The sequence below is a fragment of the Dendronephthya gigantea genome, unplaced genomic scaffold, assembly GCF_004324835.1.
Source record: "Dendronephthya gigantea isolate DGI-Jeju-01 unplaced genomic scaffold, DenGig_1.0 000103F, whole genome shotgun sequence".
Taxonomy (NCBI): Eukaryota; Metazoa; Cnidaria; class Anthozoa; order Malacalcyonacea; family Nephtheidae; genus Dendronephthya; species Dendronephthya gigantea.
The window spans coordinates 605743-748489 of record NW_021163113.1 but is presented as its reverse complement, the minus strand read 5'-3'; the positions used below and the strand labels follow the sequence as shown (position 1 = coordinate 748489).

General features: G+C 37.2%; 19 protein-coding genes and 2 non-coding genes across 25 annotated transcripts; 6 read left to right on the top strand and 15 right to left on the bottom strand.

Moving 5' to 3' along the window:
* Positions 1–6817: 6817 nt before the first annotated feature.
* LOC114534620 lies at positions 6818–9763 on the bottom strand. Its single transcript, XM_028556086.1, has 2 exons — positions 9621–9763; positions 6818–8752 (listed from the first exon to the last, which is right to left on the bottom strand). The coding sequence occupies exon 2, from the start codon at positions 8737–8739 to the stop codon at positions 7084–7086; it is 1656 nt and encodes a 551-aa protein (XP_028411887.1). The 5' UTR covers positions 8740–8752; positions 9621–9763; the 3' UTR covers positions 6818–7083.
* Positions 9764–10425: 662 nt separating this feature from the next.
* On the bottom strand, positions 10426–17614 carry LOC114534623. The gene is made up of 2 exons (XM_028556091.1): positions 17606–17614; positions 10426–12564 (listed from the first exon to the last, which is right to left on the bottom strand). The coding sequence occupies exon 2, from the start codon at positions 12549–12551 to the stop codon at positions 10896–10898; it is 1656 nt and encodes a 551-aa protein (XP_028411892.1). The 5' UTR covers positions 12552–12564; positions 17606–17614; the 3' UTR covers positions 10426–10895.
* On the bottom strand, positions 15193–20412 carry LOC114534624 (kelch-like ECH-associated protein 1). Its single transcript, XM_028556092.1, has 2 exons — positions 19509–20412; positions 15193–16285 (listed from the first exon to the last, which is right to left on the bottom strand). The coding sequence occupies exons 1-2, from the start codon at positions 19767–19769 to the stop codon at positions 15575–15577; spliced, it is 972 nt and encodes a 323-aa protein (XP_028411893.1). The 5' UTR covers positions 19770–20412; the 3' UTR covers positions 15193–15574.
* Positions 20413–26935: 6523 nt separating this feature from the next.
* Positions 26936–30229, bottom strand: LOC114534609 (kelch-like ECH-associated protein 1). Its single transcript, XM_028556071.1, has 2 exons — positions 30165–30229; positions 26936–29166 (listed from the first exon to the last, which is right to left on the bottom strand). Exon 2 carries the CDS (start codon positions 29151–29153, stop codon positions 27507–27509), a length of 1647 nt encoding a protein of 548 aa, XP_028411872.1. The 5' UTR covers positions 29154–29166; positions 30165–30229; the 3' UTR covers positions 26936–27506.
* Positions 30230–30851: 622 nt separating this feature from the next.
* LOC114534629 (kelch domain-containing protein 8B-like) lies at positions 30852–39837 on the bottom strand. Of its 2 annotated transcripts, none has more exons than XM_028556100.1 (2): positions 39579–39837; positions 30852–32523 (listed from the first exon to the last, which is right to left on the bottom strand). In XM_028556100.1, the coding sequence occupies exon 2, from the start codon at positions 32508–32510 to the stop codon at positions 30861–30863; it is 1650 nt and encodes a 549-aa protein (XP_028411901.1). In that variant the 5' UTR covers positions 32511–32523; positions 39579–39837; the 3' UTR covers positions 30852–30860. The 2 variants fall into 2 exon arrangements, with proteins under 2 accessions (XP_028411901.1, XP_028411900.1); XM_028556099.1 differs by lacking the exon at positions 39579–39837 and adding an exon at positions 33973–34142.
* Positions 37733–57559, top strand: LOC114534628 (dual specificity tyrosine-phosphorylation-regulated kinase 4-like). Of its 4 annotated transcripts, XM_028556094.1 has the most exons (23): positions 37733–37997; positions 38131–38248; positions 39067–39131; positions 40510–40552; positions 40886–40963; positions 41607–41642; positions 42118–42201; positions 51162–51217; positions 51625–51695; positions 51801–51932; positions 52009–52177; positions 52613–52667; positions 52806–52858; positions 53015–53047; positions 53170–53235; positions 53594–53666; positions 53760–53841; positions 53923–53973; positions 54334–54455; positions 54570–54630; positions 54727–54856; positions 55043–55103; positions 56003–57559. In XM_028556094.1, exons 1-23 carry the CDS (start codon positions 37972–37974, stop codon positions 56363–56365), a joined length of 2028 nt encoding a protein of 675 aa, XP_028411895.1. In that variant the 5' UTR covers positions 37733–37971; the 3' UTR covers positions 56366–57559. The 4 variants fall into 4 exon arrangements, with proteins under 4 accessions (XP_028411895.1, XP_028411899.1, XP_028411896.1 ...); XM_028556098.1 differs by lacking the exons at positions 55043–55103; positions 56003–57559 and having other exon boundaries at positions 54727–54860; XM_028556095.1 differs by lacking the exons at positions 37733–37997; positions 38131–38248; positions 39067–39131; ... (2 more) ...; positions 41607–41642; positions 42118–42201 and adding an exon at positions 44346–46615.
* LOC114534631 lies at positions 57531–59162 on the bottom strand. Its single transcript, XM_028556102.1, has 2 exons — positions 58639–59162; positions 57531–58040 (listed from the first exon to the last, which is right to left on the bottom strand). Exons 1-2 carry the CDS (start codon positions 59151–59153, stop codon positions 57827–57829), a joined length of 729 nt encoding a protein of 242 aa, XP_028411903.1. The 5' UTR covers positions 59154–59162; the 3' UTR covers positions 57531–57826.
* A 369-nt stretch (positions 59163–59531) lies between these two features.
* Positions 59532–62696, bottom strand: LOC114534630 (dnaJ homolog subfamily C member 27-like). Its single transcript, XM_028556101.1, has 7 exons — positions 62471–62696; positions 62294–62376; positions 62015–62084; positions 61469–61633; positions 61162–61278; positions 59798–59958; positions 59532–59667 (listed from the first exon to the last, which is right to left on the bottom strand). Exons 1-7 carry the CDS (start codon positions 62543–62545, stop codon positions 59544–59546), a joined length of 795 nt encoding a protein of 264 aa, XP_028411902.1. The 5' UTR covers positions 62546–62696; the 3' UTR covers positions 59532–59543.
* LOC114534639 lies at positions 60186–60304 on the bottom strand. The gene has a single exon (XR_003688149.1). It is a non-coding gene; the product is annotated as a 5S ribosomal RNA (ribosomal RNA).
* On the bottom strand, positions 60654–60772 carry LOC114534638. Its single transcript, XR_003688148.1, has one exon. It is a non-coding gene; the product is annotated as a 5S ribosomal RNA (ribosomal RNA).
* A 2809-nt stretch (positions 62697–65505) lies between the features above and the next one.
* LOC114534626 lies at positions 65506–68078 on the bottom strand. The gene has a single exon (XM_028556093.1). It carries the CDS (start codon positions 67759–67761, stop codon positions 66799–66801), a length of 963 nt encoding a protein of 320 aa, XP_028411894.1. The 5' UTR covers positions 67762–68078; the 3' UTR covers positions 65506–66798.
* A 9906-nt stretch (positions 68079–77984) lies between these two features.
* Positions 77985–78990, top strand: LOC114534601 (zinc finger protein 239-like). Its single transcript, XM_028556063.1, has one exon. The coding sequence runs from the start codon at positions 77985–77987 to the stop codon at positions 78864–78866; it is 882 nt and encodes a 293-aa protein (XP_028411864.1). The 3' UTR covers positions 78867–78990.
* Positions 78991–84861: 5871 nt separating this feature from the next.
* On the top strand, positions 84862–86659 carry LOC114534575. Its single transcript, XM_028556038.1, has one exon. It carries the CDS (start codon positions 84901–84903, stop codon positions 86536–86538), a length of 1638 nt encoding a protein of 545 aa, XP_028411839.1. The 5' UTR covers positions 84862–84900; the 3' UTR covers positions 86539–86659.
* A 266-nt stretch (positions 86660–86925) lies between these two features.
* On the bottom strand, positions 86926–105760 carry LOC114534574 (WD repeat-containing protein 35-like). The gene is made up of 41 exons (XM_028556037.1): positions 105628–105760; positions 105436–105553; positions 104876–104950; positions 104577–104669; positions 104303–104404; positions 104083–104159; positions 103843–103923; positions 102526–102590; positions 101997–102097; positions 101538–101638; positions 101314–101358; positions 100859–100984; positions 100566–100658; positions 100062–100154; positions 99924–99984; positions 99173–99320; positions 98986–99055; positions 98700–98753; positions 98507–98616; positions 98197–98245; positions 97809–97901; positions 97479–97547; positions 94364–94444; positions 94183–94230; positions 93221–93309; positions 92955–93072; positions 92617–92702; positions 92466–92545; positions 91805–92004; positions 91612–91674; positions 91073–91236; positions 90899–90947; positions 90602–90676; positions 90380–90442; positions 89598–89687; positions 89255–89323; positions 88624–88728; positions 88409–88494; positions 88252–88320; positions 87858–88027; positions 86926–87013 (listed from the first exon to the last, which is right to left on the bottom strand). Exons 1-40 carry the CDS (start codon positions 105649–105651, stop codon positions 87862–87864), a joined length of 3549 nt encoding a protein of 1182 aa, XP_028411838.1. The 5' UTR covers positions 105652–105760; the 3' UTR covers positions 86926–87013; positions 87858–87861.
* A 651-nt stretch (positions 105761–106411) lies between these two features.
* LOC114534608 (mitochondrial folate transporter/carrier-like) lies at positions 106412–110780 on the top strand. Its single transcript, XM_028556070.1, has 11 exons — positions 106412–106664; positions 107253–107353; positions 107430–107485; positions 107763–107848; positions 107933–108046; positions 108602–108651; positions 108842–108955; positions 109131–109223; positions 109399–109457; positions 109726–109776; positions 110364–110780. The coding sequence occupies exons 1-11, from the start codon at positions 106508–106510 to the stop codon at positions 110443–110445; spliced, it is 963 nt and encodes a 320-aa protein (XP_028411871.1). The 5' UTR covers positions 106412–106507; the 3' UTR covers positions 110446–110780.
* Positions 110781–111373: 593 nt separating this feature from the next.
* On the top strand, positions 111374–112764 carry LOC114534622. Its single transcript, XM_028556090.1, has one exon. It carries the CDS (start codon positions 111431–111433, stop codon positions 112586–112588), a length of 1158 nt encoding a protein of 385 aa, XP_028411891.1. The 5' UTR covers positions 111374–111430; the 3' UTR covers positions 112589–112764.
* A 227-nt stretch (positions 112765–112991) lies between these two features.
* Positions 112992–116398, bottom strand: LOC114534610 (solute carrier family 2, facilitated glucose transporter member 8-like). Its single transcript, XM_028556072.1, has 4 exons — positions 116031–116398; positions 115164–115370; positions 114666–114972; positions 112992–114146 (listed from the first exon to the last, which is right to left on the bottom strand). Exons 1-4 carry the CDS (start codon positions 116256–116258, stop codon positions 113446–113448), a joined length of 1443 nt encoding a protein of 480 aa, XP_028411873.1. The 5' UTR covers positions 116259–116398; the 3' UTR covers positions 112992–113445.
* Positions 116399–116524: 126 nt separating this feature from the next.
* LOC114534611 (solute carrier family 2, facilitated glucose transporter member 8-like) lies at positions 116525–120350 on the bottom strand. Its single transcript, XM_028556073.1, has 4 exons — positions 120116–120350; positions 119009–119215; positions 117623–117929; positions 116525–117296 (listed from the first exon to the last, which is right to left on the bottom strand). The coding sequence occupies exons 1-4, from the start codon at positions 120335–120337 to the stop codon at positions 116596–116598; spliced, it is 1437 nt and encodes a 478-aa protein (XP_028411874.1). The 5' UTR covers positions 120338–120350; the 3' UTR covers positions 116525–116595.
* A 5867-nt stretch (positions 120351–126217) lies between these two features.
* LOC114534600 (E3 ubiquitin-protein ligase TRIM56-like) lies at positions 126218–127099 on the top strand. The gene is made up of 2 exons (XM_028556062.1): positions 126218–126930; positions 127064–127099. Exons 1-2 carry the CDS (start codon positions 126304–126306, stop codon positions 127097–127099), a joined length of 663 nt encoding a protein of 220 aa, XP_028411863.1. The 5' UTR covers positions 126218–126303.
* A 2774-nt stretch (positions 127100–129873) lies between these two features.
* On the bottom strand, positions 129874–131177 carry LOC114534618 (kinetochore protein spc24-like). Its single transcript, XM_028556083.1, has one exon. It carries the CDS (start codon positions 131113–131115, stop codon positions 130513–130515), a length of 603 nt encoding a protein of 200 aa, XP_028411884.1. The 5' UTR covers positions 131116–131177; the 3' UTR covers positions 129874–130512.
* Positions 131178–132853: 1676 nt separating this feature from the next.
* On the bottom strand, positions 132854–137310 carry LOC114534606 (elongation factor 1-alpha). Its single transcript, XM_028556067.1, has 6 exons — positions 137269–137310; positions 135843–136026; positions 135346–135525; positions 134558–135005; positions 133672–133928; positions 132854–133361 (listed from the first exon to the last, which is right to left on the bottom strand). The coding sequence occupies exons 2-6, from the start codon at positions 135984–135986 to the stop codon at positions 132999–133001; spliced, it is 1392 nt and encodes a 463-aa protein (XP_028411868.1). The 5' UTR covers positions 135987–136026; positions 137269–137310; the 3' UTR covers positions 132854–132998.
* Between the last annotated feature and the right edge of the window lie 5437 nt (positions 137311–142747).

Below are 142747 nucleotides of genomic sequence, written 5' to 3'. Positions count from 1 at the left end.
CATTAGCTTCACTTGGGCCGCATATAACTAACTTATGGAAAGATAGTGCTTTAAGGAACTGCGTGTGATATTTTAGCGACAACACAAGTGGCTAATATTAGGTTAAAACTTACAAGCTACGAATAAGATACAATTGTGTGCGTTTTAGACGAGAAAATATCATTAACATTAAAGGAAACTCATTTAAATTGTTAGTTTCATTTACGATCCTACCCAAAAGGTATTCAGTAAAATAAAAAGTGTAGTATTTCACCGCAAGTTCGTGCGGTCTACTGGTGAAGGCAGTGCTCTACGTGTTCAAAGGCTGAAGTTTGAGTCCCAAATGGGAATTTTTTTTCTTCTATTTCATTAAAGGTCCTTCCAAAAAAGGATTAAGTAAAATAAAAATCTAGGCTTTCACCACAAGAACTGGTGGTGTAATGGTGAAGACGATGATCTGCCAAGTATACAGTCGATGGTTCAAGCCCTGGATAAACCGAAAAAGAACAAGGTAATAAAGTGAGAATTTGTGAGTGTGAGAGGAGTAGAGTGAGAGGGCGAATATGCCCTCGCCTTGGGCGAGGAGTAGACTGAGGGGGGTTCTCTTTCCCCCGGCTTTCCTGACTTTCAAAGCAAGCTTTCTTCAAATATTTAATTGTGTTAGGGGATAGTTGGGGGTATGTGAGGATAGGAAAAAGTAGGGATAGATAGGAGTAAATAGGAGGATAAATAGGGATAAAGAGGTTTAAATGAGTACAAAAAGACTTAAACATTTTATATGGTGTTTCCTCACCTATACCCTTTTCCTTGCCCCGGGAGCCGAGGCCGCCCAACTACTTTTTTTTTATTACTAAGTCTTTTTGTACTCATATACCCCTCATTCACCCTACCTATCCCCTGATTTCCCTAAAGATTAACTTTGTTTGGCAAAGATTAACCGAGTACAAACCTCCTTCGAGCAGCATACCCACCATTTTTTTTTTTCTTTGCATTCCACCGCCATGAGAAACGTCCCATGCTGTTCTTGATACCACGATCTTGTACTTGATAGTCCACCACTTTACCACAAGGCTAACTGGTGATTGTTGGAAGCCTACACCAACTTATTCACCATAACCTTACCATATTTGATTAATAACGAAAATTTTTATCTAAAACGAGATTCGAACCCTTGACTGTCTACATATGAGACTAACGTCTTGACCACAACACTACAAGATCTTGTGCTCGACGGTTCTTGTTATTTAATTTACTTGATCCTTTTCACGAAGTTCATAATGAAAAACGGTTATGTAGGATTCGAACCATCGATTTACTACTTGTGAGACCATTTTCGTCTCCACTAGACCACTAGATTTTGTGTTCAACGGCCATGGTTATTTAATTACTTTATCCTTTTCGCCAAGGACATAATGAAAAACAGCGATAATTGGATTCAAACCATCGACTTACCACTTCGGAATCCAATGCCTTTGCCTCTAGACCACTGGATTTTGTGCTGAACGGTTACTATTATTTAATTTACTTTATCCTTTCTTCGAAGGATATAATGAAAAGCAGGTACACTCGGATTCGAACCACTGACTTACCACTTGGGAGTCAATTGTCTTCACCACTAGACTGGGAGATCGTGTGCTGAACGGCTATGGTTATTTAATATACTTTATCAATCCTTTTCACGAAAGTCACAATGAAAAACGGTTATGGTAATTGGTTATGGTAGGATTCGAACCATCGATTTACCACTTGGAAAACCACAGTCTTCGCCACTAGACTACAAGATTTTGTGCGGAACGGCAATGATTATTTAATTTAATTTAATAAAATATATTAATGATTTCAATGGGTTTATCAGTTCTTTTTGATGATGATTTATTTTCGTGTCTAAAACGCACATAACTGTACATACCTTATTCGTATCTTTAACCTAATATCAACCATTTGTGCATTGACGCTAAAATATCATGCAAAGGTATGGAACTCTTAAGCAAAAATTAACGTGCATATTATCTCAGCATTAATTAGCTAGTTATATGATGCCCAGGTGAAGCTAATGGTTACGGTGCGATTGTTTTTGTATATTCAATGAGGTCAAGTCTGCATGATTTCACAGGTCACAGATTTCGTAGTTTCATTAAAATGTTTCAACATTCGGAACTAATTTCGAAAAACTGCAGAAATTACACTTCAACGTTTCTCGAAGGTCACAGTGAAAACAGTTTGGCGTGAATTCGAACCATCGCTTGCCTCATTTGAGGTCATCCATTGTCCTTTCCACTAGATCTCGTGCTTAACGACGACACTTATTTTACTTTATTATTTTCTTAAAAGTTAACGTTAAAAATATCCTTACCTTGTTTCGAACCATCATCAACCTCAACCACTTGTGAATTTATTGTCTTTTCCAATACACCAAAGGACCATTTTTTGAACGACCTTTGTTATTTATTTTCCTAATCTTTTTCCTTAAGGTTATTTAAATTTTTTTATACGGGATTCGAACCGTCAGCCTGACACACGGCAGGAGCTGTTTTTACCAATACACCACAAGAACGTGTGCTGCACGTTAGCGGTCATTCATTTTATTATCATTTTCTTTAAGGCTATAGTGAAAAAGATTTCTTACAGGATTTGAACCGTTTAGGAGACAATACCACAAAAACGCATGCGGCGCGGCCATATTCGAAACCGTACAGTCATGCAGTCGCATCGTTGATGGTCAGTTGCATCATTCAACTCAATACCTGGTTGCTAGAACACTGCCGACTTAATTGACCGACATATATAATGTTAAACTACGGGCTTTTCATTCATGCATTGCAGTCCAGTGGTCAAGGGTTTGGTTCTTGTGCTTGATACCTGTGTTCGAATACTGCCTGTAACCACATTGTTTTTTTTTCGTATTTGCAAAGTCCCGAATTGAACCAGTGAAAATACCTTTTGGTTAATTATTTGGGTAATTTGAGGGTTTGGTTTATTTTCTTTGTATATTTGTCGTTAATAACAAAAAATGAAAAGCCCGCTAGTTTAACATTATATATGCATGTCGGTCAATTAAATCGGCAGTGTTCTAGCAACCTGGTCAGGGGCGTAACTAGAACGATAATTGGGGGGGGGGGGAATATCCATATATTCAGTTCTGCCCGACGAATTTCTATTGTAAGCTATTGCACTTACAAAAGAAATCCGTAGGGCAGAACTGGATATATAAATATTCACGCCCCAATTATCGTTCTAGTTACGCCACTGAACCTGGTATCGATTAAATTATGCGACTGACCATCAACGATGCGACTGACTGTCTACGGTTTCGAACAGGGGTGGATCCAGCCCTAGTGTACTAATTTGCATGACACAAGAAAACTGCTAAAAATAACCATTTTGTTTTGTGATACAAATTAGTGCACTAGTGCTGGATCCACACCCGTGGTTTGGAAATTAGCTGCGGCGCAACCATGGTTATTTATTTTACCTAAACATTTTCTTAATTATCATAATGAAAACAATCTTCACAGGATCCGAACCATCATCTTGCGTCCACAACTTGGGAGACCATTGTCTTCACCAACGCATCAAAACAACAAATCTGATCGGTGACGACGGCGATTTATTTTATTATTTAATCCTATTTTTTGAGGTCGTAGTGAAAAAGTATTACGGGATTCGAACCACGGACTTGCATGCCACTTAGGAGAGGATTGTTTTCTTTATAAGACACGCAGAGATATGAACGAAGTTATTTATCTGACCTAGTAGTCGAAGGTCGAATATACGGAATTATACATTGAAATGATTTAGAATGTTACTATATAGTACAAGATATTATCCAATATAACCAGGGAGCAGCGTGGCAGCGTCTTCAAACAACTTAGCATCAATTGTGGTATAACAACTGCCTAAATAGACAAAACACTTCTCGACTTTTTGACTTGAGGGCCTTCGTCAGGAGAGTTAGGATGGGGCGAAGGCCAAACTCTCCTGACGAAGGCCCTCAGGTCGAAACGCCTCTTGGAGTGCAGTGTCTCTTACTGTAAAAAGCGATGGGGATGTTTACAAAAACATGGTAGTTTCTCTCGTTTTTAATTACTTCCAAGTGACGAGTTAGTATTCAGCGACCGCGGAGCAGGGTGGCTCGCTAGTCTTTAATTTTGAATATTTTTTAGTTAGCTCAAATTTACAAGCTAAAATTTACAAGCAATACAAGCGCTAAACATGTTGGAAACCGGCTTTACATTGGACAAGCATTTGACCATTAAAACAGCGTGGTTATCCATGTCAAAATATTTGACATCATATAATCATAACCAAAGCATGGTTATATTGTTTAATGTTTGTATATGAGCGCCAAACATGCTGGAAATTTTACATAGGACAAGCATTTGACCATCAAAACAGCGTGGTTATCCATTTCAAAATATTTGACATCATAACCAAAGCATAGTTACATTGTTTAATATTTGTATATGAGCACCAAACATGCTGGAAACTTTACATAGGACAAGCATTTGACCGTTAAAACAGCGTGGTTATTCATGTCAAAATATTTGACATCATAACCAAAGCATGGTTATATTGTTTAATGTTTGTATATGAGCACCAAACATGCTGGAAATTTTACATAGGACAAGCATTTGACCATTAAAACAGCGTGGTTATCCATTTCAAAATATTTGACATCATAACCAAAGCATGGTTATATTGTTCAATGTTTGTATATGAGCACCAAACATGCTGGAAACTTTACATAGGACAAGCATTTGACCAATAAAACAGCGTGGTTATCCATTTCAAAATATTTGACATCATAACCAAAGCATGGTTACATTGTTTAATATTTGTATATGAGCACCAAACATGCTGGAAACTTTACATAGGACAAGCATTTGACCGTTAAAACAGCGTGGTTATCCATGTCAAAATATTTGACATCATAACCAAAGCATAGTTATATTGTTTAATGTTTGTATATGAGCGCCAAACATGCTGGAAACTCTACATAGGACAAGCATTTGACCATTAAAACAGAGTGGTTATCCATTTCAAAATATTTGACATTATAACCAAAGCATGGTTATATTGTTCAATGTTTGTATATGAGCACCAAACATGCTGGAAACTTTACATAGGACAAGCATTTGACCAATAAAACAGCATGGTTATCCATTTCAAAATATTTGACATCATAACCAAAGCATGGTTACATTGTTTATTATTTGTATATGAGCACCAAACATGCTGGAAACTTTACATAGGACAAGCATTTGACCGTTAAAACAGCGTGGTTATCCATGTCAAAATATTTGACATCATAACCAAAGCATAGTTATATTGTTTAATGTTTGTATATGAGCGCCAAACATGCTGGAAACTTTACATAGGACAAGCATTTGACCATCAAAACAGCGTGGTTATCCATGTCAAAATATTTGACATCATAACCAAAGCATGGTTATATTGTTTAATGTTTGTATATGTGCGCCAAACATGATGGAAACTTTACATAGGACAAGCATTTGACCATCAAAACAGCGTGGTTATCCATGTCAAAATATTTGACATCATAACCAAAGCATGGTTATATTGTTTAATGTTTGTATATGAGCGCCAAACATGCTGGAAACTTTACATAGGACAAGCATTAGACCAATAAAATAGCGTGGTTATCCATTTCAAAACATTTGATATCATAATTAAAGCATGGTTACATTGTTTAATGTTTGTATATGAGCGCCAAACATGCTGGAAACTTTACATCGGACAAGCATTTGACCATTAAAACAGCGTGGTTATCCATGTCAAAATATTTGACATCATAACCAAAGCATGGTTATATTGTTTAATGTTTGTATATGAGCGCCAAACATGCTGGAAATTTTACATAGGACAAGCATTAGACCAATAAAACAGCGTGGTTATCCATTTCAAAATATTTGATATCATAATTAAAGCATGGTTACATTGTTTAATGTTTGTATATGAGCGCCAAACATGCTGGAAACTTTACATAGGACAAGCATTTGACCATTAAAACAGCGTGGTTATCCATGTCAAAATATTTGACATCATAACCAAAGCATATGGTTATATTGTTTAATGTTTGTATATGAGCGCCAAACATGCTGGAAACTCTACATAGGACAAGCATTTGACCATTAAAACAGCGTGGTTATATCCATGTCAAAATATTTGACATCATAACCAAAGCATGGTTATATCGTTTTATGAGCGCCAAACATGCTGCAAACTTTACATAGGACAAGCATTTGACCATTAAAACAGCGTGGTTATCCATGTCAAAATATTTGACATCATAACTAAAGCATGATTATATCGTTTAATGTTTGTATATTAATGCCAAACATGCTGGAAACTTTACATAGGACAAGCATTTGACCATTAAAACAGCGTGGTTATCCATATCAAAATATTTGACATCATAACCAAAGCATGGTTATATTGTTTAATATTTGCATATGAGTTTCAAACATGCTGGAAACTTTACTTTACATAGGACAAGCATTTGACCATTAAAACAGCGTGGTTATCCACGTCAAAATATTTGACATCATAAAGGCAAAGCAAGGTTATATTGTTTGTAATGAACGGCAAACATGTTGGAAACTTTACATAGTATGTATTATTTTCCAATAATCCTTTGAGAGGCATTTGCGGCGATTTCAGAGGCCTATGTATAGCCCCGTTTACACTACACTCGATTTATTGGCACTGCACGGCTAAGATGGGTACCCGTGCCCATTTCATCCGTGCTCGGCCTTTGTTTTGGTAGCCTGAACACTAATAAAACTGGGCACGGGTACCAATTTTAGCCGTGCCGTGCCATAAAATTGAGTGTAGTGTAAAGGGGGCTTATATTTCAAAATTTTCCCGGACTCTCCTAGCAGGTGTGCGGTGCCGAGCCCCAGCAATACGAAAAACGCTCCGGGTTCCCTGGTATTATAACTGGTCGAGTGTTCCCCTGGACAGTTCAAAGAACGCTGGTCTTTAATTCCCCCAAACCTTAGTTTGGTGTAAGCAAAATAAAGTGCATTAAATTGAGGCTCTGTGGAAAAATGTTAATAAAATGGTAATATACACAACACATAGTTAACACACAACTGTTGTGGCTCCGCATCTTGCTTCTTGCATTTCCGGAAGTTCTTCCCAGGCGAAAGAGTCAAATCTGAAACTCTCCACGGACTTTAAAGAGTTTCCACCTTCACCTTGTCCCCCCATGACAATCACTGTGTCACTAACAACTGCGGCCGCACATCTCTGCCTTTTATACTTCATGCCTGGTAACATGTGGCTCTTCTGAGTTTTCACATTGTATATTAATACTTTGTCCAACGGTTTACCGTCACTGTCACTGCCTCCGATTATAATCACATTGTCGCTACCCCACTTCACTGTGGCCATGTTGTCCACGGCATAAGGTAATGGTGCTAAATTATGGCATTCATTGTTGACAATATCATACGACAAAACACTTTTCATATTCGACCACTGCCGCATGTCTTTCCTTCCTCCAAGAATTACGATCGTGTTACCAAACAAGACAGCACCATGTAACCATCTACTTTCTGGCATAGTAGCCAAAACTTTACCGGTATTAGGAGAAACAAGAGAAACCTCAGTAATATTATCAATAAAAGCAGTGTGATTGTAACCGCCAATGACTATTAACCGTCCATCGAAAATGACACTACAATGTCCAAACAATGGCTTGGGTAACTCTACAGGATCATATTTCCAAAATATGAAGGAGTCAGCATAGACTGCTTTCAGCGATAATTTTTCCAATGACTTGTTGGCTTGATCGGAGAAACCTCCACTGACGATGGTTTCATTGTTGTGAGAGACCGAAGATGCTAGATAACGGCGTTGTTTCATTGGTTGTAGTGGTAACCATTCTGCATTTGAGAGACTGAACATTTCTACAGAGTTCAAACTTTTATCATTCCATCCCCCAGCAATGACAATCCTCGGCTCTTCGTCTGGTTGAACAGCTCTTGCAAAGGCTTCCCTAATATCTTCCTGCTCCCCAGTTAACCTTTCCAACTGTTCGGCCACTTCCTTTAAACCTTTCTTCATTTCTTTATTGCCCGCTTCAAAGCGACGATTGCTTTTTTTCTGCTCGTTGACTTGCTTTTGAGTCATTTCAATGTTCGCGGCAACATTTTCTTCTAGCGCTTTGAAGTTCTCAATGCTTCGTTGCTCATTTTGTTTTATGGTCTCACTAACTTTATCCAATTTCAGGCATATCGTGGCCACATTCTCGTTAATACTGTCTATCTTTCGGCTAAGTTCATTGCAGCTATGACATTTCACACGGCGAAATTCACACACGGCCGTTTCATGATGCAATAAATCTTGCTTATCGACTTCCTGACCACAGCCTTCATTCGAGCAGACTGCTGGGGCAAAACCACACTCCGCAACATGCCTTTGAAGCTCTCCTAACTGGACAAACCTTTCACAACCATAATTAAAGAATTCACATCGAATCTTTAATTCCGACAGCAAATTGGTTACGGTACGCGATGCTCGAGTCAAGGTGTCAACAGTGAGTGGCTCAATACATGTGGGACATGTCTGAGAGTTCATGAGATGTCTGGTGATGCAACCTCTACAGAACATGTGCTCATTATGTCGACACATGACTGGATCTTTGATGACATTGTAACAAATACCACAGTGAAAGCTCTGACCAACTGGATGTTGGAATCGCTCATCATCATATCCAGTTTCGTACGAAGCCATTTTCTGTTTACATCTGGAAGAATTCACAAAGATTTGAATAACCTAACCTTATTTTTATATTCTTCTTCATAAGACGACAAATTTTTAGGTAAGTAAATTCTTCATCTTTATGGTTATCTACAATCTGGGGCCGTGGGAGATCGTTAATTGGGAGAGGGAGGTATTAATAAATTCAACAGGCCGAAAAACAATCAATTTTAAAAGAAACAAATAATGCTGAACGTCAATAAATTATATGAGTACATGCTCTCTTCTCCACTTCACAATCATCCGCGGCCCCTGCTCCCACGATATATGTTGTTGAGAGTTCTTTTTTCGCTTCCACGAGAAAGCGCCATACGAAATCATGATCGAGGCGAAAACACACGATATTTTAAGAGAAAAGACATTGATGCCAAAACAGCTGCTCTACGTCAACCGTGTCAACAACAATGTTTAGTTTGCTTGTGGCGGACAGCGCTGCTTTTAGTGCAAACACTCACGTTAAATGGCATTGTTTGAAAACATCGCGGTGTTTGTTTAGGACCTCAGAAGATGGGATATTTGATGCTTATTATAACTGACTTGTGTATATGAAAACAAAAACATAGTTTAGCACTTGATTTGATTTAGCACTTGGTAATGCATGGGTAGACTCTGCAGTCGTATGATTATTGTTGCAGAACCTATAATGAATCATAGGCGACTTTTTTAGAATACAAATAAATTAGAGCGCTCAGGTTTAACACTCTTTCTCTTTCTCTTACGCTATTCTTTCATTACAACCAACTGAACCAAGCATTTAAGTGAATATTACTGTACACACAACATTATGAAAGGACTTCATAGCAATACTTGTACTTCCTGAGATATACAATATGAAATCAAACTTGATTCTTTACCTTGGTTTTAATTCTTTCAGATAGATCCAGAGTAAACCGAATGTGCAAGTCGCTGTAATTTGAAATATTAATGTGACCAGAAGCCGCAAAATTCAATTTCCGTGCAGTTCGAAAATAGGGACGAGAGTCTAGAATATCTCAATGACTTATCGTTTGTGTTTAGTTTCGCTTTGAGTTGCATAAACTAAGCTGGCCCACCTGGTGTTTCTATTGATGAATATTTAATCAAGTATTGCAAAAATTATATGCGAAGAACTATAATGCGGTTACTATCCGTATCAGATTTGAAAATATAAGGTTGGATTTCATAATTCTGTTTAAAACATCCTGTTGTCAGCTGTTAAAACTGTAAACTACATTTTGGGCAGTTAATCGTAGTTAACTCCAAAATTCACAATTCAGTTGCCCAAGCAAGCCAAAAGTAACGTGATACCGTGGAACAAAACAAACAGTCGATTTTTTGCTCAAATAAACCTTTTTAAAAAGTCAATCGATCAAAGTAAGCCTCACAAATTCAGAGGTGGAATATGTGATTGAAATTCAAAAAAATGTTTCTCGACTCAATTTTGGTTTAAACCGTTCGTCCGCTCCTCCACAGAATTTTTATGTCGGCTGTACGTCAATGAAATTACGTAGCCACTTCACCGTAAGCCTTCTTCTATCAACGTTCACCGTACAAAAAAGTATTTTAAAACCAGGAACATGTTATAGGTTTAAAGTGGTTTTACTGCATCAATCACAGTATCAATACATTACCGTGCAGGTTTAAATATCTTGTCAGAACGTCAAAAGTTCTTTAAATCGATCTGTACTATATTATAGGTCTGAAAACAAAAATGGCCATGCCTGCGACATTACATGCTCTTTCTCAAGAAATAGCCGTGCATGTCTCTCTATAGCAATTACAAGATGACGATTTGAAATGCTTTTCAATTTCCTAAATTTAACATCTAATTTTACAAATGTATTCATTAAATCATTCGTTACACTCAACGCTACTCAAAATATACGATTTTCATAGTTTGCACATTAAAATGGCGCGACTACAAGTACAAATACTAGTCATTCCCGTAATGGTGAAATCGTTCATATATACTATATTGCTAAGAAATATAATTTAGCGAGTTTTATAAGTGACTATGTGGTTAAGATATCAAAACAAAGAAACAACCCAAAAGTCAGAAGAAGTAGTATGGTCCGGGAGAAGGCTTCGGTGTTTTGAAGAAGCTGCGAATTAAACTGCTCCCTGAATATTTTGGGACGCATAACATATAGTCAACATACAACTGCTGTTGCCTGGTATCTTGCTTCTTGCATTTCTGGAAGTTCTTCCCAGGCGAAGGAGTCAAACCTGAAACTTTCAACAGACTTGAGGGTTTCTCCTGTTTCACATTGGCCCCCCATGACTATCACAGTGTCTCTGACAACTGTGGCCATACATCCTTGTCGCTTGTACTTCATGTCTGGTAACATGTGAATCTTTTGGGTTTTAACATTGTACATTAATACTTTGTCCAAAGATTTACCATCGTTGTCAATTCCCCCGATTACAATCACATTATCTTGACCCCACTTGACTGTGGCCATGTCACTCACAGGATAAGGTAATGGTGCTAATTCCTGACATTCATTCTTGACAAAATCATACAGCAAAACGCTTTTCAGATTCGACCAATGTTTCCAACCATTTCTTCCACCGAGGATCACAATTTTGCTGCCGAACAAGACAACACTGTGTAACCATATTCCCTCTGACATTGTTGCCAAAACTTTACTCCTGTGCTGTGGCACAAGAGAAATATCAGAAATATTACTGGAAAATGAGGTGTAATAGCCACAAATTACTATGAATCGCCCATCAAAAATGATACTGCTGTGTCCGCACAATGGCCCAGGTAACTCTACAGCATGATTTTCCCAAACTATGGACTGGTCTATGCGGACAGCTTTCATCGATAACTTTTTAATCGATTTGATGAAATCAAGTTGGGTATAACCTCCACTGACAATGATTTGATTGTTGTAAACGACTGACGAGGCTAATTGAAGCGGTTCCTCGAGTGGTTGTAGTCGTGTCCACAACGCATTCGAGAGACTGAACATTTCCACAGAATTTAGACATCCACCATTCCATCCTCGAGCAACAACAATAATTGGATCTCTGTCTACCTCATCAACTTCAGCAATTGCAACGCTTTTCTTCATATCTTCCTGTTGCTGTGTCAATCTTTTCAATTCTTCCGTCACTTTATTTAAGCCATCCTTTATTTTCAAATTGTCGACTTCGAACTGACGATTGGTTTCTCTCTGACTTGTAAGTTGATCTTGAACCATCATCTCAACATTTGTGAGCACACTTTTCTCGTTTCTCGCCAACTTTCTCTCATTTCGTTTAACGGTTTCATCAACATCAATCAACTTCACGTTCATTGCGGCCAAATTCAGCTTAACTATCTCCATCTCTTGGCTGATTTTATTACAGTTGTGACATTTCTCACGGTGTACTTCTTTACACTCGGCTGTTTCATGATGCAGTAAATCTTGTTTATTCATTTCCAGACCACAGCCTTCATTCGAGCAGACTGCTGGGGCAAAACCACACTCCGCAACATGCCATTCAAGATCTCCTAACTCGACAAATCCTTCACATCCACGATTAAAGAATTCACATCGAATTTTTAACTCTGAAAGTAAGTTCGTTACGGTACGCGATGCTCGAGTCAAGGTGTCAACAGTAAGTGGCTCAATACATGTGGGACATGTCTGAGAGTTCATGAGATGTCTGGTGATGCAACTTCTACAGAACAAGTGTTCATTATGTCGACACATGACCGGGTCTTTGATGACATTGTAGCAAATACCACAGTGAAAGCTCTGACCAACTGGATGTTGGAATCGCTCATCGTCATATCCACTTTCGTATGAAGCCATTTTCTGTTTACATCTGAAAGAATTCATAAAAGTGGCAATGATTTCTCTATCCACCTTTACAAAGAAAGTCGCAAAAGAATATAAACCGTGTGTGAACAGCTTTGTTTTCGTCTAATGGCAAAAAGACCTGGCGCATGTTTTGCGGTTTATTTGCATTTCGATGTTCCACTAGTTTTTTTTTATATCATCCTGGTGGTAGTATATCATTTACCAGATTATCTCGCGCTCATATTTTAGCCAATTAGCGCCCAAAAGGGTCAAAATTGAAACCATTTTGCAGTACTCAATCGATCTTATCTTTTGATTTTCTTTATAAAACTAGTCAAAATTTTGTGATTACGTTTAGTTAAAACACAGATAACTGTGGTTAAAAGTACTGTAAGTTTGACGTAAATTTAAACCGAAATAAAGTGTTTTTTTACCAATCAGCAGCGGGCGGAATCCTAGCCTTTCCTGCAATCTGATTAGCTGCAGCAGCGAGCGGAATTTTACGATATCTGACTACGGTCTGGTCTATATTTTATGCACGATAAATCGAAGTGAATTTTAGTAAATTAAACCAAAGAGGTTTTATGTTTTTGTCGCCACTGCTGAATCTGACTACACAATTATAATACGACCGAACGCCGCTTCTTGTAAAAACAAATACGTTATTTACCGTCTTGTTACCTCGAGAAAATATTTTTCTATCCGGACCTCGCAGCCGGTAAATAACATATATACATTTCAAAGAATATCAAGTTGTTTCAACTAAGAAATGCATTTTTATTTGACAACTAGTCCCAGTCCTTTCCCGCTAGCCACGGGATATCATGGTATATGATATGTAACGAGGTCGAAGCACGCGTCCCGCTGGGTCTATATATCTGAGGTAATTGATGTCGAAAATTTAGTATCTCTGAAACAATAACCCCATTTTACATCGGAACGCAACATTCATGACAATTATATATTTGAATGCCTAGTTGTTATGATTGTATTTCATATTCTATACAAGAAGAGATGATAGATGTAATTTGAAAAACAAATTTACGTGCTAATTGATTCCTACACGAGCAATGTTTTTCAATAGAGACCTTTAGCTTGACGTTTACGGCAAACGCCAAGCCAGTATATATGCCAAACCACATATACTGCATACACCCTGAGCCGTTCACGTATAAAATTTTATACGGCGAACGTGAAACATATACGGCAAAGCTGAATTTGCTGCTTTTCTAAATACATCAGAAATAGCCTATTGCTTTCTTGCAATAGTGCTGAACATCACAAGTTTTACGTAGAACGTTTGTAATTTAGCTAAATTGCCGCAACTAAAAAATAGTGGAGTTAAAACAGAACCTTTGTTAGCGGTTTGGTCAAGCTAAAAGGTCTCTAATATATCGGTTTTGCATCAATAAACATGACTTTAAAATATATAAACCATACCATTATAAAACTTGAAGGAATCAGGCCCTAAAATTTCGCATTGCGTTCTCAGACAAATTCAGCTTTTATAAATTTGAGTATCCCTTTCACAGAATATATATACGGCAAAAGAGCCGATAAAATAGTTGTGGTCCAGTATGGATTGAAGGTCTCACGGCGTTTGTTTCAACATCAACAATGTTAGTCATTTGAATTTAGGCGCATATAGCTAATCTTGCCCCATTTTGTTATTAAGAAGTCCACATTTAGCGCTCAAAACAAGGCTCAATCATAAAGAATGAAATGTTGTCTGCCGCTGTAAAGTTGTACATTCCATACAGTGTTGTGGTCGACGGGGAGCATACGTTTGAGATTTGAAAAATATTACTTTAAATTCGGTTCATTTCATTACCTTGTTTTCAACTTCCTCGTCTGAATCTACACTTTGTTTCGTATTCACATATCGCTTCAGTTTGTGATTTACCCAGTAGAAGCTGCAGAATTTGACCGTCCGAAATTGTAGACGAAATATTACATGCTTTGTGTGTTTAGTCTCAGTTTGAGTTGCATACACCCCAATCGAGGATATCTTATTACACGGAAATTACGACATGGTGCAAACTAAGACTTCCTTTGTATGTCTATATTGGCTGATTTCAAATTCAGGCGTCTGATAAGATTTCAGTAAATATTACATGACTTTCGAGCAGAAATTTTTCGACACTACTTGGCATTCCTGCAGCCTCCAGGCCCGGTCGGTATTAGGCACCATGAAAAGAATGTGGTATTATACTTCGTTTCTGCAGCCAATCCATCAGAGAAATGAATCGGATGATCCCTGTTGTCTAAAAAAACGGGTATGAATATTGGAGCGATTAAAATAACCACTGTCGCTTTCGTACAACGCCAGTAAAAATATAGAAACAAACTAACGGTGCAGGCAGGATTGCGGGAAACTTTTTGTGAATGGTAATAAATTTGAACCAACGCAAAACAACCGTACTTTTGTTTATTATGTATGTATGGACTAGATTAACCCTTGCGACCGATAATCCATCTGTATAAACAGGCCCAAGTGCAAAGAGCACATAGCACATCAGGGGCCGTTGTACGAAGACCTACGAAAGCTGTTTAGCACCGGATAGTATTTTTTTTATCATTATAAAAAAGGTGTCTGAAAAAGAACTGTAGATATTGACCCAATAATGAATAGAGAGACACAATTACTTCAAGAGTAGGAAGGTTTAATTCAAATTTTAGCAAAACAGGAGCAATTTTAGAGCGATAGTAAAAAAACACTGTTTGGTGGATATTACTATCCGACCTTCGTAAAAGCGGCTCCATGCAGAATATCAAATCTTGATAACCTGAACGCTCATGCCTTTCGTTCTATCCTTTACATACATGTAACGAAAATGCGCTAGTTTTAATCAATTACAAACACCACTAGTATACTTTGTCTGTAAATTATTAATCGATCCATTTACTTCACCAGCATGCAGGAGTATAAACTGGATCAATGTTATAAACTGTTTCATTGTTCTTGGAAATCAAATGTCAATATACGGTACTATACATTTAAATGATATAAAATGTTAAATTTATACAGGACATGATTAACACACAACTGTTGTAGCTCCGTATCTTGCTTCTTGCATTTCCGGAAGTTCTTCCCAGGTGCATGAATCGAACCTGAAACTTTCGACAGACTTTAAAGAGTTTCCTCTTTCATCTTGTCCCCCCATGACAACCACAGTGTCACCAACGACTGCGGCAGCACATCCTCTCCTCTTATACTTCATGTCTGGTAACATATGGCTCTTCTCAGTCTTCATGTTATATATTAGTACTTTGTTCAATAACTTACCGCTATAGTCGCTGCCTCCGATTAAAATCACTTCGTCATCACCCCACTTGACAGTGGCCATTCCATGCATAGGATAAGGCAATGGTGCTAAATGACGACATTCATTCTTGACAATATCATAAGACAAAACGCTTTCTAGATTCGACGAACCTTCCCAAACTTTTCTTCCGCCAAGAATTGCGATTGTGTTACCAAACAAGATAGCCCCATGTTGCCATCTACTCTCTGGCAGGGTAGCCAACACTTTACTGGTGTAAGGAGGAACAAGAGTTATCTCAGTAATGTTAGCAGGTGTAAATGCAGTTCCATCATAACCTCCAATGACTATCAACCGCCCATTATACATAACACTGGAGTGTCCATACAAGGGCCTGTGTAACTCTGCAGGATCATCTTCCCAAAATATGGACTCGTTTACATGGACATATTTCAACGATAATTTTTCCATCGACTTTACTGCCTTACGATTCCTAAAACCTCCACTGACAAGCATTGTTGCACCGTAGTAATGTCTTCTGTGCATATATATTTTGCATCCTTCGTATTGTTTGTAAAATGTGGTTTGTATTGTCGGATAATTATATCTCGTAATATACATCGCGCACCGCAGTAATGTCTTCTGTGCAATATATTTTGCCGTATTGTTTGTAAAAGTGGCTTGTATTGTCGAATAATTACATTTCGTCATACATTATTGGGTCAAGTGCGCAATGCATTCTGGGTCATCGAGGTCCAAAACGCGACCGACACACGACGAAACCTAGACTCGTGCCCTCCTAGAGCACGAGTAACGAGGTCGAAGCACGCGTCTCGCTGGGTCTATACATCGCAGGTCTTTGAAGTCAAAAATTTAGTATCTCCGAAACAATAACCCCATTTTACATCGGAACGCAGCATGCATGACAATTATATATTTGAATGCCCAGTTGTTATGATTGTATTTCATATTCTACACAAGAAGAGATGATAGATATAATTTGAAGAACAAATTTACGTTCTAATATTGATTCCTACACGAGCAATGTTTTTCAATAGAGACCTTTAGCTTGACGTTTATGGCAAACCATTATATGCCAAACCACATACTGCATACACCCTCAGCCGTTCACGTATTAAATTTTTTACGGCGAACGTGAAACATATACGGCAAAGCTGAATTTGCTGCTTTTCTAAATACATCAGAAATAGCCTATTGCTTTTTTACATTAGTGCTGACCATCACAAGTTTTATGTAAAACGTTTGTAATTTAGCGAAATTGCCGCACACTTAAAGATAGTGGAGTTAAAACAGAAACTTTGTTAGCGGCTTGGCGTTTGGTCAAGCTAAAGGTCTCTAATATATCGGTTTTGCATCAATAAACATGACTTTAAAATATATAAGCCATACCATTATAAAACTCCAAGAAATTAAGCCCTAAAATCTCGCATTGCGTTCTCAGACAAATTCAGCCTTTACAAATTTTGAGTGTCCCTTTAACAGAATATACATACGGCAAAAGAGCCGATAAAATAGTTGTGGTCCAGTATGGATTGAAGGTCTCACGGCGTTTGTTTCAACATCAACAATGTTAGTCATTTGAATTTAGGCGCATATAAGCTAATCTTTCCCCATTTTGTTATTAAAAAGTCCACATTTGGCGCTGAAAACAAGGCTCAATTATAAAGAATGAAATGTTGTCTGCCGCTGTAAAGTTGTACATTCCATACAGCGTTGTGGTCGACGGGGAGCAGACGTTAGAGAGGTGAAAAATATTACTTTAAATTCGGTTCATTTCATTACCTTGTTTTCAACTTCCTCGCCTGAATCTACACTTTGTTTCGTATTCACATATCGCTTCAATTTGTGATTTACCCAGTCCCAGTAGAAGCTGCAGAATTTGACCGTCCGAAATTGTAGACGAAATATTACAACTTGTTGTTTTGTGTGTTTTGTCTCAGTTTGAGTTGCATACACCCCAATCGAGGATATCTTATTACACGGAAATTACGACATTGTGCAAACTAAGACTTCCTTTGTATGTCTATATTGGCTCATTTCAAATTCAGGCGTTCGGGTCTGATAAGATTTCAGTAAATATTACACGACTTTCGAGCAGAAATTTTTCGACACTACTTGGCATTCCTGCAGCCTCCAGGCCCGGTCGGTATTAGGCACCATGAAAAGAATGTGGTATTAGACTTCGTTTCTGCAGCCAATCCATCAGAGAAATGAATCTGATGATCCCTGTTGTCTAAAAAATGGGTATGAATATTGGAGCGATTAAAATAACCACTATCGCTTTCGTACAATCACAGTAAAGATATAGAAACAAATTATCGGTGCGGGCCTGATGGCGGTAAACTTTATGTGAATGGTAATAAATTTGAACCGACGCAAAACAACCGTACTTTTGTTTACCCTTGCGACAGATCATCCATCTGTATAAACAGGTCCAAGTGCAAAGAGCACATAGCACATCAGGGGCCGTTGTACGAAGACCTACGAAAGCTGTTTAGCACCGGATAGTATTTTTTTTATCATTGTAAAAAAGGTGTCTGAAAAAAAAATGTAGATATTGACCCAATAATGAATAGAGAGACACAATTACTTCAAGAGTAGGAAGGTTTAATTCAAATTTTAGCAAAACACGAGCAATTTTAGAGCGATAGTAAAAAAACACTGTTTGGTGGATAGTGCTATCCGACCTTCGTAAAACCGGCTCCATGCAGAACATCAAATCTTGATAACCTGAACGCTCATGCCTTTCGTTCTATCTTTTACATACATGTAACGAAAATGCGGTAGTTTTAATCAATTACAAACACCACTAGTGTACTTTGTCTGTGAAATTATTAATCGATCCATTTACTTCACCAGCAGGAGTATAAACTGGATCAATGTTATAAACTGTTTCATTGTTCTTGGAAATCAAATGTCAATATACGGTACTATACATTTAAATGATATAAAATGTTAAATATATACAGGACATGATTAACATACAACTGTTGTAGCTCCGTATCTTGCTTCTTGCATTTCCGGAAGTTCTTCCCAGGTGCGAAAGTCGAACCTGAAACTTTCGACAGACTTTAAAGAGTTTCCTTTTCATCTTGTCCCCCATGACAACCACAGTGTCACCAACGACTGCTGCAGCGCATCCTCTCCTCTTATACTTCATGTCTGGTAACATATGGCTCTTCTGAGTCTTTGATGTTATATATTAGTACTTTGCTCAATAACGTACCGCCATTGTCACTGCCTCCGATTAAAATCACTTTGTCATCACCCCACTTGACAGTGGCCATTTGATTCACAGGATAAGGCAATGGCGCTAAATGACGACATTCATTCTTGACAATATCATACGACAAAACGCTTTTCAGATTCGACGAACCTTCCCAAACTTTTCTTCCCCAAGAATTGCCGATTGTGTTACCAAACAAGATAGCCCCATGTTGCCATCTACTCTTGGCAGGGTAGCCAACACTTTACTGGTGTAAGGAGGAACAAGAGTTATCTCAGTAATGTTAGCAGGTGTAAATGCAGTTCCATCATAACCTCCAATGACTATCAACCGCCCATTATACATAACACTGGAGTGTCCATACAAGGGCCTGTGTAACTCTGCAGGATCATCTTCCCAAAATATGGACTCGTTTACATGGACATATTTCAACGATAATTTTTCCATCGACTTTACTGCCTTACGATTGCTAAAACCTCCACTGACAAGCATTTGATTGTTGTAAACGACAGACGGTGCCAAACGACGGGGCTGTTTCATTGGTTGTAGTGGTAACCACTTTCCATTTGAGTAGCTGAACATTTCCACAGAATTTAAACTCCCACCGTTATATCCCCCGGCAACGATAATCCTCGGCTTTCTGTCCGGTTCAACAGCTTCTGCGGAACTTTTCTTTAGATCTTCTCGCTGCTGGGTCAATCTTTCCAATTGTTGTGCCATTTTCTCTTTTTCTTCATTTCTACATTGTCCGCTTCTAACCGACGATTGTTTTCCTCCTGCTTGTTGAGTTGTTTTTGAAGCATCTCAACGTTTCTATTCAATTTCATCTCATTTTTTTCCAGGACTTTGCCAAAGTGATTCAACATGAGCTTCATAAAAGCCAAATTGCCCTTAATCACATCCATCTCTTGGCTGATTTCATTGCAGCTTGGACATTTCACACGGCGAAATTTACACACGGCTGTCTCGTGATGCAATAAACCTTGCTTATTCACCTTCTGACCACAGCCTTCATTCGAGCAGACTACTGGGGCGAACCCACAGTCCCCAAGATGCCTTTGAAGATCTCCTAACTCCACAAATGTTTCACAACCACGATTGAAGAATTCACATCGAATCTTTAATTCCGACAGTAAATTGGTTACGGTACGCGATGCTCGAGTCAAGGTGTCAACAGTAAGTGGCTCAATGCATGTTGGACATGTCTGAGAGTTCATGAGATGTCTGGTGATGCAACTTCTACAGAACAAGTGTTCATTATGTCGACACATGACTGGATCTTTGATGACATTGTAGCAAATACCACAGTGAAAGCTCTGACCAACTGGATGTTGGAATCGCTCATCGTCATACCCACTTTCGTATGAAGCCATTTTTATCACATCTGAAAGAATTCATAAAAGTTGCAATGATTTCTCTACCCGCGTTAACAAAGAAAGTCGCAAAAGAATATATACCGTGTGTGAACAGCTTTGTTTTCGTCTAATGGCAAAAAGATCTGGCGCATGTTTTGCGGTTTATTTGTATATTTCGATGTTTCACCATTTTTTTTTTATTTCTGTTACATCATCATGGTTGTAGTATATCATTTACCAGATTATCTCGCGCTCATATTTTAGCCAATCAGCGCCCAAAAGGGTCAAAATTGAAACCATTTTGCAGTACTCAGTCGATTATATCTTTTGATTTTCTTTATAAAACTAGGCAAAATTTTGTGATTACGTTTAGTTAAAACACAGATAACTGTGGTTAAAAGTACTATAACTTTGACGTAAATTTGAACCGAAATAAAGTGTTTTTTTACCAATCAGCAGCGGGCGGAATCCCAGCCTTTCCTGCAATCTGACTGGCTGCAGCAGCGGGCGGAATTTTACGATATCTGACCACGGTCTGGTCTATATCTTATGCACGATAAATTGAAGTGAATTTTAGTAAATTAAAGCAAAGAGGTTTTATGTTTTTGTCGCCACTGCTGAGTCTGACTACACAATTATAATACGACCGAACGCCGCTTCTTGTAAAAAAATGAATACGTTATTTACCGTCTTGTTACCTCGAGAAAAGATTTTTCTATCCGAACCTCGCAGCCGGTAAATAACATATATAAATTTCAAAGAATATCAAGTTGTTTTAACTAAGAAATGGATTTTTATTCGACAACTAGTCCCAGTCCTTTCCCGCTTGCCACGGGATATCATGGTATATGATATGTAACGAGGTCGAAGCACGCGTCTCGCAGGGTTTATATATCCGAGGTAATTGATGTCGAAAATTTAGTATCTCTGAAACAATAACCCCATTTTACATCAGAACGCAACATTCATGACAATTATATATTTGAATGCCTAGTTGTTATGATTGTATTTCATATTCTATACAAGAAGAGATGATAGATGTAATTTGAAAAACAAATTTACGTTCTAATTGATTCCTACACGAGCAATGTTTTTCATTAAAGACCTTTAGCTTGACGTTTACGGCTAACGCGAAACCGCTATATGCCAAACAGCCAAACCACATACTGCATACACCCTGAGCCGTTCACGTATAAAATTTATACGGCGAATGTGAAACATATACGGCAAAGCTGAATTTGCTGCTTTTCTAAATACATCAGAAATAAATTTATTTTATTTTAAACGGTTCAATGTTCAAAAATCAAAAAGAAAAATGTTTATCTTGTACCAGTTCAATTTTATACGTATCAAAATTACTCGCCAGTGCAAGACCTCTGTATGATGGAAACGTGCAAAGAAAAACCGTTAGTCATAAACCGTTAGAAACCTCGATGTACTTTCTTCTTGGATCAAGATTGTTTATAAACACTTCTATTGCTATCATTCTGCTATGTTTATCTGGTGATATTGAAAGCAATCCTGGTCCTGCGTTTGAAATCGCTGGCTGTTTAAGACGGGGATTCAAAGTAAGTCATCTTAATGTGCGAAGTTTACTACCAAAGATTGACTCAATACGCCTGTTTATCAGCAAAAATCCATTTGACGTTTTTACTTTATCTGAAACTTGGCTTAAACCTACATGTACCGATGCAGAAATTAGCATACCAAACTATCTAATCACTCGTCAAGACCGTAAAGATAAAGCCGGTGGCGGAACAGCCATTTATATTAAGGAGAGTTTACCATATCGAACACGCGATGATTTATGTAGTAAAACAATCGAAACTTGTTGGATTGAGATTATACGACCTCATACGAAATCAATGTTAGTTTGCTCGGTTTATCGACCACCAGATTTCCCAATAAATCATTTTATAGAAGAACTAAACAAAGATCTCGCTAAAATCCCAGAAAATGCAGAAATTATTTTAATGGGTGATTTCAATGTCGACTACAAACAACGCTCAACGGACAAATCGCGCATACAAACCTTTGCGCGCGCTCACTCAATCGAACAAATCATCACGTCACCAACAAGAATCACGGAAAAAACGCAATCAATGATTGATTTGATTTTCGTGAACAATAATCCACGTGTTGTTTCTAGCGGAGTTTTTCCTTTGTCAATCAGCGATCATTCCCTGATATATTGCACAGTTAAAGCTGGTCTTTCTAAATCTGGCGGATGTTACAGAGACATTAACTATCGTTGCTATAAGAATTACAATGAAAACGAATTTAAAGATGATCTAGGAAAATCAGATTGGACATTCGTTAACTCGTCGAACCATATTGATGAAATTACCAATAAATTCTGTAAAACATTTTCTGAATCAGCCGATAAACATGCCCCTATGAAAAGCAAGAGAGTAAAATCTACCATACGAGGACCATGGTTGACCTCTGAACTACATAACCTAATGCGAGAACGCGACTTCCATCTAAAACATGCCCAAAAGTACAGTTCAGAATACCACTGGAGTACCTACCGCGATCTCAAAAATTACATAAACCAGCAAGTCAAGATATGTAAATCCAACTACTATCAAAATTTGATCAATGTCAATAGAGATAAACCGGACGAGCTTTGGAAAACAATTAATGAAGTCACCTCTCGTAATCCATCCAAAAGCACTCCCTCCTGTATTATCAGTGATAACGTCGCAGTAATCGACCCAAGTTGCATCGCAACAATCATGAACGACTACTTTTCATCTATAGGATCCACGCTTGCAAACAAGATCAAAGATTTGCTTAAACCCAAGTCAACTGAAACTCACGCTACACCATCGCATTCATTTAATTTCAAAAAAATTGAGGAAATATGTGTACTGCAGGAACTAAACAAATTAAGAACTAACAAAGCCACTGGTCTGGACGGAATTAGTGCCAAACTACTTAAAGATTCTGCCTATGTAATAGCACCATATTTGACCAAAATATTCAACCTTTCCCTACGCTGTGGCTCATTTCCCGAAATCTGGAAAAAGGGTAGAGTTACTCCAATTTTCAAATCTGGAGATCCAACTTCATCTAACAACTACCGACCAATAACTATCCTACCAACCTTGAGTAAGTTATTAGAACGTATCGTCCACCGTCAAGTTTACAATTACCTGCAGGAACATAAGTTAATTACTCCCCAACAATTCGGTTTTCGCCCTAAACTGTCAACAACTATTGCATTGGCACATTTTGCTGAGCAGATACTGGATAATCTCGATCACAAAAAGTTTACTGGTGCCGTCTCTATCGACCTAAAAAAAGCTTTTGATACCGTCGACCATACAATCTTATTGGAGAAATTGAAATCATTTGGCTTTTCTTCGACTGCTCTCGACTGGTTCTTCTCTTATCTATCAAACCGTACCCAAGTAACTATGATCAATAATTCAATATCCCACCCCAAGCTAGTTACTGTTGGAGTTCCTCAGGGAAGTATTCTTGGACCACTTCTCTTCCTGATTTATATCAATGATCTACCTGAATGCCTGACGCACTGCAAGTCGATACTTTATGCTGATGACACTCTCCTGTATTACTCTGCAGAGAGTATTTCAGAACTTCAGTCAAAACTCAACTCCGACCTGCAATCCCTTTCCTGTTATCTTAACAACAACCTCCTTACACTCAATTATGAAAAGACAAAGTTCATCATTTTTGCTGGTACTCGACGCCTACGATCCATATCTGAAATAAACATCTCTATTGGCAATCGTACTATAAAACAAGATGAATCGTTGAAATACCTGGGAATCACGATCACCGAAAACCTTACCTGGCATAAACATATTGAGAACCTAATGGGGAAAATTAACCAAAGATTGGGATTGCTGCGCCGTGTGAAATATTTCTTACCGCTGGATGCAAGACAAATTTTCTATACCTCGGCAATTTTACCACTATTCGACTATGCTGATATAATATGGGGCGATAAAAACAATTCTGAGCTTATGAATTCCCTACAAACCCTGGAAAATAAAGCAGCTAAATTGATTCTAGACCTCCCTCCTCTTTCGTCAGCAACAGAAGCACTCGCTACATTACACTGGTCAACACTCTCTTCTCGCAGATATAAACATCGATGTATCTTCATATACAAATGCACCAATGGACTGATCGATTTCGGCTTCAACCTAAGAACCAACAGAAGCGTCCATTCCCACAACACAAGGTCGTGTAACAACCTTCATCTTCCGAAAGTCAACACTAACTGGGGTAAACATAAACCTACATACCAAGCTTCTAAAGAATTCAACAACTTGAACGATTCCATCAGAAACTCTATCTCTCTGAGTCATTTTAAGTCGTCCCTGAAGTGACATTGACTGACACACTATATATAAATATTGTTAATTGCATGTCTCAATATGTTTTTTGTTTGTCTATGTCCATGTCCACGTCGTTGTCCTTGTCCTTTTTAATGTATGTGTATGTCTATGTCTATGATTATTAGAAAACGTAGAACATTTATTCATATGTTGTTATGTGGTATTTTAAAATTGTATATATGATAGAAGTTACGTTTAAATTATTATATTAGTAATATGATTGTATCATGCAGGACCCCACTGAAAAACACTATAAGGTGATGTGGGTATCCTGGTTAAATATAATAATAATAATAATAATAAATAGCCTATTGCTTCCTTACATTAGTGATAAACATCACAAATTTTTTGTAGAACGTTTGTAATTTAGCGAAATTGCCGCACACTCAAATATAGTGGAGTTAAAACGGAAACTTTGTTAGCGGCTTGGCGTTTGGTCAAGCTAAAGGCCTCTAATATATCGGTTTTGCATCAATAAACATGATTTTAAAATATATAAGCCATACCATTATAAAACGTCAAGGAATTAAGCCCTAAAATTTCGCATTTCGTTCTCAGACAAATTCAGCCTTTATAAATTTGAGTATCGCTTTCACAGAATATATATACGGCAAAAGAGCTGATAAAATAGTTGTGGTCCAGTATGGAATGAAGGTCTCACGGCGTTTGTTTCAACATCAACAATGTTAGTCATTTGAATTTAGGCGCATATAGCTAATCTTGCCCCATTTTGTTATTAAGAAGTCCACATTTGGCGCTGAAAACAAGGCTCAATCATAAAGAATTAAATGTTGTCTGCCGCAGTAAAGTTGTACATTATATACAGTGTTGTGGTTGACGAGAAGCATACGTTTGAGATATGAAAAATATTACTTTAAATTCGGTTCATTTCATTACCTTGTTTTCAACTTCCTCGTCTGAATCTACACTTTGTTTCGTATTCACATATCGCTTCAGTTTGTGATTTACCCAGTAGAAGCTGCAGAATTTGACCGTCCGAAATTGTAGACGAAATATTACAACATGTTGTTTTGTATGTTTAGTTTCAGTTTGAGTTGCATTCACCCCAATCGAGGATATCGTATTACACGGAAATTACGACATGGTGCAAACTAAGACTTCCTTTGTATATCTATATTGGCTCATTTCAAATTCAGGCGTTCGGGTCTGATAAGATTTCAGTAAATATTACATGACTTTCGAGCAGAAATTTTTCGACACTAATAAAGGGATACTAAATGGTTTTCTGTGCAGAGTTGCGTGATACTGCACGCAGAAAATTTCCAAGTGCAGTATCACGCAATCCTGCACGGAAAACCATTTAGTATTTTCTGTATAAAAAAACTACAATGAAACGACGGTCAAATTTCCAGCGCAAAGCGGCATTGTAAACTTTCCGTGCAGGATTGTCTCATACTGCACGCCTACGAACCAATCAAATTGCGTGTTTCATTGTAGTTATATAATTGGCATTCCTGCAGCCTCCAGACTCGGGTCAATATTAGGCACCATGAAAAGAATGTGGTATTATACTTCGTTTCTGCAGCCAATCCACCAGAGAAATGAATCGGATGATCCCTGTTGTCTAAAGAAAGGGGTATGAATATTGGAGCGATTAAAATAACCACTATCCCTTTCGTACAACGACAGTAAAGATATAGAAACAAACTAACGGTGCAGGCAGGATTGCGGGAAACTTTTTGTGAATGGTAATAAATTTGAACCAACGCAAAACAATGTATCCACTAGATTAACCCTTGCGACAGATTATCCATCTGTATAAACAGGCCCAAGTGCAGAGAGCACATAGCACATCAGAGGCCGTTGTACGAAGACCTACGAAAGCTGTTTAGCATCGGATACTATTTTTTTTATCATTGTAAAAAAGGTGTCTGAAAAAAAAACCCTGTAGATATTCACCCAATAATGAATAGAGAGCAGGGGCGCCGGAATATCGATAATGACGGGGGCAGATATTCATATATTCGTGTTCGCAGATCGTAAAAACAATCGATTTCAAAAGGAGTTAATAATGCAGAACACGAATATATGAATATCTGCCCCCGTTATTATCGATATTCCGGCGCCCCTGATAGAGAGACACATATACTTCAAGAGTAGGAAGGTTTAATTCAAATTTTAGCAAAACAGGAGCGATAGTAAAAAACACTGTATGGTGGATAGTGCTATCCGACCTTCGTAAAACCGGCTCCATGCAGAACATCAAATCTTGATAACCTGAACGCTCATGCCTTTAATTTCGTTCTACCCTTTACATACATGTAACGAAAATGCGCTAGTTTTAATCAATTACAAACACCACTAGTAACTTTGTCTGAAAATTATTAATCGATCCATTTACTTCACCAGCTGGGGCCGGTTGTATGAAAGCTGGATAGCGCTATCCACCGGATAGTGATTTTTTCAACCGTTCTAAAAATGCTCGAAAAGGGATAAAATTTTAGCTTGAAAGCAACAATTATTAAAGAGGATCCTCGATTTAGGAATACTGAGACTTAATCAAAGTTGTGGCAAATAACGGGCAATTTTGAAGCGATTGAAAAAACCACTATCCGGTGGATAGCGCTATCCGGCTTTCATACAACCGGCCCCAGGAGTATAAATTGGATCAATGTTATAAACTGTTTCATTGTTCTTGGAAATCAAAAGTCAATATTCGGCACTATACATTTAAATGATATAAAATGTTAAATATATACAGGACATGATTAACACACAACTGTTGTAGCTCCGTATCTTGCTTCTTGCATTTCCGGAAGTTCTTCCCAGGTGAAGGAGTCGAACCTGAAACTTTCGACAGACTTTAAAGAGTTTCCATTTTCATCGTATCCCCCAATGACGACCACAGTGTCACCAACGACTGCTGCAGCGCATCCTCTCCTCTTATACTTCATGTCTGGTAACATGTGGCTCTTCTGAGTTTTGATGTTATATATGAGTACTTTGTTCAATAACTTATTGCCATTCTCACTGCCTCCGATTAAAATCACTTTGTCATCACCCCACTTGACAGTGGCCATCCGATTCACAGGATAAGGCAGTGGCGCTAAATGACGACATTCATTCTTGACAATATCATACGACAAAACGCTTTTCAGATTCGACGAATCCCAACCTTTTTTCCCCCCAAGAATTACGATCGTGTTACCAAACAAGACAGCCCCATGTAGCCATCTACTCTCTGAAAGGGTAACCAACACTTTACTGGTATAAGGAGGAACAAGAGATATCTCAGTAATGTTAGCAGGTGTAAATGCAGTTCCATCATAACCTCCAATGACTATCAACCGCCCATTATACACAACACTGGAGTGTCCATACAAGGGCCCGCGTAACACTGCAGGATCATCTTCCCAAAATATGGACTGGTTTACATGGACATCTTTCAACGTTGATTTCTCCGTCGACTTTACTACCTTACCATTGCTAAAACCTCCACTGACAAGCATTTGATTGTTGTAAACGACAGAGGATGCGAAGTTACGGGGCTGTTTCATTGGTTGTAGTGGTAACCACTTTGCATTTGAGAGGCTGAACATTTCCACAGAATTTAAACTCTTACGATTATATCCCCCGGCAACGATAATCTTCGGCTCTCTTTCAGGTTCAACAGCTTCTGCGATACTTTTCTTTAGATCTTCCCGCTGCTGGGTCAATCTTTCCATTTGTTGTGCCACTTTCTCTAAACATTTCTTCATTTCTACATTGTCCGCTTCTAGCCGACGATTGCTTTCTTCCTGCTTGTTGAGTTGTTTTTGAACCATATCAGCGTTCGCCAGCACACTTTTCTCATTTCTATCCAACTTCATCTCATTTTGTTTCAAGGTTTCACTGACTTCATTCAACTTGAGGTTCATCACAGCCAAGTTTTCCTTAACTATATCCATCTCTTGGCTAAGTTCATTGCAGCTGTGACATTTCACACGGCGAAATTCACACACGGCCGTTTCATGATGCAATAAATCTTGCTTATCGACTTCCTGACCACAGCCTTCATTCGAGCAGACTGCTGGGGCAAACCCACAGTCCACAACATGCCTTTCAAGCTCTCCTAACTCCACAAATCTTTCACAACCACGATTGAAGAATTCACAGTGAATCTTTAATTCCGACAGTAGATTGGTTACGGTCCGCGATGCTCGAGTCAGGGTGTCAACAGTAAGTGGCTCAATACATGTGGGACATGTCTGAGAGTTCATGAGATGTCTGGTGATGCAACCTCTACAGAACATGTGTTCATTATGTCGACACATGACCGGGTCTTTGATGACGTTGTAGCAAATACCACAGTGAAAGCTCTGACCAACTGGATGTTGGAATCGCTCATCGTCATATCCGGTTTCGTACGAAGCCATTTTCTGTTTACATCTGAAAGAAATTGGATAGATTATAAAAGTCTGACATTACTTGTAGATTCTACTCAAAATAGTAGGTCACAAAACAATAAAAATTTACCGTTCAAAAATTAAACTTTATTCGGCAAATGTGAAATACATACTGCAAAGCTGGAATTTAATTGTTCGCTAAATACACGAGCAATAATGCATATTGCTTTCTTACATGACTTCTTAAATAACACGAGGTTTATGTTGAACTTTTTTGATTTAACGAAATTGTTGCACACTCTAAGGGTGGACTTCCACTTACAGAGAAATAGTTCGCTAGCGAAATATTTGCATATTTTCTTTTGAATCGAGAGCGGTAATGTAGAATTAATTTATTTATGCTGTTGAAATTCGAAAGAAAACATGCCAATATTTCGCTAGCGAACTATTTCTCTGTAAGTGGAAATCCAGCCTTAGATAGTGTAGGTAAGACACGCACGATGTTGGGTAGCGGCTTGGCGTTTGCCGTAGACACAAATCGATCTTTAAAGCTGGTTTACATACAACATAATTCGTCGTAATTCACATGTCGTAATTTGTTGAAATTTGTTCATATTTGGTTTTCATATGTCGGATTTCGTAAAATTTTCGTATAACAACTAATTACGACATGTAAATTGTGACGAATTATGCCATACGAAAACCAGACTGAAGGCTACTAAGGCCAGTTTCAGAAGTCGAAGTTCGCATGCGCCGAACCTAATGTTAATGCATGACTAAAGTCTTTGCATTCGATTCGGCACATTAAATGTTCGTCGTCTGAAACGGGCGTAATGCCAGTGAATACCAACACACATATCTTGTCCTCCGGAGTTACGTCTTTATCGCGCTGAAAATACTTCACAATCCATAAAGAAAATATCGTTGTTGGCCAAAAATTGTACATTCCCTACAGTGTGATGGTTAACGAGGGGCAGTCGTTTGTGAGTAGATTAGGAATTTAACTTCCTGAAATGTATTGCTTCGAAATTGGTTCTTTACCTTGCTGTAAATTCGTTCAACTGGATCTAGACACTTGTCTTGTATTTCCATATCCCAATAATTTGAAATACTGATTCTGATTTAACCAAAAAAGCTACAGAAATAAGCCATTTAAAAGACAAGACGATATATTTCGACGTGTTAAGGCGGATTTGCATATTTACATGCTTTCTTTTGAATTTTAACAGCATAAATAAATTAGTTCGACTTGACTGTTCTCAATTCAAAAGAAAATATGCAAAATTTCGCTAGCGAACGATTTCGCTGTAAGTGGAAATCCACCTTTATGAATATTGAACATCTGAAATAGGTAAATTTGCATGCAAGGTGAAATGGTCTATTGTTAATTTTTTCAAGCGTCATCCACTGGAGAGAGTGATATCAGCCTAGAGACAGATCATCCATCCAGACAAACAGGCACTAATACAAAGAGAATAATTATAGTATGTCCAGTCATTAAAATGAACTGGTTTAATCGGTTACACACACCACTAGTCTGTTTTTTCTGAAATATTATTTCTATAACAATTGATTTACTTCACAAGCACGAGTATAAACCGGATCAATGTCATAAACTGTTTCATTGTTCTTTGAAAATCAAATGTCAATATATATATATATATATATATATATATATATATATATATATATATATATATATATATATATATAAAAATATATGCAGGACATAATTAATTAACATACAACTGTTGCAGCTCCGTCTCTTGCTTCTTGCATATCGGGAAGTTCTTCCCAGGTGCATGAATCGAACCTGAAACTTTCGACAGACTTTAAAGAGTTTCCTCTTTCATCTTGTCCCCCCATAACAACCACAGTGTCACCAACGACTGCGGCAGCACATCCTCTCCTCTTATACTTCATGTCTGGTAACATGTGGCTCTTCTGAGTCTTGATGTTATACACAAGTACTTTGCTCAATAACTTACCGCTATAGTTACTGCCTCCGATTAAAATCACTTTGTCATCACCCCACTTGACAGTGGCCATTCGATTCATAGAATAAAGCAATGGCGCTAAATGACGACATTCATTCTTGACAATATCATACAACAGAACGGATTTCAGATTCGACGAACTATCCCAACCTTTTTTCCCCCCAAGAATTGCGATCGTGTTACCAAACAAGACAGCCCCATGTAGCCATCTACTTTCTGACAGGGTAGCCAATACTTTACTGGAATAAGGAGGAACAAGAGATATCTCAGCAATGTTAGCAGGTGTAAATGCAGTTCCATCATAACCTCCAATGACTATCAACCGCCCATTATACATAACACTGGAGTGTCCATACAAGGGCCCACGTAACACTTCAGGATCGTCTTCCCAAAATATGGACTGGTTTACATGGACATCTTTCAACGTTAATTTCTCCGTCGACTTTACTGCCCTACCATTGGTAAAACCTCCAATAACAAGCATTTGATTGTTGTAAACGACAGAGGATGCAAAATGACGGCTTTGTTTCATTGGGTGTAGTGGTAACCACTTTCCATTTGAGAGGCTGAACATTTCCACAGAATTTAAACTCCCAGCATTATATCCCCCAGCAACGATAATTCTCGGCTCTCTTTCAGGTTCAACAGCTTCTGCGATACTTTTCTTTAGATCTTCCCGCTGCTGGGTCAATCTTTCCATTTGTTGTGCCACTTTCTCTAAACATTTCTTCATTTCTACATTGTCCGCTTCTAGCCGAAGATTGCTTTCTTCCTGCTTGTTGAGTTGTTTTTGAACCATCTCAACGTTCACCAGCACACTTTTCTCATTTCTATCCAACTTCTTCTCATTTTGTTTCAAGGTTTCACTGACTTCATTCAACTTGAGGTTCATCACAGCCAAGTTTTTCTTAACTATATCCATCTCTTGGCTGATTTCATTGCAACTGTGACATTTCACACGGCGAAATTCACACACGGCCGTTTCATGATGCAATAAATCTTGCTTATCGACTTCCTGACCACAGCCTTCATTCGAGCAGACTGCTGGGGCAAACCCACAGTCCACAACATGCCTTTCAAGCTCTCCTAACTCCACAAATCTTTCACAACCACGATTGAAGAATTCACAGTGAATCTTTAATTCCGACAGTAAATTGGTTACGGTCCGCGATGCTCGAGTCAGGGTGTCAACAGTAAGTGGCTCAATACATGTGGGACATGTCTGAGAGTTCATGAGATGTCTGGTGATGCAACCTCTACAGAACAAATGTTCATTATGTCGACACATGACCGGGTCTTTGATGACATTGTAACAAATACCACAGTGAAAGCTCTGACCAACTGGATGTTGGAATCGCTCATCGTCATATCCGGTTTCGTATGAGGCCATTTTCTGTTTACATCTAAAAGGATTCATAAAAGCTAGAATGATATCTCTACCTTTACAAAGAAAGTGATATCTCTGCCTTTACAAAGGAATATATACCGTATATGAGCGGGTTTGTTTTCGTCTAATGGCAAAAAGGTCACATTAAAGCAAAGGATCTCCAATCCGGTTTTCGCATGTTTTGAGGTATATTTACATTTCGATGTTTCGCTGGGAATTAGTGTATTTTGGAGTTAAGGCTGTGGTACAATATGCAATTTTCCTTGAGAGACGTATAAATTTGGAAATGTTGGAAATGCTCAGAAAACGTTAGCAGAGCATAAGAAATGTTCGTATTTGACAACTTTAGATGCCTCAGGAGTTGAATTGCATTCCAAGTGGCAGGGAAAGTCTTTCTTGCACATTTTGCCAAGCAGATTGCCTTTTCATTGCCTCGTACCCAGAGGCTTTACTTGAAAACATATCACAATTTTATCAACCTCCCCAAGCACAACCCCGCGTTCGATTTTTCTCAGCTCACCTCTGTTACAAATTAATGCAACGTTATATGCTTTCAACTAAAGTGCCTGGGTATACGAGGGTATAGCTAATGCAAGTCAATATTGCTACGGCAATGGACCTTATGCATAATGACAAAACACACACTCTGACGCGCAAGAATACCAATAAGAGTTTGCTAATATTTTAAAAAGATTTCCTTAGATGGAGTAAAACCGCAGATAGTTTTCTCAAAAGTTCGTATGAATTCCTGTTTTAATTTTCTAAATCGAAGTCTTTAGATGTTTTTGGTTTTAAACATGTCTAAAAGCATGGAAACTTCAGGATAATGTAGTTCAATCGTTGGTGACTATTAGGTTGTAGTTTTTGTGGCATTTCTTTATTTAATTTTTGACATAACATAATTATATATTGTGAAACTCTTTCCTATACCTTGCCATTATATGTATATAGACTAAGTAAACAAAGTATAAGCGCGACACACCCGCGAGTATCACACGCGCAAGTCAAAGTCTGGGTTGCCTATGGTGAGCCCTAAAATTTCGCATTGTGTTCTCAGATAAATTCATCCTCGATAACTTTTAATTTCCCCTCTCCTGAGTCATTTTATTAACAGAATATATACCGTAATATACGACAAAAGAGTTAATAGTCGTGGTCCAGTATAGAATGAAGCTCTCACGGCGGTTGATTCAACATAACAATGCTAGTCAATTGAATCTAGCGAAATCTCTGGCAAATATCTTCGCGCATATATGCGAATCTTGCCCCATTTTGCTATTATAAAGTTCACCTTCGGCGCATTAGAGAAGCTTAGAGAAGGCTGAACTGTTGTATGCCGCGTAAAGTTGTACATTCCACAATCCACATATATATATTGCCGTTTGCCGAGGCTGACGTGAAGCAGACGTTTGGATGGTAATACTAAAACTTCCTGGAAAATATTACTTTAAATTCGGTTCATTACCTTGGCGTCAGTATCTTCGACTGAATCTTGGATTTGTTTCGTATTTACATCCTGCCTCAATTTATGATTTACCAGTAGAAACTACACAATTTGTTCCATTGCAAACGAAATATTTCGACATGTCTGTGTGTTTAGTTTCATTTTGAGTCGCATACACCCCAATCGAGGATATCGTATTACACGGAAATTACGACATGGTGCAAACTAAGTATATATATTGACGCCCCTTGCCAAAACTGGAGCACTCTCTCCCCCCTTGAAAATGGTATATTAAGACGTGGGTGGATTTGGAAAGCAACCACTAGTGTACATGTTAGGAAGCCATTTTCAATTTGTAATAGAATACACACGGTATCGGCTTCATTTACCAAAAGCAGTCTATAAATTTTGATCACTTTTGTGAAACTGTATTTATAACGACAGTATTACTTCACGTCCCCGTCGTAGGCGCCAGGGACAGGGTGGCTAATTTTTTGCATCGTGCAATGGCGGGAAAATTTCGCGCCAGTTTAATTCGGGTTTTTAAACCAATTAAGGCCTGTTTCAAACGTCGCATTTTGCATGTGTCGAATACAATTGTTTGAATTATCTGCATGCGAAATGCGACGTATGAAACAATTGAATTCGCTGTTTTTAATTGCGGTCGACCGTGATGCTAAATTCGACTGTTCCGGTCGCATTATGCGAGCTGGGTGCGACGTGGTTTCATAGGTCGTATTTTGCATGTGTCGAATTCAATTCGCTTGAAGAAAAAGACAAAGAACGTCATGCATGTTATGATATTGAAAGGCATAAGTAAGGAAATATGGAGGCCGTAGACAAAAGAAATGAACCAGAACAATAATATTGCATTACGTGTGCATGAAAGTTGACAAAATACATTTGCCTACCGCGACTGTTTAAAATCGTTGCGCAGTACACGAACAAAACGAAGAATCCCAATCCCAAGGCTGGCTTACTGGAAGCGGCTGGGAAGCAATTGGATATTGCATAAAGTGCAATATATTTAGGCAAAAATATGAGAAAATAATAGCAAGAAAAGGATTTCTAAAAATATGACATTTTTTATTTACGCCTAAGCGGAATGTCGCTGATCATAAGGAATAGAGCCCGCAACTATTTGAATTGAGCACATGCGAAATGCGACGTTTGAAATGACGGTCGGATTATTGTTTTAGGGTCGAATCTAATTAGAATTGTATTCGACGCGGCATATGGTAAAACATGGACTGGACTGGACTAGTAAAAGGTGGACTGGACTCATTAGTAAAAGGTGGACTGGACCGATATAGCCCCGATTAGTAAAAGGTGGACTGGACATGGACTGGACTCGTTAGTAAAAGGTGGACTGGACTCGTTAGTAAAAGGTGGACTCTAACCGGAAGCAACGAAACACCATTCCGGAAATGAATACGTAAACAATATTCAGGGGGAGATAAACACTAAAAAGTACCAAAAAACACTATTAGGCATTCAATATTTTATGATTTCGTACCAATGTACACAAAACAAAGACTTTATTTTGGTTATTTACCGTCAATCCATGTAATGATTATTCTTAACTTAACGGTAAGCAACTCCCCTAGCATCAATTTATATCAAAACTTTCTACTCAAGACTTTCGTATAAGGAGCTATAAACATATCGGTGATATATATCGACCGTCGTCTATACGATTTCATACGAAGAGTAGATATAAAAGAGGGTTCACTCTTCGAAATTCCAATAATTTAGCATCAATGATTAGATATATATCTACTCTTTGGTTATATCCATCCCGGGATAACAACAATGAGAACTAAGAAATTGCAAAGTGCAAGTATTTTTCATGGGCTGTGCTGCTACAAACTTTTAAATAAATATATGGGTTTGACTTTTGGCATACTGTTCCAGTACGATTAGCCACTTCCTAATTTTTTTACTTTTACAATTTGATTTCTTATTTTTTGTAGATTTTCTGCAGGTTTGCATTAATGCATAGTATAAAATATATTTTAGTTTATGTGAACACACAACATGAATATTTATTGCCAAATATTAATACAAGTTATTAATATAAAACTATAATTTACCTCCATACGACTACACAAAATGTGTCTATTTATTTTTTTTGACATCAATTATTAACTCAGTGAGACTTTTGCCAGAACTAGCTAGTGCAGATGTCTATTATAAACACAATAAATAAATAACATAAAAGGCCAACCGACCAATATTTTTTTGTTGGATTACAGATTTTGCTCTCTAATATCAGAGGGCGGTGGGTGAAAAAGACAAAAAAAGGAATTAATTTCCCAATCTCTTACCAACCCTGTATTTATTAAAACAAACTCCACAGGTATTAATAGTACAATGTGAAGACAAGTAAAGATGATATTTGAAAGTATGTCAATGTATTTTGGGCAATATTACTTTCAAAATGATACTAAGTACTTTCTAAAATATGGTTGTGAGATGACAAAAATAAAACATGAAAACTAATGGTAGCATTTTATTTAATTTCTTTTTAAAAAAACAAGGTAAAGGAAATCTGTAATCCAACTTATTTATTGTGTTTATAATAGACATCTGCACTAGCTAGTTCTGGCAAAAGTCTCACTGAGTTAATAATTGATGTCAATAAAAAAATAAATAGACACATTTTGTGTAGTCGTATGGAGGTAAATTATAGTTTTATATTAATAACTTGTATTAATATTTGGCAATAAATATTCATGTTGTGTGTTCACATAAACTAAAATATATTTTATACTATGCATTAATGCAAACCTGCAGAAAATCTACAAAAAATAAGAAATCAAATTGTAAAAGTAAAAAAATTAGGAAGTGGCTAATCGTACTGGAACAGTATGCCAAAAGTCAAACCCATATATTTATTTAAAAGTTTGTAGCAGCACAGCCCATGAAAAATACTTGCACTTTGCAATTTCTTAGTTCTCATTGTTGTTATCCCGGGATGGATATAACCAAAGAGTAGATATATATCTAATCATTGATGCTAAATTATTGGAATTTCGAAGAGTGAACCCTCTTTTATATCTACTCTTCGTATGAAATCGTATAGACGACGGTCGATATATATCACCGATATGTTTATAGCTCCTTATACGAAAGTCTTGAGTAGAAAGTTTTGATATAAATTGATGCTAGAAGAGTTGCTTACCGTTAAGTTAAGAATAATCATTATATGGATTGACGGTAAATAACCAAAATAAAGTCTTTGTTTTGTGTACATTGGTACGAAATCATAAAATATTGAATGCCTAATAGTGTTTTTTGGTACTTTTTAGTGTTTATCTCCCCCCTGAATATTGTTTACGTATTCATTTCCGGAATGGTGTTTCGGTGCTTCCGGTTAGAGTCCACCTTTTACTAACGAGTCCAGTCCACCTTTTACTAATGAGTCCAGTCCACCTTTTACTAGTCCAGTCCAGTCCATGTTTTACCATATGCCATTCGACGCATGCAAAATGCGACGTTTGAAACAGGCCTAAAAGCCACATGGGATGCTCGAAAAATAAACAAAGAATTCTGAAATGTAACAATTATGCTACTCCTAATAACTGAAATATACGTGCACGAAATGTTTTAAAACAAACTATAAACAAAGATTTACGATGTGAACGCCGGTCGTTTCACAAACGAGGCAAAAAGTGATTGTTGAACAATTTATAATGAGCAATTATTGTTTAATTAACGTGTTTACACGCGCGCGTAACTTTCTGACCTGCCAACTTGTAAGCATAGCAACAAAGAATGTTTGAATTTCCCCTCAAAGATTAAAGTGTTTGAACGCAATAATTTTGTGTAAACGACTCGAAAATGCAAGGATTAAATATGATGGAATTGAAGCGCTTATCGTATTTTTGGATCAAACCGCATTTGGGAAGATAAACGATTACTTTTTCGTGACAGTATATTATTTGCTTTCCTGTGTTGGCTGTGTAAAGACATTTCCATGCAAGTTATTGCAAGAATTTCTACAATCTCAATAACCTCATGGATTACAAATCATCGGACCGAAGGTGAGCTCAACGATTCTGTGATGAATTAGGCATTTAAAGCAAACGATAAATCGCTTGGTTTTCGAAATATATTTATTTATCTATTTATTTATATTTATCTATCTGTTTTATCATGATTTCAATAATTTACTAGACTAAAACAGACGGGGAAGTCAAAGGGCCTGTCTGATCACCAAAAACTGTTAAAGGATCGCGGCCAACAACTGCCTCTCTTGAAGAAAATCAAGGCTGCGCCTTCGTTAGGAAAAAGTGTGAGTATGTCCAATGGAGTATTAGCTCAAGATTTTAAATTGCATCACGTGAATAGTGGATGATGTCTTGTGAGACAACATTAGTAGCAAATTAACAGCAAAACCTACTCGTATCCAGGGTCAATATTGCAGTACTGCCATCTCGCCCAATGAACTATGTTTACCTTCATTATTTTGATCTCCCCCATGGACATATATGACCAATAAAAAGGGGGGTTTTGAGATGAATTTACTTCAGGGGGTTGACTACCCCTATATAGCTATACCTAGGGGGGCAAATTTCGGGGATTAGATATTGTGGTGTATTTGGAAGTTTATAGTCTCTTCTGTCTAAAAATCTAGGTAGTACCTTATCATTTCATCTTATTTTTAAACAAACATACATTTTAATAGCCCTGCATAAAAGCTAGTGCATGTTTGTAACCCAACTCATGCCTGGCAACTGGTCTAACGAAACCACCCTGGATCCATAATCAGCACTTTTATTTATTTATTTATTACATACTATTAATATGTTTATTAATTATACATTAATAATTACTATGTGCCAGATTTTAGCAGATAATAGTAACAGAATTCACAAATTAATAGGGTAGCTCAGCAGTTATTTGCCTTTCTCTAGGTTTCAATTTTTTATTTAATATAATTTTAAAAAGCAGCTGCACTACAAAGTGTGTTCATATTACGACATACAATATAAATAACCAGATTAATAGGAGGGTTGTATCAAATTTTTGTTTAATAATTTACCACAATCAAGAAAGGCAATAAGACTTATTTAATCAGAGGCTTATTTAATCAGGGGCCTTTTTACTTAGGGGCTGAAAGATCCATTCAAGAAAATTCCGAGTGCTAAAAAGCTTGTGAAAGACAGTTATTTTGGGTAGGTTTTGCATCTTTAATTGCATAACTACTTAATATATTGACCTTATGTGTAAGTTATAAAGGGCTGTTGAGACTGCAGCTCACCCCAATTATTATCAAATCATCAGATATGGATCACATCAGAGGTTAGTGAATTGTGAATAGAAAGCATCTCATTTCTTGCAGGATAAAGGTGCTGATTGTCAAAGCTGCATGGTATAAAAAGGGCACTTTTAATCCTTTGAAAAATTTGCAGAGACATGTGCCACCTATTCCCCCCCTATAACCACGCCCCTGCGTGGGGATTTATTTAAAACATATCCCACTAAGTACTTCATGCAGCTACCCACTGGAGAAAGTATTTCTTGCGGATATGTGTGAAACATTTTAATGACTGAAAATATCAATATGTAGTAACTACACTATTATTATTATTATGAAGAAAATGATATAGCAGAGTACATACCTTGTTTACCGCCTTCAACAATGGCGCCATTGCGTTCAAGCTCTCCTTCAAATTTCTAAACTTAGTTAGTAAACATCGTTATAGTTGTTGCCATTCATTTCGTAATTTAAGAATTACAATAAGTTGTTTTTATTCAATCGGATCTGGAGTTTGGGTCTGTTTCAGCAATTCACGTGTTGTTGCGAATCTTGGCCGTGAGTTCATACTGTGTGAAAGGACTTGGTTCTAGCCGGAAACGTACTTCCAATATTTGATTGCAGGGTAGCCTTCAACCTCGTACCCAGGGTCTTTACTCGTGGTGGTGGGGTACTCCCCACCACCACGAGTAAAGACCCTGGGTACGAGGTTGGGTAGCCTTTTATTTTAGCCAAATGATCTATTAAATTGTTACAATTATTAAAATGAAATATACGACCCGTTTTTAGTTAGATGAAATGCACATGAGTTTCGAGTCATGCTAACGGCGGTCCAATCTCCATCCTCCCCGCATGTCGGACATGCCCTCTCCCCCGCGCCCCCTCCCTTGTTGACACGGAGAAAGTCAACATCAGTTTTTCAATCAAAATAGAAAATTAGGACTGTTGAACGAACTTCATGGAGAATCTTTGGTGTTTTCGAGATGTCCATCTGTTACAGCAGGGGGGGGGAGCGTTTAACGTAAGGTCTTTACAATTGTGAACTGGGTGGAATTCAGTGATGTTATTACATTTTAATATGTTGTGAACTACATTTTAATATTCTAATATGCTGTGAAGGAAAAATCACTTTCAGTCTCCCCTCCTAGCTTAAAAACCTTGCGTACAGGCTTTCATCGATATCCTCAAGATGGCATTGTTCCGTTTCGGAGTTCGTTAATTTCTTTCCATTTCTTACGAGTTTTAAATATGCATTAATAATACCTTTTATCCACCCAATTTTTTTACAATTACAGCATTCCCCAGCATCACGGAGAGAATAAAAGACATATTCAGAAGGTGAGAAAACTTAGGAATTCTTATCGATAAAGAACTAGACATGCACCTAATTAAGCTGTCCCAAAAAACTTCAAAACCATTGAAATCCCCCATAACATTACCCGTTACCTTACAAATTTCGAAGTAACAATCGCCGATTTTCTCTGTGAAAAACTAAAAATTAACAGCAGAAAAAGCTCCACTGACAAACATTAAATTCTCCCTCATTCGCTTTTTGAATTCGTTATAATTCAAATTACAAATGAAATTATATTTTAGTGAAGTGTAATTATCTTTTAGTGAAGTGTAATCATATATCATTATTTTTTTTCATTTTAATTACATTTCACGTAGAAATTTGACATTTATGACTTGAAAGATGGTTTACCCCATTTGCCGAAAGCAAGCAAAGACATCAATAATCAGGAACAAGTACGTCTGCATATTATCTTTAACATAATTAATATACTTTTTTAATATACAGATAGTCTGATCTTACACGGAGTTTGATTGGCTCGATAGTTTTGTGGAGCCAATCAAATTTCGTGTAACATCAGACTTTCCGCGTTTGACGTCATTAGAAGAAAGGTCTAATGAATTTTTGGACCAGGAACTGGTCCCTAACCGCTGCTAATCTTGTTGTTGTTGTTAGGGGGCGACGCTCTTTAAAAAACCCTAAGGCTCTATCATTACTTGTTTGATCGAAATGAAACTTGGCACAATTATTCTAAGCATTATTCCGCATCGATTGACGGAGTTCGAATTTTTACTTTTGACCTTTGAAGCAAGTTACAAGCAATTCTTGATATATTTGCAGCAAATAATATATACATATCATTAATATTCAGCCTATATATAAGTAAACGGAAACGATTAGAAATACATTGTCCTCTCCATTGTTATAAATACAATGCAGTTCAGAAATTAAACTCGGTTACGCAGTTCCTGGTCTCTATAGTACGATCGTACTTGTTTCTTTACCATCTTGTTCATATATACAACAGTAAGAAAAGACATAAACCTGAGTTAACCCAATTTTAAGAATAAATTCAGTATAATTCTTTATACTGTCTAGATTCAATTCAAACATGATCACAACAAGACCAATAAGGTAATGTCAAGATATGGTGTACATTATTCTGTTTTGTAAATATTAAAAAGAAATGAAATTTTGCTAGCTGCAATATATATGAAGTCTTATTTCACTATATTTGAAGCTTTTGGCGCCATTGAAACATCTTTAATAAATCATTACGAAAAAATGAATGTTTATTCAACATTTTTTCGTGCAATGGTCAATATATTTTCATATTATGCTCTCGAGAAATTACTTAAAATCTCCCCTCCCCCTCAAGGTTAAAGAAGAGGCTCCACTATCCATCCTACCATGGCGCGGAATTTATTGAATGAATTTCATAAAAATATTTTGATATATGCTATGACAACATAAATTTTTTTCAAGCAAAATAATTTCAATACTTCATTGTAATTATTAATCATACTAGCTATCTTTTTGCATTTTTTATAGCAAGGTATAGTGCGTAAGGTATAGCCAGGATATAATTATTCTAATTTTTGTACTTTAGAAAAGTGCTGGAGAGACACTGCCACAGCTTCTCAATAACAAGAACATTATCAAATCATCATTTTATAAATCTGATAAAAATCAGGTATGTAAAGTCGATTGTCAATTGGTATAAGACAGGTTGTATATTCTAACCACATGCAATTACATAGTTACTGACGAGCGATTCCCACCTGCATGTTGGAATAACTTTTGCGAAAACACCATGCATTATAAAAAAACTGTCACCGTGCATTATAAAAAACTATGGAGTCGATAAATGCACAAGAAGAGGCTGAAAAAACTACATCTAACATCATTTTATTTTAATGAAGCCATGTTTAGACTGTTAAGGCTCTAGAGTTTCCACTCGTCCCAAAACACAACAACTCGCAAGCTCGCTGCTGGTACAATAAAAAAAGCCTAATCTCATAGATTTCATCTTTCTGGTGATAGATCGAAAATACAGTTGAAACGCGTAGATTCATAAAGCTGTAAAATGTTACTTTTGAATTGTTTAATAATCACTCAGTACCACCCTCAAGGCAAAGACTGACGTAGTAGACTCCAAACCACAATGACACACTCGAGAATTTTATCTGACAAGACGTCATATCAACGTGATACCACACTGACGTCGAGTGATTTTCATGTTTTGTCGTAAAATAACGTCATTCAAAAAAAATTATGGAAAAGTACTTACTTCATTGCAGATAGCTCTCTTAGTCCGACTGACTGCTGCCATTGTATCAGGTTTTAGATAGACTATCGTTACTTAAGTACTGACCGCAACGTTCAATCGGAATACAGTCTGAATGAGACATTGCACTTATATATTTAGTATAAATAAAGTCACGAACTGCATTTAATCAGAATGCAAAATGCTGCATTCTGATTGGCGGAGCTATACTCACTATCTATTACCCAAGCACTGAAAGCGAAAATCGTCTTTTGTCACGATTTTCAACGAGTTTTTCGCGTACAGTCAAAATTTCTTGAAATTTTGTTTTCTTACTGGCTTCAGTTATATATGAATCTAAAGTTCATAATCTAATTGTTAATCAGACCATGCATGCAATCAGGCGATTATTTACAGTAGCCAGCACTTAGCCAGACAAGCATTCCACAACATGCAAGTCACGGAGAATTAAATGAGAAATAGGCATTCATTGAAAAGTTCTTTTTGAAAGATTTGACTGTGTGTTATAATCATTCACAGACACACTCCTGCGGCACCCTGCATTCTGCCTCAATTAAACGTCAACTAGCGAGACGAATAATTTAAAGGTGTCCAGTCGTAATGTAAACAAACGTTTTGTTTACATTTTGAACTGTTATATTTTTTGAATTTTTTTCGACGAACTGTCTGCGGACATGCACATTACTGGTTTTCTATGGTTTTAAATAATTTTGAATGGGTTAGAGTTTGCGTTTAGGAAAATCCGAAACATGCGAGATTAGGAAAATTTAGGCGCGAGCCTCGCATTGTTATCAGCAGAACCGATGCCCAAATTATAGCGAATATTGGTTTTTCGATTTAAACGAGCAAAATTGTTAAAGTCGGGTGTATGGTGATGGTCATTAGCCACGGCAGATAATACCTACGTATGCCACAGCCGGATGGATCAAAGGAGTTGAACAAAAAGATAAAAAAATGCCACGGACAAACTTTCTTGCAAATCCCTATGGGAAAACAATTTGTGATATTTGAGTTTACCGTAAATCGCCAGCCAGCTTATAATGAAGCCGCATTTGCACGATTCAATACGTCTTGCTGTTTGCGGCCAGCGTCACATTGTGAGGTTTTCCACGTTCTAATGTGTTTAATGAGATCACGCCGTGGAGACGGATGTGAAAATTAGCAAAATTGACCGGTTTAGTTTCGGTTTGAGATAAGCTCATTTGTGGTTTGTAAACAAATGTGTATATTGTTGGCTTTGGAGCCTAAATGTCAAATTTATCCATCGATACATTCGTCGGTAGATTTCACTGTATGTATATATAGCTGCAGTCTGAACTCTGAAAACTGTTTTGACTACATGCGCGAGAAATCCATTTCAATATGAAATGTTGAAATGATTGTCCTGCATATATATGAGAAGTTAAATTATACTAATTCAATGCGTTATTCCCACATCATGTTCGAGCAATTATCATCACTTTCCAATCTCAGCGCATATGGAACAGCCTAGCTACCTTTTCTTCACAGCCTGAATGTATCATGTGAAATTTGAACGTAATTTGAAGTAATTTCATTTGAAAGTGGTACATGCATGATAGTACTTCCCTTCGACGCGAGACAAAACACACCTATAATGGACCTAATAAAATCAAGGCGATAACTATATGCACAAAAAAGCGCGCCAACTTTCATGGAGGCTATAGCTAGGTAAAAATATACGGAGGCACATCATGTATATGTTTCTGTTTTAATGTCGAGGAATGGCTATAAAATGTCTGGGTGGACTTCAGTAAAGTAACCAAGAGGCAGGGAGGTTTTAACAGCAGCGCTTAATATATTCACACTAATGCAAAGACGTTTACAATAGGATGTCGCAAAACGCGTCTTCGATTGGCTTACTTTCGCCTGTATTCTAAAAACTCACTCACACTCAAACTCATGCATTGAGTGCATGGGAGATCTTAATCTTCTCATAACGTTTCCATGGCGGTATTTCAAGCCGAATAGGCGCTTGAATTCCAGTGTTTTACCTTCGAAATAACCTTCTCATTGACCAGCATTAACAAATTTATATGCCACACTCAGTGAGTGTGAGTATGAGTGAGCTTTTTGAATACAGGCGTTTATCTCTGAGTACAAAGCGGAATTAGTTATTTTGTTTTATATGGAATTAAAATCGGTTAAAATGTATTACAAAATGTTCCTATATGGTGGAAAGTCTGCTGTATCCGATTAAGTGGATGATTTAATTCATGCACTATGCTTCCATAATAAATTTCATGATTTTTCAATTCGCCTTCTTCCGTTTCCCACAAGAAAATTTCGTTGGCGGCAAAACATTTTTTTCAAAATTTTTTTTCATTTTGCCTTTGGGAGAGATTTGTGTCGCTAGAATTGCAACACGATAAAAAAACGGTCGCCTATAACGTCTCACAGACGTGACTATAAAAACCCCGACAAAATCAAGAGAAAAATCGTTCGGGAAGTTTCTCGTCGGTTGCAAGCGAAACGGTTAAGTGGAAAACGGGCTTAACTGTCATATTTTAGGGACTGTTATTTTTCCATCAGGTCGTAAAATTTCAAAACGACCTTGGAAGCCGGGATTTCGGAGCCTATGTAATATTCACACTGCACTACGAACAATATTGTAATTTTTTTCTCAATTGCAATAAAAACAATTACGCCTTTTGTCTTGTCGTATCGCTCCCTTGCTAAGCAATTAGCGCTGTTTGTGCGCTGTTTCAAAGCGAGCCAAAAATTCAATGCCCAAATTCGAAACTAGCGAACGTTCGCGAAAGTCTATATAGGTGACACAATGGCGTAAAGAATCGTTACTCGCAAAAACTGTTGTATAAAATTTGGCGGTCATCAGGCGAATCAACGATTCCGCTTAAGCACTGCAGAAAAGAATAATATATTAATGGCGCATGCCAGATGGTTTTCAAGGTCAATTAAAGTCATAATAGCGTCGATTCTTAGTTGCGAATTTAATTGCATCCTTCAATATCCTGTACGAATGCGATATGCGCGCAAAATACAACTACGCATAAAATTATGTATAAATTCCATATCTGCACGCTTTCAAAAACAATATATGATTTATTGCATGTTTAGGCATAGATCTAAAGGTTTTGTTCCGAGTATACATGGGCCATTAACATTGCAATAAGCGTTGTCTAGCGCAATTTGCAAATTGTTTGCGCGATATATAGCATTGTGCGGTGCGAGAGGTTGAACTTAATTAATATGAAAGAGGGCGTCTATATATAATTCACCTGGCTTTTCTGCCAGATATGTGTCAAAGGAATATAATATATTTCACATGCGCTCGGGCTGACACGAACATTAGCGCGCAAGGTCTCTACAGCGGATCGTCGTAAACGTGTTTCTGCGCAGGGGTATATACTACTTTTGATATCCGAGAACATTTTCACCGCGAGGTAGTTGGATTGAGGTTGTATGTATATGTCGAAACATACATGTATAAACACATATTATGGCATCCATGTGACTTATACGTGTCATCATATGTGAGTGGAGTGCTTCTGTGCGTACGAGTAAGTCACAACGTCCTGAGTGCATTGTGGTTATCTCTTACAACCTGATGTTCCGTGCAATGCACTATAAGGAATTTAAGCAACGAATACGCAGGCAGCTTGGAATGAAGAAGCATCGAATACTGCGTGAACACGCGTCCATATTAGAGCGAAATACCTTCCCCGGTCACCGGCACTCGGAGAAAACACAACAACTCAAGCGGGAAATAGACACGGAGCCTCATGGAAAAAACCAAGACCATGCTGGATCTGGCGTACAGCAGAACAATCACGTTCAAAAGGTTTTGTATTCAAACGAAATAAACATATTGTATATGGTCAACGATATGCGGTATTCAATTGAATATATTTTACATTTATATACATGCAGCTATACAAAACTTCGTCAGCTAGGGAGCAATCATCTAACATATCTTCCCAACCTCATATGTATGTTTCAGAACTCTTTACAGCGATCGGTCATGCAATCCCTCTAAACCGCACTTAAACTTATGCCGTTGTTTTTTTCGCGTTAAAACGGAACGCAAGAAATCATACGGCTTTGAGAGCGGCTATGTATTAACGAGTACAAATTGTCTAAAAGCAAACGGAGGTCGGATAATGAATGTAAGTGGTTGCGAAGAGCAACGACGTCCAACTCATCCGGTCTAGAATATATATACAACGATGACAGATATTTTTACCGTTTCTATTTTCACACAAGATGCTTATCTTCAACATGAAAGCTAACGATAAAACGATTACAGTTGTCGCTAAATTTTCAATGGGGTATACTGGTGCATGCATTCAAATATAAGGGTTTCCTATGTCGCCAATTTGTACTTGAATGCCTTTTCTAAAGGCCAAAGCCAGCAAGCTTGCTCGATTTGTTTTGTTTTTCGTTCAATTCTCCGTTTCCAAAGCACCGTAACGCAGGCAGGTGCATATAATTGTTTGCTTTCCTCTTTAAAATTTGCGAGAAATATTAAAGTTTGATATGAACTGCAGCGAGTTTTCTGCCGCACAAACGCACTACGAATTTCTACCCTCAAACTTCGAAGGTAGTCTAAATTTCTTTTCTGCACTATTAATCCCGATATTCAGTTAATATTGTATGTAATTTAACTTGCCAATAAAAGTAATAATATATCTTTGTCTGAATGACATGCATGCATGTGCATAGAATGATCCATAATCTGCATAAAAAACACTGTAACTACAGCTGCTTTTAAAGACAGGAAAATATACGGATGTTAGCAGAGAATTTCCAATTTTTATAAAAAGAAAAACGTTGGTTAATTTTAAACGAATTGCAATTTTAAATTTGGCTATGACAAAACTTGCATAAATTTGTAAAAAAATATCAAATTTGTGTTCACATTCAAATATACTAATACCCACCTTTAATTTATAGAATATTATTTGTGCTGTAGTCTTTAAGATAGGAAACGAGAGTGCAAATTAAGCGATTTTTGTAACGAATTTTTAAGGTCAGGGTGGTTCAGAACTTTTCTCATCTTGTTTAAAAGAAAGATGACCGTTTGCCGGAAAGTTCGCGAAATAACGAACCGTTTGTGTGGGACAAAACGTCCTATAGGTTTGAAAGCATGCAGGATGTATAAAGAACTCGGTCGGCCAACTGTGCATGCCGTTTGTGAACTGCGTTTGTGATGTGTTTGTGAACTGCGAAGAATTTTAGTTATGATTAGGTAGAATAAAAGAGAAATTGGCAATTATAAGGTCTAAAATCAAAGGATAACTTCGTTTCCAATTGTCAAATATTTAGAACCGCGCTACCTATATTGAATGATAAAATTTCTGAGCAAAGTCCCAGATGTCTGTATTTACTTTTAGATTTCGAAAATTATACTCGCTGCGTTGTCAGCCAGTGTGGGCTTTAAGCCTTTAACTCGAGATTTCATTGACATGCAGTAAAGTCTTAACCGTGCGGTCAAGAGGCAAAGTTAGCTCTCATCAACTTAGCTTACGATTGTAGGGACATTTCACTTCGGTACACGTGCATCATGCAGTATCAAGTCCTGTCAATTCTAACTTAGCTTATAGGTACAATTTTCAGTATATCAGATAACAGTAGTTTTACGCCACACGCAGATTATTAACATATAGTGTACTCTTGTAAGTCAAGTTACATGCAGCTTCCGTGTTAGAATGTAGTTTTTGTACTTTTAAACGGTATAAATTATGCATGTACCAGCAAATTAGACGCCAGAAAATAATGAAAAGGATTAAAAAGTAAAGATTTTGTAGACAGTATTTGTCTACTTTGCCTTGAATAGATGTTAATTATGCAAATAGACAATCTTCGCCAGGCTTATTTTGAAATGTCAATGACAAAATTATGACATGTCTTTCATACATAGCTATATTGCATACCCAACCATAAAAATTTTGAACTGAGAAATTTCAAGTTTTGAAGATGTGTATAAAGAAATGTCAGAGTGCACTGTGTATTGTTTGTGCGGATGCAAGCATATAGCATAGAAATATAGACAGAATAATAATTGTCTACTATGCCTATGAAGCATGGTTAAAAAATGCCAACGGCTCCCATTTTAGCCGACTCACTGCAGCATTTAAATAAAGTTATGCACGTGAAAGTATGCAGCTAGTTGAATAAGCCTCACGTGATTCACCGCGTACGTTTTGCCATCTTTGACTTTGGTATAATTTCTATTTTTTTGCTAATAACAAGAGCTAATAACCGTTTGCTCTGAGGTTTAATCAGTGGTTTCGAAACTGCGTTTAAGGCCCAATTTACCTATCGTTGTCTACGTCTTTATAGGCTGCAACCAAACTCATTATATTTCGGACAACTCGTATGGCTATATAGACTATAGTTACTTTTCCAGTGCAAAGAAGCAAAAATTAGAACAAAATATCAGTATAGAAGTGTTGTATGAATATGCAGTAGTCTTTGCATGTCCTATATGGCTATGTAAATAGTAGAAAAAGTTACAGGATATTTAGTTTTTGTGAGGCAAACACGTATGTATATCGGCCTTTTTAAATATTTATTCAAAAGTCCCAAATGGCGAATCATGCATCAAGTCAGGGGCGTTTTTTTTCGCTCTAACAAACAAATCCTTGTTCAAAATCACAGCATTTGTTGAATGCAAATTTTTAGTGGGCTCGCACAGGTTTATTAATATACAAATGCAATTTGAAGCCTTATAGCCCACGTACAGGATGACATTATCGCCTCATGCACGTACATAACGACGTTTTATCTCAACGTATAATTATAAATGATTTTGCCGCCGTTTTGTTCTCGAAAAAGCAACCGACACGCAAAAAGTAGTACACATGCAACCTTCGTTTCACAGGACACTTCATGTAAGCATGTTTACTTTTTCGTCAAAATATTTTAACCTATTAAAGTTAAACTCATATTAGTAATAGGTTTATACATTCCAACAAAGTTTAAGATCTTGTTAAGGGCAAACACCTATTTGGTCAATGCTTACAAAGAAACCTCAGGAATAATGAATTAACCACGAAATTGCTAGCCGGTTAATTATGAATGCTATATGCAAAGTCAGACGTCTGCATCTGACGTTTATAAAACAACAACATCGTTTCCCATATCGATCGTGCGCGCATCAACGATTTTTCGTTAATCGCATAAATTTTTTACAGTCAAAAAAGCTTCCGCTTTAGGTGCGATGGGAATCTTTAGAATCAAACAACGGAAGGCACTAAAAATCATTACGTGATTTGATTAAACAACACCCCACCGAGAAGTATTTCTTAGAAATATCTGATAACACGAAATCTCCAAACTGTAATTTTTATCCACGATTATATTTGGGCATCCAGATTACCGCTTGCATGCAGTGAAACACGGATTCTTAGGAACGCGTGGTAATTTTTAAAACTGCATAGTAAAAACTGCTTTTAAACCTTTTATAGTTCCTTGTTTTGCAAAGAGCTATATAAAAATACTACAGATACCGTTGTAGTAATAGCACTGTTAGTAATACAATAGTCATATGTACAAATTGCTATTATTCAAAAAGGATAAAGGGAACAATCATTGTAGTAAAGGCATATCAGTAGCCTTAATTGTGGGAATACTTTTGTCACTTTCTAATGGCTATGCAAATTGTTTGCATACAACCTCTTTTGACGTTTCGAGTTTTTGTCAGAATTTTTCCCACGAAGTTACTGATATGCTAAACGAAATACTTATATCATTTCTATCATTAACATTCAACTACATGCAACTGTCTATTTGCGATTCACAATATAACAATCAGCAATAGTCCATTCACACGTTCCGGCGTTGTAAGCATGAGTTATATTTTGTGGTTGAACTGACATGGCATCGTTGTCATTTTTTACACTTTTACATTTTTCATGCATGCATGTTTCTGTCAACATTGTGATAAATATTTAATTGTGTTGTTGTAGCTACTTAAGAGCATGAAACGTAGCCTTTCTGTTATTATTGTCAGTAATATTATAAATACGTACAAGTAATGTAAGTCATAGAGTATTGATAAAAGTTGTTACAAAACTGTGAAGATGTCATGTTCCAGTTGCTTGCTTTCACCTCGCTACAAGGTGTTATACAATTTAATTTGTCACTAAATAGACGTTATATTTATTGTCATGACAATATTTTGCAGTATCAATTATCGTGTATTGAAGTACACGAGTTTTGTATTCATATGGAAATGTTTGCAAGTATTACCACGTTTAATATAGACGATGAATAACAACAATACTGATAACCTAATAATTGTTATTTTGAGTTACAATTAAAGCTGTATTCATCGAAGTTACTTTTTCAGCAATTAGGATAATTTTAACTCTTTCTCTTGTCAGATTTCCGATGTACCGAAATTCACTGCACCGCTGGTAAAGAAGCAAGAGAACTTTAAGTAGGTATCAATTTTTTCCACGAAGAATGTATGTCTACAATATTCCGTGACCGTCACGAGACTCTTGTATAGATTTTATAGGGTGATAAACCAAAATAGAAATATTTGTTTGTCATGCAAAAAGAAATTTACACGTGGACAAACACTCAATACAATACTCCCTCTGCAGGAATATATACATTGTGTATATACATTTAGCTACTGCATTTCTTGATCAACATATTACAAGGTTTTTTTGTGATTTTTTGTCGAAGTGCTACTCAGAGATAATTAACAAAAACGCAGAATATAAATTTTTGATTGACATTTGCGTCAATGGAGATTTATCAGGCGCATTGCTATTATACTATGTAGTCTAGCGACAATTGTGCAACATTTTTTTAACATTTTTTCCATAATTATTTCAGTATCAATGTGGAAAACAAACAAAATATCCGGCATGATCCAAACGGATTTGTTCTTCCGCTCACACCAAGTTGTAAGTGTATTGAACAAATGCAAAATTTTCTTTCACTTCAAAACCCAACGAGGGTAGTTTATGCTCACAACTTCTGTGCTTATATTCTGACAATTTCTATTTCAGTTTGCATCAAAACATTTGGTGACAAATTGACGACATTCGAGCAGGCAGAAATCTTGGATTATCCTGAAGTGTGGTTTTTAGGCTTAGAAGCAACGAAAATCGAGGGGACACCGGGCAGTCCCTGCAATAATGGTATGCATGTGCAAAATCTTATCCAAAAGTTGAACTAAGTTGAGTTTACATGAAGCAAATCCTCATTATTACTTAGGATATGATGATGAACACGGCAGCTATAAACGTGTGACTAGAGATCATCTTATGTATCGATATGAAGTGTTGGATATTCTTGGAAAAGGATCGTTCGGTCAGGTTTTGAAAGTTCTTGATCATAAAACTGGCCAATATCTGGCGGTTAAAATAATCCGAAACAAAAAAAGGTGAGCATGTTACCACTGATCTCAAATTGATTGTTAGGTGATACATGCAACTTTAGTTTAATACAATTTGCATTGAATTTTTTACCACCATCCTATAGCTGTTTATCAACTTCCATTTTCATCATAACCTGCACAACAAATCACCACCAAAATCTACCATGAAATGTCAGAACTCTCATCCACCTGTCCAATAAATACTGACCCAAATCATGACTATACTACACTACAATCAACACTAATATCATGACCATATAATTATCACCATATAATTATCACCTGGTTGAAAATAAAACAAATATGAATTGGAAAGAGTTTAGAATGTCCACTCATGATTCACTAATGTGTTACCAACTTTTTAACTATCACCAATAACCATTGCCACAATCCAAAATGAATGGATGTAAATATTGTAATTCTTGTTTTGCTTTTCAAAAGGTTTCACCAGCAGGCGTTAATTGAAGTTAAAATTCTGGACAACTTAAAAAAGAAGGTACATAAACTAAACACTGTGTCATCTAACACTCGCCCCTGTTGAATAGGATCTTCTGTATATAAAATAGATTATACAACAATAACCATGAGAGAATAAGATGTGCAAATAAATAATGATATTTTTTAAAACTTACAGGACAGAGAAAACAATGTTAATGTTATTCACATGATAGAACATTTTTACTTCAGGTAATTTTATTATAATTTTTAGTCTAAAAAATATAGTTAATTTTTGTTCTTTATTGAGTAAGGACGGAAACTTTTACTTTGCTGAAAATCCAATATTAATAAGTGTTTCAAGATGTTCAAGGATCGTGCTAAACCACTCTATTCTTTACATTGCAGAAATCATTTGTGTATAACCTTTGAACTATTAGGGTAAGTTCGTACCATTTTCCAAACCTTATACCACTTGAGATTTTGAGCTAAATAATAACATACAAGTTACAACTTGTGTATTGCGTACACAATCTCAATAAATTACGTTGTTTTTTATTTAGATTAAATCTATATGAACTGACAAAAAAGAACAATTTTCAAGGATTTAGCCTGTCCTTGATTAGAAAGTAAGTATAGAAATGACCTTTTTGTGATGTTTTACAAGCAAATGGTTTCTACCTGGAATGGTTTGGTATTAGGAAATATTTAGGAAATAGGTTACAATTCCTTGAACTCTATTAAGGTGATCAACACAGTTAGACCCTATCTCGTACCCTTCTCGTACCCTTGAGGAGTATTCAGTGACGAAATTTTTAAGGAGCATTAACTAGTGTAGGTGTAATTGTTGAGGTGTCAAATGCGTCAAGGACGCTTGTGGGAGATGATGCAAAATGAACGTGGTGTTTATCGGGGAAATCAATTTATTTATTTATTTATTTTATTTTTAAACGTGACTATATGTTAGTCCAATTCTTATGATTTTAGATTCGCCTATTCAATACTCCAATGTCTTAAAGTGGTTCACAGTTGCAGGATCATACACTGCGATTTGAAACCGGTTTGTAGCGAAAACAACTAATGACAATATGATTTTAAACGCATATATTTAATCAATGTTCTAGAATAATTCTGTGGTGGTCTTTTTTTAAAGGAAAATATTTTGTTAAAAAGCAAAACTCATTCAGCGATCAAAGTTATCGATTTTGGATCAAGTTGTTACGAAAATCAGAGAGGTAACCCGCTATTATAGGTGAAACGTTTTTCATCAGAGTGTTCTTTTGATTTACAAGAATATCTATTTCTTGTTTGTATAGTTTACACGTATATTCAAAGCCGATTTTACAGATCACCAGAAGTAATACTAGGTAGATGTTAATGGAATTATTCGAGTTAGGAGTGCTACTTATATATGTTGAAATGCAGTATTATGCATTTCAACATGTTTTATTCTGTCCCTGCTTGAGTAATTACATGCGTTAAAAAGTTTTTTAAAACATGCATGCAATAGACTTTTAACGCTCAATTTCGCTGTCAAGATCTGTTGGAACTGATTGCCCCCAGACCCAACTAGGATGACAACTTTGTACAATAGACTTGTCACAAGTTGTCAATTGCGACAACTTCCTGGATTGTCAGCAAAATTGTCATAAATGAAGACATTGATACTTCTGTTTACAATTAAGAGGAAGTTTTTAACGCAAGAAATTTTTCTCTCATCTGCTAAGGAATGGCTTATGGCACGCCCATTGACATGTGGAGCTTTGGATGCATCTTAGCCGAACTCTACACAGGTTACCCATTGTTTCCTGGTGAAAATGAAGTTGATCAACTTGCTTGCATGATGGAGGTATATATATAAAGTTTATATGTATTAACATTAAGGTATTGTGAAATTTTGTGGTGGTTAGTGTAAATTGTCAGCATGCCTTTTGCCCAACAGTAACTTACGACGGTTTTATAGGTTCTTGGTTTACCAGATGCTAAATTCCTGGAAAAAGCGTCAAGAAGGCCATACTTCTTCGGTATGACAATAAATAAATTCTTAGCCCTAAGGAACTGCACTACAGTAATGTATGCATGACTTAAATAATCTATTTCACTCGTGCATCTTCCTATAGATTCAAAAGGTTTACCAAGATGCATAACCAATTCTAGAGGGAAAAAACGCAGACCTAATGCCAAGGATCTAATAAGCGCCGTTCGATCAAACGACCAAAGTTTTATCAAATTCTTATCCCGCTGTCTTGAGTAAGTTATTGTTTTTCCTATATATAGATTACTTACTTGTTTAAAAGATTTGATATTTATCAGAAATTTCTGAGCTTTAAATTGGTCCCATGTAAAAAGAAATTTTTTTGGACTACCATGCATGTGGATGAAAATTTCTATAAAGGCTGGTTCTTTATAACCTTAAACAAATTTCTGATTCTTAAGATGGGATCCAGCGAAACGAATTACAGCGGGCGAGGCGCTGAAGCACAGCTGGGTTTTGGAGGTAAGATATATTGGATAAGTAGCTTTATGGTTTTTTGGCATACAATCATTTTGGTTTACATGGCTTGATCAACCATTGGGCTTAAATTCCAGACTTACAGCCTTGATCGAAAAGAGCGATACTTTAAATACATAGTATTAGAGCTACAATAAGAGAAAACGAAAAATAGCATTGTTTTGGTATAGAAAGTAAGGTTTTCAAATTCAGATAGGTTTTAATGTTCTTTCAAGTGCAGTAGCGTAATTGACTGTGAAAACAATCCATCTCTAAAGGTCTGTTCACACGATCCAATTTTGTTGGATCCAATTCACTTCTTATGAATGTTCTATAGTCTGTTGCAATGCATGTACGTAATGTATGAGCAGCAAATCCACTAAAGTCAACGATGTACTGCTGTATCAATAACACTACATTCCATACGTGAATTGGATCGAAAAAAAAAAATTGGATCGTGTGAACAGACAGAATGAAAGAAATGAATAATTATGACCTGAAACTTGCATATAGCGGGAATAAGGGCCCACACACAACTGACAACGACTGGCTAACGCCAGTTTTCATATTTTTGAAGAATATGAATTCATTTCTGGACGGAAATTTTGAGAGCTATGCCCATGGGCATTAGACGTGTCAAATTGTGCTATCCTTAATTAATTATCAAGAATATCATAACATGATCAAACAAAAATCATAAAAAATCATAAAAAAGCGTAAAAATCACATCGCGTTGGCGGATGGCGTCCGGTGGGCGTCAGCCTTAAGTCGCCAGGCTGGCTACGCCATGCACATAACACGTACATTCGTCAATAACTCCCACATGCCGGTCATTAAAGATGCCTTAAATCCCTTATGATCACACGTATATATAACGTGTCTGAAAGCCTTTTGAAATCTTTCAGGGTTTTAAAAGAGCGCAGGACGCTACTGCAAGCGCATCACCATCAAGCCATCATTTCACATTACTTCATCAAACCAAACAGAGCAACCACAAAGATGAAACAAAGAACACTAACGCTTTACAAGCTGCCTCGAGAACGAAGCAAAACAATCAGGAACAGAGAAAAACACAACAGGGAAGTGACTATATCACGGCGTTTAAGCTAGGAAAGGATATTTCTCGTGCATCAACAAGCAATTCATCCAAACGATTGCGGGAGGATAGAAGGACACAGAGTCGTAGGCATGATGACGATAAACTAACGCCAGATAGAGACGGATCATTGGTAATGCAGGAACCAGTGTTTCTGCCACCGATTAAATAGGTTCTTAAAGAGATCTAGGAATCTTAAAATGTACTTATGTCAGCGGGACTGATTTGTCAAATGTTTGTATATATTAATATCGTGTACAGTTGTATGTACTGAAGTATTATGAAGGACGCAATAGACGCTTCCCTTTATGCCTAGCGCGCGATTCGTGATGGTTGTTGATTTGACTCGTGTTCGCGTTAGAGAGAACTTGTTTAGCAAAAAAGATAAAAGGTGCTCCTGAACACCGCGATATCGCAACTACCGTCATGCATTGTGCGCTCGCAAGATAAAAGGGGAAAGGTCTATTAGAATGGCACGGTACTCTGATTATAAAACCAGGGTTGACTGTATTTTATGTATAAAAATTGAGTTAGCAGTCATAGGTAGAGTGATGCTTCGGGCAAACTGCCAAAACTGCATTATTCGTTTTTGAAGACGTTTTGCAAGCGTCCCTCCTTGCTTCAATATGAAAATTTCCTTCCTTAAAACAATCTTTCTCCATTTTCCCACGAAATATCACAATCCCCCAAAATGACAACAATCCTCTCCCTGTAACCCTCGTTTCTAGTAAGACAATCATTCTGTGTTACAATCTTCGACATGACAGTCTTTCTTCAGCCCCTCTCTACAATACGTCAATATCCTTCAACATCTTGCTACCCTTCAACACCAAGGTTACTCTTCCCCCATGCATGCCCTGTATATATAGTATTGTAACTTGCTCATTTTTGCCTGGAAATTTTCCAAACTTATACCTCTCACATTGAGAGAATACTTATTTATTATTTTGTCTGATTTGTCAGATGCACAGCAAATCAATTGTATCTATTTATTCTAAAGGCGAACTACAAATAATATTCTATTCTTGAAGCAGCACTGTATATGCAAAAGTGATTGATGTCTGTTTGAAAGCAATCCATTTAATTAGTATACAAAATTATTTCACTTCACAAAAATCTGCACTTGTGAAATGAACTGTTCGATTTAAGTTATTTACACCTACAATTGGAAATGCTTGTAAAATTATGTTAAAAGAAATGAAAAAAGGTAGCATGTCTTGGGGTACTGGAAGTGGGCCTAGCACCACCAGAGCTGTTAGGATTACCAAGGTATGAATTATTTGCCTAAGCACTACACTTCATAGAGTATGTGTAACTTTTGTAAAGATAAATTGCTGTGCAAATAAAAACTGCAATAGTGGTTCAATTCTCTGTTCTGTACTGTAGTTATTGTTAGCATCATACATTTTGCAAGTTAAACACATATATGGAACTTAAATTTCCCTGTCACATATCCACCACCTGGATATGATTCTATACTACAATCCATATTCTGCCTACCATCCAGACAAAAACTGCTTTTGTTTACCCTACCCCAGTTGTAGAACTTGTTGCCATTGTAAATCATGACACCATAGTGTATTCCATACACATTTTAATCGTAATGGTTCAGCTTTTGAATGCAAAGATGTTTCTAATGACGTTTGCAAAAATACCAATGGACAATAATGGGACAAATAATTGGAAACCAAAAGCCAATTGTTGTCCAAAATCGACTTGGTTGTTTGGCATTCATGTCATTTTCCAGTGACTCAACCCGCTCTCTCAGTCGAGTTATCTCACCTTGAATTCTTGGATTTGAAATTGCATCAGCATTATCCGATTCTTCAATTATGTTTTTAGACAACCTAGGGCAAAAATTAAAATACAGTATAAACAACATACATAGCCAAAAATCTTAGGCATCTTTCATTTTCCATAAGCCAAACTTTGGCATAAAGACTATACACTACATATCAAATTATCAGAATCCATGCCACATTCATATCTCAAAATACATGAGAATCAAAAATCAACACATGTCTATTTATCCATAAGCTGGTAATGAATTATTTTCCTGTATTGACTAAACAGCATTGTCACCATAAACTTCAACATAATACTAAATGGCCAGGAGTTTTTAGTACACAAACCCCAACTATAATCCAAATCCTAAAAAGTATAGAAAACTGCCAGTCATTTAGTGCCTTGTTGAATACTTTATATAGTGAAAAATATAGATGTGTAAGATGACCAACTGTCAGCTGTCTAGTCACTTCAAAAGTATAATTGTTACTTGAGAGAATTTGTGAAAATCACAATACTAAGAGTGAATAGACTGTGAAATTACAAGCTTCCTGATATTATTTTGATATTGCAATATTGAAAAACATTGAATATTAAATCTTTCGGTGCAGCAATGATGATTTCAACATAGATTAAAATGTACTGATGTGTGCTTTATACCTCTCAAATCCTGTTTGGCGGCTTTCATTTTTGTCATCAACTCTTCTGTCGATATAACGAGAAGTTGCATCGTCTACAGTCAATGTCCTAGGAGGTGTCACCATGCCTCCCATATAATTATCTAAATTGACTCCGCCACTTTGCAAATTGATGTTTGAGTTTACTTGTGTCGCATTTTGATCAACTCCATTCCAAACAATTTTGTCAGGAACCGACATTTGATTCCCCTGAAATGAAGGTTTATCCTCACCAAAATGCTGCATGTTTCTATCAGAATTGACTGTGATACTTTCCGGCACTTTCATGCCTTTTAAAACTTCGTAATCTGCCGTAAATGGAGGTTTAACAGCAGCGTAATTTTGGCTTGGCAATCCTTCTGCTTTTCCTTTCTCGTCGGCCATTTTGAATTGAAGTACTTTAGCTGCCAGTCTTCTCGAAGGTTTCCGACAATTTTCACGCTCTGGCGCAATCTTGTCCCCATTATTATGAGTCAGTAGTAAATGGCTAAATGACATTTTATATACTATATTTACATAAATTCACCAACTTTAGGTTTATTCTTTCATATAAATTGACTTCTAGCTATGAACTAAATAAATTCACTATCTTTGTTTATATTTACATGCGTACGTAGATACAAAATAATGTCTTTTTGTCATTGTATTGAGTCAAATCAGTCCAATCATAGATGAGTCCAATGCCCAAGGCAGCGTTCCACCGCAGGCAAGATATTCACACCTGCCCTGCGAAATCCTATGTCATCTCTGCAGCACGAAAAACAGATCGACCAAAATGGTAGAAAGATCTAAATCAGTTTTAACGTGTATCAGCAGCTAAGTCTAAGAACCATATTAACTATGCTAAATGACCGATGATAATTTAAATATCTTTCTAAAGAAGGGATCTTATTTAAGAAGAGCTTTTCGTGCGTCGACAAGCACCTTGAAAGCCTCCTCTGACCCCGGAGCAACACTTTTATCTGGATGTATCAACATCGCTATCTTTCTGTAGGCACGATTAATATCTTCCCTACAAGGAAGAAGATGATGACTTTGTTTACATTAGTGTAACATATACGAGATAAACATCCAGTGGCAACAAACAGGGGGGTCACTTCAGGGGCAGCTTCCCCCATGGCGCAATGTACAGACATTCTAACCTGCTTGCTCCATATTGAATTCCCAATCTCTCATAATTGTCTTTGGCTTTGACTAATCTCTGTATGGCTTCGGCTTGTTCCTTTGTATAACCCACCGTTGTAGTCACACGGGCTGCCTTCCCCCCGTTTTCTATTGTCTTTATTACTTCTTCAAATAACGTCTGAAAAATACGAGGTCGAGGAATACATGTTTTATAAATAATTCATCTCTGAATATTTTAAGCTACAGGAAACCATACATGAAGCATATGCAGGTAAAAGCGCCCGTTTAGCCCGGTCTAGTGCCGCTGCGCCGTGCGAAAATAACAATAGTGGCTGTAGCCAAACGGGAGATAAAATTCTACGCTAATTCACAAGGATGATGCGGCGATGAAATACCCAAACAAAAAGTCTACAACACGAAGTATTCCCAGGCGGTCACCCATCCAAGTACTAACTTCGCCCGACCAGGCTTAACTTCGGTGATCGAACGAGAACCGGTGTCTTACTGGTGGTATGGTCGTAGACACTAGAAGGCTTCAATTAGGCCATATAAAGGCACTGCAGTCACTGATCATTTCAATGAACATTTCGGGATAAAGTAATGCTATTTAATCCTCACAAATAGGTTTTTTTGGTTTTGTTTTTTTAAGCCATATAATGCTTCACGAGTACCACAGTTAACCGTGTTAAGAGCAGATTAAATATATTACTTAAATCGATTTGGTAATTGCTGGGATGTACAGCTATTTAGACTGTGCGAACTACTTGCAAATTAACATAGATGTACTTATACTCTTCATTGTGTTACAAATAAATTAATTCGAATATATCTAAAAGATTTGTTGCCTTTACTTTAGTGTGGTCAAACAGAAAAAGTCTACAACACGAAGTATTCCCAGGCGGTCACCCATCCAAGTACTAACTTCGCCCGACCAGGCTTAACTTCGGTGATCGAACGAGAACCGGTGTCTTACTGGTGGTATGGTCGTAGACACTAACTTACGTCAATTAGGCTATATAACCGTCATTCAGTCACTGATCATTTCAATGAAAATGTTGGAATAAAATCATGCTATTTACACCTCATAATTAAAGTTGAAATTGACTGTTGTACAATCCAAGTGTTAAATATGATGGGAGTATCGATTTCTTACGTTCAAATTAGTTTAACATATCTGTGACCTGTTCCTGCAAGGTTCTGGTGTATTGAACACATTTAAAACTATATTTTTTTACCATTATCTTTAGTACTCATGTTGTACATTCCGTGACAACCTTATTAAAATTAGCTGTATAAAGAAAGGTAAAAACAACCATGTTGTTCCTGGTTGATGGAAACAGGAAAACATTAGCAATCAAAAGCAAACTTAAATTTATATTACCTGGAACATTTTGTTAACACCATCACCAGTCTGTGCTGAAGTTTCAAAATAATAAAAGCCACAATTATTTGCCCCTATCCGGCCAGTACTTTCATCTACCACTCTTGATTTATCGGTCTAAAAAGAGGCAAAATTATACGGAAACCTGTCAGTGAGGATAATTTGCCATATTTTGTTATGTTACTTTTGACATCATATGTGGCTAAAGTGTGAGCGGTGGATGGGAGGTTTGCTCCCCTCCCTAGCTCTAGCCAAGACTGAGCAGGATTCCTGATAAGCTGGACATTTTGTTAAGTTATAATTTCACCTTGTTGGCACAAACAACAAAGACAACTTTGTCCATATCTGTGGGATCTCCAATCTCCTTCTTCATCTCATTCAGCCATGATTGTAAACTGTCAAAACTTTGTTGACTTGAGACATCAAATACCAGTAGGACACCTTGAGTATCTTTGTAAAATTCATTGCGAACCTACCAATAATCACAGTAACCACAATACAACTGTTATCTCAGCCCATTTAATTTAGCCACTAGTTTAAATTGCTGTTGCACCATGTTGAAGTTGGCCTGCATACACATGCACACTTACACACTGGATTCATCCATGCATTAATTATAGTTGTTTTATCATTTAAGAGGGCTGAAGTAAAATTTGGAGAGGTTTAACATTTATTTGAGATACCAATATCACACGATGGGATTCCAACCTCTCTTGGTGAAGCTCCCTGTGGATGTAAACGCTGGGTGCAAACCTTTCTCGTTTTTCCAAGGACCACATTTTATTACTTTTCATTGTGTTATCCTATATACTTCATATTATTTTGAAATTACAAAGGCTACACCAAAATTTACCTCATAAAAAATAGGATGACCAGCCATATCAAATATATTCACTTTAACTTCTTTTTCATCTATGAAAACCCTTTTTGAAACAAAATAATAAATTAATATTTATCAACTTTGACATTTTGCAATAATTGCATTGACTTATTTTTATGCGAAGTAATAACGGAATCTATGAATTACTAAATTGATAAATTTTCTAAAAGGATAAACTATATGCAAGGCTCAGACTGAATTATCAAAGGAATCAAGTCAACTATAAATTTTAAAAAACCCGTTTTAAAATACCTTGTAACTCCGTAATCAATTCCGATGGTCGCCAGGTACTTGTTTACAAATCTCTTCTCACAATATCGCTTGATAATACAGCTCTAAAGAAACAGATTAATAAACATTTATCAAACAAGCCTTCAAAAATCGTCCATATTTAAAGAAAGAGTGATAGAGACATCAACTATTTCAAACCTTGCCAACTTCAGCATCACCCATGCTGACAATCTTGATCCTGGTGGAATGCTTAAAGTTATTTTGCAGATCCATTTATGAAGACAGCGCGCTCATCCGTCGCTAAAACAAGCACCAGGGTAGTTCGCAAACGGCTCACAACTTAGATGACAAATACAAGCCATTTTGGCTCGGTTTTCTTGTCAAGATTTATTTCAAAACTTCCAAAATCACTCCATATTTTCAAATTTTATTGCCGTTGCCTCGCAACACCCGCGTTTAGGGTTGGAGGAATGGATACTAGCATATCAATTAGCTTTGCTTTTCCACGATGACGTCATGACCAGTGGTCATGACGAGTTTGCCGCCATTTTTTGGTATTTTTTCAGTTTCAAAATCGTTAGCGCAAAGAGGCTATTATAGCTCAGTGAAAGAGGCCGACATGGCGGCATACACCGGCTCGATCCGCCAAAGCGACGCGATTTTTACGAATTTTTCAGCTTTCAAAAGCTGCTAACTTTGACAATGTTGTGATATTCTTGGTAATTACTGAATGATAAAACATGTTGACTGGTCTGGTGCCCATATCTCTCAAAATGTTCTTTCAGAATTGAATTGATTTGCTTCTGAAATTGCAAAATTCGCGTAGCGTTAGCGCCAGAGTCGCGTCCAGTTTGTGTGGACCTAAAGACCTCGTCTGTCCCCTGCACGGCCTCACGTACAGTTTGTGTGGACCTAAAGAACTCGTCTGTCCTCTGTACGTCCTCATGTACAGTTTGAGTGTACCTAAAGACCTCGTCTGTCGGTCTGTCCCCTGTACTTCCTCACGTACAGCAGTGAGACGAAAAATTGTTGACTCCAGAACTGGTGACCTAACAGTATATGCATGTCACACAAAATCAAAGAGTACTCTTATATTCTAAATTGGAAAAAAAGACACGATACTTGGGATTTTAATAAACATTTAATCTTTTCTCCAAATAAAACAATATACATATATTAGTATATATACATAAATAGGTATGCATTATATATTAAAATTTTACGAACGTAACAAGTGTTAGCCTCCTGAGTATTATATTAAAATTACTAATACCGTACAATAAAGTATTTACATGTGCTAAGACACGAGCCGATATAGTCGGCATGCATCAATGGTAAAATCGGTCGACATGCATGAGTCCTTTTACAATGCGTGTTAAATTTTTCTAATTTGTAAAGTTCATATCAAACTCTTTCCCTATTGAGATGAACATTTGCTCAAACTAGTGTCCAGTTTTTTTCTGTCACAAAATGCGCACCTTGTAAAACAATATGGTGTCTAGACCAAAGCGCACATTATGCAAACCTCAACGTTTTGTCCACGAATTTGCGGTTCGATGTGGAAAAAATCATTTAAACGGGAGGCGAAAGACAATAACCTCTACGAGGTTGAGATTAAAGAGGTTGATCAAAAAAATAAACGTGTTCGTACGCATTTTAAAGGATACGATTCGCGTTTTGATGAATGGCGACCCTATAGGCTATGGGAAAGATAATATATTTCCCGTTTCTTCAGCATGAAAAGCCTCGTGTTTTGGCCGCCGCTTCAACATAGACGATAGAGTCGATAATATAAACAACAATAAAACCTTTTGATTAAAATTCGCTCTTACACGCGCAGGTATAGCCGATGTGAACGATATTAATGTCCCTTATTCCAGCATATTATATATATATACACAATATATCAATAAGAAAATCACTGTAGCAGCGTAGGCTATTGCCAACGCTATTTACAGTGTATATTTAGACAGCATTTGTCAGGCTTAAAATTTGTCAAAATATACACAACTGTGGTATTATACAGTACTATATTAAAGCATACAAGGTGAAAATATAAAATTCCCTTGCCTGCTTATCTCGTAAGTAAACGGCGGGCCTCCATTCCGATTGTGTTCACATCACCAACAGCAGAGACTGCATTAATCAATGTGTGAACAACATATGTAAATGCCGACCAATGTCGCAAAATACCTACAGTTCATGGCCATCGGTCCGAAGCTAATTCACGTTGAATATGTACGAAATTCATATCAAAATACGCGCCAAAACATGTAGATTTCAATTCCGAATGTAAGGAAAAGAAATATTGTATAGTGGAAGCAGTACGAGGAGTTTTCCCGCAACTTCCGCTCTAAACGGCGATTTTTGACCAATTTTCTTATATAGCCCGCAACATTCAACCCCCAAAGTCCGACTCCGGGATACGACGAATCTTTACCAAAAACAATAAATAATGTGTGGCATAGGTCTAAATTTAATAATCCGCGTGTAAGTGAAAGATAGCTTCAGTTTCTAAGGCACACGAACAGAAAAAGCGCTTATTTTGGACGAGTTTGTATTGCGCACTGCTGGGGGTATCATCGCTTGTAACGCGATATAGACTATTTGTATAGCGAGAGTTTGATATGTGAAGAGTGTAACCATAAGATAAAACAGCTCAAAATTTAAGAAAAATAATTTTGAACTTCATTACATTATTGCCATCTTATCCTAACGTCGTAACGAATCTATCGGTTTGCACTCATTTTGCATTGCTGCGAAAAATGATAGTTAGAAAATGCTTTCATGTAAACGACGTTCGTGTGAACATATAGCTGTAGGTTTAAATTGATGTTTTTAGCAAAATTGATAGGACATTTGTGCTCAAATTTTAAAAGTCACCCCTACTAAAATCACTGCGAGTGCGTGTGCTCTTTTGCTCAGGAGATTAAAGTTAATATATGCATGTTGTCAAGACGATCAGAAAAGAGTAAAATTGAACCACTTGCCTTACGGCAAAAGGTCCCCAATACCGAAAGTGATTCGGCAACACAACGTCGTAGTTTTTGCTTTTCCAAACCAAAATATATATAGTTGATTTTTTGAAATATTCTTGAAGATACGGACAGTGCATTTTCACTCGTCTGCTGCATGCAGTGGCGTAGCCAGCATCGATAATTGGGGGGGCCCATATTCATATATTCATGTTAACAGACTGTAAAGACAATTGATTTGAAAAGAAATTAAACCTGCGTATCACGAATATATGAATATTGGCCCCCCCAATTATCGTTCTGGCTACGCCACTGGCTGCATGTCCATAACTTTCAAAATTCCCCTTCCTTTTAAACTCATTGCTTCTGAAGATAGTTGCAGATTAAACTCGTGTTGCCGACTCGCATCCTTTGGGTTTGAACTTTTGTTGTGTATTGTTTGCTGCATGCAAGACCGGAGTTCACCGTATTGGTATTATAAAGATTTAAAACACTGGTTGTCTCTCGTCCGCCGTATCTAAACTTCGGCGACTACAAGACCCGTTTACACTATACCGGATTCACATGGTCACGAAATCAGTTTCAACCGTTTTACGGTATCCCTGTCACCATGCAGAACTTCTTCATTTGACAAACCATGTAAGACAATCATGCTATCATACCTTTGAGGGTAAAACGTGCTTTGACATGGTTAAATTTGATGTCGTGACCATGCGAATCCGGTATAGAGTCCGGACTAAGTCATATTGTTACGGCTTAACGGATAATTTATAAAGCAAACGAATAAAACTAAATATACAAAGCACGGCATGCAACAGAAAATGCATTATTTTGATCACAATTTAAGTAAATTTTTTGTTGTCATTTCACCAGTTTTGTTAGTGACTATATATACAAACACTTGAGCTCAATTCAATGCAATGGAAATCGCAATTCGAGACGGTCCTTTAACTCTGGCCGATATTATAACCGGCCAATATAGTGATTAACAATCAACAAAAGCCTATACGCACGTAAATAATTTGGCGTGTTTGAAATGAGAATGAGGTCAATTTTAAACCAAGGTTATTAGGTTAAGTCAATATTTTATCGACTAGTACGGCTATTGCATGCATGAAGAAGGCATGTTTACATTTAATTTTGAATCGCTAGACGATTGTTTGAATCAGACTGAGAACTACCCGTGCAACGCCGCAAATTTATAATAAAAAGTTTTAGCTAAAATCATGACAATTACCCTTTCTCACGATGACGAATATGTCGCCATTTCTGGGGTACTTTTTTCAAAACCGCTGGCGAAAGACCTTGTAACGGCACCTGTCGTTAATTTTAGGCTGAATGTAATTTTTTAGATCAGAGGAGAAAATTGAAAATACCCCAAAAACGTCATCGTGAAAAAGGCTAATTGACAAACCCTATCTAAAATAAATGATTTGATATAAACCTGCATGAGAGTCCTAACACTCCGTAATCTCTGCAACTTGTATGCCAAATATGAAGAATTTGAACTCGGCCAATCCTAGGATTAGCAAAGATCTTTTTTATGTTCTGTCAGGCTAGAAGCAATCCCACTGGCTCCCGAGACAGGCCCTCTTTGCTCATTGAAAACAACTGCCTGGTTTGTCCACTCACGACAGCACACAGGATTATTGCCGTAGTGCACACTGGCACGATGGTTGCTAGTGCAGGAAACGGCATCGACTCGATTTGGCTTAGCAAACCGATGGCGAACGAAAAACTAAGCACAATCGCTATAACGTACTTGGTCGACTTGAAGAAATACTTGGAGAAGTTCACGACCAATGCTCCGAGGAGAATATCGCCAGTTCCCAGAAACACTTGCGTAGCGCTGCCGAATTTCATCGTGAAGACCGATGGTAGTTCCCACTTATCGTGCATGCGAAACAGATGACATATCAGAGTGTCACAGTTTTCCACACCGACACTAAATAGCGACGGTGCTAAATTCGTGTTGCCAGCCAACACGCAAACATCGTATACAAACGCGGACCACATAAAGATCTGTAAAACAGCAAAGTTTTTGAACTGAACATCTCCCACCATAAGTGTAAATATGACTATGATTGCATTGTTTATTATCCAACGATATGCCGTACTTCCCGAAAAAAACCACACAATTGACAGCAATACACCGAGCGGGTAAGCAATGGCCGGTCGAAACCATCCGTCGAAGGCTATCATAATAAAGGCGACCACCGCCATGTGTTGGATAAAAACTATATAAATCGGGTAATGTCGTAGAGCGACGACCAGAAGCGCCATTATTGCGAAATATGTGAAATTTAAGACGAGGTAATGTCCCAAATGTAAGCGAACTTCCCGCTTTCGTGCCATGTATGTTTGATTGCACTCCTCCGAATCATCGTACACCGAATCGCCGTCGAATTTCGAGTCTAGTTTCATTACTCTCTGTCTCTTGTCGCCGGTCAAAGCACTCACGAATATCAGACAGCTTGTGAAAGCGTCCATGAGCCAAAAATTGTAGTTGATCATCTTGTTAATCCACTTTGAACGACTGAAAGGAAACTAACTGGCCGCTCGTCGTGGATTCAATGTGTTTACTGTGTGTCAAAATGGCTGTCTTTGTCCTAGGGTTTTATCCGGCGTAACTACCAAACAATGAATAATGGTGGGGTATTGTCTTCTTTAAGCCAGATAACACACGTGCTTTCGGGCTACAATTCAATACAGCCAGCCTTTCTCGGGCAATATATGGAATATAAGGTTGTCATATGTAGTCTTGGTGATTAAGTAATAGATTATAAGTGTTGGTATATTGCCTGAGTTTATCAGATAAAGAAAGTTTAAAGACATTAAACGGCTCGACAGCCTTATCTTTCATATATATTTTTATTCAAGAATTCTAGTTCGACAAAAGATAAGCATGCATGCCAATTTCTGGTGGCGATCAGTATTTTGCTTTGTTTTTATTTAACACTATTCATTCAAAACTACATTATTCACGAGTTTAACAAAATTTGAATTGAACAGGTTACTATAAAAAATTGAGGAAAACATTTTCAATTTTCTAAAAGCGGGCACATGCATGCATGTATGCTGGTATAGTGTTTCTTAGTAATCTGTAGTCAAACAAAAATATTAACAGTTTTGCGATCGCTGCGTGAGGAAAAAAATGTTTTTCAAGCACTATTTTAGCCAAATAAAGCCGTGCCGTGCCAATAAATTGAGTGTAATGTAAACGGGGCTCCAAATTTCAAGATCGTATCAAGTGTGCCGGCCATCGTAATAAGTATATAACTGCGTGAAAGGCTCTGAAAGGCTTCCTTGTGTAACGGAGTCGGAGAATTGGGAAAAATCGTCACCGCAGACCGTGACGAAGTTTCCCAAATCCCAAGACCTAAACCTCTGCTTCGCGCTTGATAAGGTAGAGTTCCAGTCGTGTTCGTTGCAATAGTACCATTTGGTTAGCGAAGACAGAACATGTTAACTGTGAATTTGGATTTACTATGATCCCTTCACTTCAAAGGTGGCTCGCGGGGAAGCGAGTTTGCATCACTCACTCATTCCTGGATTCTGGTCAACTATTCATTTGAAGAAATCATCACAGAATTCGTATCTAGTTTCTATGCAATTGATGCAGTAATTAAATGATTGACCTGCGTGATCTTCGTGTACTTCAAAAGTTCTTGTGTTGTGTTGTTGCCATATGTGTTTGTCTGAGACATAAAGACTTGACAAGTGTTACACAATACAGTTGTTGCTCTTTAAAGGCCGTATTATACACGATGCAATTTTTCTCGTAAATGACTTGCCATCTAATTCCACTTTCAAGAGATGTAAATTTGGCAACTATGAAACTTTTGTGCTCATTAACGGAAATTATAAGCAATCCAGTAACCAAGTTTTTTCAACACCCACTAATTTGCATCTCCCAAAAGTAACGTGTAACACAGCCCAAGTGTCAAAATAAAGGTTTTAACTTCTCAATGACAATGTAGTTGCATGAGCACTCCATACAATAAACTGAACAAAACTGCTAGATGCTTTCACCTGAGTTCGCTGTGGGCCTATCCAGTGTTTTGTAGGAGAGTCAGCTGTGCATATAAAAGAACTCAAATTTTGAACATGTTCCCTCGTATGATCAAATTTTCCTCTGTCTTGACTGAAACGAAAAACCTTAGCGACATTATTTAGGGGGCGAGGTGGGGGTTATTGCAGAAGTTGTTTGCCTACCAGTGGCGAAGCCAGCCTGACGATATGCAAATTTTACGTATTATTATCATTATTCATTTCTTTAGAAATTGATTGTTTCACAGTCAATGAACACCAAAATGTTAGCATAGCATGACTAAATTGTCGGGCTGGCTACGCCATTGTTGCCTACATGTCCCAAGCCTGATTCTATAAGTGCAAAATATAAGCGACATGAATACAGAATTCTACACAGCCGGATCTAATACGTTAGTTAATTATACTTCAGTTTATAGGATCATAAGAAAGGTATATATTGCCAGCTATATATCATGCAGTAAAAGCTATATATAATATAGGCGATAGCTAACAACATTAGTTCCCAGACAATGACGTCGTCCTAGACGGTTTAACATCTCAATCCTATTGGTCAGTCTGCTTCTATTGATAGGCAAGTGAACATAAACACACATCTGGCTGTACGACGCGACCTGTTGACCCGTTGTTTCAAATGCATGGCCGATGCAACGTGCACAGCAACAAAGAGTCAAAGACGGACCTGCATGCATTATTCATCATAATTTATTCCAAATATTTCTCTTTATATAGCCATAACGAACCGAACATCTATGTACAAAAAGCTTCTCAGTATCACGTGGCTTTCAACTAGACATTGGGATAGAAAATTCGTAGCTCAAACGACCACTTGCTTGATTTTTTTGAAATGCACCTAATTCAGAAAATGTAATCCGCTGTTGTGGTTTGTGAACATTCAACCTCGAGCTTTAAACCCGTTTGTAATATATAGCTACTCGGCGTATATAAGCTGTTAGCTGTCGCAAAATATGATCGATTGGCTGAGCTATATAGACTGCATGACATGGGATGACTGTATGTTCATGACGGTATTTAGTGAAAACAGCCATTAATACAGTGAAAATATGGGATGAGTATTTAATACATGTTTGCACATTTTATTAGTGTAACGTTCTTGGACGTTATAACTTAGTCAAGCAGTTTTGCACTATCCTAGTGTTTTTATAAAAAAATCTAAACCGATAGCGATATCCATGCAGCCTTCGCCCCCCAGGAGCCGGTTGTTTTATAAAGGCGTTTAGCTTTGAAACTGTGTGCATGGATATAAGCAAAAATCACGACTCTTATGGATCTTATGACGCACTGAACCTGTTCCCTATGCAACAAATATGTACCTCCACTGAAAATTACACTATTAACATCAAAACATTTTAGCTGAGTAGTCGTTCTGAAAAATAAATAATTTTGTTTCATTTTGAACTTATCCGCCATTTAAGCTAAGCGCTTTCGAACAACTAGTCTGAAATTAATTCATGAATTTTCCCCCTTTAATTTCCGCCCCCCTATAATTCAGTCTGTGAGCAGGCTATCGAACAACTGGCCCCTGGATATATTATAAGCTATTATATCATTTCCTCTCGTCATATATGGCTGATAGCCAACTTGGCTTCGCCCTGCTGGCAGTATCAGCTTATATATGCGACTCAACTAGGCTCATAACACAGTTGTTAAGATTTCGTCATCTGAGGATTATATATTATTTGGCATTTCTGAGACATGAACATTCCCTATAAAAGCATTTCATCCCTATATATCATCATACTTTGCGAGCATGTATAGCTGTTTAACGTTTATGCCAACAGCTAGCGTTCTGCTATAGGTTTTTACTCAGTTAGTTGTTTCTAAAGGACAAAGGAAACCTATAGAAACACAGAAGAGCTGTTGATAGATAGAGATTTGCCGAGCACATGGAATAAAAGTGGTTTTGAATATAGGTCACCTGCAAAAAACTCCAAAAATACATTAAACACAATTAATTTTTACATCAGGCCATGGAAACTATGCCGTTCCAACTATAATATCACTCATGCATGCCATCGTTCGCTACAAGACTCGTTTACACTTGCAATTTTAAGCACAGCAAATTTCTTTGGCAAATCTTGTTTGATGTGTGGAATTTGCATCCAATATTTCTCCGTTAATCTAGTTTGTAGCTAACTCCCACTCCACGCCTCGGCAAAGATATATTTGTCACAAAAGTTTGTGACTGAATGAAATTTGGCCGTTTAAAACTTTGCGTTTGCATGTGCGAGCAATGGCTAACAGCAGATTCGACAAGTCTTTCCCGTTACTGAATTCACATTGGTTACTTAAATTTATGTTTTTATTCCCTTCTAAAAAATGTTGCATTTATATAATATATATCTCAGGATCAAAGCTATATATAGAAATTTTATCTTCTCATGGATTACTGTTTTGTACCCTGGGTATGGCTTTTGCTGTTTTACTCATGAAAGCTATGAAAGGCAATTTGCAGGTACATTGACATTGTATAATTCATCGTGCAATCAAATTATGTTCAGGCCAGTTTACACTTGCAAATTTTGCCGCGATTTTATTTATGTGTGATTTTCTTCTTTTGATAGATGTGAACGAGTGAACAAGTTACTGATGTTAAAATATAGGAGTTCATCCACGTGCATCAAGACATTCATAACTTTTTGCTTGTTCACATAAATAAAAAAAATATCGCACATACTGAAATCGCAAGCAAAAATAGCAAGTGTAAACAACCCATGCAACAACCCCTCAAGGGATTTGAGAGAGTTCATAAAAGAATGTCAGCTTTATACATGTATATATACAGCATATGATACTCTGAATAAACGTGAAATTTAGCAGTAGGAATAAGTTTTCATCGCACATGGCGACGTGACGAAGACGATTCGGTGAAAAACTGTCTCGAGTACAATTAACTCTATGTATATCGCCATACATCAAAGGACATATTTTATGCATGCACACGCATAACACACGATCTCGTCTCGCATGTAAACAGAAATATTTAGCCAATGACCAATTAGTTTTAGACAAAGCTCCCTGCTAGGGACGAAATTAAGTTGTTAAAAGAACATTAAACATAATGTCAATAAACCCCGAGCATGCATAAACAAAATATACTTGAACGAGCTGAATAATTTATGTCCCTGAATGACTGAAAGAAGAATAATTTTGTTGTGTTATTGAATAAAACGTTTAAAAAATAGAAATAGAAATATCCCAGGAGTTATGAGAAGAGACGTTCTTTTAATACTTTGTTTTATATCAGGACATAGGCATATATACCTATATATAGCCAACCACTTCGTTCAAAGCGAACGTTTAAAGTCTAAAAGAAAATAATATTGATGCAGGAAAATCTATGAAAATTTAAAACAGCAAAGTCGCAGCGAAACTCTAAGCTATGGCTATAGGCGCGAAATGGGCAACTCATATAGTGCATATTAATTGCTATAATACATCAGAGTCACATGCATGCATGAACACATTAGTGGTATATATGTGATTTAACCTTCCTTTATTTTCCCGCGCCCAAAATGGCTTCGTATAATCTTGCGTTTTGATTGACTTAAATGACTTTGAACGAATAAGTAAAGATGCAAAAAAAAGGACACCTCGTAACCTTTCGCTGGCTGCCTATATTGCATCAATCTCACGAGGAGGTTTTGTGATCAATCCAAGAAATGATCTTATATACTAAAGCGCGATCGATATGCTTCAATGCATTAATTGCTGAAATCATTTAATCCGAACTGAAGTTTTTCGGCTACAATATTAAACTTTCGCGCAAAACCGTAAACGAGCCAGTTTGTGTATATGCCGTCAAGATATTGTATACCTTGTGTATACGTCGTCAAGATATTGTAGGGAAGACCTCCGCCAAAAGTTATGACATTTAGTTTAGGGTAAGATCTTTATCATGCATACGCATTTTGCCATCATATAAAGCATTCAAAATTCGAGCCGAATTATTGCCCTCTGTTTTTTCACGCTTCTGAAATACGCCGCGCGTTTGTTTTGTCTCATGCAAAGAAGTTGAAAACGCTTTGAAATTTTGCAAACAGATGGCTAAAAGTTGAGACAAAATTAATAAAACTTGCGACAGCATGCAGACCTTCAAGTCTTCGGAGTGTCTCAAAATACAAAACAATCTCCCCAAAATAGCACTCTAAATGTCATTCCAAAGTACTTAAGCATTCTTGAAAAGTTTTTCTTCAGGATAATACACGCAATTCGGTGTTTTATATGAACAAGGAAGCAATACAATGTATAGAGAGACGTGAGTTATTCAATTCTTTAACAAGTCAATTACGAAGCACTCATAAAAAATTTAGGCACTCTCAAACATATGGGCACAGCTTGGCAACCCGAGGTATATATAGATATATATTATACACTCATTTTATGTCAGCCACGACTTTAAGAAGCGCTTTGAGCTTTGGACAGTCACGATTTGACGAGGTTTCCTGCTAACGGCTATACTGCAACGCTAACTATATACTTTTGTATATTTCCTGCAAGCTTGATGCAAACCGATCGACTCTTTGTTTATTAAAAGAAATTTAGAAAATATTGAAAGCGCTTTTGACGGTTAACTGAAAGAAGCAAGAAGGATTTTACATCTTTTGAAAAAGTAAGTACATATTGAAACAAGTTTTTAGTGAATTTATATTTTGAATGTATCGTTTTTAAATCATTTACGTTAAGATTGACCAGATATTTTGATAAGGAGCACTTGGTCATGCATATATAAGACCTTCGTAATCAAATACTGATAAGCCAAGGGCTGCATATGTTGATCTCACCATTCAGAAAGACGAAGCATGCACAATTATATTAGACTTTACTCAATACATATAATCCAAGGGCACTTTAATATTGACTATCAAGATTAATAACTATTTACTGATATAGAGTTTTTTCACGAAGTCAGGGGAGGCGATATAGCAACCTTTTGTACACATACATAATTTCATTAACTAATACTTTTTGCTTGATCACACATGACTGCTTGTGTATGATCGAACTTATTCAGCATCTGTCATGATTCTTAAAAGCGGCATATATGAAATTGGCAATCATTAGCGTAAAAAACGTCCTTGGTGTTAATGGATTGTATTATAAAGAAGACTAAACTCACTTCGCTGTATTATTATAAATGTTATATAGGTGCTGTGTATTTTAAATTTGATTGGTTCATTCGTAGTCACCTGACTTTAAATAAATGCAATGTTTCCTAACAGGGAGACAAGAGAAAAATTCTTGCCCGCATATTGTCATAACAAAGTATAGTGGGTTTTTTTTAGATAAAATTGTTGTGAAACATGTATGTTTTTGTCAGTTCCTATATAACAAAGCACTTAATGTACACTACCTCGCGAAATAGTGAGTTTTAATTTGCCTCGAGTCTCCGGCAATGTTTACCTGGGAAAACAAAACTCACTATTTCACTCGAGAGCATATATTAAGTGTATATTGTTATATAGGTGCTGTGTATTTTGAATGTGATTGGTTCATTCGTAGTCACATGACTTTAAATAAATGCAATGTTTACCGCCTGGGAAACAAGTGAAAAATTGTTGCCCGCATATTGTCAGAAATTGTCGTGTAACATGTATGTTTTTGTTCCTATATATAACAAAACACTTAATGTTCGCTATACCTCGGGAAATAGTGAGTTTTGTTTTCCCTCGAGTCTGAATGTTTCCCTCGACTTCGTCTCGGGAAACATTCAGACTCTTGAGAAAACAAAACTCATTATTTCCCTCAGGAGCATACATTAAGTGTATATTATATGCATGCATCCTCACTAACGTTCCTTCCATTATACACGAGCTGAAATACTGCATTACTGAGTTTGATCGAACATGTATTGCATGGGAAATCCATTTTGGTCACGATAATTCGTTGTAGATTGAATGTGTTTTTATTCCGCGCTGGATTTCTCCCAGCAGATGGCCAATTGTCAATTTTTGTTCGAGATTTTTCCATTTCACTTAAAACGACTATATTGGTTCATCTCCATATATCCTATACATGCATACATGAACTGTAAATGGTCGATCGCAAATGGTCGGTTCTGGGTCAGGGAAAGCCGGATATAGCGACATCCATGCACGGCCACTATACTTGACGTTTTTCAAATATTGATAAAGTGCTCTATATTATATGAGCCGTATAATCCCCGAGCCGGTGCGGAGCACCGTGCGAGGGTACTAATTCCGCCCGGGGATTTTAATTACGCCCGGGAATGCAAATGCGAAATGAAAGTTGTCCGCCATTATGTCGTGGACGTTGGGCGTTTTTGTAAGTTATGCGCATGCGTGAGTTTATGACGTGACATTTTGAAATACAACTTTTTTAAAAATATTTTTTATTTGGATGGTTTTGAAAATATACGAAAAATTCAGCCGTAAAATTGATTAAAATATAATGTGAAAGATGCCTTCGGATAGAAAAACTTTGATTCGAACGGATGGTAAAAAATCTTCGATTTTGAAGCATTTTTTAAGTGTTTTTGAACAGGTAAATGGTTAGGTTTTGTATTTTAAAGTATGCATTGCAAACCTACAAGTATTTTGTAAGTTTATTTGTGGACTCAACAAACGTATCGACACCTGAATTTATTCGTCAATTTCGTTAAAATTATTTTGATTAGGAAAGCATTTATTTTTAAAGCTGAATCTGTTAAAGAAATTGAAATTTCGCTAAAAATTTTTGTACAATATTTAAAACTATTTGCAGCACAATTAATGAATTATGTTTACAGTGTAGTTGAATTTGATAGCTCGAAAGTCGACTCTATAATTGTATTTGATATAGGATTTTACTTTTACAACTTCGAACATTCAACAGAAACGAGTATTACAGAATTTAGAATATGGAAATATGTTTATTCCTTCAGGCGAGGGGTTGCTGCATGCATGTATTTCTAGTACAGTTATCGATAAGAAAGATGCTAAGATATACCGGCTCTACTCTAAGAGTACGCTTAGGCTTAATCACGTTAAGATCATTTTCAGGCAGACTGCATGTGCATGGATAGCGATTAATCAGCCTTCGTTTACATCCGACTTGAAGAATATGAGAGTATATAGCTAGTCAGTGGGGAATGCATTCAAGGAAGAGTGATTGCTTTACATAAAATCGCATGCTGATATAGAACTCTTCCAATTCACCAGTCTGAAAAGCATTCAATGGATATCGATGATTCTTGGGGATCATTGCCCTCTTATGGCGACATTGCTAGAGAGATATTGTAAGCAGCCGTTGATATAGCAAAACACAAAATAACACATGTTTTGTCTGTCGTAATGGATGACAGAATCAATTTTGGACTTGCGGGAACCAGTCTATATATAAGATATACACTAAACTGAAATTAATCCATATTCTGTGATGTTCATTCCTAGAATACTCAGTTTGTTGGAAAAGTTTTCCTGCATGCAGGAGATCATTGACACCAGAATATGCATGCGTACATGTCAGTAATGCTCAACTAAACTATCTGATACGAGAACCAGCTAGGTAGAAATGATTGTGCTTCAACAGTCCAATGACACAAAAAACACTTTTCTCTAAAATATAGCCCAACGTTAAGATGCCAAGGTCATTTCTTGTAAAATTAAAGCCGTCCATGGATAATTTGATAGGTGAGTACGCCGTGAAAACTCCACCAGTTCACCAATTTGATCACTGACTTCCACAATACATAAGCGTCCGATTTTAATGGCTGCATGTGCGAATAGCCTTTAATTGTATCCTCGAAATATTTCTCATATTTTTTTGTAGACAAACAGAACAGGACAAACTCCCAGCCATCTTCAGACATATCGTACAATTTGCCACCTGAAATTTTTCATCCAGACATAGCGAGGTCTTTACGTAGCCACAGCCAATCAAGTTCATCAATTGGTGTGAAATCGCATCTTGGCAACGAATCAGCATTCCACGCAGTCACGCCACAACATCACGTCGGGTCAGCCTTCGAGATAGTGATACCCACACCGCAGTACCGCATGCCGTATTATATGGGATGGGAACAACATGGCTGGTTGCCAAGCAACAATCACGCGTGGTACTCTCCCGTCAATACATCTCCTGTGAATGACTTACAGTTGAGATGGCCATGGGAAGCGCATGGTAAGTTATATTACTGGCTGTAGTTTATATCTGAACGGACTTTGTGATTGGTTTGCTCCAACAAAAAGGAGAATATGAGATAGACACAAAGTTTGTGGGTCAGGGTATAGGGAAGGCAAGAACAATACAAGCTCGCTCATGTTTTAACATTATCTGAAGAAATTGCGAAACTATTCGATAAATATTTTTTCATTACATACTGTTGGCGAGTACACAAAGTATTGTACTGAACTGAATTTGACTTATTCAGTCTCTATTAGTATATTTTACGATCAGGGTGACGCTAGGGAAAATGCATTACTGCATTTTATTATTATATCATTATACTAAAACGTTTATCGTAGGTGAACCAGTGCATTCTGAAGACAAGTCATTGGAAAGAAAAAGTCAGAAAGTCAGGTTAGCACTAAACCTTTCTTTGTTCAATCTATAAAAAAGCTCAACGAGTGTAAAAAATGTATTTTTTTTGTTTAAACACGCTGTCAGGAACGATTTCAATAATGAGCTCCTTCTCGCTGATCAGCTTTTCCATACACGTTATCGAAATGAATTACATTCTTTTCTATATTCACAGCGAAGCACCAAAGTTTTCTTCATCATTCAACGAGCTCCTTGCATTCGACGAACCATCTCGAACACATCACCGAGAAAGTTGCAACGCTGAAACTATACCAGCTGCTGCACACAAATTTCAACCGGAATTGCACGCTTCTTTTGATAAACACACTCAGGCACCGACCCAAGCAACGGCAAGCAAAATCCGTAAGCAAAAACAAGGCCAGAATGAAAACTCCCCGGAAAAGAACGAATCATCATCCCTTTCTGAGAAAAGCGCGGGATCCTCATCCTCATCCGGCACTGTCGACGACAAGACCCGATCTTCCAGCAAGTGTCCAGAGAAGCTCCACACGTGCCAGCAATGCAAGAAAACATTCAACCGTGCGTCAAATCTGCGCGCGCACATGAAAACGCATTCCGACTACAGACCGTACAAATGCGACTTTTGCGGCAAAGGGTTCCACCAGAAAATCGACAAACGCATCCATCACTACACCCACACCGGCGAGAAGCCGCATAAGTGCAAGAAATGCGGGCGCGGATTTAAGCAGCTGACCCACCTCAACTACCACATGCGCACGCATTCTGATACACACATGTACCACTGCACGTATTGCGGGAAAGGTTTTAATCAGAAAGGAAATCTTCAGTCTCACATCTACGGACATACCGGGCAGCGCCCCTTTAAGTGCCAAATTTGCAGCAAGGGTTTCACGCTGAGGTCGACCTTGAATACCCATCTCCGCACGCATGCGCCGAAGAAGCCGTTTGTTTGCGAGCATTGTAACAAGGCGTTCTACCAAAAGAATGCTCTGAAAATGCATCACATCGCATCCCATCCTATTGTGAATGGCAAAAGTATTTTGTAACTTCAATACTTTTTGTATTTTAACATTTTTGGTAAATGAAACTTTTCATTGTTGTAATGAGGTAACGCATGGGTTTTTGTAATTAGATAACTGGATGGAAACTGTACACAAACTTCACCGCAGCTAATTGGTTGAAAAATATCAGCATTTAATTTAATTAATCTTGAATAAACGTAGCAAAAAAACCTCGGTAGAAAACTGTGGCCCGCACAAAGGTTTATGCGAACTGCGCGCATATGGAGCTGCGGTAGCGGTAACTCTGCGCGATATTCTTCTTAGGTTACAAGAAAACGAATAACCTTGTTAGTCAACCTAGCTTATATTAACAGCATGCTATAAGAATTCTCAGTAGTGACGTCCTTGGCAATATTCATCCTTATCTTAAAGGATTTTTATATAGCTAGAGTTTGAAATTTGGATTCCGGCAGATCACAAAATTTTTCAGATGGCATAGCATCGTAGCATGTCCAAACGTTAACTCCCCTGTTTTGTCACTCAGGAGCAGGCAAACTGGAGCATTTTGTGCGAAGTCACCTTAGCACCGCTATAAGTATGATAAGCTATATCCAAGGGGATCTTTTGCTGGGAAATGGCCGACAGTATTACCTTTGTTTAGTTTTTTGTTTTAGTTTAGCAATAAAATTTCATTTGGTATCATCCATATTATATTCAATCATTCAGATAGCGTTCTTTTGCAAAAGCACTTTGTACAAAATAAAATGCAAGATAGTAATATAATAAAAGAGAAACAGGATTAGTGACGTAAAGAAATTATTATAATAATCTATAAACTTCGAAGATTAATAAACAGATAGTCTACAGATTTTGTTTACTCTGTGTTTGTTGTAAGGATGTAGTTTGAATATGATATCATGAATTATTTGAAGCCTGGTATGTCGTTTTGCAAAGACAAGTTAAACAAGAATTCTTATTATAAAACCTATCAAAATAACGAAACCAAAATTTATGTACTTCCGGAGCCATTAATTAGTTAGCTCATCACAGGAACGATTTGTTATTTCTAGTTTCGTTTATGATAGCTACATAGTTAATTGCTATATATTCAGTAAATAGATCATCATATTGGTACAAGCAATGCACAGACTCTATATTGCGCAGATTAGATCATCGTGAAATTCAGGATATGAACTAAAACTTCGAAAGCGATTTTTAATGCAAACCTTCGACTTTATAAGGGCCCTCATCCGACACAATAACACTTCAAATAATACCACTTCAGGTGATAAAGACTCTTGTGTTTTTACCTGATATGCATGCGCATTCATCCAACTTGCTACAGCCCTAACAATTAATACGAAGAATGCATTGGTGGCAAAAGTTCAGAGTTTTACTGACATGCAGTAATATTAACTACCAGACACTGACTGGAATATTTCTAGTGACTCAGTGTTCAGGATTCGAAGTTCCTGCAATTTTATTTCAAATTCACAGGAACAATATCTGTTTGTTTTTTACAGGAACCTGCTTTAACCCATTGCTTTGTTTCAGAGTCACGCGCGCGGGTTCAACTTGATTGCTCAACTTTAAAAAATACAAAGAAATACGTTCCGTTTTAGCAATATACGCTTTAGAAAGGAAAAGACATCCCAACAGTTGGGATTCATTGTGAATCATATGACAAAATATATTAAAACTTCCCGACCCCTTGCACCGTTTCCATGCATATCAGCATTGTGTATTATTGGACAGATCACGTATTTTCTGGGAAAATCCCTCTGGGAAAATCCCAAACAAGAAGAAAACGCAATCTTACAATATATCCGGATCACAAATCACCAAAAACATCGAATCTGTTCGTACAGTTTCATCCACAGAGTTTCCATTTCAAACTTGCCGTATGTTCCTCCAAGCTAGGAAGCCATGCATTCTATAATTACGGCTATCTTAAAGTCAACCGTCGGGTTTCTGTGTGGTTTTGCCCGAGATTGTGCAGCAGAAAAACTCAAAGACGGCGGTTTAGCGGATGAACAATTACGTGAAATAATTGTTAAAGATTTGACCGACATTAAATCGAAGCTCGATTGTCTGTCCCTGAAAGACCTCGACAGCAGTTACAGTTTCTTAAAAGATGGCGTAATATTGTTAAGTCTGGCTCTCGATAAGTCGAATGAAGATCAGGAATCGAGCCAAGGTGTTGTAGACGAAGCAACGAGAGTTGGAAAGGTTACTGCATCTAGTATTTTGAGGGCTGCCTTATCACTTCCTGAAGCCATTGAAAGATTGAAGATCTCGTCGAGGGAACGGTTCGTTTCTGCTAAAGATTGTTTCAAAGCATCTCGAGAACGTGCAACTGATGCTTTCAACAACAAATCTCTAAGCATCAAGGATCGAATTATGGCTTGCAAGTTACGCGTAGCAGCTAGAATTCTTGAAATTGGTCTTGAAGACCCGTTGGCTGCAATTGCCTCCTGTCTGTTGTCCCTTAAAGAGCTACATGATTTACCAGCGGTCCGAGAAATGTTCTCAGTTTTTCTCAAAGGTGGACTGAAATCAATGTTTATGAGAGCAGAACGATTGGACAACATAATGTCTGTTTTGTTTACCAATTATGCCTTATATGACTTCGCAATGAAGTATGGAAGCAAATATTCCAACGCATTTACATGGCCGGGAATTGACCTCGCAGATCGACAATTCAATCCAATTCTAAACGTGTTGGATATTTTGACGTCTCATGATGGAAATGCTGTACAGCAGCAACTGAACCGTCTTACGGAAGTAGGATCAGCTTACTTTGCCGTCAACAGTCGTTGTGAGATTATTTCATTGTATGACACCAAATTTACAATTTTCAACCCCAGCACAGGTGAAAGTGAGGAAGTTACGCTAGCAGAAACAACAAAAAGTAATTCCAAGGGGAAGGAAATTGCTGTTGACAGCGAAGACAATGTGTACATTCTTATGTCACGTTCAAAATATGACGTCGTTTCAAGTGCGATAAAGTTGAAAAATCGTCTGTTAGTTTTGTACGTCTTCAAAAGTGACCACGACTTGAAATATAAAAGCGTTTTGGGCACTTTTGATGAAGATGAAACAATAGAAGTGAACGTTGCTGTTGACAAAGATAAAAACATAGTCATGACGAAATTTGGCGACAGAAATGTGTCTGTTTTCGACAGTACGGGGCAGTTGAAATGCCAGTTTAAACGAGATGACAATACACCATGTAGTTTGAGTATTTCCAATGCAAATGACATCATGATATCATCACGTGAACGCAGAGCTGTTCGTATATATTCAACCGAAGGTAATTTGAAAACCACAATAAACTTGCCAGAAGATCACGAGGTCATTCATCTGGCATATCATCATGGCATTCGTAAAATAATTGTGTGGACTAACTATGTCAAGAACGAGTTTGAAGCCCTGTTGTGTTACTCTGAGACAGGCAAACTGGAGCACACTGTGTATTCAACAATGGGAGACGTGTTATTGAGGAGAATCACCGGCCACCCCAGTGGACCTTTCGCTGTCATGTGGGATGATACTGTTACCCTCATTTAAGTGTATGAAGCATTATTATCATCGAGCATATAGTTTGTTTTCTTATATGATAAATATGCAGGACCGACATACAACTTTTAAGATGGCCATCAACAGTGACGCTGTGGCGGATCTAGGGGTAGTCAGGATAAATTACTACAGCTTAAAAACGCAAACGTATTGGTAGATTTTATTTAAAAATATTCTTTGGTTTAAAAATCCATAACCAATAGCGTTGTTATTAAGGTGTTTTGAATTTAAAATTTAGCTGTGTAATTTGTTCTGACTAGTGACTACCCTTAGATCCGTCACTGGCCACCAAAGCAAAAAGTAAGCAAATATTTTTATTTGTAACGTTTCGTCTTTATTATATTCCATATTCCGTCTTTAAAATCGTCCGTAAATATTCATATCGCCAAATATAAAGATAGAACGATTTAAACGAACGGTTTTAAATAAACATCTTTTCGGCTATTTAAAATTAATAGTGAATCTAGCCAAGAACTATCAAAATTTTAGCTTTAGATTTCAATTTTCGTAGTTGCAGTTATATGTCTAAAATGTTATCAGTTGTAAATAAATTATTATTTTTAAAATCTTGTAAAGTTACACGTCCGTGATTTTATAAGTGGGTAACTGCATGGAAATATAAGAGAAAACATACTCCGAAATTAAACATCTTGTAAACTCAAGATATGAGTTGTTAAAAAACAAGACACAATATTCAAGGTGCATGATAATTCGACTCTATTTCAAAGACAAAGTCATTGTCAAACCTGGTTTGACAATGACTTTGAAATAGAGTCGAAATATCACCTTGAATATTGTGTCTTGTTTTTTAACAACTCATATCTTGAATTTACAAGATGTTTAATTTCGGAGTATGTTTTCTCTTATATTTCGCTAAATTGTCTGCTGCATGGAAAACTGTGCATGAACTTTTATCGCGGCAAATTGAAACTGACTTGCTTCGCACAACACCTTATACGAACTGCACGCGTAATGCCTGGTTGGCTGACATGAAAGAATATTTCTACGTCAACAATGACCGATTTGAATACAGAAACAGAAATAAAGACAAATTTAGCTACATCCGGACTATTATCACCGCCCACCATATTTGCTCGAAAAGGGCCTGTGGAGGAGGTAGATCGGTGACAATGACTTGCTCACGACAATTACGAGTAAATGATAGGGCATTGATACTCGCTAGCCCGGGAACATTGCACGACATATTTCTTAGGTAAAACAAATGTTTTAACTGTTAACCTGGTAAACACAGCTTGTGTAAGAAATATTTTTGAAAATAAGTATAGCGGGCAGACAGGTCAAATTTCATTTCTGAACTCGCATCTGCCCGATTCTCACCCGTCTGCCCGCAAATATTGGTTTGCATCGTCTAGCACACGGTACACTGAGTGAAATGTTGTTCCAGAGTTTAAAAGTTCACACGAGTCCGGTTTCGAGTGTATGAAATCGGTTCTGAAACTTTTTCCAAAATACTAGTGGAATGTGCACCCATATCACGATAATTGTATTTCACGTGTCAAAAATAGAGCTTAAACTACTGGATATATCCTGAAAATTAGAATTTGGAAATTTAGGCATTGTATTAATATGAATGTCTCCACTGTCATCTACTGGACCCATGGGTGCACTGACATAATTGACAAAATTTTTTTAATTATTTCTCAATAAGTGTGAAATTGTGTGAAATAGGTGTGTTTGTGTTTACTCAATTCGCAGGCAGTGATACCTTGACCTATAATCTGTCCATGTTTGCAGAAAAAAGTCATGCCATCTTTTGTTACAGCCATTTTAAGCTCAATCGTAGGCTTCTTGTTCAGCAAAGCTCGCGATAGTGCGGCAGAAAAACTCAAAGACGGTGATTTGACGGATGAAAAATTACGTACAATAATCGTTCAAGATTTGACCGACATTAAATCGAAGCTCGACGGTCAGTCAGAAAAAGATCTTAAGAGCAGTTACAGCTTTGTTATACAGGGTCTAAATAGTTTAGATCTATCTATCAGTAACTCGAATGAAGATCAGAAAGCGAGCGAAGGTCCTGCAACAAGAGGTGGAGATCAATCTACATCTGGTATTTTAAATGCAACCTTATCACGTTCTCAATCTGTTCAACAACTAACAATTTCGTCTGATAGTCGGTTCATGCATTGATGCTAAAATACAATTCGGTGAATCTTGTAAACGAGCAACTGATGCTTTCAACAACAAATCTCTAAGCATCAAGGATCGAATTATGACTTGCAAGTTACGTGTAGCACTGAACTATGTAAAAGCCTGTAGTGTTCCTAGGAACGAGCGCCTGGGAACGAAACTGGTATTTTGACGTTCTTCACGGGAACTTCCATTCAACAAAGATGACGTAATGTTACAGTATGTTATGTGTGTAACACTATGTTCATGTTAATTCATCTGTAAAATATTCAAACGTTTGAATATATTCCCTCAGTTGTGACCACAGAAACTCTTCTAAACTCTTCTAAACCGAACAGCTTCGAAGGCCATGTCCTCTATAGTCACTGCCATTTTAAGCTCCACCGTGGGTTTCTTGTGCGGTAAAGCTCGAGACAGTGCAGCAGAAAAACTTAAAGACGGCGGTTTAGCGGATGAGAAAATACGAAAGATAATTGTTCAGGATTTGACCGACATTAAATCAAAGCTAGACTGTCTGTCGCTGAAAGACCTCGACAGCAGTTACAGTTTCCTGAAAGAAGGTGTAGCATTGTTAAATCTGGCTCTTGATATGTCGAATAAAGATCAGAAAACGAGCGAAGCTCCCGTAGACGAAACAACGAGAGTTGTAGACGATACATCTGGTATTTTGAACGCTGCTTTATCACTTCCTGAAGCAATTCAGAAATTGAAGATTTCGTCGAAGGAGCCATTCGCTTCTGCTAAAGATCGTTTCAAAGCATCTCGTGAACGAGCAACTGATGCTTTCAACAACAAATCTTTGACCATCAAGGATCGAATTATGGCTTGCAAGTTACGTGTAGCAGCCGGAATTCTTGAAATTGGTCTTGAAGACCCGATGGCTGCAACTACTTCCTGCCTGTTGTCCCTTGAAGAGCTACATGATTTACCAGCGGTTCAAGAAATGTTCTCAGTTTTTCTCAAACGAGGATGGAAATCAAAATTTAATAAAGCAGAACGGTCGGACAACGTCATGTCTGTTTTGTTTATCAATCATGCTTTATTTGATTTCGCAGCAAAGCATAGCTGTAAATATCCCAACGTATTAATATGGCCGGGAATTGAGGTCGCCGGTCGGAAACTCAATCCAATCCTAAACGCAATTGAGACTTTGAGGTCCCGCAATAAAAAATCTGCGCTGCAACTTAACCGGATTGCGGAAGTAGGATTATGGTTCGATTTCGCTGTCAACAGCCGTTGTGAAATTATTGAATTAGATGATGACAAGTTCATGGTGAACTCCAGTGCAGGTGAAAGCAAGGTAGTTACGTTTGCAGACACAGAAAGTCTAAGTGCAAAACTGTTAAATGGAATAGCAGTTGCTGCTGATAGCGATAATAACGTGTACATTTTAAGATCGATTTCGAAATCTAACAACGTCGCAGCTAGGGGTGTGGTATATTCGCATGTGTTGTATGTGTTTGATAGGAATCACGACATGAAACATAAATTCGTTCTGGATATTTTTGACGAGAATGAAACAATACGTGCGAGCCTTGCTGTTGACAGAAACAAAAACATAGTCATGATTAAATATGGCGATAGCAATGTGTATGTTCTCGACGTTACGGGACAGTTGAAATATAAGTTTAAAAGAGACGGGGATGAGCTACGCAGTTTAAGTATTTCTAATACAAATGACGTAATGATTCCATCATGTGATTCGAAATACATTCATATATTTACAACAGAGGGCAGATTGAAATCTACCATTGAGGTGTGCAAAGATTACGAAGTCATGCAGGTGGCATTTCATCATGGGATCAGTAAAATTATGGTGCTGGCTAATCATGTTAATCGGAAGAACACTGCCTTACTATGTTACTCTGAAGCAGGTGAACTGGAGCATACCCAGCATTTTGAAGCGAAATGGTTTTCTATGAGTATTATCAGTCATTTCAGCGGACCTTTTGCTGTGAAGCGGTCAAAAAAAGTCATTTTCATTTGAGTATATATTCTCGCAAAATAATGAAGATGGAGAAGAAATTTTTACCAAGACAACGATCTTTCATTTTGATTCATTAGACAAAGGTGTCGACGGAATTGTGATAACTTCGTAATCCTAACTTTCCCATTTTTACTATAATTTTAGGATGTCTTTCCAGCCGTATTGATGAATTATTCTCGATTCAAATTTATTTTAATAGAGGAATGGTCGATAAAAACACACAACATAGTTATCACCGATGATTAAATACCACACAACACACTTTTAATTACAATGCGTACGTAAACGTATTTAGACATATTTATTATGTAAATACTTAAATCGTAAAAACCTGGATTATATTAATTTAGTAAATAAATTAAGTTAAAATAAGACATTTACATTGTACAAGGTTTAGATAGTTATTTACAAACAGCATATCATGATGGGAAAGAGTCTTTTTACGAATGTACATATGGTGCGACGTAAATTCAGTCTAAAGAATAACATTAATTCACATTATTTTTATGATTCATAGGTCATAGTGTTTAGCTATACGGTACGTCAGTTATTAAAAAATATATAATTTAGCCTGAAAGAATGCCGTGAAACTTGTTTCATCGAAAAATTCACTCAAGAAATAGGGCAAGCAAGTTAAAGCTTGTGTATTTCTCCCATGCAGTTATCGCACAGTAAGTAAAATTGAAAAATTAGAATCTGAAGGACAGTTTCTTCAGTATGGTTTATTATCAAGTTGATTTATAGGAAGGGCGGCGTACAGAGGTGTGCACCTCTATTGACCTTGTTCACCATGGATGCAATTGGAGTATTATTGTAGATGTACTATAGTTTGGGATCAAGACATTTCAAGATCCCATTCATACGACTGCAATCACAGCATGGTTGCCAACAAGTGCCATGCATATTTGCCGAGTTTCGCTTTTATAAAACACAGAACAAGGAGGAATTTGTTTTAAACTAATCGGCATGATTTGTTTACATTTTTCAGGCAAAGCCAATCAGAATGCCTAAATTTTCAATACTTCATGTAAAATGGTAAATAATGTACTTTTTACCACCAAAAAGGCAAGCGTATATGAGAAATGTAGCATCATATAATGTTACATAACCTGTCAAGCATTGGACCCTAATCGTTCAGCGGGATTAGGGACCACGCCGACCATGGGATTGAAGAAAATTGTGTAAATTTCACATACGAATGTAACTCTTACTTACCCCCCTCCCCGAAACATGCATCATCGATCCCAAACCCTACATATTATATTATTGAATTCGGGACATGAAATTTATTAGAAAAATAATGAATAATTTGAACAAACCTTGTTAGATGATGGTATGGCAGAGTGGACATGTTGCAAGGGTGCGTATCTCTTGTTCATAAGCTCGATGTTTACACGTTGAACACATCCAGAATTGATAGTCCATCAGAGGTCGCCCGGTCACAATGCATGTTGGGAATTGTGTTTCACAACGAGGGCAGCGTTTGGATCTGAAAAAACATAGTGCTGCATGATTACAAGAGTGATATAGCCTGCTGAAGGAGAACTGTTATAGCGTTTATTAACGTTTCTTTAAATCTTTTGTAAACATTTCAATTTGTAATAGCGTATATATACGTTTGTAAACCGAAAATTAGGCGGATGTAAGTCGGAACGAATGGCGATTAGAAAAATCCAAAAGATATTCTTTGTGTTTTGCGAAAAAGGCACTTACGAATCAGGTATAGGAGCCTCGCAACTTGTGCATTCAACCGTGTTAGTTCGACCATCTTTTGGCGAATTCCTAGTAAAATATTGAAAATTGATTGGTTGCTGGACATGAATTACAATGCACATATTCACATCACAAAGCCACCCTATATTTATCTTACTTGGTGAATATTTGAAGAGCTAGTTCTTCATATGCGTCTCGTTTCTCCCGTGGAATAGATTCGAGCGTTTCCAGTTTGATAAAGGCCTGTAAAAAAGAAACGATACTTTGTGATCAAAGGTTAACTGATGATGAAACTTTGGTGAAGATGGCAACATTTAGAAAGTGTATGATGAAGACTGTTAATACCAGTATACAGAGCATTAGCTAGATTACCTTTGAACAAGTTCCGAAACATCTGTTGTTCGAGGCTATTAAAGCCAGCAACGAATAAACCACAATAGGATCAAGAATGTCTTCATAATCGCGAAGATGTAGTGCCTAGGTAATAATTGATATTATCATTACATATTGTGTCACCCACACGCGCATGAATCTCACATTTTGGTCAATGCGTTCTTAACATACTTGTTAACATACTATCAAATTGTTAAAACAATTATTACTCGTTACACTGAAGATGTTTCATCACAACTGCGAGTCATCAAATTAAAGTCTGCATCACATGAGAGCTAATGCAGACTTCAGGACCATTGCACAGCGCAATTTGAGTGAAATTCTTCACTTTATGTTTAAATTATACATGCTTCAATTTTAAAGCAAAACTTTTCTTAACTTGGAAGAGCTAACTGCTGACATTGTTTAATATTTTGGATCATATCAGTAGGTTTTCATATCAAGTTAAGAAACTGAAATAATGAAAAGTCTAGCTCAGAAACCAGTGTAGTGTAATGATTTTCACACGGAAGGTCTGTATTCAAAACATTGTGTGCATGACCCCTACATATTGACTCCCGTTAGAAATGCATTCCAATGTCTATCAGTTGAGAATGTTAAAAAATCTTACCGTTTTCAAAGCAGCATCGACATATCCACTGTACAACTGTCTTTGGGCCAAGATCAAGAAGTGATACGCCTGAACGTATGGAGAAGAATATATAAGAACACTTATTCAAATCATTCTCATTGATTTCAAAACACACGCATTTCAAGCATTCTCAAAACACACGTCTAAAAAGGCATTTTGGTGTGCACAGTTTGTCTTTGTATGAAAACCATAAGTTACACTTCGCAGAATCAACCAAGTATAGACAAAGTATAGTACATTTACTGCGTGGGAAGAGACAATTCCTTGATTTCCTTCCTTTGAAGGAAAAATTATATCTGAATTGCAAAAACATGAACCTAACCTCGGCTCCTCGCCACGCGTTGTCAACGATTTGACTGTCTTCGCTTGATGCAATGTCGTCTTCCAGCAAACCTGCCAGAGCAGTTGTTGCCTAGCAACAGGTAAAAGCACGGTATTAAAAGACGAGATGAATACAGTCAACATGACAGAGTAGATATATCGTCCAAGATATTTAGTAAAGTGTAGCGGGAAATTCTTCAAGTATTCTCTGACATCTAATGTGATTTAGCAACTGCCGAATGACAAAAATTGCAACTGTAAAGGGGAAACGTAGAGACGTTTTCGCGTATATTTCGCTGAGCCACAGTCGCTGGACCACATTCGCTAGACTTATATTGAGAATTAAACTTTGAATAACATGCATCATGTGATAAATGTTTAGAATATACTGTGCTAAGATGTGTAACCAAATGCTGTCATAGGCTGAATTTCCACTTGCAGAAAGAAAAAATTGGCTGACCTACTTTTCTCAAGTTTTTATCACGATCTTGCCGGCATGCATATAGCTGAGTAAAGAAATTACTTCACTAAACTCAGTTCAAAAGATATTCTGTCCTTACTGTGTCAATCTGTTCTATCATACCTGAATGTTAGAACTACCTAAAGTCGTCGCTAGTCTACTTTTTCAACACTACCTGCTCGTAAGTATTGGCCTAAATAATGAAATTAATACACATTAAGTTGCAAACCTTGGAGAAATTTTCAATGAACAAAACGAAAATTGCAAGTGCACAAAAACACATCTTAAAAGTTGCTACGAAATGATATAGTTTTATAGCGTACCTCTTTCGTACTTTTTCCACTCTTAAGACTAGTTTGTTTGACATGTTCGTGATACTTTTCGATCTGATAAAAATTGCAACACAATTTAAAAATTTAGGAATATTTCTAACGTAATTCTAAATAATGAACCCGAACACATGCGGCCGAGTGCACAGTCCTTTAGTTTTGAATAAAGAAGGTCAACATAGCTTACTATATTTATAGGAATAACTGGTAACTTACCAGTAACGCTGCAAGGACATACAACTTCTTAGCTCGCAAAGGATTATTGATAGGCTCTGCTGTCTCTTTAGCTGTCTAAGATGAACCAGCGAAATAAAAATTAGCTTGGTGAAAAGGCTTTAAAATTCTGGTTTTAACATCCTGGCCACAAACAATGGCTCGGCTACACCTCGTCATTAACTGTTCGGGGCTTTATATAAAAGCATAAAAACCCCTTCCTAATAGTAAACCTAATTTAGTTTATTATACTGTTGTTAAACCCGGGATTACAAGATTAACTCAATCGTGTTTACATACCTTGAACAAAAGTTTTGCTGCTGCAACATAATGACTTGCCTTGCGGTAACTTTTGAAGGATTAAGTCAAATGAAAAAGAACAGCATTTTACAGTAATTTAAAGCCTCGACCAAGTTGCTAATATCCATCAAAACCTTTACAAAAATAATAGTTTATACTCTTTTAAAAGGATACAGCTCAATCGCTTCCAGTGTTCTATTTTTCTCCATCAAATGCGAAGCATATTTTGCCAGTAAACTGTCAACTTCCTTGATATTGTGTTGCTTCGCGAGCTGAATGGCCTGGTCCCACTGATTCAACTGAACGCAACAATCGATTGCCTCTTTTATGAGATTGCACTGAAATAAGTCAATTCAAATTTTGCCATCCATAATGCATAATTTCATATTGTGGTGAGAGTGATTATAGACTATCGTTGTTTCGCATCAATTGAAAAACTAAACGCTTATTTATACCCAACCAATCTTGACATAAATCCAAAAATTGATCTCAATCCCAAAATAATCTTTATCCCAAATTAAACCTAAATCCTGATTCTAAGCATGATCTCATTCTCAATTTTAATCCTAATTCAACCCTCAGTCCTAATCTTGAGACTAAACCTACACATTAATCTTAATTTCCACATCCTTATCTCAACCTAAATCCTATAAATCTAACCATATTAAACCTTAAAATCCAAACTCAATCCTGACTTTATATTAATACTTTACCTTGATAAATGCGGCAACGGCTTTTTCACTCAATCCAATATTTTGAAAGAGAGCGCCGATTTCCTGATGTAATAAGAGTAAAAAAACTATGAACGTTCCTGTCTGTGCTAAACTACCTGATCTTTCGAGGAATCCACGTTTTGCATGAAAACAAAGTTGGTGAATTTAGTCAAATAAATATTGACGGACTTACCGCTAAGAGGCGATGGTTTTCGGGCAACGTGTTTACAATGTTTTCCAAGCCTTCATAATCCTCCAACATGTAGTAGCATTCGACGAGTTTTTCCTGATTTTGTCCTTGTTGATAATAAGTGACAGCCTGCTGCCATCGCTGACGATCAGCGCAGTAATCTCCGATGGCGTTCCAGGCATGTTCAAGCAACGCGTCTTCACCTTGCAAAAGAAACGCGTTGAATATTGAAAGTGTGAGCTCATACAAGTAGTATTCATGCACGATTGTACAAATTCCCGGTAAATTTTAAATTTTAAAGAATAGACCTTTCGCTGTCTGATGTTACACGACGTTCGATTGACTGGTTAGTTTTGCGAAGTCAATCAGACTTTGTGCAGCATCAGACTTTCTGCGTTTGACGCCAATTGCAAATCTATTACTGTAGACATGCACTTCATCACTATCAACTTAAGTGTTACCATTGCATCGGTCTGGGATATTTTCGTGCAAAAATTGTAAATCGGAGTAATGCGCATGCACTTGTTAGCCACTGCGCCCGCGATGAATTTAGTTTATGTATTCATACATCATCCAAATGTTACGAGAATCATAAATACCGGCAATGTTATTGAATGTTATAAAAAATGTCTTAAGGAGGGCATAGAAAACAAAATATACATACCCGCACCATCTCCACTCTTCAACAACTGCACCACTCTAAAACAATCTCCAAGCCTCATGCGAAGATCGACGGCCAAGTCTCTGTTGATTGAAACAAAAGGCCATTATTAACTTTCTTTGTTTTATTTTCTGCCATCATTGAAAAAAATTACCTTCGATCCATATCAAGATACATTTTTTCCGCTTCATCAAATCGCTGGAAATAAGCGCACACCTCTGCCTGCCTTTTGAGGTCGTTCTGAAAAGAATGAGCAAGACTTGTGTAAATAACTTCTATCTGTCAATACTTGGCATCCACAGAAATAATCAACGACCAGGCAAATTGATGAAGACCCAGAAAACTATGCGAAAGAATATATCATTTAAAGAACAAAAGTTAACGTTATGCATGCACGGCAGTCGCTAGACAGAAAAGCCATTTTTATGTATTTCATTTCAAAAGTAGTGAATGAAACTTTTCATGTCTACGCAGAACAATGATGAATCTTACATCAAGTTTTGCCAATCTCTTGACGAACTTTATTCCGTGATAATCTTGGCATCTGACAAACGCCTTATCAGCCATATCAAGCGAGAGTCGTTCGAGAGCTGCTTCAGCGAGGAGCCGCCTGCAAAAAATGCACGCGTTACATAACAATGCAGTGTATATACTTAGTTAATATTCTCTTTCTATCCAGTTTCTGTAGACAGAACAGTGAGTCGGTGAGAAGAGTCTATATATTACGTATATTCAAATAAAGCTATCATATTACATACCATAATCGCGGATGAGAGTTATCTTCAATGAACTGGTGAGCATCTTGAATGCTGACTTTCTCCAAAAGATCACGAGCGTCTCGCAATGACTAGAGGAAAATATTTAAAGATCTTCAAAGGCGCGTATGCATCAGTTCTACTCACATCAGTTGGTTAGACCACTTGATATAAAAAATGCTAAAATTTCGTATGTTCTGTTTTTTTAACACATGCAAACTCCTCCATCAGCTCATATTCATTCAGAAGTTTTAAATATTCTGACAGTATGTATACAAGTCGTGCAAACTATAAGCGTTTGTTTATATTGTACGGACTGACAACCTCTAATTAAATTAACCATGCAAAGACTGGTCTAGCGGGGGGGAAATTTACCATTAGCGTTGATATTTTAGACATTTTAGGACCACCGTGAACAAATTTGGCCGGTCTCGGAATAAAACTATACTTACATTTAAATGCCAATGTGCAACTTGGTCAAAAAGTTTCCCCCACATAGAATATGAATACCGAGTAGTATATTATATATACCAAATATGATTTTTGGCACTTCATTCGATGCAGGTAAATTCTAGAGGTTAAAAGGGTCTTAATTTCGAGTGAAATTATACACACTTCAAATTCAAGCCAGGAACAGTTAATGGAAAAATGAGTCAACAATAGGTCCTCCGGCAGGAATCGAATCTACGCTTTTGTGATACCGTAGTGGAAAGAGCATTGCACCGGCATCGCAAAAGCGTAGGTTCGATTCCTACCGGAGCACCTATGGTTGACTCATTTTTCCATCAACTGTTCCTGGCTTGAATTTGAAGTGTGTATCATTTCACTCGAAATTAAGACCCTTTAAACCTTTTATATATACCAAATAGTATTATATATCATGTAAGAGCCTTTTTTTCCCTTTTCAATTCTTAATTTTTATATTCTATATTGTATATTCATATTGGCATTTATTGAACACAAACCTTGACTTCCAACTCGATGATAGAATCTTTTGTTGGATTTTCAGGATCCTGAGCAAAATAGATGATACAAAATAATAAATTATAGAAGATATTGCATTAGCAAGTAAACAAATTAAGGAGGGACAGGAAAAATTCAATTCAGCAATTTTCCACTGCAAAACTAAACACAAATTGGACATACCTTCATGATCTCGTCCAGCAGAACAGACTTTATTTCCAAATCACTGAACTGACAGATATAACCAGAGCTTAATATTGGCTCCTGCAAATTACAATACATAACACTCAAGTATTAAGCAGCCACCCGCGTAATAAGGACTATATACAGCGAAGCTTTGCAAAAACATTCTCACGAAAGAGATAGCATGCCAAAATCGCAATGATGAATTTTTGCCAAACATGAAAACATCTGCTTTTCCGTCTTTGCGACCTTTAAATTTTTGCTCAAATTTTTGCATTCCGCATGCCCTCTGTGTAACAATTAACGTATAACCGGTATAACCATACGAATACCCCCCCCCTGACATAACCAAATAACGATGTTATTCCGCACAGGTCTTAAGTATTTTATAGGCATAGCTAGCAGAGGAACTTTCGAGATTCATTGCTTTGAGCAATATTGGAAAGAACTGATTGGTTTCAGGATTGTGTATACTTCGCATAAGAATAGGATTGGGCATCATAACAACTATAATCTATATGCATGCTTTTTTAAAGCAGTGCCACAAAACAGAAAGTCACGAAATCATCAAAATCGTATTCGTGTAGTCGTCGTTCACTTGTAGTCACCAGCCACTTCGCCTCTCGCTTCTGTGTTGAAAAAGCCATGTCTTCCTTTGTTGTTGCCATTATAGGATCAAGCGTTAATTTCGTGTGCGAAAGAGCTCAGGACTACATGCTTGAGAAACTCAAAGACGGCGGTTCCGCGAATGAAAGATTACGTAAGATGATTGTTAAAGATTTGACCGACATTAAATCGAAGCTCGATTGTTTGTCTCTGAAAGATCTCGACAGCAGTTACAGTTTCCTGAAAGAAGGTGTAGCATTGTTAAATATGGCTCTCGATAAGTCGAATGAAGATCGAAGAGCGAGCATTGTGCTTGCAGAAGAAGCAACAAGCGTCGTCAATACTAGATCTTGTATATTGAGCGCCGCCGTAGCACTACCTGAAGCCACTCAAATATTGGAAATCTCGTCCAGAGAGCGCTTTCTTTCTGCTAAAGATTGCTTCAATAAATCTCATGGACGAGCAACTGATGCTTTCAACAACAAATCTCTGAGCATCAAAGATCGAATTATGGCTTGCAAGTTACGTGTAGCAGCTAGAATGCTTGAAATAGGAATTGAAGACCCGGTGGCTGCAACTGCCTCCTGCCAGGTGGCCATTACAGAGCTAAATGATTTACCAGCGGTTCGAGAAATGTTCTCAGTTTTTCTCAAACGAGGACTGAAGTCAAAGCTTAAGAAAGCAGAACGGTTGGACAATATAATGTCTGTTTTGTTCATAAATCATGCTCTTTTTGATTTCGCTGCTAAATGTAGCCCAGAATATCCCAACGTATTTACATGGCCGAGCATTGAGCTCACTGGTCGAATGAAACTCAATCCAATTCTGCACGCACCCGAGATTTTGATGTGCAGAGATTGGCGATTTGAACAGCAGCAACTCAGCCGAGTTGTTATCGTCAACGCGATACTCAATTGCAAGGACTTTGCTGTGAACAGCCTCGGTAAAATCATTCGCCCACAATTCGACAAATACACGGTTATCGAACCAAGCACAGGTGCGAGCAAGACAGTTAAGTTGAAACAGATAATAAAACACGTTAGATTAGGAAGAGCAATCGCCGTGGACTGCGATGATAACGTGTACATTGTTATAGCAAGCTCAGAGTTTGATATTCATGCAAACAGGAATTTGTCATATAACGTGTTGTGCGTGTTTGATAAAGATCACAAACTAAAACATAAATGTACGTTGGAATCTTTCGATTCCAACGGTCGAGATGGACGCACGTCGGTGAACATTGCTGTTGATGAAAACAAAAACATAGCCTTGATCAACAATGATGACAGCAACGTGTACGTTTTGGACAACAACGGACAGTTGAAACATAAATTTAACTGCGAGGGTGGTGATCCACGCAGTGTGAGTATTTCTAATGCAAATGATATCATGATAATATTAGATAATTGCAAAGTTGTTCAAATATTTACAACCGAAGGGAATTTGAAATCCACCATAAAAGTACAAGAAGATCACAAGATCGTTCAAGCGGCGTACCATCATGGGCTTGGTAAAATAATAGTCTTGACCAACAACGTCAAATGGGCGTACACAGCATTGCTGTGTTACTCTGAAGCTGGCAAACTGGAGCATGATGTGCGTTTTAAACACGAACTTTGTGAAGAGTGGCATACCGATATAAAAAGTCATCCTGGACCGATGGGGCCGATCCGACTTGCTGTGAAGTGGAATGAATTCGTAGTCTCCATATAGACATATCCTCGCACGCACAATGATGAAAATTGGAGGGCACAAAAGTTGTACAAAAACGTTTTGACATATAGGATTGACATTTAGATAGCATAAATAGCACCAGGACAATGAGATATACTAGCCATATATATCAGGGCTTGCCGATGGAGCAAGCTGAACGACCACGTGTTGCCTTAATTTATAGATCATACAAGAGAAGAACACGCACTTCACCTTTAGTTAATAATGCACATTTACACGCTCAATTATAAGGAATTATTAAAAACGCCAATTCTGATATGCAGTGTTTGTGTCCAGCATTATTTAGAGATCAGTAGTTAGAAATTTCTTATATTGCATCATGGGAAAGCGAAAGCTGCTTACTTTCTTGTTCGCCTTCCCATTCGTGCAACCCAAAAGCGGCAAAGGTCGAGACAGGCTATTTTCAATCCTCGAAATTTAAACTATCCTTTTTATTATCATTGTGATTTAGATGGCATACTGAGGGTGAGCCCAGAGTAGGGTCCAAAACATTTCCTCGAGAAAATACAAAATGAAACAAATTCTGAAGAATAAGGTGATCGTGAAGCTGAAGATATCAATTGAAACTACAGACGAGTGTGAGACATGCACTGTCATCAGACAGAATAACTTTGAAAATTTACAATCTCATACGCTTGTCTTGTTTAGTTCATATATTTAATTTCAAGATGCATGGCCTTATTTTTTTGGAAATTGTTTTTTTTTGTGTTTTGCAAAGCGGGCGTGAAACCTATGCAAAGGCCTACATTTTTATCAAGTCATAATTTATCCCTACCTCTGGATCGAGATTTCTGAACACGTACATCCGTGTTTTCTCCATCATTGAGAAAAGCTCTGAATTATCCTGAAGATAGGGAAAAAGTTGTAAATAAGAATTTGTCTAAAGAAAATCGGCGTTTCTTGGCTTACCGACTTAACTTCCGACATCATATTCTGTACCCTTCTCCCGCCCGGGTGGGTGCATGTAATGGGGGGAAGCTACAGCTGAGGTACAGCTCCCACATGTAATACTTATTTCAATCAGCATATAACATGGCAAACCTGACGACTGAGTCCCACTATACTAATATCTCAGTGCTCATTGACGGTGAAACGAAAGCCTTACCGAAGCCCATTTCATATCCCAGACGTCCTTGCGCTCAAATTTGAGAAGTTCCCCAGGTTGTTGGTTACCAGTCTCATCCGTCTTCTTCGCATCCTACGGAAACAAGAAATCAAATCTTAGGGAAAAATCACAAATGCAACAGGAAGCACCAATGAACATGGCGGGCTATTCATGGTTTGTATAATTTACTGTACGAAGCCTGGATAGCGCTATCCACCGGATAGTGTTTTTTTAATCGCCTTAAGGTTGCCCGTTGTTCGGTATAACTTGGATTAAACCTTGGTATTTATAAATTGGAGGTTCTGTTTAATAATCTTTAGCTCTAAATATGTGATCTCATTGCTTTTCCAGGCAAATAATGACCATTGGAATCTTTCTATATTCTTACCAAATCAAAGAATGTCAATACGCCAGATATATCAATGATGGCCACTCGACTATACAGAAAAGAAAGCAAAAAGAGGTCAAATATTTGTCGAATTGTGCTATCTCTTAATTTTGTCTATGTAGGGCGATTCCCTGTAATGTGTGTAGCAACCCACAAACTGTATTTGTTTTCTTCTTTATTGTGTGCCCTTAATTTGGAAAGTGGAATGTCTTAGACAGTCACATAATAGAGAGGAAACAGCCAAAATTGTTTGTGACCGTCACACAAGAACAGAAAATCGCCCTGTAGATACCAAAGAATTGAGAGTCACCTTGAGCTGGAATTGAGAGAGATCTTGTGAGGTCGACAATTGAGGACATATTTCATTTCCAGCGCGTGTTTGGGCAGAGAATAACGATGCAATGTTCCAGATTCGCGGGCCTGGAGAATTTAAAAATGGCGTAAAAATCATATAGTTGAGATCAAGTTGCATTGACAATCACGTAATTACAAACAGCTCTTACGATGAGTAATGTCCTGTCGGTAGCACACATGCAGCAAATAGGGTCTCTTGTTGGCTGGAAACATAAACAATTATATATTAAATTATATTTAACAATTATTTTATGAGTCGTGTATTTTGGCGGAAAAACGTTCAAATCTTTTCGAGTACCATGCTCTCAAACAAAAAGTCCATTTATTTTAGCTTTATGTTTACGTTATCTAATGAACTAAGTGTTGAAGAGGACTTTGTCCATAAGGGACAAGAGGTTTTCAAAATATAATTTGGGAATCCGCGTCCATAGCTACCTGGAAAGCTTTCTTTAAATCCTTGATCCCTTGGCCAGCACCTGACGGAACATCGTCAATATGAAACATCCTGTGAAAGAAAAAGAGGAAATTCGTTGGTTAAAAGTAAGTGTCTAAATAGTTGTCAAAACGATGTAAATTTTTTTATAAAACTCCATATAAATTTAGGCTGAAAACTTCATCTTACTTTTCTCGTGTGGCATTTTCCTTACGGAACGTGCTGCTCGTGAGTTCAAGAGCGGTCAACTTCTTGGGGCTCCTGTATTGCCACGAGATAAACGCTTGTTGAGATGCAGCGAACACAAAGGTCTTGCTCATTGTTACGAAAAGAGGTTCTAAAAGAAATACACTTATTGAGTTCGCAAACCTAAGATCTGAGGGCACGTTGGCATACTATCAAAGTTTCGTAATTTGACCATGCACAGTTTACACTTTCCATGCATGGGTGAATCCTAGAGAATTCGTAACAAGGTTTAACTTAAGATTTACCACTAGCTGTTTCAGTCATCGCTATAACACCCTTCTCATAAATGACGTAAAACGCGGCAAGTATTATGTTTAGCAATTCTTGATTGGCTCCGCAAAACTAACGAGCCAATCAACATCAGGCTTTCTGCACCCGACGTCATTGAGAGAAAGGTCTATTGGTTGAAAAATATAGATTGACGCGTAAGCAAAATTGTAAATGTAATCGTAGAAACTTTGCCAGTAAACGTGATTTGTAAGACCTACAAAACCCAGATCATGGTAATAACTTTTTGGTTGGTATATAGGGCTTACAAATTATCTACTTCAATTACTTATAATTATACGTAAAGTAAATATATAATTACACATTCAATCTGTGCTTATGTAACTCCTAAAGTTAACGTCTTCGAGTCTTCTTACCGAGCGCCTTTCTATGGTATCGAAACAATAATCTATTTACGTCAACATACCGATATCAATATATTTTGAATCCAATGGAGTGCCAATTGCATTGCACAGGACAAGAACATACTAAGAAGAAAAACGTTTTCGTACAGTTTAGGAAAACAACGCGAAGACACAGGTCTTCATGAATGACGACGCCATACCTGATTATTGGTCTCAACACTCTTCGTTGCTAGTATGCAGTGATCGCCACATGCTGTGATCGAGATCAGATTTCGAACATATTTCAGGTAGTTCTGAGCGGAAAAGAAGATGCATGATTTAATTTTTCTTCTGAAACTTTCACCATTTGCAAGACATAAAATTATTACTAATATATTTCCTCTAAAGTAAGGCCCATTCACACAAGATATCGGTACCAATGTGGGAACAGAGACAATCCAGAAGGAAGGCACTGATAATGCATTTGAGATAAATTTTTAAGGTTCATTTTTTTTATTCACAATTATATCATGCGGGACTATCTTGTTATGGCTGAGATCTAATATTCTCAATGAATAGATATTAAATAGATAATTATGCGGATGAACTATTTCAATAGTGCGCTAAGACTGTACTTGAAGCAAGATGATACAATCTTTAATAACGATGAGGATATAAAGCAATTAGAAAATGCGTTTAATCAAACAAACACGTATTGAACTGACCTCTTGATTCTTTGTGTCCCAAAACATGACACAATGTTCAACGCGATCTGGTTTAGTAAACGCATAGACGACGCTATTAGCTAAATAGCCCCACTAAAAATGAAAAAAAAACTAGTTAAAAATTCTAGGGCAGTTGTGGAAAGACTTTAAATGCCAGAAAGCCAAAAGTAAGAGATATCGTGAATATAACCGAGCTTGAAATTCACGATTCTTCATTCTCGATTTTTTACGACATGTATTCATTACTTTTTCTGCAATTAAACGTATATATCCCGCACGAAGGCTGTATTTACCTTGTAATCGGGTCGGATGATCGCGAAATAAATAAAGGAATCGACAGCAAGCGCTATCCTCAGACCCCCGCCTTCCCAAGAACACGCGGTCAGCTCCTTGCCAGGCACTTTGAGTGTACGCAAATGCTGAAAGATAACACCACAAGTTAGGCGTGATTGATAAGTCGTAATCACTATATATAAACAAAATATTCATGCACCAGTGGCGGACTCTTGGAGGGGCGAGAGTATATTAGTGTTACTTAGTCCGTTAGACTCTTTAAATTAACTATACAGTCTCACTTTCATTTAACAGTTTGTCTCATTGGTCTTTTCGCCCCCCCCCCCCAATATTTCTCAAAGTGTCCGCCACTGTCATGCACAATGGAACGGTCTCAAGATATGACATACGTTCATTGACTCTCGTCATGGCTGTCTGCGGTTTAATTACGAAAATTCTAATCGTGGAAACATACCTCGCCAAATGGATTATAAAACTGAACCACGTTCACATCCCTGTCCTGGTGAAGAAAAGATACGATAAGCCTTCTTTAACCATTGTGAAATAATATATTTTAAAATCGCCTTCATCTGTACAAAATATATTTCATTGAGATTGATAAAATTTGGTCAAAATGGTCAAAATTTCATCCGTAGGAATTCTAAAATCGTGTGCAGTTTGGATGGGGCTAAAGCGTACCTGTTGCGAGAGTCTTTGCGATCCAGCCACTGCCAATATTGATCCCGTAGTGTTCCACTCTATCCTATGCACCGTCATGCCCATGTCGAGTAACACCGGGGCTGAAATTATAAATCAATATATTAGTATCTGGATGGCGCGACCTTTCAGTGAAATCCAATGAATATGGTGATATTCATTTACTCGTTTAACAGAACACCTGATTTGACTGTCAATAATCTTGCTCCAATGCTTCATAGATGCTACCGGAAGAATGAGTTAAACTGTTCTAGACATAGTTACTTGTATTCAAACATGCATCAGCCCAGCGGTTTACGAGGACTTCTTCAAATACTCTGCATGGTCCCAAAAATTCAACAATCAACATAGCGATAGCGATCACAGAATTTTAACCGATTCTTAAGAATTTAAGCGTGAATCAGGCCTTGGAATAATTGATTAGCCTAACTAGAGACGTACTCTCGTCCATTTCATCTCTCATGATCTGCATTCGTCCATTGTCAAAACATATCGCAAGCACGGGACAATTCTGTTCCACATAACCTTCCTTGCCGTGATACCTATAGAATATCAGAATATTACGAGAGGTATAAGAACTACGAATAGAAAAAAAGATAATAATGATGGCAAACTGAGCTGTGGCTCTTTTCCACTAACTCACAAGCTCGCTGCAAATGTTTGCATTATTTAAAATAAACTGTCGAATATTGTGATTGGACAATTCAAATTACTCCCAGCGAGGTGGTTGTTGCAATGAGTACATTACCTTGTATGTTTTAAGAAAGGGCTTGAACTCGACAATGAAAGGCTCTCAAAACTCCTCCTGCATGCGTTTTCATTCCAATCTCGTACCCAGGGTCTACGCCGTGTACCAATGTATTTTTTTAGGATTCAAACATTAGCGAACTTATTTGTGGAACTCAAATCTGGCTTCAAATTATAAAGAGTAGCCGCTTAAGACGTTTACAAAACATACCCAACCACTTACCAAACAACACCAACGATTCTTGCCGCTCCAGTAACATTAGTTAGGCAATGAATGGTAATTTTTGTCTGCAAAAACCAAATGTATTATTGTGTGGATACGAACCAAAACAAATCGTGGATGATTCAAACCAACGGCAGATTTGCGCAAAAAAACGCACTCCAAACAAATCCGCGCAAGATTTCCCTTACTTTCAGGTTATGCGCGAAACATATTGAATCAACACCCCGCACATAATAATGAATTAATGCCCGGTCGAAAATAAGCAAATTTGCAAGAATCAAAACATATCAACATTTCAAAAGATCTTGCAAACACAATCAACAATTTACCAAATATTTAGGCTGCTCTTTAGCAAAAGATCAATTTTCTTTGTTCAAAATAATTTCCCCAAAAAGCAATTGACGTTCGATAAATAATTATATTCCATAATTGTCACTTCGGGATTCTATTTAACGCTAAATTTCATCATTTTGTAACGTTCCGAACAGTTTTACAGGCTTTATTTAATACTGCGTTGATCAGTATAGAATCCCAGAAGTGACAATTATAGAATGTAATTTGAATATTATGAAAAAAGGTGAAAGTTTCAGGAAGAAGAACGATAAATAAATTTGACAGTTTTAATTTGCGACTTTGTGTTTTCTTTCCCGACTGGGTCAGCAATTATGGTCGATCGAATTAAAAAAACGGCGCCATCGCGACGCCAAACGCGAAATTTTTCATTCTACGAATTCAACGAATCGTTTTCCCGCTTCTTCACACAACATCGTACATGGCTCAATTTTGAAACAGAACTTGCAGTGACGAAATAGAACAGTATTTCGACGTTTTGTGTGTGATTTTAAACGGAATTTGTTGAGGAAATTGAAACTTTGATATAAATATGAAACGTACAAGTGTCCGGGTCGACATTTTTGTGTGTGAAACGCGTTTCAAAGAGGAAAAATGCAAAAGGTATGATTCTATGAGATATGCTAGCTGTACCGGCCAGTTTTCAAGTGTGTCCAGTATTCAAAGTTTATTTGTTGAGTACAACCAGGTACAGAATTATAATTAGTTTTAGTTTATGTAAGAACATTTTAAAGCCTTTTCAAGGTCTTTAAGGAGGCTTAATCTAGCTCTGAATAAGGCCCGTTATATTTATCCCTTCAATTTGAATGTTAAAACATTCATCGCAAAATCCAATGTTTGGAGTTAAAAGTTTGCTTTTATCCAAAACTATAATTGAAAAGTTTTAGTATAGCAGTCAAAATATCTGTGATGTTCTGTTGTTATTGAAATAACATTCAACACTACAAATATTCTAAATGCACTTACACAATAGTTGCCTTGAGAGTCATAAACATGGACCTCACCACTTGTTGTTCCAAACAAGATGTTTTTACCATCTGAGGACCACTAAAAGTAAATCAATTCATACAAAGAACAAATTAAAAACTAATAGCTCCCAATCAAATGAAACATTAATTAATTATGCATGGTCTAAACAAAGGATAAAAATTAATTTGCTTTTCCTATAGAAATAATAAAATTATTATGAATACAATAGCAGTTTACCTCGACACTGGAAAGTTGCAATTTAATTTCTTTGCCCCAAATTCGATTACCATCAACTGATCCAACAATGACAGCACCTTAGAAACAGAAAATGAAATCTAAGCACAGATGCACCTCTAATTCAAAAGTAGACAATGAAACTTGGTATTTCATTATAAGCATTCTTTTAGAGGAAAATTTTAGAAATCATCAACTAGTAGCTTATAGGTATACCACTCACCATCTTCATAGACAATACATATTTTTTGGCCATCTGCATTCCATTTCATGTCTTTTACAACACTTTTGTTGCGATTGTTTATCATCTCTTCATACCATGCTCCTGGATATTGAAAAACACAGTAGCTGGTGTTAGTTTGCAATGTTTTACATATTATAGGGTTTGGGTTAACCATTTGACTGCATAAAGGACAAACTGCATCTGATCATCTTTAATAAAGAGTCTATACAATATCCTATTTCAATCTATGAATAGTACAAATACACAATTGCACCTTTATATAGGATCCAGACAATAATTAGGCCATATTGATCACTGCTTGTTAGTTTCTGATGGTAATTATTCCATGTGACAACTTGAACAGTTCCTATATGGCACCATATGTGAAGTAATGAAGACAACAAACATTAAGTAAGGACACAAAAGTAAAGCTTGATTAATTTATGAAAGTTTAATTATAAAGTATTAATATAATTAAATATTACATCTGAATTAATATATTAGTAGGATTAATAGCAAAACAATATAAAATTTAACTATATAGTTTTATAAGGATAGATGTATCTTCATTACCTGAATGTCCTTCCAATGTTTGGTTCATTGAAAGATTACTTGGTGCAGCTAAACCTTTCACTTTGCTGTTCTTATCTAAACAATTTATATTATATTTACAAAGAATCACCATGTTCTTGCCTTCATTTCCACAATAACCACTTCAATACATCACTGAATCATAAACACAAAACCATTAATATAACTTTACAGGCTATTAAATTGACACTATAAAGATATCAAATAAAGAATCACTGGTATGGTAAATTACATTAATAGATCAACCATGAAAAGCTGTCTAACAGTAATGCAGTAGGGGTTTTATGAGTCTATCTGCTCCAAGCATCAAATTTTCTTCTCTTTGCCATTTTCAGAGATCCAATTTGGCTTCCAGAGAGTTTGTACAGAGAATCACAAGTACTTTGGAATTTCATTTGCGTCTTGTTATACTAACTTAAAGCACCTCTGGTCGAAATGTTTGACTCGTCAGGTAAATTACTTGCATATTTTGGACACCTGAGTGACTAATTGCTAAATTTATAGACGAAAAGCACAGGACGGCGGCTGGTGGAATACAATACCTTGTTGTATTTCGAGTTTTAACAACTTCAGGAGGCCATCTTCCCCACCGCATGCAACATACCCTTGTCCTGTGTTCCATGATAAGCATTGTAGCTTCGTATTATTGGGTATGGCGATCTATACAGAACAGAAATCGTACGTTTAACGCCGCAATGAACGCGAAAAGCGACCATTCGAACGCTTTCGTTTACCTTTTTGCTAAGATAGATAAACATTTTGAACGGAGATTGTATTTAGCAAAGTGATCGCCGTTTTCTTAATGTTTTATCCAGTTTTAGATACCAAAATGCTGGCATTGTTTACCGTCGCCTTTGGAAACGCCATTTTGTGACAAATTCTTTACTGCGAAAAGAAATGCGCGCTTTTGTCGTTAAACCGAAAAATACGGCGGGAAACAAATTCAAAATCTATTGAATTATTTTTTATTTTTTATTTTTTATTATATGCAATAGCGAGACCAATTTTCTCATTTCCTGTGATGGATATATTTTGAGTATGCCTTTTGCAGTATAGAAATTATGGAAATTAGAAAATAATTTCGAAGAAAATTATAAGAAGAAATGAAGTTGGAAAAAAGTGTCGCACAAGTGTCCAATTCGCTTCCATATTTCTTCCATATTTCAATTTGTATTGCAATTTAGTTAAAATTTCAGGCTTGTTTAGGTTCCTGTTTCTCTGGTTTAATCATTACCGGTCAAAATTGCATCGAAACGGTTCATGCTCCTTGGTTTTTAAATGGCTTTTTAGTTTTACATAAAAAATTTTATGACGCTAAAATGCCCTTCTTTCCCTTCTTTATTTAAAAACAAACTGGAGTCTGGACTCTGGAAGCAGTGTCTGGAAGTAAAAATTTGAAAGTGGAAGAGAAAAAAATTAGATTCTGAGCCCACAGGCTATTGTCGCTCTGAAGCAAACTTTGTGTAAATAGAATTGTAACGTCACCAATATTCTATTGCATCATAAACAATCGTGTAATTCAAGACAGTGACAGTGTAACAAAATGTTACACAAATGAACGTAAATAATGCGGAATAATAAACATCAAATTAAAGAGGAATAATAGCTTCCTGTATGACAAACCATCAAAGAAGTGCCAGTAATGCTGGACACACTTTTAAAGGTTTCTTTCGACATGTTAAATATGAACATTTGGTTTCTGGTGTATCTGGAGGAGTGAGTGCTACCCTTGTTTTGCATCCGTTAGATGTTATCAAAGTTCGGCTTCAAGGTTTGATGAAAATCTATCATGTTGCTTATATGACCGTGCAGAGAAATACATGAGATCAGCTCATGGTGAAATTTTTTAGCATGTAATATATGAAATCAAGCAATCACATTGCTGAGTCATTCATTCATGAAGTTAGGCTATCTTACTAAGGCATATTAATAATTATGCAATGGCTGCGTTGTGGCTATAAAATGATCAAGGATGTCTGATAGCTAGTCTGTTCCCTTACCAATACATTTCTTTATGGCCTGAATACATACTACCCAGACTGCAATACCTGCCTGCAAATAAGCTTTGGAAATTTCAGAAAATTAATAGTGTATATGACATTTATGGCCCGTATGCTAGCTGGTATGTCCATGAGAAAATCTGTAATTTCTGCAAGTGCAAGGAATTGCTTGCCAATATCAGCCAACTAACCTGGATTACAGGTTAAAAACTAGTTGGTCTCTTCCTGCCCAAAACACCGTAACATGGCTGCATGTAAATACACAAGGTACTGGCTATAACTGTACCATGCAGTTATAATATATTGTGCCAAGCACAAGTTTTCTTGTTAACTCTACTGTTAATCACTGATTTCTGCAGCACATGATGGAACAAATGCAGACCCTCATAAGTCATACAACGGTCTGCGTCATGCATTTAAAAGTATTTTGAATGAGAGTGGATGGAAGGGTTTGTACCAGGTATCTCATTGATTAAGAATGATTTGAATTTGTGGACACATGCTAGATCAGTTTGATTTATCTCTATTGTTTGCAGGGTGCAGTACCAAACATATGGGGAGCTGGACTTGCCTGGGGACTGTACTTCTTTGGGTTTGTTGAAACTGTTTAGAATATATACTTATAAAATCTAATCCTTCGTAATTTTTATCAATTCACCTATGGAATTTAATTAGCAACTTTATGCTGAAAATTAAAATGTGCGCCTTAAGCAATACACAACGTCTGAAGTATCAGATTGTTATAACATCTAGGGCATTCATAATAGAATGCTAAATAAAACCAGAAAGTAGATTCGAAAAGTATTATACCCATTATTGAAAAAAAACCCATTATGCATCACCAACCAATTTTATAATCTTACTTCTAGTTTCAATATTTTAAAAGATTACATAAAAGGTGATACTAGGACTACCTTATCCGCAAAAGAACATCTGACTGTTGGCATGTTAACAGGTTAGTGGTTGAACCTTCTTGAATCAGATAAAGAATTAATTGATTATGGAAGCAGTTTGAAATTTTTGATATTTCATGTTTAAGGTATTGGCACTCTGACTTTAACAAATCCAATCTGGGTTGCCAAGACAAGATTGATTGTTCAATCAGAGTCTTCAAATCTTGCTGTAAAATCCACAAAATATAATGGAATGTTAGGTAGGAAGCTGCACTATAGCCAAGTGTATCGAACTAATGGTGAATGTTGAGTGTGGTAATAGTCATTGTTGTTATTCTCATAAAAATATGCAAAATACTCATTTGAGTGGAGATCAACTAGGCAGAATTAGGTTGAAAATTATAGTACAGAATATAAATATATAAAAATATAATAAGAATATAAATTGCAAATTTCCACCAGACTTTAGTTTATTTCTGTTTGACAAAGGAAAATTTAATTACAAACATATGGATAACACACATACATATAACATACAAAAATTGTCACGACCAACAACAGAGCTAATGAACCTATCCAATAGCTCATTACCCAGTTTGTGGAGCAATGGACTGGCAAAGCAAAGGTCTTAGGTTTGATCGATTTAAACATACCTGGTCATAGTAAGCATTCATACCTGCCCCTCCCTAGAAAATTTACATTCCATCCTAGAAATACAGACATTGATAATTTCACTAATACACAATGCTTGATGCACTCCTAAACCATTACGTTCTATAACTGGTATCTGAGAAAACTATAAACTCTCTATTAAGATACATTGTCAAAGACGTGGAAACAGGAAGGGATCAAAGGATTATATAAGGTACAACGTACTGTTGTACAGTTATTAGGAATTAAAGTAAAGATCATACAGACCACTGTATTCTCCATGCACCTGAGATTCAATTCTGAATGCGCAATTCTACTGAATCCGCATCATTTGGTAGCAAAACAAATGTTTTCTCAAATGTATTCTCCTGTTCCATTAGCCATGTCTCATTTTTAAATTTCAGGGCTATCTTCCAGGCTTATTTGGAGTATCCCATGGTGCTCTGCAGTTTATGGCTTACGAAGAATTAAAGAAATTACGCAGTTCCTACTTTGGGACACCTGTTGACCAGAAATTGGTACGAGTCCAGGAACTACTTTTCGCCAGTTTAACTTGATACCAACCCACTGTGAATGGTTGCCATTAGCATTTTTACCATTCCGTAGACGATCACATTGCCTGAATTGAATTTTCAATTAAATTTTCCTTTCCATTGTGGAAAACAGACTCATGGCGATACAATGTATTTTTAGAGTTCAGTGGAGTATGTGGTGATGGCGGCATTATCGAAAATTTTTGCAAGCGGTACAACATATCCTTACCAAGTTGTCCGTACACGACTGCAGGTGGGTGTGGGGTGTCTTTGATGAACTGCAGATTGTGATTTGTGCATCGCATCAGCACCACCCTAGAATATCAAGCTTATACAAACCCCTATCAGGGTTAAAAATTCCGTCGTTATAAGAACTCTCTCTCTTTCAGTGGCTGGGGCAATAATCAAGATTACTATCTTTCCTATAGGATCAATATAACATTGGGCGATATAACGGAGCAGTCGATGTTATTAAGAAAACATGGAGGTAATGCAAGTAGTATAGTATGAAAAATAGCGCAAACATATAAGGCCACATCCTATGTGGTAATTCGTATTTTTGATAAATTGGTATCGTCATCAAACCTGACTGAGCCAGCCCGGCTACCATATAAACAGCCCTTAATGAGTGGACAATTGTTTTTAGTGTTTTGTGTTAATTATCACGACACTAAACAGGAGATTTGAAAAAAATGGTTGTTTCGACTAGCAGGATTTAATGAAAATGATGTTCATTTATAATATTTTCATTTCAGGTTGGAAGGACCGCTTGGATTTTACAAAGGCCTCTTTCCTAATCTTCTTAGGTGTGTTCTTCATTCAAGGTTATAGACATCCACTGAATAACATTTCAGGGTCCATTAATATACATGTGGAAACTATTGTCGAGAAATTTTTTATGCACCACGATCAAGTTTTTTTTTGCACTGCCCTATAATTGCTTTATTATTATTGCTCTTATATTATGAAACAATATACAGGGTGTCCCAAAAAAAACGAAAACTATTGAAATCACTCATTGTTAAAATTTGAATGCCGTGTTCACGAATTTCAGCCCGTGGGGATTTAATGCAACTTATAAAATGCTAAATGCTTTGTGTTGCTAGAGAAAGGGGACATGTCGAAGGTTGTGGTCCTTGAGAGATGCACATTTAAATAATGTTATCCATATTTGTAAATTGTAAATATTGCAAATAAATATCATTTTTGCGAACAAGCAAATTTTACTGCATCGTATGCATGCATAAAATGAGTATGGTAAACATTTACACACATGTGGGTCCCAACAGAGTGCTTAGGCATTCAAACTCTAACAATTACATTGTTATGGGTGATTTCAATAGTTTTCGTTTTTTTTTGGGACACCCTGTATTTTGCATTTCTTTATTAATAGGGTGACACCAGCGTGCTGCATAACGTTTGTGGTTTACGAAAATGTCCTTCGTCTTCTGCAGGGTGAAAATAAAGAGAAATGAATATTTTTCACTTGTAAAGTGAAGATATTTTTGTTAATACGAGTCTCGACAACTACCACGTCCTGCAAGACTCGTATTAAAGTCATATATGTCGAGGGTTAATCGGCAGTAAACAAGGTGGTTTGGGGGCAAATAAGGTTTATAAAAAATAACGGATTATTCCCATTTAGATTTTTAATACCCCTTTTGTTGTCTGCTGTAAAATTCATATACCGTCATAACGTTATCGGATCGCATACCCAATAATATATAAATTATTTAATTAATTCAATTTTTTGTTTGTATTTCTTATTGGCTTAAACAACAGACTAAATCCCTTAAATCCACCTAATAAATTTGATGCATTTGCGAGATTCGAAATGACTTAGCTTATTTTTTTGTAGCTACTTTGTGACGTTTTTCTTAGATTTCGACAATATAGATTATGACATTTCTATAAGCCAAAAAATCATCTTTCGTCGCGATTTTTCATGCGTTTTTAACGCATAAAAATCGAGACGTTTGGATGGAGATATTGCTGAAACAATTTGTTTACTTCATTTCTATGTATGATAGTTCATCTCATATAGAAATCCTTACGTTGATAATCTAATTGTTAAGACTTAAGTTCACACACGAGCCCGATCTAAGCCGAAGTACAATTCACCTGGCTTTACCATTTCCAAAAGTATTCATTAATGAAAACATTTCGTGATTGTTTAAAATGGGTTTTCAAATCAAAATGGCATTTGTTTGCTTTTTTAAGCCAGCGCGCTGCTTTTTCTCTACCAATTCTATTGTGTTTTAACCTCGTATTTACACAAAACTAAGCCCTAATTCCATTCAACGTCAAGGCAAAATTGGACAATGTCGCAGCCTGGCTTCGCAAAACATGCTGTTCTTAAACAACATATTGTGCATCGAGCCGGATTAGCCAGGTTATCAAAATCAGATTACATTATACCACATACATATCTCTTATCTGATAAAGCAATAAAACTACAAAATGGCGCGAATCGAAATCTTTCTAGTTTGGGAAAGTAATTGTCGAAATATTTTGGACGAGTTGGCTAGCCTACCGAATGAATTATTAGATGAAATCAAATTGAGAATTTTCATGCGCAAAGACACGCCGATGAAAAACCGACCACCGACGGCAAAGTGGATAGAATTGTTCGATTCTTTTACAACGTCGCCTTATGCCTCCGACACAACTTTGGCCGCTTTTTTAATAAAATATTTCAAAGATTTGGCCTTTCTAAGCGACGAGCCAGCAGAAGACGCAACAAGCGAGAACGGTTTCGAACCGGTTGAATTCTATTTTGTCGTCGATTCAGACACGGAACGAAAATACGACGAACTTATTGCGATATTACAGCAAGATGCTGGTTCAAAAGTTAAGATGTCCACGATCAACGGGCAGGTGGAAGACATCCCGAAAACACTGGGATTTCAATTTTGCAAAATTTGTTGCAAGACTTTCGAAAACGAAGGCGAATTGAAAGCTCACAACGGTGAATATCATAACATATTTTGCGACAATAAGCTATGTCCCAAGAGTAATACACCTTTCAAGAACGAAGACGAACTTGCCGCCCACAAAGCTAAACAAACGACTTGTTTGCTGTGTAGCACAGAAAGTCCTGTTTTCTGTGAAAAAAGCGCAAAGATTCTTCACATGCAAGTCGTTCACGAGCAGGACATTACTGAGGGCGTACTAACGTGCGATTTTTGTCCAAAGAAGGCGTTTTCCAGCCACGAACAACATGATATTCACATGAAGAACACGCACAAGAAATGCAACTGTGGTTGTGGGGTGTATTTTGAAACACGTGAGCATTATTTAGCGCATTTTTACGTCGTCTACCCGTTGGCCTGCTTCGAGAATCGTAAATGCCCGCACCGATTCCAAACTGTACTTCACCAGGCAGACCATCACTGGAGCAAGCATAATTCGCAACATCCGTATTACTGCGTACCGTGTTCTGCGCGCGACGAGAATGGCCACGCGGGAGGTCTCGCGAGGATGTGCGCGTTCAAAGACGAGAAGGCGCTAAGGCACCATGGCGCCCTCATGCAACACGCCGAGGTTGAGATGTTTTTGACACAAGAGAGCTCACAACATAAACCAACGGCAAAAAGCTCGGCAATAAACTATTGTTAACCCTTTTAAATATTTTTACGCCTAATTTAAAAAGACGCGACCAGGGGAGAAAAAACGGGTTAAAATAAAACTCAGGAAACTGGTCTTGGGTCCACGCAAGGTGAATACGCGCTCATATTTTAACCAATCAGCGCTCAGAAGGGTTGTCGAAATAGAAATCCATTCTGCACTATTTAATTAGGTCTTTTGTTATTATTTATGAAACTAGTCGAAATTTTGTGATGATGTTAGTTGTAAGAACTATAGCTCTGACATAAATTTGAAACTGAGACAAAGTTATTAAAGTATATCTGAAGAGATATATTAAGTTGTTTCAACCGAGAAATGGTTTTTATTTGGCAACTGTCGCAGTCTTAATTTTTCCGCTATTTCCTACCACATGATTACTTAAAAGTTGTCAACGAAATAAAAACAAGCCATCTTTTAAACATGTATTTACTTATTATTTGAATTAGTGCCTAATAAAGTTTGTATTATGTTTTAACCTATTTTTTGTTTCCGTATGAAGTCAAAATCAGCGGGCGCCATCTTGGTTGATTCAACAATCAAAATGGACGCCTGTGTACATTTTTCACGTTTTTTTCTAGTTATAATTATTTTCAAGTTTCATTACATAATTGGCTGGCTACAAGAAAATACAGCGGCAAGAAGATATTTTGTCGCAAATTATTTTAACTTATTTACAGTGTTTTTGGTAATTTTATAATTGTTACATTCCAAGTTTCACAGAAAATTATACTAGCCATTGACCCGAAATCCCACGAAGAAAAATATTTTTTCCACCCCTGTTGAAAACTCAACCAAGATGGCGATTTGCAAATGATCACAACAAATATAGTGAATAGTTTTTGTTCTCTTCAAGAGTGAATTCCGCCGTATTTCTCAAATGAATCAGGCCCATGTAAGTCCCGGTGAGCTGCGAATAGCCTTTGAACTTCCTCCAAAGTCTTTCCCTTCGTTTCGGGCAGAAATATAAACACGTATATCACGGAAACAAGGCAGACAGCGGCGAAGAACCAATACATACCATAGGGGTGCATCGAATGCTTCATGTTTACATAGAATTTGGTCACAATGAACACGCCTAACCAGTTTACCTGAGTCGCTATACCGCTCGCTATCCCACGTACGTTGGTGGGGAAAATCTCCGACATTATGAGCCAAGGGATTGGCCCGAAGCCGAAGGAGAAACCAGTGATGAAACAACACAAAGCTATTAAGGTGACACTCTTTGGGAAATGATCGTAGTAATCTGCCGCACCCAAGACAGCCATGCTTACACACATTAGAATGGTTGGGAATATCAAAAGTACTCTACGTCCAAGTTTGTCAATGATAAGGCAGGCTATGCCTGTTCCTACAAACTGCACCACTCCAATGGCTATTTCAGCTACAATGGCGTCAGAAAGGCCTGCATCACGAAGCATCTGAGAGGCGTACATTATGACAGCATTAATCCCGCTAAACTGTTGAAATACCATCAACATGATGGATATTATAAAGGGGCGATATATCGTTGGCTTCGTGAACTCCCTCAATGATACTCGTTCATCGACGTCTACATGAAGTACAAGAAAGATCTAGATGATGACGCATCAAAATATAGATTAAATCTACAAAAAGAGAATGGAATCCAAAGGCACCATAGCTAGGAGCAGACAAGCGTACTGCACGTAGTCGTACCGTGGTTACTGATCGTAAAACACTCCTGCGTGGCTATGCTACTTTTACACTAAGCTATGCATTAATGCTGATAGACAGAACGTGTAGCAAGTTAACAAAAAAATCCACTGAGCAAGGTTAGATTTTGACAAAATAACTTGCACTGTTGTAATATGGAGAAAGGAAAAATAAGTGGAAAATCGGGCAATTTCCGTTTTTGTCGGGCAAAAGTGTCGCACGGTGCACCTCCAATTATTTTCGGCCCGTATGCCCATGCCAAGGGTTCTGTGAATCGGCAGGGCCGTCGCTGGGATGGGGCGTGTGTGACAAAAACCACACCCGTTGATCACGCCTATTTTGTCGGCAAATTCGATACTCACATCCCCCTACTTCAAATTGACAAAATACGACTCACCTAATGTACAGCGAATTTCTTTGCATTCATCTTCGCATTCTTCATCTGTTGTTTGTCTCAAATATTCTAAAGCGTGACACGCGTCATTTATTCTACCATTTCTTATCAACCAACGAGGGGTCTCCGGAAATCTAATCATAAATATGGCCATTATCGTGGATGGTATGGCACCGGCAATAGCTAACCAATGCCAATTTAAAAATGAACCGAAGGAATACGCCAGCAGGGCTCCAAATGTGACCCCTAACTGGTTGGCACTGCCTAGTGCACCTCGGTATTTAGCTGGTGAAATTTCTGCAATGTAGAGCTAGAAAAATTGACAAAAAGACTACATGATATAACTTTACTCATCCATGGCATGCATTTTACTTGTCCTTGGAACACCCCAGTGACAAAATAAGTATACAGTTTATGTTGGCAAACTGATTGTGAACTGCAGTATCTGGTAAACAACTTATTTCTTAAAATCACTTTTGACTACCAGAGTTGAGTACTTACAGGAACTGTCAGCGATATGGCCCCAACACCCAATCCAGATATGAATCTTCCCACATAGAAATGTGGAAGAGCCTTTGCTGCTGCGATAATGATCCAACCAGCAACAAGAGGCACTGAACAGGCCATGATATTGAACTTTCGACCAAACTTGTCAATGGTCTTCAGGCCAATTAACGCTCCCAACATACAACCAAGTGCTTGTATAGACTATAAAAATTCATCAAGTTAGCTATTTTATGTGATACCAGCATTACAAGGCTACCTCCTCCCAGGCATTTTAGGGAGCAATCAGCATGGGCAGTATTAGAAATGCAGGTAATAAGGTTAAGTCTTTCATCCAACATAACAAAAACCTTAACACACATATGTATATCTTCGCTGAGAACAGATGCCCCCCCTCTGGAACAGGGCTATTTCAAATGTTCCTTGGGGAGGGGGACCAGCTTCTATTTAGTATACTTGATGAAAGACAAATCATGACAATAGTCCAGGGACCAGTTATATAAAAGATTAGTTAACTTTTAACTGTAGTTACGGAGTTAGGGCCTGTTTGGCAGTGCTGTGTGATCTTGCTTCACATGTTATTTTACCATATTTTGTAAAATTGCGTATGGAACAGGGCCAGCTTTGGTCTGCTGAGATCCTGCCTGAACAAAGCGAGATCTCGCCTTTATGGGCTCAAATATGAAGATATCAAGCGGACCGGCATAAGGGAACCAGCCAACTGGTCCATCTGATATGAACAGGCCCTTGGTTAAGTATTTCTGAGTTAACTAGGATTTAACTAAGCAAAATGTAGGTATAGAGTTATTAATATGGCATATGACATAATTTCATAAAAATTAAATTCAATATGCTAAAACATACAGTAAACCATGTCAACTCCTCGTCGCTCCAATGCAACTTTTCCTTTAAGTCATTTTCAACCGGCGATACATATCCCAGAACAAAACCGAATGATACTGCTCCTAGACATGCTGTCAAAGTCGCCAAAACCACTGGTCTCGTGAGACGCGACGCAGATGGTCTTTCGGGAGGTCGAAGCGGTGTGTATTCACCACTTTGTATCACCGATTCTGCTGTTGTTGAAAGCATTGTTGATGCTCAATGATTCACGGCTCACAATTTCATACGAAAATATGTTTGAAAGACGTTTTGTTGGCAAATATTTGAGTAAAAATCCAGACTATAAATCATATGAATCTTGTGAAATACTATTTGGTAATTGTTACTTATGGTTGGTCACGTGCACGTTGATAATTTTCGTCTTACGCGAATACTTCATGATGTAATAAAGATAATGGACGTTATGATCATTTGAAAATGAATTATGATTGGTCAAGAAGCGTTCCTTTATAAAGGTGGCACTCAACAACCTGAAAAAATCTTAAAAACGGTTTTTTAAAATATAAAACTAATTCATTTTTTCAATTTAAGATAGAATTCCGTTGTAATGTCTAAATGAATCCGGTGTTTTTAAGTCGCTTTGCTTTTCAAAAAGCTTTTCCACTTCTTCCAACGTTTTCCCCTTCGTTTCGGGCAGAAATACAAGCACATATATCACTGAAACGAGGCAGACTGCAGCGTAAAACCAATAGCAACCATAAGAATGCATCGTCTTCTCCATGTTCACATAGAATCTCATCACCGTGAACGCACCAAGCCAGTTCACCTGGGTCGCTATGCCGCTGGCTACACCACGTACATTGGTTGGAAAAATCTCGGACATTATAAGCCAGGGGATTGGGCCCAAGCCAAAGGAAAATCCAATCAGGTAACAGCACAAAGTTATTAAGGTGACACTGCTTGGAAAATCTTGGAAATAGCGCGAAGCACCAAGGACTATCATGCTTGCGCACATTATCGTGGTTGGAAACGTAAGAAGCAATCGTCTGCCCACTTTATCGACTATGAGACAGGATGTGGCTGTGCCTGATAACTGTACTGCTCCTATAGCTATTACAGCTAAATTTGGATCGCTGAAATCTGCATCGCGAAGCATATGGGAGGCGTAAGCTACCACAGTATTAATTCCGCTGAACTGTTGAAATACCATCAACATGATAGATATTATAAAAGGGCGATATATCGTTGGCTTCGTGAACTCTTTTAATGATATTGGTTCATCGATTTCTACACGAACATAAGAAAAAATTTAGGGGTTTATGACGATAAAATCGAACAAAATACATTATACACCAAGTACAGTATGACTGTGTCTATCTTTCAAAGATGGATTAATTTGCAATTTATAAAAATAACATGGATAATAAATCACTTTTAACTATCCATGGTAACAATAAATTAGCGAACTTCCTAGATTAAATTTTACACATTTTGCACCCAAAGTTTACTTGCAGTTTATATGTGGTAAAATTCTAAATCAAACTAGTTAATGGCTCATGGCTGTATGGAATCATTTATTCATTGGCGTGAAAGTTTAAAACCACAAAACTCACCTAAAGTGTTGCGAATTTCTGTGCATTCATTACGACATTCTTCATCAGACGTTTTTCTCAAAAATTCTAAAACGTGACACGCTTCATTCATTCTACCGTTCTTTATCAACCAACGCGGTGTCTCGGGAAATCCCATCATAAACACAGCCACTATTGTGGGTGGTATTGCACCAGCAATGGCTAACCAATGCCAATTCAAACCTGCGCCGAAAGAATACGCTAACAGGCCGCCAGATGTCACCCCTAACTGATTGGCACTGCCCAGCGCACCTCTGTATTTGGCTGGTGAAATTTCGGCGATGTATAGCTATAAATAAATTGAAAGATCTGACTTACAAAAATTCAGTTTGCAGAAAAGAAAGGCAGTTTGTCTCCATCCTTTATTAATCGGAAAACAACTGTGCAAATTTTTACAACAAGAGTTATCTTATTGGTTGCTTGATATAAAACGAGCCAATCACGATGAAGTAATGTTTGAGTGATGCATATGTGATTTTATTTATAAAACCTAAAAATTCCCGCGAAAAACATCAACATGGCTGCCAAGTTTTGTTGGACAAACCCAAAAACCAAAGTCAACTTCGTTTGTAAAATTTCCGCAGAATTTCGCCTTTCTTAAAAAAAAACTTGAGTAAAATAAATAACGTACTGATCTTTGACTTTTATAACGACATGAAAGATATTATTTTCGAATACCAAACATTGCTTTTCATGTGCAGAAAAAGGGTGCACGAAGTATAATAGAAGTTGTGTAAGTACATTTCCGACTATGTTATTTGTCTTAAACATTTTCTCCGATATCATTGAGTATTAACATCCAATTACGAGTAAAAATGCACTTGTAGTAGCTATATTTGAAAGAAATTACTTCTTGCAGTCACTCCTATTAAAAGCTAATGCTTTTTTGTAATGCATAATTTGGATTCAATACTGCAACTTTATTGTTTTAATTTAATTAATTTTTGCAATTGTAGTTACAAAAGAAATCCATTGGGTAGAACTGAATATATGAATAAACATATATAAAATATTTGTAAGGTACTACACTTACAAAAGAAATCTGTTCGATCAGTATGCATGCACCCCCCCCCCCAGGCATAGGCAGCCAGCCAGCAAACAATGTTGGTTAGTAAGGTCACATCATTGTATTTGTGGGCTGCCTTTGCCCCAGGCGAAACAATTATTGCATCTATAGTTCTGGCTCTGCAGCCACGAGTTTGATTTCTGGGTCCAGTTGTATAAAAGACTAGTTAACTTTTAACTGTAGTTAGGGACAGAATTGGCCAATCAGAGTTGTGTATTTCTGAGTTAATTAAGTAGGATTTAACTATGCAAAGTGTAGTTAAAGAGTTTTATACAACCGGCCCCCTGGAAAATAGTACTTACAGGAACTGTCAGCGATATGGCCCCAATACCCAGTCCAGATATGAATCTTCCCACATAGAAAAGTGAAAGAGCCTTTGCTGCTGCAATAATGATCCAACCAGCCACAAGAGGCACTGAACAGGCCATAATATTGAACTTTCGACCAAGCTTGTCAATGGTTCTCGAGCCAATGAGGGCTCCAAACATTGCACCAAGAGCTGGTAGAGACTATAAGAAAGTGCAACATCAGCTATGGTGCAACATTTACATTTAAACAAATGAATGTGAATTAACATCCCTCAGACATACATGTATACACTGGCATCAATCAAACGTGTACATTATTTGAGTGGGACCATATTCGTATATAGCTGCTATTCCTGGCTAATTTCTTTTGAAACAATTTCACTTTCAAATTTCAATAGTAATCAGCCTAACATAACAGTATATATGAATATAGTCCCCTTCTATTAATTTAACAGCTATGCAAGTATATATCAGAGGCATAGCTAGGGTGAGGGCTAGAGGGCCCTTGCCCTCTCTTTGGGCCCACCTGAGAAAATGAAGTGAATCATTATGCCATCAAAAATGCAAAATCTTGCCCATCAAAATTGTCCATCACTAATGGCACAAAATCCTGCCTAGAATGTTTAGAACAAATCTTGTCTTGACTCACATTGCCAGCCTGGCCCCACCTAGGTTCTTGCTGCTCCCCCCCCCCATTCCCCCAAAATCTGGCTATGCCTTTAGTATAAATGTTGAACCTTAAGGCATAAAATGGAAGGTACATTTTCTGATGTTCTAGATTAATAATCAACCATACATTAATTATGATTTATGTATAGATATGTATCTTAACTGTAACATTCCCCCACCCCCTTATGCTGCCCCACTAACAAGTCCAGTAGGAGCCATCCCAGAGGCCTGGAAAACGCCCGCATTGTGCTCAACTGTTGCTCTCTTTAAGTATGCCCAGCAGGTGGTCGTTTTCTTTCATTAAATACTGAATCAACATTGTATACACTATTTAGCTGCATAATAATTTATCCATGGACCCTGGCCATACAGTTCTTACATAAAACATCACTAGCCATAAATATGCCCGCCCAGCTAGGTCAAAAAACGTACACTAAACCATGACAACTGTTCATCACTCCAGTTTAACTTGTCCTGTAAGTCCTTTTGAACCGGCGACGGATAACTCATGACAAAACCAAACGATAATGATCCTAAACATACTGTCAAAGTCGCTAAAACTACAGGTTTCGTGAGACGGGGTAGTCCCTCAGAAGGTCGAAGTGGTGTGTATTCGTCACTTTGTATCATCGAGTCCGCTTTCTTTGAAAACATTAGTGGACGCGCAGTGATTCATTAATTCATAGGAATCTTGCGAAATTTTCCTTTATTGTCACGTGCCTGTCGGCTGTCACCACTCACTTATTTTTATATTTTTTAACTACTTCATGATACACGTAGTGGACTGTACCAGCAGGCCGAATTTTTGCATTTCTGCCATTTCATTCTGTTTACTTATGAGTTCTGTACTCGAAACGTAATTCAACTCTTTTTATAATATACAGAAGTGCTTCCTCGCTAAGAGGATCACCTCGCTAAGAGGAAATGGTTTCATTTGTGAAATGATAGATACGAAAAAATAGTAGAAATATAATCAATATTTTATGTCGATTTACAATTTTATATCAAGATTTTAATCATTTTATGTCTCAGAAATCGCCGCACACTTATGTGCACGAGTGCTGGATAATTGGCATGTGTTATCGATATTTTGTAATTTTTACTTTCAAGAATTAGGGACTGGGAACTGCTTTCACGATTGATTAAATACGGAAACATTAGACAATTTCAAGAGGCAATATCTTGTTTGCGTTTTTTGTGCCATTAGTCCTGAAGGAGGTAGGAAAGTTTGTCGCTGTAGCTTGTTTTGTTTAAATACACTTGCATGTTTTCATTTTCCATTGTCTTGGTTTTTAAACCAAATCTTCAATCTCATTCAATCTTTGCTCCCTTATTAGGCTTTATTGTTGATAGTTTGGTTCAATTCCTTTTCAAACTGTCGTACGACACGGTGGTTCATGAACAATAGCTAAAAGAAAATTACCTCTAAATAAGGGACTGGTCATAATTTAGCAGGGGGGGTGGGGAGGTGTAATTCAATATTTTAAGGAATGATATTTTGCAACCCTGTCTTGCCTTATCCACAAAAAATCATGCCCCCTCCCCTTGTTCGAGACGGTAAAAATGCCCCCCCCCCATCCGTCAACGTTTTGATAAACACTGCTTCAAAATGAGAAACTACTGTAATCTGCACCGTCAATTCAAAATAGTAATTACACCTTCAAAAATTTTTCTGACAACGTTTATATAAAGTAATAAAATTAATTTATATACGTCCACTTATATATATTCCAAGGGTGGGTAGACTACAAGTTTTGTGTAGTTCGCTACAACTACTGCTATTTTAAAATAATGTAGTCACCTACAACTACTGCTATTGTCAAAAATATGTAGTTTGGTTCTTTTGACTACGTGTACAGCTATATCGCTAGAAAAATGTAGCGAAGTATTCGCTACTTCGCTACAACAAAATTCCTGGTATCCGTGTTTGTAATTTATATTGATTTCACATGTTTTAAACATATGAAATGTTAAGCATAATATGCTCATATATTCTGATACTATGGATTAATGGCGGATGAGCCAAAGAATTCTAGAACAAAATGTGGGTCCAAACGAGATTTGACATGGTATATTAAATGACTAGTTTTGTATTATAGTGTATGAACTATAGAGTATATAGTCGAGGGATATTAAAAAATCGAAAAGTGGCGAATAGCGATTGTTGTTGAAAAAGTAATCAACTACTTCGCTACTTTTAATATAGAAAATATAGTTCGCGACAACTTCAAACTACCAGTTTTAAAAAGTAGTCTATACAGTTACTCGCAAATTGTAGTTCGCTACAGTTGCAAACTCCAACAACTCCGATACTACCCACCCTTGACATATTCATATGTTAAAATTTGGTTTTAAACATAATATGTTAGTTATTTCTAGTGAAAGACCCTGCTATTTAAAATATAAATATTTTAACACAGTGACTTATATAACTTTTCATTTTAAATTCTATAACTAATTTTGTTTAATGTTCTAAGCAAAGCTTATGCAGTGCAACTCAAAGTCTAAGCATGTATAAAAGAAATAATTACAACCAGAAATAAGCAACCCCCCCCCTTATAACTGTCTAACATTTTATGAACCCCCCTTTTTTCTGGCTAAAAAATATGTGACCCCCCCACTATTTCCACCTCCCCACCCCCCCTGCTAAATTATGACCAGTCCCTAAATCTTGGGTTTACATGCATGGCAAGTCACTGGGAAGAAAACATGAGATTATAATGTATGCCCCCGTTATTATCCATATTCCGGCGCCCCTGGGTAGAACAGTCAGGTAGATGTAATGGAATAAAGTGGTTTAAGTGCCAAAGAGTGATGTAATTTATGTATGTTGAGACGGGGTGAGGTAAGAAAGAATAATAGGGTAAAGTGAGGTTAGGGATGTAATTAAAGTTTAAGTGAGGCACAGCAAGGTTAGGGAGAAGCTTAATTTACCAAATTTATGGTCAAAACCGACAAAATCAGCATCATGCGTGTTAAAGTCAGACGTATATATATAAAACAACTTATTATACGTATCATCTCTTGAGTATCAATAGCTTTAAAAATGCAAATGAAGATGCCTACCTGACCACATGGTAAAAAATGATGAAGAACTGCCTCCAATCTATCTGGTTTCAACAACACCTGTTGGAAAAGGTGTAAAATCATCTGGGGCTGGTTGTACCCAACTCAAAATGAAAAACTGTAGCTATATAATGTTACCCACTTCGTAAGGTTTTTCTATGATGCTGCAATGTTGCTCAGCGAACTTGACAATGTTTCCTAGAACAGATTGGGCCGTCACTCTATTCTCGTATTTCTCACAAACCATTGCCACGCCACAACTGAAAGATATGAGAAATTAAAAATGCCATCAACCGCAGGCGATACATATAGGCTCGTACCAGGCCCTCTTCAGGCATGGCCGATCTTTGTGCAAAAATAATTCACATTCATACTTGTTCAATCCTTTCCAAACGACAATCTTCTCTGTTACAAATGGCTCGCCAGGAAAGAGCCTGCAAAGGAAGGGGAGAATCGAATCGGTTTGTTAACGCATTAATTGACCTGACCTATATTTAGAACTGATCTATATATTTCAATATCAAACCTGAATATTCCGGATTTCATGACAGAGAGAAGCCTAAATTGAGTGGATGTAAAGATTTGGTTAGTTTGCCTCGGAGGTTGCCTCAAAGCAAAGATTAGGCAGAGTGTCTGAAGTCAAAATATATATTACATATAACTTAAGCATCCTCATTGGCGTACAGCCCAAAAAATTGCGGGGGAGAGGGGGGGGGAAAGGGGGGGGGAGAGGGGGGGAGAGGGGGGGGAGGGGGGGGGAGGAGAGGCATTCTAGGCGCATACTCTCGCGAGGAAATTTAGAGCCAGAAACGCGATTCCCCTTTTTCTTGTGAAAATTGCTAAACTCTCAAGTATAAATTTACCTACTTATCGCAAATGCTGCCCAATCTCGCTGCTGTATGCCTTGGGGAATAAAATTTATTATTGCATGTAACATACATATATTTGGATACTCAGATATATATGATATTCTAGTTGTTTAAAGGATCTCTTATATTTGAAGTATATACTCAGATAGTTTAAAATACGTCTAGTCTATTCGAAATATTTCCCTGGGTTACTTCATAATAACTGTTGTTTTTATCCAGAGGCTTTTAAACACGCAAAAACATTTTAGTTCTCGTATTACAAATTAATATAAATATTTCAGTCCGACAGCAATCAGTAATAATGAAACAATGTCGATTTTCGGCATCTGATTCGCTTTATTTCTTTTCATCTGTAAATTCAGCTCATTCTGTCTTGATTCCATCCTATTCAGATTGTTCTCAAGATCATTAACCTCTCGTTTAAGATTGTCCACCTCCGAAACTTGATTCGAAATCTCCGAGTCTCGTTTGTTGTTCTTTTCTTTCATGTCTTCTTTGCTGTCTTCCAGTCCTGATAACCTCTTAGTTGCTGAATCCAGATTTTGTCTCAGCGTCTTGATGTTTTCTTTCATTGTCCTCACTTCCGCTGCTTGGCCGGAAATTGTCGAGTCAAGATGCGTGTGCTTCTCTTGGAAACCGTGTTTCGTTTCTTCGAAATCATTCTTGATCTTTTTCTGATCTTTTATGAGATCATTAACACTGCCTTGAAGACCTTTCTTCATTCCGTCAACTTTCTTATTATAACCTTCTACAACAATTCCAAGTGCCTTGTGCAAACTTTCGTTGACCCTTGCAATTTGTTTGTTGAAGTTTTGTTGATGTCGTTCTGATTTATCTCTACTATGATTCAACTTGCTACGAAGCTCCTTGAAGATTCCAAGGACGTCTTTATGAAACTCAGTTTGCATTTTTTCAACGTGTTTCAGACTGGAGTACAAGTTTTCAGGCCGGTATGCTATTTTCAGACGCGAGGATTCGTTTCGCTTTGCAACCAACTTCAAAATGCCCTCGATTCTCGCGTTTGTACGATTACAGCGTTCCCACACTTCGCTGAGGTTTCTTATAGATGAATTCCGAAGCATTCGTAGATCTTGATTTAGAATCTTCACGGCTGACACAAACGACGGAGGTATGTCTGTGTGAACAGATTTATTTAACTGTATCAATTTGCCATGCAGACGGGTGATGTCACGATTGGTCTGCTTCAATTTGCCGTACAAACGAGACAGTTTTGAGTCTGAGGACGCGTTCATCTTACGAATTCTCATGCTCAGGTTTCCAGCAACAATCGTTAATGACTTTAAATGGCCTTTCATTTCTTCAAAGCTCTCCTGCAAGTGCAAGGCATGTCCAGTGTTCAGTGTAGACTTGATTGCAGTTTTCGTTAGATCGATATTGTTTGTGATGTTGTCCGTTTGGTTGGCGCTAAGCTCCTGCACGAGGATTTCCATGTTGCTAACTCTTCCCCTGAGAAATTCGTTATCTCTCGCCAAAGCGACGAATTGATGGTCCACTTCGACGCACTTTACAATAAACCCAATCACCACAAACACTTGGACAGCGCAAATAAAGTTAAACCAAGTGCAAAACCATAGACGTTTTATCGAGCTAGTCATCATTTTTGGTTCATTTCCGATTTTATTTTCCGAATCTTCCTCTGAGTCTGAAGGTGATAGCAAAGGCTTTTCAACTTCGCCCATTTTGAGAAATCGAATGAAACCGAAAAACCTGAGATGACCAAGACTTGGTTTTGCACCTATATACAATGATCTCTATTCTGGGCGTTTGTATAAAATGATCATCATTGGTACCACGTGATCATTGTGTTGCAATCTGATTGGTTTGTTTGGGATATTAATTGTGGGAAAGCCCCGCTAGGGAAAGTACCTAACGTAGAGAGACTACTGCATAACTTCAAGATACAGACTAGATAGTATGATACGCAAGTAATGATATTCTTGTATAAGAAAAATTATACAAGAATAATCACTTGCTAATACATACAAGTTCCTTGGATTACAAGATTTTGAAGGACAATTTCGTCCCATTGTTGAAGGAGGATTACTACAGTTCCTAATGTACGCTTTGTTTACTTTTTCAACTGATATATTCTTGCTAAATATTATTAGTTTGTTATGTTCTAAAAAATATGAACTAGAGTTTGCGCCCAAGAAATATTCTCAACTCAAGACGGGAAATGTTAGCAATTTTCAAATTAGCGGGCCTTCCATTTTTTAAGAGCACAAAAGCCGCTGTAACCCCCCTTAAGGATTAGTAAATAGAAAATATTATGTTCCAAAAAACCTGAACTGCGAACACGTAAGAAAGAACCTGTTTGCTGTACATATTAATGTAGGTGGATAAATGTTTAGGAGACTTTCAATGGAGCATAAGAAGGAGTGGAAAAAGACTGATAGTTACTTCAGTATTCCTTTTTCGTGTTTTTTTTTACGTGTTTTATACCGGGCATTCATTTCGAGGTCAAGCGTTAAGCTTTCAAACTAGAAGTTGGATCAGATTTCAATCAAAACCTCTCCAATACATTTCAGCCACTCCCCACCGCAATTCCTTTCGACATCCGCATTCGGTTTGGGTTCGCTTTTCAGATCTTGTACATCAAACAACTTGACTTCGTAAAAGGTTTTCCCTAACCCTCATCAAGGAATAACACCATTTGCAACAAAGATGGCATCAGCGAGTGAAATGCCTTCAAAAGATCAGACAAAAGATCTCAAAAATTTACTAGAATGCTCAATTTGTCTCGAGACATTCGACGACCCACGAACACTGTCGTGTCTGCATTCGTTTTGCAGGAAATGCTTGGAAACGTTTGTGGATGGAAAACCTCAAAATGAATTGAATTGTCCTGTTTGTCGTACGAATTTCACGCTTAGCAAAGATGGCGTTGCCGGCATGACAAGAAATCATTTTATTTGTAATATGGTGGACGTTTTATCCATTCAACATCAAGATAAGTGCATACCTTGTATGCACTGTGAACAACAATCTGTTGGTCGCTGCGTAACGTGCGAACATTTTATGTGCGAGAAATGCTTGAAAGCTCACAATGAATTTCTAGGATTTAAAGATCATGTCGTTTTGACAATGGAAGAGTTAGCGAAGCCTGAGAATCAATCAAGAATCAAGAAAATCTCGAAATGTGATCAACACCCAAACAAGAAACTGAAATACTACTGCGAGACATGCGATCAGTTGATGTGCAGACATTGTATAGATTTCGAACATGACAAACAGCATAAATTCTCGCCTCTTGAGAAAGCTGCTAAAAGTAAACGCGAAGGCCTAAAAAAAGTATTAGTGGAATCTGCTAGGAGAGAAATACAAACTTTATGTTCATTGGAACGCAACCGTGAATTTCTAAATTGTAAGTTTGAAACAGAACAAGGCATGATGAATATAAGAAAAAATGAACTACTGCGTCAAGTTGAAGATAGACTGCAGAGTAGAGTCGACATTATAATGGGGGATGCACGTCGAAATTTTGAAGATATAGCTAGTGTTCTTGATGAAAGAATAAAAAGACAAGAAACTGTTTTGAATCGCATGACTGCTTCAGCAGGCATAGCTCGCAGTTTGTTCGAAAATGGAAATGATGAGGAGATTGTTCGTGTCTATAATTCCATTAAAGAAAATCTTGATAAAGAAGAGAATTTCACATCACTGTCATCAGGGAACTTGAAAATTGATACCAGAATTCTACGTTTAAGTTCTGGAGATATTCAAAAACTTCTTCTTTTAGAGATCAAAGGTGTGGTTGAGGAGGAATTAGGTATAGTTTGTTTTTACATAAATAACTATATAAATATATCTTTCCTTCATGATGCAATGTGCTATGAATATATATACATATATATATATATATATATATATATATATAATATTATATATATATATATATATATATATACACCCATTTGCAAAAACGTTGGCCGCAGATAGATAGATAGATAGATACTCGAAGTCTAATTAGAATTGCGTATATATCCACTGTATGGGTTTCAGACTACCAAATTGCCTGCTGAGCCATAATCACAGCACTCCATCTAACTAACTTTCATTAATTCTATGTATTTTAAGGTAGAATAAAAGCAAAGTAAAACTTGACAGGAAGGTGAAGTAAAACTTGACAAGAAGAGTATACTTGAAAAACACTTGAAAAATAAATGGAGCCTGTAAATTCCACAATTCAACCAAACCTAGTCCATTTTATAATCATACAAGGGACATTTGATAACCAGAATTATAACATAGAGATACTTAAGTTAACTTCCTGATCATATATGATGTACTACTTCAGTATTGCTGTAAATCAATGATTGAGACATGAAATCTTTGTCAGTTAAAATTAAATTAGCAAAAAGCTTTGCTGTTGGAGGAAAGGATGTATTACTTTGTAAGTAGATAGAGATTCATTCAAGCACAAATATAGAATTTTAGGGTTGTTGAAAAACAATGGAAACTGTCAATAGCTATATGATGCACCTTACCAAAATGGGAATAAAAAATAAGCTTTGGAAAGCTTGTATATACAACATTTAACAGAAAACATGCACAAGCCTAGTACTGACTGACCAATTCTTATCATTTATAGACCTGTCAGAGTGAGTGGGATTCGGCAAAATATTTTCCAAAGTATTGGAAGGGCCCTGGAAATATCATCACTTCGGGAAAGATTTCGTTGAATCCGAATCCGAACGGAGGGTTTATAAATGACACATTGTACCAAAAAAATATTCTGAGCTTGTAGAAATAGCCAGACATGCAGTACTTACAAAGTTTTTTAAAAGTATTGATGTGTGAATTCTGCCATATCTGCTGCAAAAATTACATGACAGACTGGGAACAAGAGGTATATTCAAAAGTCGAATATCCTACTCAAGCATGGTGTGAATACCATGCCCAGGGGAAAGCACCCAGGGTACAAGCAGTGCAGGGCATGGTATTCGCTCAAACATTCCATGGTCATGTAGTATGAAACTGGTTCTGTGATTGGACAATTTTATTGTGAGGTATAATATTATGAGGTATATTCAATACCTGGTGTGATATTTTCATAAACTTACTCATTCCTTGTTTCTAAATCATTTGAATTTGGAATGGATCCTCCAACTGCACGACGAAATGAATACTCCGACTGAACTCTTGAGGCAACATGTGAAAGCTGCTTCTTATTGAACTCTCTTAAATCTCCACTTGCACCAACATCTGTTGTCTACAAAATAATACCAATATTCATGTATTCCAGACTGCACTCATGAGAAATGGAAAAATTGCTGAGTTCTTAAGTGCAAAAATCAATTTTACAGAGACTCCCTAAGAAATAGATAACAACAGCTGAAAAACACCCATTATCCCTGATATACTTCAGATGCGCTTATTAAAAATTAAAATTTCTCAAAAATATCTATATATTAAATTAATATAATTGAAAATTGAAATTGCCCACCGTTTGTTCGTTTGCAAATACTGCAGAATACAAAACATGACAAGTTCCAGATGCCAAAGTATGGACGATAAATGCATAAACCATATCGATGGCGAAAAAGATCATCCAACTTGTTGCAAAATTCGCAAAATTTTCACCACTTGTTCGATCGCCATCATTGTTTCCTTTGTGAAATCGCTATATTCCATCGTCCAAATGTTTGCCGGTTTGCGAAACCGCCCGGGAAGCCATTTGACCGTACTGGAGGTCTGTGGCAGAAAATTTGACCTTTCATCTTTGTTTGAAAATAACACCATGTAGTTTGGATTCAAGACGGAAATTTTCCTTATGCACGCTGAGCTGCTAAAGAAGGGAAATAAGTTCAACTTAAAAATTATATGATTCCTTACAAGATAAAACCACATACCAATTTTATATTGATCAATTTTATTGTGAAATACTTCTCCTTTTAAAACCCCCAGCCCTGATCACATTCTAGTTATTCCACCAAATGAGCTCTTTTATGTTTTAAGGGATCACCTCTTGTTAAAATTTAATGACCTGTTCGCAAATTTTTGCTGGTGGGATTTAACTAAACTTATAAAATGCTGTAAATATTAATATTCTGATAATTAAATAATAATTAAATAATTAAATTCTGTAAATATTAATAAAAATCATTTGCAGGAAGAAACAAATTTTACTGTCATCATGTAATTATAAAAATGCTATGTCAAACATTCATACACTTGTGGGTGCCAACAGAGTATTAAGGCATTCAAACTCTAACTATTACGTTGTTAGGTGATTTCAACAATTTTAGGTTTTTTGGGTCATGCTGTACATTGTTCACCTCCCAATGATAAAGCTGCCAATGATAAAGAGCTCTAAAATCATGTTTGTACAAACTGGACATGTCGATCAGAATACTGACCAGTTTGTCTTTCAAAAGTTTTAAGCATTTTACTATTACCATTTATTACTAAATAATGCATAATTTAAGTCTTAATCTTTTATTATCACCATTTCTCTCTAATGAAGCTGTGTAAAGTGAATTAAACTAGACAGGCAAGATTGGAAAAAATGTAAACAAGGTGTTATACATTCTGATTGGACAAATGCAGATTTCCTAGGAGTTAGAAGAAGAGCACAGCTGCCAAAAAATTCAACACATCAACCATGTTGTTTATATGTGAATATTTCATTTCAACTTTCAAGAATTTGGCGGTTTTGTGGCAGAATAGAGCACCGCCTGGAAAATATGCATTGCCTTCATCAGATAAACACAGATTGCCTCTAAGGACTAGTACCTATGTACTTTTGTGCCATTAATTAAAGTACTTCGTTAAACTGTAAAACATTGTATTCAATGTTGAACAGGCTTTGACAAGCCATATATTTCTTTCGTGTATATACTGATGCTATAATCATGCTATAAAAAAACATATTCATTGCTGAGAACTTTTGGCAGAAGCGATAACGTCCCACAGATAGTTTGCTACGAAATGTCTGCTGTGTTCTTTCAAGTTCAAAGTGAAAGGCCGTACATCATGAAGCGACGTCACGAATCCTTGCAATTTATCGTCGTCCATATCGTAATCCCAACGCAGCCGCGTTATGTTTGAATACAGGCTGAAGGAGAACTTCGTTTTTGGCATAGCATCGCTTGCTTGATGCTGGATTGCAGACTTTTCCTCGAGCAATTTCGAATTTTCCAAACCGATTTCTCGTATAGAGTTTTCCAACGATGTCAGAGCAGCGTTTAGCTTTTCGATCTCCCCAGCCCGGCTTTGTTTTTCTTCCTTTAACTTTGCAATAATTTCGTCGTTTTCCTTGCTTTCCTGTATGCCCATAGCAGCCATTTTCCCTGTCTTTTCCTCCAGCATCGCCAGCGCTTGAACACAACGTTTTACCTCCATATTTCGCTGTTTAATGAGCTCGCTATTGTTTTTCGCGCCTTCAATCGCCTTTAAAAGCTGTTTGTAATCATCCCCACTGTCTAAAGCTTTCGCAAGCATTTTGGCTGTCTGGCGAAGTTCTTCAGAAGACATGTTTTTAAACACAATTCTACGCAAATACGATAATATCCGAAATTTTGAAAATGGCGCTCGAAATCAACATGAAATTTGTTTATGGTTTATGATGATTGCGTCATCGACCTGTGTTTCCGCTTTTCAAGCAAACATTTCATCCAAATGCGTGTAATCCAAATCCGTGCAATTTTTCATGCAATGAACTTGCAATGCAGTTCTACTTTTGAGAGTTTTAAATTAGTGAAGAAGCTTCAAAATGTAAGTGTAAGAAACGCCATGGAGTGTAATAAAGACAAAAGTTCGGCAGTTGCCAAATTTACATCTCTCAAAATAATAGCATTGCAAGTTTTAAGAAAAATTGCACCATGTAACAGCCAACAGGGCCTTAAGTCTCTGCTAATGAACTAAGAAATCGCCTCTTAGCACCATCAGACAACCCCTTTTTTCATAACTCCAATGCAAACCCTTGTCTGCATGATAGGATCCCATGGAATCAATCGATTCCCACGTTTTGACGTCATCCGTCTATATTTACTCAGTGACTGATTATACTTACAATCATTCTTTCATATATTTCACGCCTTATATCATATTTTTGCTTCTCTAAACAACCAAGAAAGCACTGCAAAGACTTTTTTATTTCTGAAATGGAAGCACTCGATTGCATCACGCTCTCAAAAAAACAAAAAACAAAATGGCGACCGCCACTCCTATCAGTCCCATGGATGTTCAAGACTTCTCTTTGATAGAAAAAAAAGCTAAAAGTCTTACGGCAAAAGGGGATGTAGAGGAGGCCAAAAAACTATACACAGATTTTATTGAGAGCGGAGCCAAAAACGATACAAAGGTCCTTGCTTTAGCAAGAAATAATCTCGGTCATCTGCGGTATTTGACTGTGGATTTTAACGCCGCTGTGCAAGATTACACCGCAGCTATAGAACTTGATCCGTGTTTAGCCGTTCCGTATTACAACCGTGGACAAATTCACTACAGAATGGGCAGATTTAAACTGGCGATAAATGACTTCGAGACAGCTTTAGCATTGGATCAAAACTTCACTGACGCTCGGGAAAATTTAAGACAAGCAAAAGAAGATTTTGCCACAAAAAATTATAAATTCAATCAATCCTAAATCTAATTTTAATTTCAAACGGGAGCACTACCCCAACAACATCTCATAATTCCGAAAACGTCAAAGGAGCTGTGTGGTGTGTTTAGGCCAAGATAAGGTTCCGATTTGACATTTGAAATGATCGATCAATTTAATAAAAACTGGGCTTTGCAACCAATTGGTTGAAATTTATAGATGAAACTGCATTAAAATTCAAACAAAATTACATTGTAATTCAGACTAAATTTCTATTCATCATATGATGTATACATATAGTGTATACATAATGAAACAGAGAGAGGAAAGGTTCAAGGACTGTTCAAAACCCAAAAGCTCTTTGCGACGACCTTCTGATTCTGCAACCGTTTTCCCCAAATTTGCGGTGGGGGGTGGCTGGCAAGTAACTCATGACGTCATAGTACGCCCATTGATGAGTGAGCTTATAGCCCACCGCACACGAGAGCTATTTGCTGAGCTAAATACCTCAAGTGGCAGTTAGCACAGCAAGTTACTTTCGTGTACGGATGGTTTTCGGGCTAAGCTAACTGGCTCGCGAGTTCGAGTGCAAGTTGTCTTCGTGAACGACTAGCAAACCGGCTTCACAATAAAATAAGACGACACAGAAAACGGGTAACGATAACCAGGTTGATTTATACCATTTATTAACTATTTGCCCATTATTACACTCAAAGTCTCTTCCAAATGGAAAACAAGTATTGATAGTTCTTCCATTAAACGGGCATTTATTCTCAACAAGCAGATCTTGAGTGAAAAGTTCAAGAGGATAAAATCACTTCTTGCCAGCACCAGCCTTTTGTGCAGACTTGGTTACTTTACCGCCCGTGCCATCTGACTTCTCAACTCCTTTTATGACTCCAACAGCAACAGTTTGCTTCATGTCACGTACGGCAAATCTTCCGAGAGGGGGATATTCGGTGAATGTTTCAACACACATAGGCTTGGACGGAATCATCACCACCATGCCAGCATCACCTTTCTTTAAATGTTTGGGATTTTCTTCCGTAGCTTTACCACTTCGACGATCGATTTTTTGTTTTAGTTCCGAAAACTTGCAAGCGATGTGGGCTGTATGACAATCCAAAACTGGACTATACCCAGCATGGATTTCACCTGGATGGTTCATAATGATGACCTGATGAATAAACGCATAGGGTTAAAAAACATACAGATTTAATAGATAAAGCATAGGGCAAGTTATTTTCTAGAACGTTAACTTCAAGAACTCTGCCAAATATGAGCAAAAAGAATAGTGGTTGAATTGTTTCTTTAGCACACAGGCCCAGCAGAGCTTAGAAAGAGGAGTTAAAAAAGTAAGTATGTCACATAACTACGCTTAGGGAAATTTATTTCAAATGACAAGACAATCTATTTTTATGCGACCATTGAATTGTTGATGGGATATGTGTTTACCAGGCTATAGCCATACCATGTCTTCCACATACCTGGGCAGTGAAGTTTGCAGCTTTTTTAGGAGGATCATTCTTACTGTCACCAGCAACCATTCCTCTCTTTATTTCTTTCACAGAGACATTTTTCACATTGAAGCCAACATTGTCACCAGGCAGAGCTTCAGGCAAAGCTTCGTGATGCATTTCAACAGATTTAACCTCAGTTGTAAGACACGCAGGTGCAAATGTTACCACTGTTCCTGGCTTCAGAATACCGGTCTCAACACGTCCAACTGGAACGGTACCAATTCCTATGCAAAGGAGACAAAGATAGCTTGTTAGTAAATTCCTACCACATGTTCAACAATGCAAATATGAGACAGCAATGCAGTCAACAGCATTTACTGAAGAAATAACATTTGATGTTTAATCTTCAAAGTTTTTGTATTGTTCTGATGTTTTCAAGGTTGACGTATCAAAGCAATCAGGTTACAGGTTTGATATATGTTCTTTCAATTTTTTATATGTTCTTTCAAGGTTACAGGTCAATTTTGTTTAAGCCTGAATTGTTTGCCTACAAGTTTTTGAAGGTAAATTTTGTGAAAAAAAAACTGTTTAAAAATAATTTAAATTTCTGTTAAAATATTAGCAACTTTAAAAAAATTGGGAACAAACTTAAAAGCTCATTTATGACTCCATTTGATGACTAGATTTTATGACAAATTAAAAAGTTTTCACTTTTTCTAAACAAAAACAGGAGCATTTTGTGTTGCCATCAATAGAACAGAGATAGGAATTGAACTGCCTAATACTGTTGAAAGTGTAAATATTTAGTTGATATAGGTGAGGAACGTATAGCACCACAATGTTCGGTCATTCAGCTAGGCCTTAACTATGTCCTGTAAAAAGGCCAATTCAAAGTTCTGCAATAAATACCTACCTCCAATCTTGTACACATCTTGGAGAGGCAAACGAAGAGGTTTATCAGTAGGACGTTTGGGAGGAAGGATAGAATCCAAAGCTTCAAATAACGTCTTGCCACTTGCATTTCCTTCTTTGCGTTCAACAGACCAACCTTTGAACCATGGCATGTTCTCACTTGGCTCAAGCATGTTGTCACCATGCCAACCAGATATTGGGACAAAAGCAACCGTCTTGGGGTTGTAACCAACCTTTTTGAGGTACGCCTGGACTTCTTTTGTGATTTCCTCGAAACGAGCCTTAGAGTATGGTGGCTCACTGCTGTCAATTTTGTTAACACCAACAATCATTTGCTTTACACCAAGGGTATAGGCTAGTAGAGCATGTTCACGAGTTTGTCCATTTGAAGAAATACCAGCTTCAAATTCACCTGTCCCACTTGCCACAATCAACACAGCACAATCAGCCTGAAAGACAACAGACAAAAGTTATCAATGTTAACAGTATGTATTTTTTCAAACACACACCAAATGTTACATATTTTCCTTAACAGCAATGTCTTAAAAGGTCTGTACACCTTCACAGTTTAAAAGGCTTTCCCATGCCTTTTTTTATTTTTTTTATGAAGAGATTCCAAAGGTTTAAGAGGATTCTAGGAAAACAATAATGTGGAAGAAGGTTCCTTCCACTGGAAATCAGTTGGATGTCTCAGCATTTCAGAGAAGCATTTTAAAGGCATACACTCAAGTCCAAATTTCCAGTGACACGGAATCAAAATAAATTACAATTCATGTTGTACAAACAAACCTGTGACGTTCCTGTGATCATGTTCTTGATGAAATCACGATGGCCAGGAGCATCAATGACAGTAACATAGTACTTTGTTGTTTCAAACTTCCACAAAGCGATGTCAATAGTAATACCACGTTCACGCTCAGCCTTTAGTTTGTCCAACACCCAAGCATATTTGAACGAACCTTTTCCCATCTAAAGTGAATTACATGCTTTTAATTAAGCAAAAATATTACAGTTGTAGCACACACTACCTAGCGTGGGAAGTATATATTGTTCAACCAAGATTTTGGGGACTTACATACACACAATTCAGACATCTACTACTGGTCTTGCAAACTTGAGCATGCAATTTGCACACTTTCTATGCAGGCTACCAAAACACTGCTAACCCAAATTGGATACATCATGGATAATGTAATGTTCACAATATATGCTGGGGGAGGAAATATGAATGGTTGTCACAAGTCACACAAAAAAGCTTGGAAATGTATTCTCTACAAAAGTCTAACCTCAGCAGCTTCCTTTTCGAACTTTTCAATAGCTCTCTTATCAATTCCACCACACTTGTAGATCAAATGACCAGTAGTGGTTGACTTGCCAGAGTCAACATGACCAATAACAACAATGTTTATGTGAGTCTTTTCCTTTCCCATTATGAAAGTGTTTGAACAACCTTAGTAGTTGAGATTAAGTCTAAAATGAAAAACAATTCCAGAATAAATTACAACTACATATTTAATTTCATACAAATGTGCTCTTCTAAAAATATGGTCATTCAAATGGCCTTTAAGCCATACACAACCCTTCTCCCTGAAATTGTTTTACACTTTAATGGTAATTTGTACACCTTCCCCATGAGTCATGCTCACTTTCCCATCAATTAAAAGTAAAGTTTAGGGTTCCCAACAAGCCAACACAGCTTTTTAGTCTGATTGGCTGTTAAAACAGGAAGTTACAAACTACCTTGATGCAAAATTTGCAAATTCTGAATCTGCATTGCTCACTGAAGTTCAAAGCAGTTCTTTACATGGTCAACCACCTCCCCACATGCTATGGTCTGTTCCTCAACAGTAAAATTTATTAAAAGTTTACAGGCTCAATCTTAAAAAACCATGGTACGAGATCTGAGAAAACTAAGTCTAAAACAGTAGGCAATTTTACTAGCCAACTTCTCGACAAGTGTTTTAAAATATGTGAAGTAGATGATTTCATGTCCTTAGATTTATAATTTAAGGATTTTTAAGTATACATTGCACGCACTATATACCTGCGTGAAATAAGTGCTAAAAACGCCATTTAGGATAGGGCAAACTTTTAGCCATCTTTTTCGGCTATTTGAAAGTTTATATCAAGGCGAATGTGATAAATGTCCTCGGGCGAATATGATAAATTTATATATGCCGGCCACAACTTAAATCATGAACAAATTTATGCACACACAAACTTGTCTTTTTCCGATACAAAATCAACCTTTCCAAGGCTAAAAAGTCAAAATATTTGGCGCGTATAAAGACGTTTCAGCTTACACGAAAGAGAAGCCATTCTCACACGAGAACAAGAGGGCTACGTCATCTTGTTTTTAGATAATCGTCTGATTTCCCGTTTTAACACAAGAAAAATAGCCTAAACTCACCTTTCAAACCGACAGAAACGTTGTGAAATAAAAGTGGTGTTAAAGAACACAATTAAGTTCAGTTTTTTAGCCAAGAAACCGTTTAAAACCTGCCAGAAACCGCTAGGAAAAATTTCACAATGACCACAAAGACCAAGGTTTAGACATATATTTGTGGGGGGAAACATGCTTTCTACGTGAATTAAGTACTCAAATCCATTAGTCTATTGCTTAAACAATTATGCGATGGCTATAAACTACGAAATTTGTCACATAAAACGAGAAGATTGATATGGATTTAAAAGACATAAAATTTTCAATACCTTCTCCTGCGAGATACAGAGAATCAAAGAGACTGGTCACATGGCACGCACAGAATTTATTCATTCATGGGAGTTGCACCATATGACGTAATCACCATTCTCATTGGAGGAATAATTAGCGCGGGCAATGCGGGCTGGATTAAAAAACCCAATGCTCAAAGATTGCGGAAATTGAAGTAAAAAATCACTAAAAAATAAGAATATATATTTTTCATGGACAATGAAAAGTATTTATCTGCGTAAGGAAACGAACGTCAATATGCAGGATGTTTCTAAAATAATAAGCGTAAATACATTCATCTTTTATTGGGTTTCAAGTGACGTTAAAGATTGAGTCACTCTGGAATCACTCTGAATTCAGTTGTTGATTGCATGTAATGACATCGCTGGCGTGGATATCAGTTCGCATGGACTGTGTGCTCAAAGTACTGAGAAACGACATATGTTGACATATCGTGGTTTATTTCTGTGCAGTTTTTTATTAGCAAGAAATGATTAAAGCAAATGAAACATTCTGACCTGTACTTAAATCACTGCTTAAAATTAAATGCCTACTGAAATTTTGCCTTTTCTTTTAGGAATCACCTCCAAATTGGCCGCATGGGATATTTCATGTGATATACAGTAATGTGTTATTTACAGGATAGGCTTTCCAGGCCATTAAAATGCTTAAACTTCTCGACGACTAAATATATATGAAATATAAATACGTATGCAAATTAACATCGATTTGGAAAAACTAACTTGTGATTTGTGAAATATCATCTGTACCTCCGATATCGATACCGGAGAGCAGATTTCTGACAGATATATATTTGTTAGCTTGAGGCAGCCAAACATAAAAAACAACGTCTGCATAAGATTGACTTTTTGTTACAAAACATGTTTCTTTAGAACTTAATTGATCATCATGGCATATGGTCAAGCGGTAGCCACATGTAAACACGCTATCTGAGATTATGAATTACTTTTATCACGCCATTAAAAAGCCATAAAACGTGATGGTAATTGCTTGTGCTTAACTAATCACTTACTAATGATCCGCGTGTATTGAATTACACGTCGGTTTCAACGCGTGTATGCTCATCAAGAAAAAGCGTGGCGGAAATGGAATAAACTATCAATGCTTTGTATTGACGGATACCTTATTTTAGTGTTGAGTGATAACCAATTTGTGCAGTAAAGTAGAATGTGCAGTGATAAATGGTATTTTCTCAACAGACCTCACTCTGCCGAGGTGGATCATAAGTAGTTGTCCCCCAAAATTCTGGAGATTAAGTCATAGGGGCTCGAAAATACAGAAAATTTTCTGCAAGAGGTCCTGCATACTCCCAACAATCCCCCCATCTTTATAATTACCAATTTCCAGTTAGGACCGATTTAATCATGCGGTTAAAAAAGCAGTAGTATTTTGTAGTACTTCAAGTTGTGAATTTTTCAGTTGACCCCCCAATCACTAAAATTGTGGACTTTCTCACAGTTCTTTATCATTCCGGTTTGTCTTACTCCGCTATAGTGCCTTGTCTGCACTTAGTCAAACAAACAATAATACCATCGCCTTTGGTCAACACCCTCTGGTAAAACGATTCATGAAGGGTATTTTCGAACTCAGACCTTTCTGAACTGAAATCTATTTGGGACGTAAATATTCTTTTTAATTATTTGCGAAAGCAACCTATGGTAAACGAACTGACATTAAAGGACCATGACTATCCAAGTAACAGTTCTGCTGTTACTTCTCAGCGGACAGCGATGTCAAACAATTCACCTCCTAAGCCTAGACAACATGAACTTTATCAACAGATAAAGGTGAATTTGTTATTCCGGATAAAGTTAAGCCTGTTTTCCACTTCGCCCGTACCGTAACGTACCGAACTGTAACGTAGCAAATCGTAGCGAATACTTGTACGTTGTGCTTTATCCACTTTGAACGAATAGTACGAAGGCGTATAACATAGAAAGATTTCGCGCCAATTCTACAATTTCAAACATGGCTATCATAAGTAAAAAAACACTAATGATCTTTTTGTTAAAAAGAAATAGAAAGAAAAATAAATATAGGAAATCAATGTGGGTGCGTAAACTTTTTCAAGAGCGTCATTCAAAAGGGGAATTCTACCTCCTTGTACAAGATTTACGTTTGTTCGACGATGAATTGTTTTTCAGGTACTTTCGTATGAATGCTGCAAAATTTGAGGAACTTTTAGCAATGATTGCTCCAGAAATTCAGAAGTCGAGTGTCACGCGAGAATGTATAGGGCCAAGTGAACGGCTTTGTGCAACTCTACGGTATTTAACTACTGGTGATTCACAAACAACAATAGCCCTGTGTTATCGAATCAGTCCAACAACTATCGGAAGAATTATATTTACCACTTGCGAAGCATTGTGGAAAATATTATCAGCAAACCACCTCAAGTGTCCCAATAATCAAAATGAATGGAAAACCATCGCATACGAGTTTGAAACGAAATGGAATTTTCCCCACTGCATCGGCGCTATTGATGGAAAACACGTCGTCATGCAAGCACCGGGAAACTCCGGATCCATGTTTTTTAATTATAAAAAAACGCATTCAATTGTTTTAATGGCAATTTGCAATGCCAGTTACCAATTCACCATTGTCGATATTGGTGAATCTGGTCGAAACAGTGACGGGGGTGTATTTAACCACTGTCAAATGGGTGAAGCAATTAAGAAAAACCACTTAGACATTCCGGATCCAGCTGCATTGCCTGGTTCTCCTAAAAAGTATCCGTACGTTTTAGTGGCAGACGAGGCATTCCAATTGCAAGAACATCTCATGAAACCTTTCCCAAGAGAAGTTCTCGGTTTACCTGAAAGAATTTTCAATTACAGATTGTCGAGAGCAAGACGCATTATTGAGAACACGTTTGGCATTGCAGCTGCAAGGTTCAGAGTTTTCCGACGTCCAATTCATGCAAAAGTGGAAATGGTTACTAGAATCACCAAAGCTGTAGTAGTTCTACACAACTATCTTATGGCTGGCAGGAAATTCTCACATGGGACAAACTACTGTCCATTCAGATTTGTTGACAACGATACAGCAATTGGGACACAACTTGGGGAGTGGAGAGCGGTGGTGCAAGCTGATCAAGGGTTAAGGGCAATCGCAAGAGCCGGTTCAAACAACTACTCGCGTGATGCCAAATTAATAAGAGAGAATTTTAGAGACTACTTCATGTCACGGGAGGGTCATGTGCCTTGGCAGTGGAACGCTGTGCATGCTACAGAAGATTGTTTCCAACTTGACGAGGATCAATAAGTAACTTTAATGTTCAAACATTAATTACATACACTGAAAATCTAAACGCACTGTTATTTTTCGAGTTCAGTATCTGTATATAAGTTCATGATCTTAATATGTAAACAAAAGTTAACATGTTCTAAAACGACTTTCAAGTGAAATACTCACTCATCGTCTTCAAAATCTGCGAGGACTTCTAATACCCTCATTTTTGCCATTTTGTTCTTTTTTCCTTTCAAGTTTTTGAAACTATCCACGAGACTGGAACAGAACAGAACATCTTGATCATCCTGTTGACCTGTTTTGATCTTTGAATCTCCCTGTTTAGCACTTGCCAAATCATTGGCAAGGCTAATAGCTAACAAATCATCTATTTGATCAGAACGTCGTTTCCTTGCTTTTTGCATAGCTTTTGAAGAAGGAATTTCAGGTTGAATTAAATCATTGTCAGCATCACATGGTGAAAATGCCGGACCATATTGATAATTTTCTGCTAATGCTGGGGTTGGAATGGGAGCTTCCACGTCAACAACAATGTTTGTGTCAGTCTTCCTTCCGGTCATAACATCCCTCAGAAATGAAAGCTCGGCAAAAAATTCACATGTTGGTAGCTTTTTTCCAGCACATCCAGAACGTGAAGCCATTTCCCTTTTCCTAATACACCTTCTAAAGTTGTCTTTCAACCTGTCAAATTCTTTGACTGCTTTACTTTCTAAAATTAGACAATACATTTTCAAAACTAAGTGAAATATTAAACAATTGCATTTGTATCAATAATGCATTCACCTGAATTATATAATTTATGTATCACTGTAGATTATAAAATCACTACAGACTAATGGCAGAGTTTATGGAGGGTTGAAACTGAACATTGCATATATTGTAACTGCCAAAGTTAGTAAATTAATACTACATTGATCAATAAAATTGTCTAGCATTTGAATTTATGATACACAGCACAGGCCATAGAATCTTGATTGTATTGAATTGTTTTTCTACCAGTGGCTATCCTATTATGAACAAAATACAAATTTATAAAAGGCCTAAAATGGTGCATTTCTATCTTGTATGGTTAGGAGACTTTTTCACACTGAATGAATCTAAGGGCATTCCCATGGTATCATACTGGTATATAGTCTCAATGAAATGTATCAGGGTTGGATAAAAGGTGATTTTTCCAGAAAAATATCTTCTTTTTTCATTCATTAATAAAAGAAGACTTTTGGAATTACACAATTAAAAGTAATGATGATAACATAAATATTTATTATATATTGTCTTCCTTTGCTTGTCCCAGGGAATTTGCTAAAATGTTTCTCCTCAGTATAGATATTTATGAGTGAAATATTTTGCTGAATTCTCCTATGGTCCATACATTATACCAAATAATATCAAAATGTGCAAGAAAATTCTTACACTTTGAATTAAAAGCTGAATCAAAACTTCTTGATTTGTCTTCAATCAAAATAATATAAAAGATATATAATACAGAAGAAATTTTCTGAAAATGAAAGTCTTCTTTATTATAAAAGAAAATAAAGGGAAAAAATAATACAAGAAGATTTGCCAACACTGAAACGTATAGCTCTAATTTTCAAGATAAAGAGATACTGAAAGGGCTTTCTGACCTGCTACTTTTAACGATGTAGAAATTCTGCGCCATGCCTCCATCTTCTTCGGCTTGTCTTTATAAGACTGCAGTGAGACGTTCCAAACACAGGGGTATTTTCTCACCTCTTCAATCAAGTTCATCGAAAATGACGAATCTTGCCTTCCTTCAGTGGTTTGAAGATTTTGAACCGCCCCCATTTCTTCTGAGTTATGAGAATTATTCATATCGTCATCTTCAAGATGGGTATCAAGCGTTAAACTACAATTTAAGTCATCAGCAATGAAACTATTATTTGACCGCACTCCTGTTGTTGACGCCATTTTGTAAAATAATCCTTGGTAGCCAAGTGAAAACTTGTCCTGTGATTGGTTTATTCAATACGTACTTCGTTACCGGTTCGCAAAAGTTGAATGAAAGCGAACTGTATTTTTCAATCCGCGTAGCCCTCATAGATACGCGTGCCATTCAAGAATTTCAAAACTGCGCATGCTCAACGATACGTTTCGCTACGTTACGGTACGGTACGGGCGAAGTGGAAAATAGCCTTTAAACGAACGCGGATGGGACACCATATAGATCCTCTTACGTTTGAAGCGTAT

Bases quoted from the DNA above. Each gene is read 5' to 3' on its own strand.
- LOC114534620 (XM_028556086.1), bottom strand. From the start codon at position 8,739: ATGGCTTCGTACGAAACTGGATATGATGATGAGCGATTCCAACATCCA.
- LOC114534623 (XM_028556091.1), bottom strand. From the start codon at position 12,551: ATGGCTTCATACGAAAGTGGATATGACGATGAGCGATTCCAACATCCA.
- LOC114534624 (XM_028556092.1), bottom strand. From the start codon at position 19,769: ATGGCACAACAATTGGAAAGATTGACCCAGCAGCGAGAAGATCTAAAG. The intron at 16,286-19,508 runs GCAGTAAAGTCG...AGGAATCGTAAG, and splicing joins GAGGTTTTAGCAATCGTAAG to GCAGTAAAGTCGATGGAAAA.
- LOC114534609 (XM_028556071.1), bottom strand. From the start codon at position 29,153: ATGGCTTCGTACGAAACCGGATATGACGATGAGCGATTCCAACATCCA.
- LOC114534629 (XM_028556100.1), bottom strand. From the start codon at position 32,510: ATGGCCTCATACGAAACCGGATATGACGATGAGCGATTCCAACATCCA.
- LOC114534628 (XM_028556094.1), top strand. From the start codon at position 37,972: ATGGATTACAAATCATCGGACCGAAG. The intron at 52,178-52,612 runs GTGAGCATGTTA...GCTTTTCAAAAG, and splicing joins ATAATCCGAAACAAAAAAAG to GTTTCACCAGCAGGCGTTAA. The intron at 53,842-53,922 runs GTAACCCGCTAT...TTGTTTGTATAG, and splicing joins TTGTTACGAAAATCAGAGAG to TTTACACGTATATTCAAAGC.
- LOC114534631 (XM_028556102.1), bottom strand. From the start codon at position 59,153: ATGTCATTTAGCCATTTACTACTGACTCATAATAATGGGGACAAGATT. The intron at 58,041-58,638 runs GTATAAAGCACA...TTTTTGCCCTAG, and splicing joins CGCCAAACAGGATTTGAGAG to GTTGTCTAAAAACATAATTG.
- LOC114534630 (XM_028556101.1), bottom strand. From the start codon at position 62,545: ATGGATCTGCAAAATAACTTTAAGCATTCCACCAGGATCAAGATTGTC. The intron at 62,085-62,293 runs GTATTTTAAAAC...TGTTTCAAAAAG, and splicing joins ATTGATTACGGAGTTACAAG to GGTTTTCATAGATGAAAAAG. The intron at 59,668-59,797 runs GTTAGAATGTCT...TCTTCCTTGTAG, and splicing joins ATTCAATATGGAGCAAGCAG to GGAAGATATTAATCGTGCCT.
- LOC114534626 (XM_028556093.1), bottom strand. From the start codon at position 67,761: ATGATCAACTACAATTTTTGGCTCATGGACGCTTTCACAAGCTGTCTG.
- LOC114534601 (XM_028556063.1), top strand. From the start codon at position 77,985: ATGAATTACATTCTTTTCTATATTCACAGCGAAGCACCAAAGTTTTCT.
- LOC114534575 (XM_028556038.1), top strand. From the start codon at position 84,901: ATGTCCTCTATAGTCACTGCCATTTTAAGCTCCACCGTGGGTTTCTTG.
- LOC114534574 (XM_028556037.1), bottom strand. From the start codon at position 105,651: ATGTTTATCTATCTTAGCAAAAAG. The intron at 98,617-98,699 runs GTAAGAGCTGTT...TAAATTCTCCAG, and splicing joins CCGACAGGACATTACTCATC to GCCCGCGAATCTGGAACATT. The intron at 94,445-97,478 runs GTAGGGATAAAT...TGTAATTTGCAG, and splicing joins TCAGAAATCTCGATCCAGAG to GAGCCAATATTAAGCTCTGG.
- LOC114534608 (XM_028556070.1), top strand. From the start codon at position 106,508: ATGACAAACCATCAAAGAAGTGCCAGTAATGCTGGACACACTTTTAAA. The intron at 107,354-107,429 runs GTATCTCATTGA...TATTGTTTGCAG, and splicing joins GATGGAAGGGTTTGTACCAG to GGTGCAGTACCAAACATATG. The intron at 107,486-107,762 runs GTTTGTTGAAAC...TCTTACTTCTAG, and splicing joins TGGGGACTGTACTTCTTTGG to TTTCAATATTTTAAAAGATT.
- LOC114534622 (XM_028556090.1), top strand. From the start codon at position 111,431: ATGGCGCGAATCGAAATCTTTCTAGTTTGGGAAAGTAATTGTCGAAAT.
- LOC114534610 (XM_028556072.1), bottom strand. From the start codon at position 116,258: ATGCTTTCAACAACAGCAGAATCGGTGATACAAAGTGGTGAATACACA. The intron at 115,371-116,030 runs GTATGTTTTAGC...GAATTTTTATAG, and splicing joins AGGAGTTGACATGGTTTACT to TCTATACAAGCACTTGGTTG. The intron at 114,147-114,665 runs GTGAGTCGTATT...TACTTCATGTAG, and splicing joins AGAAATTCGCTGTACATTAG to ACGTCGATGAACGAGTATCA.
- LOC114534611 (XM_028556073.1), bottom strand. From the start codon at position 120,337: ATGTTTTCAAAGAAAGCGGACTCGATGATACAAAGTGACGAATACACA. The intron at 119,216-120,115 runs GTACGTTTTTTG...ACTTTCTTATAG, and splicing joins AACAGTTGTCATGGTTTAGT to TCTCTACCAGCTCTTGGTGC. The intron at 117,930-119,008 runs GTAAGTACTATT...ATTTATTTATAG, and splicing joins CCATATCGCTGACAGTTCCT to CTATACATCGCCGAAATTTC.
- LOC114534600 (XM_028556062.1), top strand. From the start codon at position 126,304: ATGGCATCAGCGAGTGAAATGCCTTCAAAAGATCAGACAAAAGATCTC. The intron at 126,931-127,063 runs GTATTAGTGGAA...TACTGCGTCAAG, and splicing joins AACGCGAAGGCCTAAAAAAA to TTGAAGATAGACTGCAGAGT.
- LOC114534618 (XM_028556083.1), bottom strand. From the start codon at position 131,115: ATGTCTTCTGAAGAACTTCGCCAGACAGCCAAAATGCTTGCGAAAGCT.
- LOC114534606 (XM_028556067.1), bottom strand. From the start codon at position 135,986: ATGGGAAAGGAAAAGACTCACATAAACATTGTTGTTATTGGTCATGTT. The intron at 135,006-135,345 runs GTTTGTTTGTAC...GTTGTCTTTCAG, and splicing joins TGATCACAGGAACGTCACAG to GCTGATTGTGCTGTGTTGAT. The intron at 133,929-134,557 runs GTAGGTATTTAT...TCCTTTGCATAG, and splicing joins AGATGTGTACAAGATTGGAG to GAATTGGTACCGTTCCAGTT.